Below are 121,896 nucleotides of genomic sequence, written 5' to 3' on the forward strand. Positions count from 1 at the left end.
GTCTGCTTCACCACCCTAATCTAGGCTCCGATGAGCGCTGCTGGTACATCTCACTTCCCTCTCCAGTCCCTTCTCCGGGGAGCAGACATGCAGCCGCAGTGTGTAACTTCCTCCCCAGAAAGCCCCAGTGCTTCCTGCTGCACTACACGAAGAGCTAACCCAGTACCCTGTTCCTAGCCTGCCACTGCAGGAACCTCAGTGGTACAGACTGCTTCTCATGTACAGAAACTTTGTACTCCTTATGGCTTCTGGAACTCTCACTGCCTTTTGTTTTGTAGCCTTGCTTTGTTTTTTCTTGCTATGAGGTTCAGGCTGGCTTTGAACTCCCTGTGTATCCCAGCTGACCTGGAATTTGAGGCAATCCTGCCTCAGCCTCCCAAGTCCTGAGATTATAGGTGTGTACCACTGTACTTGGCTTTTTTTTTTCATTTTGAGATAGAATCTCACTATGTAGTTCAGACCAATCTCAATCCTCCTGCCTCAGTCTCTCAAGTGCTAGGATTAAAAGTATGTATAACCACCCCTGACTTGGGGCTTTGCTTCAATCAGTCCTTTTTTCATTCTACGTAAAATTAGTGAGACACTGTATGTGTTAGATACTGAGTAGGTATAGGCTGTGCAAATGAATAAAGTAGACATGATCTGTGCTGACTGTGAGGGGAAATTACTGTACAAAAGACATACGACAGATGGATTGCTGCAGATTAGAATAATTGCATGACAGGAAGTCAAAAAAGGATTGTGAGGAGGAAGAGACTTTCCCTAATAAGCTGAGTGCTAAAGGATTGCGTTAGAGAGCATGTGTAATGCCTTAAAACGAGAATTTGACTAAAAGAGTAATCTGACTGACTACTGTAACTGTAAACTGATGTCTTTACTGGAATGTCCTTGCTTTATTTCTTATTCATAAAATCCTCTTGATCCTGTCTCCAGATAATACCTTTTTTGTTTTTCCAATACAATTACTTATAATACAGATTATTTCACATTTCATAAATTGGACACACAGGTAGATAGTACATTGTTTCTGTTGTAGGGTAAGAGACCCCAAGTGTAAATATTTCACTTTTCTACCCCCTTTGTATCATATGACCCCTACCCATTTGAACTGTTTGCAGATAGAGTTTTTGGCTTGGCTAGCAGGTGACCAGTGCGTATGCTGGCTAGTAGGCTGGCCAAAGCAGGCATGGTGGCACACGCCTGTAATCCCAGCACTGGAGGCTGAGGCAAGAAGGTTGCTGAGAGTTCGAGTCCAGCTTGGGCTTCAAAGTGAGTTTGAGATCAGGCTGAACTGCATAGTGAAACCCTGTCTCAATAAACGAATGAGTGAACAAATGAAAAATAGGCAGGTAAAGGACCAGAGATCCTCAAGCTCAGCACTGTTGACACTTAGGACTGTGAACCATAGGGTCCTTAGCAGCGTGCCTGACCTCCTATCCATGTGATGCCAGTCACACAGCCCCAACAACTCACAAGAATACAAAAGGTGCTGATGTTGCCGCATGTCCACTGGTTGGCATGGTCACTCCCTGTTGAGAACCACTGCTCTGAACTTAAGACTGAACAGCATCTTAGAGGCATAGTGTTGCTGTTCCCTGGAGTTCGAGACCTGGGTGCCCCTCATACTGCCTGGCTCTGTGGGAGCTGGAGTTGGGACCAGTCAGTTTAGCAAGGCAGATTCTGATTCTTCCTGACCCTTGGCATTTTTCCTACAGACTGCCACCCTCCGCCCCTACCTGAGTGCCGTGCGGGCCACGCTGCAGGCTGCCCTCTGCCTGGAGAATTTCTCCTCCCAGGTTGTGGAACGACACAACAAGCCGGAAGTGGAAGTCAGGTAGGGAAGGGTCAGGGTGGGGAGGAGGAAGCAGCTACAGGGACAGCTGCTGCCTAGAGGCTGCCGTGAATCGACCCTGCGGTCCTTGTGTCAGCTTCAGTTGACATATTTTGTTTTGCTGCCAGATGAACAGTGGTTCCCAATTTGGAATAAGAAAACAGGGTCAGTGGGTTGGCAGGGCGAGACCCAGGGGAGACGCTCCTCTGGCACCAAGCTCACTTGGCCCAGGTGTGACTGGTTAGAGTAGGGCTGTGAGGAAGACTCCTGCGGTGTTCATCACTGAACCCACTGTAAGTTTCCAAAGATATCTGAGTTTAACTCTATAGTTTTCTAATTGAAGGATCAAGAATTTTTCCCCCTTAACATTCTGTATCCTCTAACTTCAAATATTCAGTATTCTAATTTTCTTTTTAAGGAAGGAGAGGTTTATTTGGCTCACTGTTTGTGGAGGTTCAGTCCACAGTTGGCTGGCTTTTAGGCAGAATGGCCTGGCAGAGGGGCATCACAGAGAAACAGTCCATGGCATGCAGAAGGCAGAAAAGATAGCAAAGTGGTAAAACAGTAAGGCAAGATTTTTTTCTTGCCTAGTTTTAATTTCATTTCATAAATTCTTTAATTTTTAAAATTTTTTTGATTACTGGGTTTCAATTCCAGGGTTTTGGACATGATAAGCAAGCATTGTACCTTTGAGCTACGTTCCTAGCTCATCCTTTGAACTGTAATCTGAACCAGGTGTGGTGATGCACACCTGTAATCCCAGTACTCAGTAAGCTGAGGCAGGAGGATCACCTTAGTTTGAGGCCAATCTGCACTACATAGTGAGATCCTGCCTCATAAAGAAAAAAAAAGTAACCTGAAACAAGTAACTGAAATAGGCCATGTTATCATAATAGTAAATGATTATTTGATTTGATTTGAATTGTAAAAGTAGTATTAAAATGTGTTGTTAACATATGTAATTTCCACAGCAATTTAAAATAGTCACAGCTTACCGACCACCATAATTAACTTTGTTTATAAATATCCTAGATATTCAGGAGATGTTAAATTGTGCCTTGAACTGATAAAGGTCTCAGTGATAAATAAGTAAATAATTCTGGATTGATAATTAAAGGAGTCTAGGGCTGGGCTTGTACCTCAGCGGTAGATCATTTGCCTAGCATGCATGAGGCCCTGGGTTTGACTCTAAGAGCCTTTTGAAAATAAAAGGGCCAGGGATTTAGCTCAGTGGCAAAAACACATGCCTGGCAAGCATGAGGTCGTGAGTTCAATCCTCAGTACAAAAATCATAAATAAATAAATAGCAGGTCAGCTTGTTCAGTTTAGCTGTCTTCCTTGCTAAGCAGGTATTTCCCTTGTTCCCTTGAGGCTAGGCTATCTTAGCAGGTGTTTCCCTCATTCCTCAAAGCATACTGCTTTGTCTGTAGTTATCAAAGTCAGCTGTCTTTGCCAAGCTCCTGCTTCATGCCAGGGACACCAGTAGACCCTTGAGCCTTTTGGATCTCTCCTGGTTCTTGCCTGTGCAATGGGAATCATGGACATTTTACAGATGAAGAAATTGAGATCTCATAGAGGCTCTTGCTCAAGAGACGTCCCAGGAGGCTGAGGTGCAAAAACTTTTCACCCTCACTCTAAAACCTGTGCTCTTTTTGTGGAGCACATCTGCAAATGTCATAGACCATCCTGCTCAGATAGGTTCCTTCATTCCTCTTGCCTTGGGTAGTGATTTGGGGCTGCCCTGGCTGTTCTGTACCTGTGTGATATGGAAGTTTCTGTGACTTTGTGTTCTTCAGGAGTAGCAAAGAGCTCCTCTTGCAGCCTGTTACCATCAGCAGGAATGAGAAGGAGAAGGTGCTGATTGAGGGCTCCATCAATTCTGTCCGGGTCAGCATTGCTGTGAAGCAGGTGAGTTGCCATAGAGGAGGACCATCATTAGGTAAGAGCTCTCTTCCAAGCCAAGATCTCCTAGGAGATGAGTGTGGCAGACTAAGGGGCCAGGGAACCTGGGCTCTGCTTCCTTGAATGTACTAGGAAATGATTAATAAAGCAAGTCAGTGGAATCAAAAGACAGCAACTCCGTCTAATAGACTTTGCTGTGGATTAGAATGTGGGAAAGGTAACATCCCAGTGCTGCAGGACCAATTTCGTGTCAGATCACAGAACCATTTCCAAATGACTTCATTATATTCTTGTCCCTGGACAGATTTCCAGCACTCACAGTTTAAAGTTGGTGTGTACTGGAGCTCATGGTTCTGAGGTTACAGTCCACAGTCACCTGGCTCCAAGACAAAAACCAAATGGTGGAATGGTCTGCGCAGGAATAGAGCGACCCTGTCACAGCAGGCAGGAAGCAAATAGAAAAGGGAGGAGCCGGGAGGGAGTCACAGGCTTTCAGGTCGTGTCCCTGCAGTCTGTCACCTCCAGGCATCCCCACCCCTCCTGGCACAGCACTGTGAAACTATGGGGTGGGTCCATGTGTGTGGTGCTCCATGATCCAGTGGCTTTCCAAACACAAGGCTCTGGGTAGACAGTTCAGATCCAGAGCATAACACAAATGAATGGAGGACATGTCCACTTGAGAAAAGTAGGCAGCACCAGTACCAATTTGAGATCTGTAGTTTCAGAAACCATCGCTTAGTTTAAGAAATAAAGTGCCAAGAGCCAGGCTTCCCTGTAATCCCAGCACTCAGAAGTCTGAGGCAGGAGGATGGCTGTTGAGTTCAGACCAGCATGGGCTACAAAGTGAGCTCAAGGCCACTTTTGTCAAAAAGACAAAAAAAAAAAAAAGAAACTGAGTGCCACATCTTGTATGTTTCCTTAGCTGATGTTTCATAAATGCCTATTTTTTACACTGCCTGCAACATTCTTGCCATATTTCTGTACCTCTTGGATGGTTATTTACTTAGCCAGTTGCCAGTCCAATAATTTAAAATCAGGAAGACCAAAAATTGCATATTTTTTGTTAATTTTTGTAAAATAACAGGTAACATAATGATAGTTTTATCAAGTTTATTCAACAGTTCTTCTGGTATGGTATATTTTTAAAATATTTAATACATAACACAAGGTTACATTCTGGACAGTGATATGTGTAGTCTCTTTCCAGATTCTTTTTTTTTTTTTTTTGTCTTTTTTTTGGTCTTTTCCCTTTTTATTGGTACCAGGGATTGAACTCACGACTGCCTGCTTACAAGGCAGGCATTTATGCCACTGAGCTAAATCCCCAGCCCCTCTTTCCAGATTCTTTTTACATTACTGTCTTTCTTTGAACAATGGACTTTACATTGCCTTGTTGGCCTTTCCTTTTTCCCTGTGGGTGGTATTTTTTCAATAAAATGTCTGTCCACGAAATGTCAGTAATGGACGTTACGGTTCACATTTCACCATCCCGTATTTTTCAATTATTTGGTCTATTAGAACTAACCTGAATTGTAACAGACTTTGTGAATTCCCTTGTTTTCAGGAACAACTTCTGTATTGTTTGGTCTACAAAGTGCATAAATGTTTTGTAATAGATTTTTTTTCCTGTTTGTTTGTTTGTTTTTTTTTTGTGACAGGGTCTTGCTACTTAGTTCAGGCTGGGTTTGAACTCCAGGCTAGGCTTGAACTCACAGCAGTTCTCCCGCCTTAGCCTCTTGACTTCTGGGACTACAGGCATGTGCTACCGCACTGACTTTCCCCTACTTTTTCGTTACAGGATAGCTTATTAGATGTTGATCAAGTTCTGTCAATACCACGCATAGAATTATTATGATCATTGACCACTGTTGGAACTTAGTTGTGTTTTTTTTTAATCGGTACCAGGGATTGAACTCACGACTGCACGTTTACCTTGCAAGGTGGGCGCTTACGCTGCTGAGCTAAATCCCCAAACCCTAGTTTTGTTTCTTTCTTTTTTTTTTTTTTTTTTTCTAGTTTTGTTTCTTCATTCAAGTTCTGTCGTTTCCATTTCTGTATTACGAACAATTGACAATAAGGAGACATCTTTTTTTTTTGATCTTTTTCCTTTTTGTCGGTATCGGGAATCGAACTCACGACTGCCTGCTTGCAGGGCAATGCCGCTGAACTAAATCCCCAGCCCCAGGAGACATCTTTTTTGTCTTTCCATTTTATAATCTAGACTTTTTGTCCCTAATATGCTAACATTTTTCCTTTTTTTCAGGTTATTTGGTTTTGGTTTTGGGTTTTTTTGAGGTCACTTTGTAGCCCCAGCTGGTCTGGAACTTGCAATGATCCTCTTGTCCCAGACTCCTGAGTACTGGGATTATACGCCTGTGGTACCATGCCCTGCTGTTTTTCCAGTTTTGTTTGTTTGTTTGTTTTTTAGATCTTTTGGCATTTCCTATTCACACTCAGTGTCCCAAAAATGTCTGTTTTATACTGATAACATCACCAAGCTCTGAAAAAGTATAAAAATTATAGCTAATGTACTTCTTTAAGAGTTTTTATAGATTGTAATGCAAAAAACTATAGGGTTTTTTTTTTCACAACTAAAATACAACGTTGTAAAATAATCAGAAGTGATTAGATTTTACTACAAACATACATCAAATGTGAATACAATGTTTTAAATTTAAAAGTATGCTAAAAATATTTAGTATAAGACATATGAGTGCATCTTGTACAAATGAGATAACTGGTTGAAATGACACCTGCCTGAGTGATCCTTGGGGATTGTCAGATCAGGACAGTCAGGTAGTAAACACACATGCTACCCAAGTACCACTGGGGGTGAACTATTAGGTAGTTAGTATTGACTTCCTTTTACTGAAATTTGACTTCCTTTTACTGAAATTACAAACCATGCTCTAAATGGAAAGATGATATTACTTTGCATAGTAGAGAGTAATACAAAAGCAAACAAAATTATTAGATTCAGATTGGGTACTGTTACCTAGGGGAAGCTGCTCTGAGGCCTGCTGTCTTTGGAGAAAGGAAGGTAAAGCAGCAGTGGAAGGTATTCCTGGTAATCCCTGGTGTTCCAGCCCCTGGCTGCAGAATTCTGCCTTCCGAGATACTGGAAGAGTAGAAAGAGGAACCCTTTGAGGATTGTTCAGTGTTTGGTGTCACCAGGCAGAGCTTACCCACGCGTGGCTCTGACACCTGGAGGGCCTGCCACACATTTTGGGAGGTGCAGCGGTAGTGAAAGGAGAAAGGGGAAATGGGTCTGAATGAAGTGGGCCCTGCGGGAGTTCTTCCCTTCACTGGGCAGCTAAGTCCCACAATTCAGAGTTCCTGTTCCCAACTGCTGTCTCCATCAAGGCTCGAGAAAATCATAGTCCCAAGCTATTGGGATTTAGGACTAGGACAGTGATGGGAGCCTTTTTGAGACCAAGTGCCTAAACTGCAGCCCAAAACCTACTTCTTTATCACTAAGTACCAGCACTGCCTATGTGTGTGCTGTTACCCAACACTGGGCTGCTGGGGCCCCTGGCTTGTGAGTCGACGTGTACCTGCTGTAGCACAGATGCCAAAGATTCACCACCACCAGCCTAGGGTATCAGCTTGAGAGAGCCATCCTTCTCCTCTGCTCTCACTAGGCTGATGAGATCGAGAAGATTTTATGCCACAAGTTTATGCGCTTTATGATGATGCGAGCAGAGAACTTCTTTATCCTTCGAAGAAAACCAGTTGAGGTAAGACACTGTGGATCCATGTGCTCATCATTCTGAGAATTCTTCTACTGAGTAGCCTGAAACTAATTTCTTTATTTTTATCTTTTTGAGACGGGTTTTCCTATGCAGTGCAGGCTGGCCTTGAACTTACTTTGTAGCATGGGCTGGCCTTGAACCCACAGCAGTCATGAGCTTCAGCCTCATGAGTGCTGAGTGCTAGCATTAGAAGTGTGCATCACGATGCCGGGCTTCAGATTACTTCTTGAACCAAGATTGCTGTGGCAGTTGGCCCTCTGGCCTGAGTTGAGAGTTGGCTGGGTGCTGGTGAGGAGGATGAGTCAGTGTTGCTCATCTTCCCAGTGCCTCGACTTCCCCTGAGAGCACAGTGAGTTAGGGTCTTTCTCAGCTTTGCCATCTGCTGAGTTGAGCCTTGAAAGAGCCATAGTTAACATGGGGCCAGCTGTTGCCTGGCTTTGTCCTGGAACCCTCTCTACACACTGCTAACAGTTTAGATAGAAATGTCCCTAATGACTGCCACAGCCCACAGAGCAGTCCAGGCCATCATCAGATGCCAAAGGTACTGGCCAACTTCCTCAATTTTTTTTTTTTTTTTTGTCTTTTTGGGACAAGGTTTCCTTATATAGTTGAGGCTGGCCTTGAACTCACTCTGTAGCCCAGGCTGACCTCAAAGTTGCTATGATCCTCCTGAGTGTTGGTATTACATATGTGAGCCACCAGCCTGGCTTTTCTTCATGTTGAGCCAAATTTCTCCTTGCAGTCCTAGATTCCGCCTCTACAGCTGCCTGGTGTGACTTGTCTTCCTTATACGTCCTCCAGAACTGCAGGACTGCAGTCCCCCTCCCTGCCATCATCTCTTCTGTGAACTGAGTGTTCCTTACTGTTTGATTGGATTCTTGCATGACAAGTTTTTGAGTTCGGCTCATTCTCTCCTGACTCATTTTGAATGGAGAGCCATTTGTGCCACAGTCTTCCAGAGACATCTGATAACACAGAATTCTCAGCTGGGTCTAATTGCTTGGATCCAACATAGATCCTGCCCCTCGAAGTGGATGGGCTGCTCATTGCAACTCATGGAGCTCAGAAGGTCACTGCCGCAAGCATGTGGAGGTGTTTCGTGGAGGATATGGCCAACTGTGTGTCCCTGCTGTGCTAATCTCTCCTCCTACTTCTTCCTGTCCTTGTTCCCTAGGGATATGACATCAGTTTTCTGATCACCAACTTCCACACAGAGCAGATGTACAAACACAAGTTGGTGGACTTTGTGATCCATTTCATGGAGGAGATAGACAAAGAGATCAGTGAGATGAAGCTGTCTGTCAATGCCCGTGCACGCATTGTGGCTGAAGAGTTCCTCAAGAACGTAAGTGGGGCCTTGTTGGTTTCCTGCTGAGGAGAGGCCCTGTGTGGTGTGGAGAAGTTGGCACCTGGTGGGACAGTGGTACCAGCAGGCTTTTGAGGACAGAGGCCGCCAGGCCCACTGGCTCGTGGCCGGTCACCGCTGCCTGGAAGCTGCAAGGCCCTTCTGTAGTCTGTTGTGGGAGAGTTGATTTTGGGGAAACTCTACTTAGCACAGACTTCAGTTCCTCGTCAGCTTCTGTTTCTCAGGGGCCACGGCATGATTTCTTCGACTGCTTTCCCATCACTTTCAGGGTTTCAGACCTCTGGGTCTCTCTGAAATTGCTTGTGCCTTTTTAACCAAAAGGACTGCAGTCCTCTGGAGACAAGGAATTATTTACATTGAGAGACTGACGACACAGTCGTTTAGAGATTCAGGATATGCCTTATTTCCCCCCTTTTCCAAGCAGTCTATTTCATTGATACAGTCTACTGAGAGTCCCTAGACCGTGCATTTGATGACTATTCCTATCACAGCTTACAGACTTCCCAGAAGAAGCTCTGAATCCTAAAAATGGAGATTATCCCACTTCCCCTGGGTTATCTACCTGGGGTGGAACAGCATGTGATCCCTGCCCTCTTCCTGAGGCAGTTGAGCCGACTGAGCATTCAGCCTTCAGCCCCTAGGGTTAGTGTGTTTCTCTGCCTGGTCAGGCCTGTCATGGACCCTTTAGCCAAGTTCTGCCTCCTCATCGATGAGATGAAGATGTTACTACTATTTAGCTTTCAGACTGTTGGGTAAGGAAGATCACCTGTTACTAAGGAAGCTTTCCATGTGTGGTGGCTTCAGACTCCTATGGCCAGGGCCCTGGAATAGTCTTAGCAGTCTCTGACTTGCCTGGGCAGGGGTCAAGCTTTGGAGCCCACAGACTTAGCCTTGCACAGCATTGAGATTCCAGATGTGCACCACCAGACCAATACCAGGTAGCCAGTCTCTGGGTGTGGCCCCGTGGGGGATGCTTGGGGGCAGAAAAGATTACCAGGCCCCTCCTGTTGAAGGATCACCCAACATGTGACACGCTGTATCAAATCCTTTGTCTTTCTCCCTGGAACTCAAGACTCCATGTCTAAAGGAGACACCTTCTGCTCACCAAGTGTGATTTGACAGGGTGTGCGTAGCCATCTGTGCGACCTGGCCAGGGTCTTCTCTGCTTGTTTGTGCTAGGCTGACGGCTGCTGCCCTGTGGGACAGCACTGAAGGCTAGCTGAAGCAGGAGTCCCTTAGTGTGTTGCAGGCCCTGAACTCACCCCTCAGGTCTGAGCATGACTGTGGTTCTCCCATTATGCCTTCCCTGGAGCCAGCCCATCAGGAGAGAGAATAACTACCACTCACTGCCTCTCGCTTCTCTTGACAGTTCTGAACCACCTGGCTGGATCCAAGCTCCCCTCAACCTCCCTGTGTCTCTGCGAGTCTTCGTGGTATCCTGGAGTCACCTCCCAGAGTGGCGGCGGTGGCAGGCAGCTGGGGAGGGTGGGCATCAGATATGGGAGGGGTGTGTGCTTGCTAGCTGGACAGGAATGCAGCGTGGACCTGTCTCAGGGCCACACATGCCGGGCCAGGCTGGCTTCTGATGTTCAGTCTCCTGGTCCAGGAAACTTATTTTTTAACATCTTGAAATTTAACTCTGTGCTTGAAGAAGACTGTAACCTTTTTGTCTCTTTTTATTTGTTTTGTTTTTGTTTTTAAACATACAATCTCCACCTCCAGTGGCTGTGATTGGTCCCAGTGATTGTACCCTATTGGTCGCTGTGGGTCTGGGCGGGCCTGGAGCCAAAGGCGACAACTTTCTCTCCCCTGTGCCACCCCCAGTGGGGAAAGAGGAAAGTTTCAGACTCCAGCTTCTCTTCCTTACCTGCTTATTCCCAAGCCTGTCTGAGCCCAGTAGAAGTGGCAGGAACCCCTGCCAGCTCCCTAGGCTCCCCTGATGAGGGCTGGATCTGTGTGACTGCCCGCCATGCTTAGGAGCTGGGCCGAAGCAGGCCGCCTCTGGCTGCGTAGCCATTGCAGTTCCTTCTCAGCTGAGGAGGGCGCTGTCCACCTGTCAGTGCAGTGCCTGTGCTAGAGAGGTGAGTCCACCAGGTTCCCAGGCCGGGCCTCTGCCCACTTTGCTCCTGCTCGCGCGCTCTCCTGATTCTGTTGGCTCCTTCTTCCCTTAATTAAAGTCTCTTCTTGCCCTTTGGGGCTGCATGAGGTCTGTACTGTGTGTGTCTGAACAGAAAGAAGGTGGGGCTGGGACCGGGCCTAGAGCTCCCCTGGAAACCCCTGCTGGTCCTTGTGGAGGTCCCAGCCCTGAGACTCCTCCTCTGCAGGTGCCTGCCATCTGGTTTTGCCAGAGTTTTGGTGCTTTTCCACAGTCTCATTCAGGCTGACAGATAGACAACCCCAGACATAGCGATCTCATTTCATGTTTAAGGAAACGGATTCTGGGGGCCAGCATTGCCCACTGCAGATCTAGCCTGAGAGTATTACATTTAAATGTTTAAAATCTGGTTCTGTCCCACTGGTGACATTTCAGGTATTCAGTAGCTACAAGTGACGTGCCTAACATCTCAAATACTGCATATATATATATATATATATGTCATCAAGAAAGTTAAGAAAGTGCAAGCCTTTTTAGTAAGTGATGCCTTGAAGTAAACAAAAAACTTGCGTTTGGGTCTTGACTCTTCTACTCCATTTGGGCACGTTAGGACCCCTTGTCTCAGTTTGTTAATCTGAAGTGGAGACCATGAGAGTGAACTGACATTGTCCCTGCCACGCAGGCACTGAGCGGGCAGTGGCTGTGCTTCCCAGCATACAAGGTGTTGGGGATGATGAGAGAGGCAGGCATGTGAGTAGGTGTGGTGTCGTGGCTAGAGGCATTTAGAAGAGGTGTCCAGAAGACTTCAGTAAGGGTTGAACCTTGAGCTGAGCTTTCTGAGAAGTGTCCTCCAGGTGACCAGAGAGGTCTCTTGAAGGGGAAAACTAGGGATGGTAAAGGAAGAAGGGTCAGGAGACAGCTGGACAGCTCTCCGCCCCTTTGTGACATCTGTGTGACCTCCTCGGACCTGGCTAGCTGAGTTATGCCTGCTCATGGGCACTTGAATGGTGAAGGTGCTCCGAGTGAAGCTGGATGGCTGTGCACACATGACCGCTGGCCGCTCAGCCATCTCCGAACACTCCTGCCTGGGTGAGGCCACCAGAACCTGACTGGTCACAGAACTGTCTGCAGGGATCTGAAGTTCTTAAAATCAGATTTGATGGTTTGAGTTTTTTGTTTTGATGGTAGGATTTTTGTTCTGGTTGATTGGTTGGTTTTAGTACAGGGAATTAAACTCGGGACCTTGCACTTGCCTGACAGGTGCTATGCCACCGAGCTATATTCCCTTCCCCTTATTGAGACAAAGTCTCACTATGCAGTTCAGCCTGGCCTTGAACTCACTGAAGTTTGAAGCCCAGGCTGACCCTGGACAATCCTGCCCCAGCCTCCTAAGTGTGCCACCATGCTGAGCCTGTTTTGATGGTTTTAAAGCAACCTAATCTGGGGGACACAGTCACCACCGATCCAGATCTTGGGTCAGCTGCACAGGTTGTTGGAGCCCTACCTTTCTTGAAGAACGTATTTGTTCAGTGACTGATAAAGGTGGGCTCTTGACAAGGATAGTCTCTTCCCTGGATTCTGCTTGTGTATACTGCTAGAGTTTACCTCTCAAACTGGCTCTTTGATAGCACGCGCCCAAGAAGCAACCTGCAAGTGATAATGGGATGTTAATGAGTAGTGTTCAAATGGCCGTGGTGCTGCACCTGTATTAGCCACTCAGGAGCCTGAGGTAGGAGAATCAAAAGACCAGCCTGGATTAGTGAGACCCTGTCTCAAAAAGAGCAGGGGGGTGTAGCTCAGCACTCCCTGGGCTCAATACCCAGTAATGAAAGGAGTTGCCAGACAGTGAATGCAGCCCTGTAATCCCAGCACTGGAAGGCTGAGGCAGGAGGATCACAGTTTTGAGGTCAGCTAAGGCTATGCAGTCCAAGGCCAGCCTGAGCTGTCCATCAACCCAGTCTCAAAACAAACATGTTTATAAGTGGCTGGAGTCCAGCTGGGGTCCAGTGTTCCTGTAATGTGAGTTTTAAGGCAGATTACTTGACCACCTTAAAGCCTTTTTTATCTCCCTGTAGCCTCAGCCCGGCAGCTGGACCATAGCTGCTTAGTGTATTGTGGTTCTGTTTCCCCTGCTGTGACTCTGATGAACCCTTCTTGCAGGCTCCTGGGAGAGGTATGCTTTGCACCCAGCATTGTTGCCCCCATGTACAATCCCAACTTTGTTTATCCCCAAGACCCTCCCGGCTCTACCTGCCAGGCCTTTAGCTCTGCTACGGCCTCACAGGGCTCCCCTGTCCACTGCCGCCTTTCAGTTCCCACAGAAAGGCCCTCGTCCTCCTCGGAACTGTGACACTTTCCCTGGCAGCAGTGCTGCTCTTCCCCACTTTGAGTGCAGATTCATCTGCCTTTTAGTACTTCTTAGATATTACTTTTTTTGGAGGTTACTTTTTCAGGGCAGACCTCCATTCTCTAGTGCAAGAAATGAACTCCCCACCCCACCCCTTTTTGGTCATTCTAAGACAGGGTTTTGCTATGTAGTTCAGTCTAGCCTTAAACTCATTTTGCAGCCCAGCTGGCCTCAAACTTAGAGCAGTCCTGCCTCAGCCTCCTGCCTGCTAAGATTGCAGGTGTGTGCCACCACACCCAGCTGAAATGAATTTACTTCTGGGCCGGCAGCCAGACTGAGGCTTTTTTTTTTTTTTTTTTTTTTTTTTTTTTTTTTTGCATTTTTCTTTTTTATCGGTACCAGGGATCGAACTCACGACCGCCTGCTTGCAAGGCAGGTGCTTATGCCGCTGAGCTAAATCCCCAGCCCCCAGACTGAGGCTTTTTATCCAACTAGTGGTGTCTATATAGACAGGCTCTGGCTGTGGTTTTATTCCGAATTCACAGGGGTCCCTCTGCCCATCTCCTATGGCCTGGGCTGTAGCGTTCACAGTGGATTCCGGGCCAGCCATCTAGGTCATCCCATGCCTGTTCCCCACTTTTCCATTCTCTCCTCCTCCCACTATTTCTCTTTGTAGTTACTTTCGGCCTTTTAGCTTCCCAGGATTCAGGAAAAGTTATTTGGCATCTTCTCTGGAGTCTGTTCAGCCTGCCTGTCACTGTCCCCTACTTGACCCAAGCTAAGCCTAAGAATAAAGGCTTATTAGAGTGGTTAATGAAACATGGACCAATTGAAAATATTTTTAACTTACACTAGCTAGTGTGCGCCCTTTCCCGCCTTCATTCACTGTTACAAGCTTCCCCCGAACTTACACGGGGGCTGTCAACTGCTGGCCCCACTCAGTAGGGGTCCTCTAAGGTGGCATGAGGAGTCCCCCAAGGTCGCTGTGCTCCGGAAGGGCCCAATAAGCCCCTCGGCGGGTCCGACTGGCCTGTGGCCCGCACCAGCCAGAGGCTGAGCAGAACCCTGGAGTCAGCCGCCAGGGATTGTGCCTGGAACGGTTTCCAGGGCGACGGCAGCACACGGGGCGGGTCTGGACTAGGCCGGCTGGCCGACGCGGCGCCGGTCCGGTCCGGGCGGAGGAGCGGCTGGGCGAGGCGAGGCGCATGCAGGGCCCCGGCGTGGTGCTGCTCGTGGGCGCGGCGGGCGTGGGGCCCGCGCACCGGGGCTCGGCCGCCTGGTTACGCCAGGGCGGGCTGCTGGGGTGCAGCTGGCCGCAGCCCCCGGGGCCGTGCCCCGGCTGCCCAGCCCGGTGGCCCTGGGCGAGCCGCCTGGAGCCCTGCGCGCCCGCGAGGCCGCGGGCATGCGGGCCGGCCTGGGTCTGCTCCGGGGCCGCCGCCTGGCCGGGTCCCAGCTGCGCCCGCCAGCCCCGCAGCCCCGCCTCCGCGCGAAGTCCGGGCCGCGCCCCTGAGACGCCCGGGCCCCCGCCTGCAGACGGCCCCGCGCCGCAGGACGGTGAGGCCGCGCTCGGTGCTCGGTGCTCGGTGCACGGCGGGCGGGTGGGCGGGCTTGGGGAGCGCAGCGACGCCACCGCCCCGCCCGTCTCCCCGCAGCTCCCCTAGTCCTCTGGCCGGGATTCTCCAGGGACTGCCACATGGGCCGGCTCCGCAACGCCAAGATTCACGTGGAGAAAGCTATCAAGGTCCGCAAGGGGGGACGGAGTGGGTAGTGCTTTTTATTATTTTTAAATTTTATTTATTTATTGTTTTGAGACAGGATGTCACTGTGTAGTTCAGGCTGGCCTTGAAGTTGCTTATGTAACTTAGGCTGGCCTCAAACTGCCAGCTGTCCTCCTGCCTCGGCCTCCAGTACTGGGATTACAGGCTTGTGCTACCATGCCCAGCTGTGCCACTTGCTATTTCGTTATATCCTTAAAAACCAAAACACCTGTGGCCCTTTGCTCTGGCACCACACCCATCTCCTCCCACTGTCACTCTCTCCAGGTGGACAGGCTGGAGTCCCCAGCCCGCCCTCCACCTCCCTGGCTGCCTGCCCTTTCTGCCCTACTCCAGCTAGAATCCACTTGGTGGAGTCCAGCAGTGCCAGCCTTCACCTTCGCACAGCACAGACCCACCCTAACCTCTGCTCAGGGACGGCACAGGCTTGCAAACCCCACCAATTCTCCTGCTCCAACCTGATTCCTCCCTAGTCTCTGTGTCCCCTCTTGTGTGGTCACTCAAATCAGAAATACTATCTATCTGCTTCTTCAGTCCCTCTCTAATTCCATCAGCAAGTCATTCAGAACCGCAAATCCCTCCCAGCCCTCTCACTGGTCTCCCTGTGACTGTGGCTTATCCAGTGCTCTGCAAATCACAAAGGCCCTGTACCCCCTCTGTTTTCCAGATTACAAGCAAGATCAGCAAACTTTCCAAGCCTCTAACCATGTGCACTGGCACCAGCCTTTACTGCTGCACAGCACTCCTAGTAAAATATCCAAGTCCAGATTTCAGGGCCTGCAGGACTCCACAGCCCAGCCGCACTCCTTAGGAACTGTTCTCTCCCAACCCTGCTCATGCTGCCCTGTTTTCTGTTCCTCTGTGCACAAGCTTGTGCTTCTCCTTCTGCCTGTATGTATGGGTGACTTCTTCTTCTTCTTCTTCTTTTTTTTTTTTTTTTGGTATCAGAAATCGAACTCAATTCTGCACTTGCTAGACAGGCACTGCTGTGCAGCTATGTCCCTGGCCCCAGATGACTTGTTTTCATCCTTCCCTAACTCTGCATTTCTTAGTGGTTTTGAGTCTCCAGTATGGAGTCCAGAGCCCTGGTGCCTGAATGTGCATCCCTGCCCTCGAATCCGGGTGTCAGTGCTAGAGCCTGTGCTCAACTAGGTTCAGTCCCCAGCATAAGAAGAGATCCCTGTGCTCTCACTTAACCACAGGTGGCCTTGGGCCAGCTGTTCACTCTAAGACAGAGGCAAACATATCCACTGAGCATGCATATTGTCGTAGAAATGAATGTAAATGCTTACTACACAGCGTAATGTGTACTTTTGTTTTTGAGATAGGTTCTCACTGTGTAGTTCAGGGTGGCCTTGAACTTACCGTGTAGGTTCCAGCTGGCTGCCTGGAACTTGGCAGCGATCCTCCTGCCTCTGCCTCTGGAGTTCATCTGTAAATATTATTTTACCGTCAGCATGATGCTATGCACATTCCTCTCCATGTTTACAAGCCATCTCTCCTGGAGGGCTATAAAACTTGCCTATAGGAAGAGTCAGAGGCTGTAACTGCTTACCACTGTGTCCTTTCTCCGGCCCTCAAGCGATACTGACAAGTTCCATCTTTCAACTTACAGCAGAAGAAGATCTTTATGATCCAAGGCCGCTACCCAGTGATCCGGTGTCTCTTGCGTCGGAGGGGCTGGGTGGAGAAGAAGATGGTCTACCATGCAGGCGCCACCCTGCTGCCCCGCCAGAAGGACACTGAGAATTCAGTGGTGGGCGATAGCGACACTGCCCCAGATGGTGAGCAGCCCCCTCCTGTCCAAATGCTGCCTCTCCTCAGTCCTCTCTCTTTGTTCCACTGCCCCCAAGCTGAGGCTTTGGAGCAGGCGCAAGGGTCTCATTGGGCCTGGGTTCTGCATCCACAGAGGATGAGGAAGAAGACGAGACATTTCAGCCGTCACAGCTGGTTGACTTCGATGGCTTCCTGGAATTCGATGACTTAGATGGGACACATGCTTTAATGGTGAGGGCCCGGGTGGCCAGTATGAGGCAGGGTGCTGGCAGGGACCATCCTAAGTGGACAGAGTGCAGGTCACCTCGGATAAGTCCTCCCTTGGGCCTCAGTTTCCTATCTGTATAAATATTGGGTTGCTTTCCTGAGGGCTGGATGGGCCAGCAGAGTGCTGAGGGTCGTAGTCCCTTCATAGTGAAGCACTCTCTGTTTATCTCTCTCCACCACTGGCGAGTGAAGCCACTTGAGGGCTCTGGGAGAGGCCTGTGTGACAGCACGGAGCACATGCATTTGAGTGGAGTTCAAAGCATGACACTGCTACTCACTAAGTTGAACTCTATGATGTTGGATTTGTTTTGTTACGCACTTTGAGACAAGGTCTCTCTTGTAGTTCAGGTGGGCTTTGCGCTCAGTATGTAGCCAGGGTAGCAGTCTTCCTGCTGAGTGTTGAGTGTTGAGATTATAGGCATGTGACCTTTCCCAGCTGAGCTTGCTGTTTCTGTGTCAGAAAAGGTAGGATATTGGCATTTCTGGGTTCAGCTTTGTGAATTTGGGCAGTTACTCTCACTTCCGTCACCTGGGAGCTGGGGGTTACAGTAGCCCCTGCCTCACAGGGTTTGGGTGAGATTAAGACGAGGCGAGTGCTTAGCAAGGCCTGGCACATGGTGTTACTGGTTTTCATACTCCCAGGGCTGCAGGAAGGAGAGAGATGTGGGCTCTAGGAGAAAGCCTTTGGCACATGCTATGTGCTTCTCTGCTTGCATTGTGTCCTGCCAACAGCCAAATCCCTGGGGCAGAGCAAGGGGCAGCAAAGCCACTGCTCAGCCACTGCTCAGGCCTTCTCGGAGCTGGCCCAGCAGCTCTGCTCCCCAAGCGTGGGCCCTGGAAGAGGTGTCTTTTTGTGCCTTACACAAAGCCAGTGTGCCCCCAGGGACACCTGGGAAGCGTTCTCTCTTCCCTGATAACTTCCCCATGTCTACCTCCTCCCTCCTTCCAGTCCCGAATGGTTCGGAATGAGACCCCTTACCTCATCTGGACCACTCGGCGGGATGTACTGGACTGTCGCTTCCTTGCCAAGGATCAGATGATAAACCACTATGCCCGGGCTGGCTCCTTTACCACAAAGGTTGGCTCCCAAACGTGGGTGGGGCAGCGCACACCCCAACCGTGGGCTCCCAGTCTGCAGGGGAACCCTTGGGAGAGTAAGAATGTCACACTTTAGTGAGAAGGGAGTCACTGGCAGGCTCAGGGTCAGCTCCAAGCCAAGTAGGCTATCTGGTCCCTGACAGAGTGGCAGAAGTGGGCTCCAGGGTTCACATGGGATCTTGGAGCTGGAGCAGACCCCCAGTCCATGACTGAGCAGCGAGGCCCTCTCTCCCTGAGCAGGGCGAATCTCCCTGACAGCTCTATTCCAGTTTACCTGCATGTCTTAGCAAGTGGCTTTGCCTTTCCCAGCTTTGGTTTTCGTATCTTTATTTATGTAGGATTTTTTTTCTTTTTCCCTTTTATCGATATCGGGGATCGAACTGACGACTGCCTGCTTGCAAGGCAGGTGCTTATGCCGCTGAGCTAAATCCCCAGCCCCTTTATTTAGGACTTTTGAGACAGGGTCTCACTGTGTAATTCAGGCTGGCCTTGAACTCACCGTGCAGCCCAGGTGAGTGCTGGCCATGGTGCACCTCTTGCCTCAGCTTCACAAGTGCTGGCATTACAGGTGTGCACCTCCAGGTGTGCCTCAGGTTTTCTCATCTTGCCATGAGAATCCGAACAAGGCCTGCTTTCAGTTGTGTGGTGAGGGTGAAGGGTTTCCCTGTGGAGTCTGTGTCATGTTATGGGTGCGGGTTGGAAAGGGTCACTGGAGGCAGTTCCTCACAGAGGTCGAGGGGAGACCAGAAAGCCGGGAGCTCTTTGGCAAAAGCAGCTATTGGGGCAGGCAACCGGCTGGATCTGAGCAGTTAGGCCCAGCCTGGGGACGGAGTCCCCACGCCGCCCTCCTCAGCAGCTGACCCTGCAGGTGGGACTGTGCCTCAACCTCCGGAATCTGCCTTGGTTTGATGAGGCTGATGCTGACGCTTTCTTCCCGCGCTGCTACCGCCTGGGTGCTGAAGACGATAAAAAAGCCTTCATAGGTAAGGCGGGCCCTGGCCACAACTGGCCCTCAGTTGGAGGACAGGGTGTCAGGCTCTAGCTTGCGGAGAGCAGAGGCCTCTCCTCACACCCTCACCAGCCTCTGTAGATGCCCCTGCCCCGGCCCCTCCTTTCTTCAGTGTGCCTTCTGTGGTGAGCCTGCTGGGCTGGCCAGTCTGTACCTCCAGAGAAGCTCAGACATCTCAGCTCATGTTCTAGAGCAGTCTCTAGAAGTCCTGTTTGGAACCCAGCGTAGATTCCAGGCCTGTGATAAGTTCTCTTACCTGGATTGGGTTCTGAGAAAAGATTCCTAAGGTAGAAAGTTCAGAATTTAGAACTGGATTAGATGCTGCGTTCCAGGTCTGAAATACTTTGGGTCAAGGTTGGATTCTCAGACTAGAATAAGCATCAGAGTAGATGAGGAACAGCAGGTCTAGGCCAGATTGTAAGGAGAGTATTTGTCAAGTCTGGTCACATTCTGGGTCTGATTCTATAACTGGAATAGGAGCCAGATTTAGCAACAGAAAAGGTAAAGTCAGGTTCTGGATCCAAAATGGGGCAAGTCATGATCAGGTTCCAGAACCAGAACGGGCCTCGAGCCAGGGCGCTGAGCAGGGTATCCCCTGCCCCGGGAGCAGAGGACTTCTGGCTGACAGCTGCCCGCAGCGTTCTCAAGCTGGTGGTGAAGTCGGAGTGGGAGCCGCACTCTGTCCAGGCGGAAGGGAAGGAGGCCCCAGGTAGGTGCCGCGGCAGTTCCGCTCGGTTGCCCAGCACGCCTGTCTGGCTGTCACTGCCCATCCACACAGCACCCGTGTGCGTCCTATCCGTGCATCCACCCTCCGCCAGCTTCTTCATCTGTTCCCTCCTCAGCTTGCCCGTTTACTCCCCCTTCTGATCCGTCCACCTGCCCACGTCAGTGCCACGGCCCCTCGTCATCCTCCTGGCTGTCTGCACATAGGCCCGCCTGCCCCAGCCCTGCATTTCCATTCTCCTGCCTCTCACATGCGTGTGCCTCTCCCACACACCTTCTTGCCCTCCTGTCCGTGTGCTCCTCCACCAGCCCTCTCCTCCTGGGCTGCTATGGGGACCAGCCTGGATGGGTGCACAAAGAGGGCAGGGTCCACCCCTGCCTGTGGGATTCCTCAGAGGAGCAGGTGGAGGTAAATGGTGTTACGGATGTCCAAGGACGTGGAGAACATCTGGAGTACAGGGAGCTCGGGACCCCTTGCTACATGCCAGCCCCTACTGCTCACCCCTGTCCTCCCTGGACTTAGCTCCTGTCCCTAAGCCCCCGCTCCTGTAATTCAGGGTTCATCAGCCAGGAATTGAGGGGACTAAGGGGCAGCACTCCTGAAAGGAAAGGCATCCCTGCCTCTTCCAAAGGAGACACCTCGCGTTGCTGGCTCCTGGCCTGGCCTGCTGGCTGCAAGAAAGACTGTGTGTACCAGCATCGGGAGCACAGAGCCCCTTTGAACAGACTCTGTCCTTCATCTTCTGTGGTGGTGGACTTGGGTGTGGGCCAGGCTGCAGGAGGTGAGGGCCTCCATACACCAGGAGGATTTGGAGAGCCCTGAGATGGTGGGGAGTCAGAGCTGTGGGCGAGAGTTAGCGCCTGGTGTATGCATCACCTTCGAGTGTGTGACTGGTAGATCAGGATCCCAGGAGGGGGTGCAGATTGGGTGGGTTGGGACTGAAGTGGCCATGTCAGACTTGGGATCCTGTATACCCAGATTGCCAGGGCTAGGGGTGGGGAGCCTATGGGACGTGTGTTGTTTTCTTCTAAGATAAAAGATGTTAATGTAGAATTTTTTCTAAAGTAGAAGCTCAGTATTCAGGTTTACAGAGTTGCAATAAATAAGTGGGTGCTGAGTTCTGGTCTGGGCCCTGCTCTGGTCTCTAAATGGCTAGCGGTCACTGGCCTAGTCTGCGTCATCTGGGGGGTAACAGATCGGGCCGCGGATGTGTCCACAGTGGCTGCAGGTATGTGCAGTGCCAATCTTGGAGATGTTTGGGTCAACTGTAGAGGGACTGAGGGCGGGGTGGCTCAGGTTGCAGGCAATTTAGGGCAAGCAGCAGGAGGCCTGGGCAGCTGGGGATCCAGGCTCACGCTCAGGTGCCTTTAGGAGAGGCCAGGGTAAATGACAGGGCCCCAGGCAGTAGGGACAGTGACATGTACCACATGGGGAGGACAACAGTGACAGCCTTTCTTATGTTTCAGGAGATAAACAGCCTAAGAAACAGGAAAAGAAGCCAGCGGTGGTGTCCCCAGAGTTTGTGGATGAGGCCCTGTGCGCCTGTGAGGAGCACCTCGGCAGTCTGGCCCACAGGGACATCGACAAGGACAGTGAGGCCCCGCTGCACCTGAGCCCGGCGGGCTGGGCACTGTTCCTCCAGCGTTATTACAAGGTGGTCCAGTGAGTACTTCGGAGCCAGGGCACAGGCAGGTGGCTAGGGACTCACGCTCCTCCCCAGCCGGCCCTTTGTCCTATTACTCTCCTGCTCAGGGGCCCCAATGTCCCAGCGTCTCCAGGCCACTTTTCCCCGCTCTGGGTACGAGCCTTGCCCTGAGACCATGGCCTGCCAGGACTGAGCTCTGGGACCTTGAGAACATCACTTGTTTTCTGAACTTTCCTTTTCTCTAATGCAAATTAGATTTAAAAATAATGTCTGCCTTGAAGGTGGAGTAGGAGTACTTTGTAGGGATGTGCTCAGCATGGCCCAGGTGCCTCTACAAAACAGGAATGGAAGCTGTGTAAATTTCACCCTGAGATTTCTTCCATATGTGTTATTTGAGATGCTAATTCCTCGGGAAGAAAGGCGGTAGTCATCGGTCAGATCTGGAAAACATGAGGTTAAATAGATCTCAGGGGTGCAGCGTGAACCCCTGTGAGGGTAGAAGTGCAGGAGGTGCTGAGTGGTTCCAGGCAGCCAAGGGCCCTGTTTGCTGCCCTAGAGAAGTGTCCGGAGGGCCCTGTGAGTTGGAGGCCAGCATGGGTATGAGGCGAGAGCATGTCTCAAAACAAAACAAAACAAATGTCCATGCCTCACCGATGAGGCTTTTATAAAGGTGTGGCTTCCCAGAGTAGACCTGTTTTTATTGTTTATAGCTTGCTAAATATAAAACCATATTAATACATGTTTTCAGATTACTTGTGCCCCTGTTCCAGGTGAGACAGTTGTGGGACACAGCCCAGATCTATTGGACAGATTCCTTATCCCCAAAGAGGGTTAGGGAGGGTGTGTCGGATTTAGATGTACATCTCCCTGGGCCATCTACGGAGCCCTCTTCTGGCCATCCCTGTTCCTGCTCTGTCTCATGTCAAGCAGGAGGCACTTGAGAGGCTGAGGTGGTCAAGACAGGGTCGCACCTCTTGGAGGAGAGGCTGGATGGGCAGCCCCTGGGGCTACTTTATGGCTTAGTTTCATTCCGGACGCGTTCCATCCTGTGTGGAACAGGGGCCTGAGGTGTCCAGGAAATCCTCTCTATCTGTTCATCCCACCTGCTGAGGCGCACACCTGCTGAGGATGCCCTGCTGCTGCTCCGGGGAGCAGCTGAGGGGTGGCAGTGTGATGTTTTGAGATGGGAGTGGAGAAGACAGTGATAGGCTGGCAACATGCTTAGCATTCTGGAGGCCCTGGGTCTGATATCCAGACAGACAGACAGACACAGACACACACACACACAGAGTTCTGGTGGAGGGAGATGGGCAATGGTCAGATCAGCATCTGGATCAGATCTGGGTAAATGATGGGAAGAGACCGCAGCCAGAGTAGGTGACACAGATGTGCTTGTGGAATTAGACTGAGGGGGAGCCCATCTGTCAGCCATAGTAGGTCCAGGTCCAGAGGGGAGTGAACCTAAAAATCAAATCATCTTCTCATGGACCAATCAGGCTTGGAATCCCACTACGTCACACAGCTCAGTGTGTGGCCTTGTCCAAGTTCCTTAGTGTCTCAGCTTCCACGTGCATCTTCCTAGCATGGATGAGTAATGCTTCCCTGACAGGATGGTCGAAAGGGCTTCAGATGGTGCACAGGAAGCCCCTGACCCAGTGCCTGACACCCACCCCACCCATCCTCGGAGTGGGTGCTGTGCGCTCTGCCCCAGGCAGTTTGAATAGGTCAGGTGAAGTTGCTGTGGAGTGAGGGCTTCTCTGGGCTTTCCTGCTCATGTTGGGCAAGTCAAGGTGGGTTGGCTGGTTTGTGGTGGGGTGGGTGTGGGACAGCCCTGTCTGATCCAAGAAGAGAGAGAGCACAGCCAGGCTGGCAAGCCCGTGGCAGGGAGCAGGGTGTGGGGCCTGGCCTCCACCTGCCACATCTCCACTCTCCCCACAGTGAGGGGGCAGAACTCAGGCACCTCGACACTCAGGTCCAGCGCTGTGAGGACATCCTGCAGAAGCTTAGGGCCGTGGTACCCCAGATCGACATGGAAGGGGATCGAAACATCTGGATCGTGAAGCCAGGAGCCAAGTCCCGTGGACGAGGTAGGGGTCAGGTCCTGCTTCCTAAACCTGCACCCCATGACTTGTGTCCCCAGTAGAGGCTGGGGAGGTTAATAGTGCACATGCCCAGACTGCTCAGGTTGAGCAGTTTTGTCTCTGTCTCTAATTTTCTGCATGACCTTGAACATGTCACCAGTCTGTAGGCTGGAGTGGGGACAGTGCCACCCAAAAGGGGAGGGTTGAGTGCGTGTTGCGTGCCTTACTGAGTGTGCCTAGGCAGGCTCTGTGTGAAGCGGCTCCCAGGCAGGTGTGGAATGGGTTCCAGACCGGACCCACGCTCATGCCACACTCTGGTGACACATCCTGCACTGCAGGCCTGTGGGGGTCGTGCCTGTCCCTGGGCTCTGGGCACCATACAGTGCACTGCTCTGTGCAGATCCAGCCTGGCTGCAGGAGCGAGTGTGCCAGCCTCCCCTGAGGGAGGTCCATGGCCTCGGGGTTTGTTCTGTTAATTGGTTGGTATTACGAGAGATGCCGTGATGAACATCCGTGCCCATAGCTTGCGAGCCCTTTCCACTTTCCTTTCTCTCCTACCCCCGTGAGCATGGACAGCCTTTGCTTACGTGTCCTGAGCTCGCCCTAGCTGTGTGGCAGTTCTGCTCTTCTTACAGAGTCTCGTGTTCGCTGGGCAGGGCAGCCTGCGCTTGTGACCCCAGCTGTTTACAGGGCTGAGGCAGGAAGATCACAAGTTTGAGGCCAGCCTGGGCAATTTTAATGAAATCCTGTCACAAAATAAAAAATAGAAAGTGCTGAGGGTGTGGATCATTATGAAGGTTTTAGGTTCAATCCACAGTACAGTGGAAAAAAACAAACAAACACAAAAAATCCCAAACAGAACAGAATACAGGCATCTTGTTGCTAGAATCCTGGTGATGCGGCTGGCCCCGAGAAGGGCCTGGTCAGGTGGCAGTAGTTTTCTGTGCCTCCCCAGTTGGGCTGACAAGGGAGGGAGGAGTGAGGTGGGTTTGTGAGTACTGCATGTTTTTGGTAACATGATTGGAATTCACCAGCATTCAAAGTATGCCTTAGGCTGGGTGTGGTGGGCACATCTGTAATCCTAGCACGCGGGAGACTGAGGCAGGAGGTCACTATGAGTTTGAGGCCAGTCTCCACTACAAAGTGAGACTCTGTCTCAAAAAATAAAATTACGCCTTGTAGGTATAAGATGCTTAAATTCACTCATAGAAAAGATAAAACAATGATTGAAGTACCCCAGAAATAAATATGTAATAGGCTGAAGGGTATGTAGTTCAGTGGTAGTTAAGTTCAGTGTTTGGCATGTATAAGGCCTTGATTTGATCAAAAAAGAAAAAGAGATCACAGTGGCACACACCTGTAGCCCCAGGCTATGTGGGAGGTTGAGACAGGAGGATCACTTGAAACCAGCCTGGACAACATATGAGAACTCTGTCCATAAAAAAATAAATAAGATGCCAGTTTATATGCAGAAAAATGACCCGATCAAGAGTCAGGTGTTTGGGTGGTCTTGGAGCAGACACGCAGTCTCATACATTCTTGCTGGACCTGGAGGTGGCAAGGAAACCATTGACGATGTAAAATGTGGAATGCAGGTGCCCTGGGACCTGGCAGACCCACGGCTGGAAACGCATCATGCGTGATGCCAGTAACCTTCACCAGGTGCTCATCACCTGCCAAGCCCTAGACCAAGTCCTCAACCTGATTCCATTTGTGTTATCGGAGGAGCAGGCACACAGTACTGTCACATCCCCTGGAAAATCCCCATGAGTGTCTGGAAGCACCAGTGGCTGGTCTTTACAAAGAAGGTGTGGGTGTTCTGTTCTGGGTTTGCTTTGGTTTGTTTTGGTGTCTCCTGTGCCCTTTTGTATAAATTTTTTTTGTTTTGTAATTGTGTAATTATTGAGGACACATAATATATCCACAAAAAGGGCAGTACTATGATTTATTTTTTTACTTTCTTTTTCTTTTTTTTTGTGTGTGTGTGTGTTTTTTTTTTTTTTAAATCAGTACTGGGGATCGAACTCACGACCACACACTTGCAAGGCAGGTGCTTATGCCGCTGAGCTAAATCCCCAGCCCCCTACTTTTTTTTTTTTTTTTTTTTTTTTTTGGTCTTTTTGAGACAAGAGTCTCACTATGCAGTTCAGACTGGCCTTGAACTCACTTGTAGCCCAGGCTGGCCTCAAATTCAAAGCAATCCTGCCTCAGCCTCCCAAGTGCTGGGATTATAGACATGTGCCACCACGCCCAGTTAGACTGGTACTGTTTACATCTTTATGTAAGTGTATATTTTTTAATATACAGAAAGAAAAAAACACAGAAATGGTTACTTAGAAAAATTTAAAAACCCTCAACAACTTCTCAGCATTCGGATGGCCATGGCCTGGCCCGTCCTCCACCAGCCTGACCGCCCTCTCCATGCAGGCATCATGTGCATGGACCACCTGGAGGAGATGCTGAAGCTGGTGGACTGCAACCCCATGGTGATAAAGGACGGCAAGTGGGTTGTGCAGAAGTACATCGAGCGGCCCCTGCTCATCTTTGGCACCAAGTTTGACCTGAGACAGTGGTTCCTGGTGACAGACTGGAACCCACTCACCGTGTGGTTCTACAGAGACAGCTACATCCGCTTCTCCACCCAGCCCTTCTCCCTGAAGAACCTGGACAAGTGAGCCCCGCCTCGGGATTCCTAGGGCCCCTGGAATGGTTGGGAGCTGTGGTCCTGGAGCTACGCAGCTCCAGGCCCTTTGTCCTCCACTTAGTGGGTGCTCGTTGAGAGTGGACCCCGGGCCCCGTGCCATCCTAGGTGCTTGGGACCCGTACGTGGCCACCAAGATGGGTTACCAGTGCAAGCACACATTCCAGAGGGAGACATGCCTAGGTGATAAACATAGTGAACAGCACGACTTAATGGTGAAGAGAGAAGTGGGTAGCTGCTAAAGGCGGGCCAGGACAGATCTGAGACAAGGGGGGCAACAGAGGTGTTAATTTTGGAGGTAAGAGCAAGCGTCATTACAGCTGGGTTACAGCATCTGCACAGCTCCCAGGCTGTGTGCCTTTGGTTAAATGAAAACCTATTCAGGCCTCCGTTTCCACATCTGAAGAATGGAGGCAGCACTATGAACTCATAATTGGCCAGTATGGTGGCACATGCCTTAATCCCTGCCACCTGGGCGGCCGAGGCAGGGGATGGCAAATTTGAGGCCAGTCTGGGTAACTTAGCATGGCCTTGTCTCAAAACAGAAGTGGAAAGAACAGTGCTGGAAATGTGGCTCAGTGGTTTAGCTTTACCTAACATGCGTAAGGCCCTGAAATTGATGTCTAGTACTGCCAAAAGAAAAACTCAAGTTGTCATTGTAACCCTTAGTCAGGTGTGGTGGTGCACACTTTTAACTCAGGAGGCTGATGCAGGACCACAACTTCCAGTCCTACCTCAGCAAATTAGTAACTCAGCAACTTTGTCTCAGTATATATATGTATATATATATATATATATATATATATATATATATATGTATATATATATATATATATATATATATATATATATATGGGCCAGTGATTTAGCTCAGTGATTCAAGTGCTTTCAAGTACTTGCCTGGTAATCTTGAGGTCATGAGTTCAAACCTGGTACCAAAAAAAAAAAAAAAAAAAATGGCTAGGCATGGTGGCACACACCTGTAATCCCAGCACTCAAGAGGCTGAGGCAGGAAGATCACAGAGAGTTTGAGGCCAGCCAGAACTCTGTAGTGAGACATTTTTTTAAAAAATCCAGGAGGGCCAAGGGTTTAGCTCAGCTGTGCAAGCACCTGCCTGGCAAATGCAGAGTCGTGAGTTCAATCTCCCGTACCAAGAAAACCAAAAAAGTACAGTAAAAACTTATAAAGGACCTGGGGATTTAACTCAGTGTAAAGCTCATGGGTTTTACTCACCATACTTTAAAACAAAGAAAACTAGCTCTTGCCGCAACCCAATACGGCTCCTGAGGTTCTAGGGGTTAAGGATGGGGGAGAGGATGAGAAGCATAAAGAAAAGACACAGCTGGGGTCAGGCGGGGCCCTCGTCCTCCTGATGGGAGGACAGGAGCTGCTCACCACTGCAGCACCTTGATCTATACACTGGGAAGGAGGATGTCAATCTCAGCCCCTGCCTAGCCCCCCATTGCCTGGCAGGCCTGGCCCTGCCTTCCTGGTGCTGGGACACCTTGTGCACACAGCTTGTTTTGGTCTTTCTGTTTTTCTGGGCTGGCCTTGCTTTAGCTCCACATGTGGTCAATCCCCAGCTTCGGTGGCTCCCAAAATAGCCCTCTTTTTTGTTTTGTTGTTGCACATGATAGGTGGACAGTTGAAGCTGGAGGAGCTATGTTGGGGAGCTCTGTAGATCTTTTATTTTAAGTGCAGTCCAAAGATTTTAAGTCCCTAAATTCTGCAATTGAACTGTACAGTCCATTAATCTGTGACAGTAGTCAGCCACCAGTGTGGCTGGCAATTGCCAAAAGATGTTAGTGCTTTGAGTTTCTTTTATATCATATTACTTTAGCATTGTGTGATATACCTCTAGAAGTTGTACATTTTCTGCAGGATATTCAAGACCAAGTTAAGATGAGACCTGTTTTAAAAACAATCAGTTTTTGTGATCTGTCAAAGTCAGTTCAGTCTGCTCAGGAACACCTTGGAAGCAGCTATGGCACCTCTTGGTTCTTCTGTCGGTGTCAGCTGTTCAGATGAGTCACAGCCATTATTTTTGAACAATGAGAGACTTTCAAGTTATGATAATCAACAATGTACATTACATTTACACAACTGACTTTAGCATCATTTTGACTAACTAGGAATCCAGGTGGAAGCATGTTTTGTAATTCTCTAACTCAAATAAGCCTTGATAAAATGGTCTATAAATGCAAAAGAAAAAAGAAAATTGCTGAGCTCAAAAAGAACAGCTGTTCACAAATGGACAAATGATCTGTACAGAGTCAAACAGACGCAGAAACAGACGTGGAGTTGTCCACAAGAACTGGTGTCCACAAGAACTCTCCAAGTTCCTGGGGGCTATTTCATGCCCCTTTGCTGAACTAGCTCGCTTCCTATACCTCGTGTCCTCGGGGTTGGAACACCTGTCACCTGCAGCACCCCATGCCCTCAGGGCGTTTCTCAGGCACCCTGTGCCACTTGGACACTCCTGTACGGGTACTTGTGCTGTTGGCTACACATGTGTGCAATCACTAGCTTAGCCACTTCCAGCAACAGCTTAACAGACTAGACAAACAGACCAACAGATTCACAGACAGATTTACAAACATCTTTCACAATCAAAGTGTACTTAAATATATTTTAGCCAAATTGAATTACATGAAATTTTTATAATTGTAGATTTTATAATTTTAAATAGACTAGTCAGATTTGTTGTAGATCAGTTAGCAGAGATCTCAAAGAATTTGGGAGGACAAAATCTTTTCTATAACGTATTTTTGCCATAGAACCCCTATGCACTTCTATCACATCTATGTGAACCTTTTAAAAAATTTTTGTTACCATCTTCTGGGCATCTTGGATCAATTAAGGCAGATTCTAGCTTCATCCTTTTCTATGGGTTATGCATGGTCTCCAAGGCATCACTGTCATAGGTCTGAGCATCAGCTTCTTGAGTGGCAGAATCACTCCTTTCCTGGGTTTAGGCCCCTGATATAGCCAGACAGCACACACTGGCCCCCGGTAGGTCATTTAGCTTTTCCTGGAAAAACACAAGCACACCCTCGACCCCCACATTAGCACTTGACTGGGTGCTTCTTTTTTTTTTATTGGTTCTGAGGATCGAACTCACGACCGCACGCACGTTTGCAAGGCTGCTGAGCTAAATCTCTAGCCCCTTTACTGGGTGCTTTTATTGTCCAGTATGAAGATCATTCCAACGGACTCTTTAAGATTTGATTTATTTGATTATATCTGCTGAGGTAGCTACATCTTTATTAGAATTTAAATATTTTAAATGGTATATACTGCCAAGTGAATCTATTATGAGGTAAACTCTCCCTTTTGTTTTTGAAATTTAAATTGTGAGCACATTTAGCTTACTTTTAGACCTGAATAGTATAAAGAGTTTTTGTGGTAAGGTATAAAGAAAATGGAAACTGCATTTTATATTTAGGTACCTTGGGCTCTCCTGTGACGTGCAGGTGGTGCCCCTGCTCTGGGCTGGAAGCCCCACTGTTACGGGGGATCTGAGCACCAGTGCAGTGTAAACTTTTGATGTATAAAGCATGTGCACAGGCGATAGGGAAAACCAGGTGGCTCGGGCAGGCCAGAGCCTGTCCCACCTCTCTAATAAGTATCAGACAATCCAAAATCCGTAGGTACCCTTTCTTTATGTATAGATTTTACAATTATTGTCAGGGGTCAGGGATTTAGCTCAAGGCATAAGTGCCTGCCTAGCAAGTACAAGATTGTGAGTTCAATCCCCAATACCGGAAAAAACAAAACAAAACAAAACAAAAAAAATGTTTGTCAAGGGAAGAATAACCAATTGAGCAGTACAATAATATAGGGACATTTGAACTCTGTTTAGAGTAGACTGAACCATAACCCTGATTTCTCCTTGTAGCTGAAATAAGCAACATTGTTTCTTTACCTTTCTTGTCTGGGCCAAATGCCAGGAGGCTTTGGTGCCCTCCCCTGCCTGGGGCCTGTGAGAGGACCAGAAAGCAGCAGTTCTATTAAATAACCCTTTAAAGTCTGTACAGGGCCAGTTAGATGTATGTTGGTTTGATTTTTCCCTAGTCTTGCTCTAAGCTATTTTTAATTTCCTCCCAAATATGTAAATTTACAGTTTCTTCTGGGAGACAAACTCAAAAAATTTATCAAGCTGTATATTGACAACTAAAATTGACTTAAGAAAGCAGAAGGGACCTAAATAAACTCAGTTACATTAATCGTGAATTTGAAACAAGTACCCCTGTAGTAAACAATTTTGAAGAAGGGAGTTTGAGAACTTATGTTAACAGATACCAAGACCACTACAAAGCCATAGTGAGACAGCGATATGCTGGAGCAGCCTGTCGTCAGCTAGTGAAAGCCTAATGTTGAAGTTTTTGAAACTTTTAAAGGCTAGTGGTTGTCGTATTGGTTATTTGAAATTGTCTTTTGTAAGAGCATTTTGTAAGGGCCGTGCCATCTCAGGGAGCCGTCACACCCTGCTTTTTGATAGGGCTGCTGCAGGCCCTGTTGGAAGTTTTACTTTTGTAACAGTTCTGAATTTACATCAAGTGGCCCAGTGGTACCATCCTCTATACTTTGGACAGATAGTTGAAGGTTTTGCTGGACAGTTAGTGGCTCAGTTCAGGTTATAAGGTGGTGGTCATGCTGCCAACTTTTCCCTGCTCAGGACTTGATTCTGAAACAGTGGCTAGAGCCAGTTCCATTGTGGTTGTCTCAAGAAGCTTAAGGTTGGGGCTGGGGATTTAGCTCAGCGGCATAAACACCTGCCTTGAAAGCAGGCGGTCGTGAGTTCGATCCCCGGTACCAATAAAAATGAAAAAGACAAAAAAAAAAAAAAAGAAGCTTAAGGTTATGAAGACCCTGTCTCATCTAGATCCAGGGAAAGGATGTCAACACTGGAATCAAGCATACAATGAACAGTTTCTTTTTTTTTTTTTTTCTTTTTCATTTTTATCGGTACCAGGGATCGAACTCACGACCACACACTTGAAGGCAGGCACTTATGCCGCTGAGCTAAATCCCCAGCCCCCAATGAACAGTTTCTTATACATTTGTAATTCTTTTGGATAAGTTTGTCCCATAGTTAGACAGCTGATATTATCAGTATACCTCTTTTTTTTACACCTGATGAAGCCAATATCAACACACACCAGTGATGACTACTGACCTATACCAATGCACTCCTCTCCCTAAATTGCACGCACATGAGAAGTGTGCCCTCACCCTCAATCTCTTACCCCGTCTGTGTTCTGGCGCCATATGCCCGAGACCCAGTGCAGCTCCTGAGGTTCTAGGGGTTAAGGATGGGTGAGACTGAGAAACATAAGGAAGAGACAAAGCAGGGGTCAGGCGGGGCCCTCATCCTCCTGATGGGAGGAAAGGAACTGCTCACTACTGCAGCACCTTGATTTATACACTGGGAAGGATGATGTCAATCTCGGCCCCCTGCCTAGCCACCCATTGCCTGGCAGGCCTGGGCCCCTGCCTTCTTGGTGCTGGAACAACTTGTTTTTTTTTTTTTTTAACTTTTTATCGGTACCAGGGATCTAACTCACGACCACCTGCTTGCAAGGCAGGTGCTTATGCCGCTGAGCTAAATCCCCAGCCCCTGGAACAACTTGTTTACACAGCTTGTTTTGGTCTATCTGTTTTTCTGGGCTGGCCTTGCTTTGGCCCCATATGTGGTCAACCTCCAGCTTCAGTGGCTCCCAACAAGCTCTCAGTTATCAAGTGGATAGGTAATGGGTGCATCCAGCCCTTTGGCATGAAGCCTAATGAGGTGGTCCTGTTGTCTCCTGTGCCCTTGGAGGGGCCCAGGCAGGGGGCTCCCTGCACCTCCCTGCTGGTCAGTGTGAAGATGTTGAAAAGTTGGCCACCAAAGGCCGCTCTGTCATGGCCCTCCTTACCTACAAGCCCTGTCAGAGCCCTCAATGTGAGCCTGGGAGAAAGACCTCTGGCTGGGAAGAAGGTGTGGGATCCCGGCCCTGGCCTCCTGTCCTTCCCAGCAGGCACTGACCCCACTCTTTTCTCTGCCCAGCTCTGTACACCTGTGCAACAACTCCATCCAGAAGCACCTGGAGAATTCATGCCACCGGCACCCCATGCTGCCCCCAGACAACATGTGGTCCAGCCAGAAATTCCAGGCCCACCTCCAGGAGATGGGAGCCCCGAACGTGTGGTCTACCATCATTGTGCCAGGCATGAAGGCCGCAGTGATCCACGCACTGCAGAGCTCACAGGACACCGTGCAGGACCGGAAGGCCAGCTTCGAGCTCTATGGCGCTGACTTTGTGTTCGGCGAGGACTTTCAGCCCTGGTTGATTGAGATCAATGCCAGCCCCACCATGGCACCCTCCACGCCTGTCACTGCGCGGCTCTGTGCTGGGGTGCAAGCTGACACTCTTCGCGTGGTCATCGACCGCAGGCTGGATCGCAACTGTGACACAGGAGCCTTCGAGCTCATTTATAAGCAGGTGAGGTGCTGAGCTAGGTGCTCCAGGGAATCTGTCCCTCCCAGCCACACCCCGGGAATCAGAGGGCTTCATGGGTCCAGACTGGGCACAAGCATTAGAGCACAGCCTTTCCCTGTCTGGAAGGTAGAGATGCCATGTTTCTTCTACATGGGTTGTGTAAGCATAGATTCAGGGGCTTCTCAGGTTCAAATTCCTGCTCAGTAGCTTCAAGCTGGGCACAGTGAGTGTGAGTCGGAAGCCCTGCCCCCACCCGAAACCATGTCTGTTTTGAGGACTTTGCTTTGTTTTTTTTTATTTTAAAGGGGGTAAAATTAGACACAACAAAACAGAACAAAATAGGACGAAAGAGAGATAAATTTCCAAGCTAGACGACCCGAGATCTTCACTGTCCATCAGATTGTCCTTGTTTTCTTACAAACAGTCGTCCATGTCTTCACATACAGAGAATTCATAAAAAACGTCATAGTATAAAACATCCAAACAGAATGAGGAAGGCGATTTAGGTCTTCAAGACCAGACAGCAGGGAAGTCACTAAGGGCTGAGCACTGTGCTTTGCATCTGCACTTTGCAGATGTCCCATTGCACACTTTCCCAAAGTCCAAATGTCTTTCACTGCTGAGATTTGAGGTCAGGGTGGTCAGGGTTCACGCCCTGAGTTGCCAATTTTGTCTCCTTAATCTTTTAATCTAGGGTGACTCCACCGCTTTTCCCATCGTCTGGATCTTGAAAGGGACTTTTTGTTCTGTGGAACTGTCCCACATTCCAGATTTATCTGATAGTTTCTTGTGGTGTTGTTTAACTTGGTCTTCTGATCTCCTGTTACCAGAATGTCTCATGAATAAGAAGTTAGGTCAGACTGCTTGATGAAGTTCAGGTTAAACATTTTCAGTGAAGACACTAGAAGCAATGGTAGGCAGCTCTCGTGACATCCATCACCATCAGTGTGTCTCAGAACCAGTGGTGCTGAATTGGTGGGTTAGATGGCGGCTGTCCACTGGGCATAGTGGTAGCCGTGTCATCCCAGCACTCAGGAGGCTGAGGCAGGAAGGACCACTGTGAGTTCAAGGCCCGCCTGAACTACAGAGTGAGAGTCTGTTTCAGAAGTGGCCACTAGATCTCTTTGCAGTTAAGCTCTGTGCAAGGGTCCCTTCCCTGTTGCTGTAACCTAACACCACAGACAGGGTAAGTTATAGGAGCTTCATCCTGGCTCACAGCTCTGGAGGTGCAAGACCAAGGCTTGTCTGCGCTGGCCTTATTGCTGGCCATGCCTTGAGTGCACAGGGGTACGGCCCTGTCATGGATCCGTAGCAGCAGCAGCACAGAAAGGGGGGAGCCCAGGCCTGTGTTCCCACAAAGCCACCCAGCTGCCTGGGGCCCCTCCTGATCTTCATCCAGTCTGAGTCCCCTCCCAAGCCCGCTCCTAACACCCCATGGGTCTGGATTTCCACCTTCCTATACCGAGGAGAAACTACACGCACACACAAGAGGCTTTGAGAGATGCTAAACCCATATACTTTATGAGGCTGATGGTTTGGCTATGTTCATATTACACATTTTCTTGTCATGATTCACACATAATTATTTTAATCTCTAGTTATTATTCTTTTTTATTGAGAAAGAATTTCACTATGTAGTTTGGACTGGCCTTGAACTGAATGTCTAAGTCAGGTTGGCCTTAAACTCCAAGGATCCTCCTGTTTTAGACTCATGAGTGCAAGGATCACAGGTGTGCACCCCCACACCCAGCTTCTTACTTATTTTATTAGAATGGTAAAGTGCTCCCAGCTACTCAGGAGGCTGAGAGAAGAGGGTGACAGTTTTTTAAAAATCATATTTTATCAGCACATTTTAGATATACATAGTAATCACATTCAAGAGAAATTGTGGGGCTGGGGCTTTAGCTCAGTGGCATAAGGGCCTGCCTTGCAAGTGTGTGGTCGTGAGTTCGATCCCTGGTACCGATAAAAAAGAAAAAGACAAAAAAATAAAAAGAGGGAGAAATTGCACCTGTACATGCTATAACTTGTTTTTTTTCTTTCTTTCTTTCTTTCTTTCTTTCTTTCTTTCTTTCTTTCTTTCTTTCTCTCTCTCTCTCTCTCTCTCTCTCTCTCTCTCTCTCTCTTCCTTCCTTCCTTTCTTTCTTCTTTCATTTCCAATTCCCTACCTTCCCTTTAATCCAGGAGGGTGGCAAATTCAAGGTCAGCCTGAGCAATTTTTTTTTAATTGTTTTTTTTGAGACAGGGTTTCAATACAGTTCAAGTTGGACTTAAACTTACTTTGTAGCCCAGACTGGCCTCGAATACATAGTGATCTTCCTGCCTCAGCCTCCCGAGTGCTGGGGTTATAGGCGTGTGCCACCATGCCCAGTCTAGCCTGGGCAACTTAGCATGAACCCATCTGAGAAAAAGAAAAGCTAAAGATGGTGACGGGATGTCTGTAGGTCTGCTACTCTGGGAAGCCGATACAGAAGAATTGAAAGTAGGGGCTGGAGATTTAGCTCAGCGGCATAAGTACTTGCCTTGCAAGCAGGTGGTCGTGAGTTCAATCCCTGGTACCAATAAAAATGAAAAAGACAAAAAAAAAAAAAAAAAAAAAAGAAAGTTTGAGCCCAGCCTAGGCACATTAGAGACTTAGTGAGCCCTGCCTCAAAATTCTTTTTTTTTTTTTTTAATTTTATTTAAGGAGAAAAGAAAAAAAAAGCAGGGAAAGGGTACAAGTTATACAGATTTACAGAAAAAAAATGAACAGTAGGAAATCACTAGTTAATGGATTACATATTGTCATCTTAGAAATAATTGTTCAAGTCACAAAATTAAAGCTTGTAAAGTGGACATTCCATCAATGATACTGCAAACAGTTCTGTTCATTGATCCAATAAAACTCTGTGATATCATTTTCTATCTTATACACTTAAATATACATGCAGTTATATAGTTTGGAGCACTTTCTTTTCCTCTCTTTTGTACCATGACTATTACACATTTTGGGTTTTATTGCTCCCACGGTTCTTATTACTTTTTTGGAAGAGAGTAAAACCAAATGTGACATAACAGAACAGAATCGGTCAAGTCAAAAGGGTGGACATAATAGATAATGTAAAAACATAATACAAGGTGATCAACAATGGTTACCATAATGCCTCCCGCTATCTCTAATAGAATTGCCTATATCGTTAGTTATAATACAATTGAACAAAACAGTAAAGAATAAAACTGACAAAACCAAAACATTGGAGACATTGTAGGTCTTCAAAAGTAGATAAAAGTCAACAAGAATGGGCGTCATAATGAATCTCATTATCTTCACAGCTGATGCCTAAACTTTCGAACCTGATACTATCCAGCAAAACAGAATAGGGGAACATCAGTTAAAAACCAGATGGTGAGAGTAATACAGGGCTTTAAATCAAGGTAATGAAAAGTCAAAGTGGGTTACTATAATATATCCTGCTATTTTTTTTTCCTTTAATTAAAAGGATAAAGATAAAAAAGTAAATAATGGAGTGGAGATTGAGATAAAAGAGGGCATAACAACGAAACAGCGCAGATCAAAATATAACCATTTAAGCAGAATAGTGTTTCACCACCAGATAATCCTAACCTAAAAGTAGTTACCATATTGTCTCTTTCTTTGAAATCCTTGAGTACAACTTCGTATACTGTAGCATTAAGTATATCAAAACAATGTAAAACCATTCAAGAGAATGACAGCATTACAGAGTATTTAGAATCGACCAACAGAAAATGAACAATGGTTTCTGAATAATCTCCTTGTCTTTAAAAGGTTTTTGCTTATACTATTGTACATAATAAAATCCAATAAGATACAACCTATTTAGACCATTGGAGACAGAAGGACAAAAGCTAGATGAGACTTCAAAACAAGATGATACTAAATCAGTATTACCTATTAAGATGTCATTTTCTCCAAAATAGCTGTTCCTGTCATCCAATCTTCTCTGCCTCATTTCTGTTGAGCTCTTTTTCTGTCAGTAGCTGTCAGTTTGTCTTCTTCATTTTGTTCTCTGCTCCATTCGTTGTGGCCTCTCTGCCATTATTTCTGGATTCTTTGTATTTTTCTTTTTTTAGAATATCCTGCAATACTCTCTGTAGAGTTGAATTGGTGGTTGCAAATTCCCCCAGTTCCTCTTTATCCTGGAAGCACCTTGTTTTTCCATCAATTTCCAGGGACAGTTGTGCAGGATATCTCAATCTTGGCTGGAGATTATTATCTTTCAAAGCTTGAATTATTTCCCCCCACGCTCTTCGTGATTTGATGGTTTGTGCAGAGAAATCTGCTGTAATTCTGATGGGTGTTCCCTTGTAAGTGGTCTGTTTCTTGTCTCTTACAGCTTTTAATATTCTGTTCTTGTATTGAATTTCTGGAATTTTTATTATTATATGCCTGGGTGTTGCTCTGTTTGGATTGTAGGTAGCTGGGGTCCTGTATGCCTCATACATCTGAGTATCTTTACCTTTTGCTAAATTAGGAAAATTCTCCTGGATTATTTCTGTGAGTAGCTTTTGTAGTTCACTTGTTTGTGTCCCTACTTCTTCTTTTATGTTCTTAATCCTTAAGTTATGGCTCCTCTTATCATCTTCTTGTCTTTGTATTATTGCTGTTTGTTTCTTTGTTATTTTTAAGAAGTTTTTCATTTCATTCTCCCATATTACAAGTCTGCCCTCCAGTTCAGATAGTCTGTCCTTAGTTTCTTTCAAGCTGTTATGCCAGTCTTCGATAGACTTCTTAGTATCTTGGTAGTCCCTTTGAACCTGCTTCACGTATTCTATGCTTTCTCTGTTTTCTCCATCAAACAATTCTCCCCTTTTTTTCTGTTCTTCCATTCCACCACCTGTTTTTTCTTGGGTGGTACTTAGCATTTCTCTAACTATTCTGCATACTTCTAGCTTCAGGTCGTTGATAACTTCATTCCTGAATTGGTCTATGAGGCTCTCTATATGGCGCCTTATGTGTATTGGTGCGGTGTCTGCTATTGCCTGATTCTCAGAATTGGGGGCCGAGGAGCCTTTCTTGTTGCTGCCTCTTCCCATGCTGCCTCTTCTTCTCTGTTCCTTATATATGCAAGCTTATATAAGAGGCCCAGCTTCTCTCCCAGTCAGCCACAGCCTGATCGAATTGCGCCAGTTAGGTGTTCCCGCTCACCGCTGCGCACCAGGGAGTTACGGACCAGGCAGCCTATGCGTCTCCCCTCTCGGCCACTGTCAGGCTCTGGGATCTGGGTTGGGACAGCCTACCAGGTCCGCCGGCAGCGTCACGCAGGCCAGGCACTTTTCACCAATCCCGCCCGAGAGGGGGATGTGTGGCTGGAGTCGCCACCGCGCCCTGCTCCCGCAGGACTGCTCGGGCCCAGAAAGTCCTCTGCTGGAGTCAAACTGTGGTAGAGTGTCAGTTTCTCTCACTCACCTCACCACAAGTCAGTGCACGCCTCCCTGCCATTCGCAGATTGCCGTTCTCAGCTTCTGCGCGTCTCTCTCCTTGCCGAGCCACTGTAGAGGCAGCCAGCCGCCGCGCGGCAGGAAACCCAAATCGCGGCTTACAATGGCGCGGGGTCCAGCCTCCACACCGAGGCTTTTCTGTTCCTGTTTTAGCGCCAGGACTCATTCCAAGTTGGTTTCTCTCAGCCCAGTTCGTTCCTGAGTCAGCAGAGCATATCTCCACCTGCTTATGTCTCCTTAGTCTGCACCATTCCTGGCTTCTGAGCCGAGTCTTTCAGAGAGCCTCCGGTAGTTGCTGTTATCTGTCCGCCATGTTCTCCCGGAAGTCCCTGCCTCAAAATTCTATAAAGAGGGAGAACTCATTTCAAGGACCCAGGTTCAATCTCCAGTGCCACCAAAAAATAAAAAAACAAATCAATCTCTAGTTACGCTATTTTATGGTCATTAAAGGAGGCTCTGCAAGGGTGCCATTCCTGTCCTCTGGGCTGCCCAGCAGCTCTGGTGGCTCTGCCTAGTGATGCTGGTATTTGGACAGATTCCAGGAGTTGGCTGCCCGGCCATTCCTCACCTCAGCCTCTTGGGTAGCCAGGGCTGCAGGTGTGTGCCCTATGCCTGACCCCTCTGCTGCCTTTGAACCTGGGAGGGAGTCTCTGCTCCCTGACTGAGCAGGCCTGGGTTCCCTGCTGCATGGTTGTCATCACTGGCGCCCCCTGTGGAATCCAAGGTGCAGCTCAGGCAGCTGTCCCTCAGTGGCTTTGGAGGATAAGCATAGACACATCCCCTGGGAGGGGGGCACCATAGGGCTCTGTGACTCGGAACACCCAGAGAGACCCCTGGCAGATAGAGGTGGGCTTTCTGATTGCAATCAGAGGCTCAGAAATGCCGCCTCGGCCCCAGCACCCCTGGGCTAAGGGTCCTGGACACCACCTCAGTGGCCTTGTCTCCCCTTCTGGCCCACAGCCTGCAGTGGAGGTGCCGCAGTACGTGGGCATCCGACTCCTGGTGGAGGGCTCCACCATCAAGAGGCCCCCAGCCGTGAGTCACCGACGGACGGGGATCCGCCCTGCACTTCCTCGGCTGCTGATCCAGCGGGGCTCTGGGGAAGGCAAGGACCCGGGGACCCCTGCCCACAGGTCAGCGTCTAGGAAAGTCACTGGGGCCGAGAGCCAGGAGCACATGGAAAAACTGGCCCCCGCTGCCACTACCTCAGTCCCCGGAAAAGGGAAGAAAGGCAAGGCAAAAGGAGCCACAACCCTGCGCTGCCCCAGCCCCCAGCAGACCAGACTGCCTTTGCGCCTGAAGACCCTCACCCCCGTGCAGCCCAGGGTCCCACAGTGACCCTGCTGCCCTCCAGTTCCCTCTGAGCCAGCTGGAGCCCCACACAAGACACAGCTGTGGCTCATCAGATTTTCTTGATAGATACCCAGTCCTGTAAGTATTGTCCCCTCAGAGCAGCCACCTGCCAGGTGTCACAGGGCTGCCAGCGAGAGCCATGGTCCCAAACTGGGTATATTGTGCCTTTGCCTCTAGGCAGAATGGCCGGTGGTGGCAGGAAAAGTCTCTCACAGCACTGGGCCCAGCTCCTCTGTCCCCACAGCAGCCTAGTGAGACAGGTGCTGTCCCCCACTTTCCAGCCCAGGTAGCAGGAAATGTAAGGAAGCTGCCCGAGGCTGCGGAGCTCAGAAGGGGCAGAGCCAGGACACAGAGCCAGGTCTGTTGGCCCTGTGCCCTGCTCCCATCCACTCTCCACCCAGGCCGGGGGACAGTGTGACCTGGCCCTGCCACGCTCACACCTCCCTTGCTCCACAGCCCCTCCCTCCTTCCCCATCCTCCAGCCCAAGGCCTGGCTGCCGCCTCCCCCTGCACTGCAGCCCCTCGCGCGGGGCCGCAGACGCAGCTGTGCCCGCTGGTGGGCTCCAAGGCCCTGTCGTCCACAGGCAAGGCCCTGATGACTCTGCCTACAGCCAAGGTTTTTATTTGCCTCCCACCCAACCCTGCTTTCAAGCTGGCAGCAGGCATCCCAAAGCTGAAAAAGGTGGGCCTCAAACAGGCATTGAGTGCCAGGGGTCGGGTTAGTGTGCAGAGGGAGGGCAGCCCAGGACTCCCCTTTAGACAGATCCCTGATGCTCTCCCTTTTTCTCTCCTCTCCAACGGAGGCTGTTGCTCCCCAGTGCCCTCAAGGGTCCCGTCCTGGAAGTGCCATGCACTCTGTGTTCTTTGATGCCGCAGCTCTTCCCAGCGCCCCTAGGAAAGTCAAGGCCAAGGGCAAGTTCAAGGCCAGACCCTGCGACAAGCCCAAGCCCAAGGCCGAGACACACGGTCTAAAGAGGCTGAGCCTCCCACAATCCCCACCAGGGCCCAAGGGGGCCACTGGGGATGCAGAGATGGAAAAACCCCCGCTCTGACCCTGAACCTGGTCTGAACCCAGCACCAAATAAAAAGGAGCAAGTGGAACATTGTGGGTTGGCTCCCTGCGTGGAGGAGGGATGGGAGCAAAGCCTCTCTCTCAAGGCCCAGCCAGGACAAGAGCAGAGGAGGGAGTCCCCAGCAGGAGAAGCGGGTCTGGATGATGGAGTCTGGAGAGCTCGGCTTGCCCAAGACCTGTGGCAGTGAGCGGAAGCCTGGCCACTTCTGCTGCCCACTAGGAGTTCCAGGGGACAAGCCAGACCAGCAGGATGACAGGCCCTGGAACAGAACACAGGGTCACCTTGCCTGAACCCAGTGTTCCTCCTGAGGACTCAGGTCCTCCTTTTCTCTGGGGGGAGTCCAAATCCCCTAAAACTGAAACCTCCAAGCCACACCCTTGTTGCAAAGTCCAGTATCTCCTGGTGGCAGTGGTGGAGCCGTGCCCCCTAAAATGTGTCTGGTGCGTGTGCTTGGGTGGGGTTGTGCAGGAACAGCTAAACTGATGAGATGAGAGCGTCTGGGATCCTCTGGGTGGGCCCAAACCCAACAAGTGTCCTTATTAGAGTCAGAAGCAGCTGGGTGTGATGGTACGTGCCTGTAATTCCAGCATGCTGGAGGCTGAGGCAGCAGGATTTCAAATTTGACTCTCACCTAGGTGACTTAGTGAAACTGTTTCAAAAGGGGTGGGGCTGGGATGTAGCTCAGTATGAGGCCTGGTTCAGAGAGCAGTACCCCTAAGCCCTCCCCAAAAAAGTCAGACGAGATGAGACGCAGTGTAGGGATGGAACAATTCTAATCCATCCTCATACAGTCCTGGTGGGTCTGAAATTAAATTATGTGAGAGAGGGCTGGGGATTTAGCTCAGTGGCATAAGTGCCTGCTTGGCAAATGCGAGGTCATGACCCCCCCGAAAATTTATGTGAGACATATTAATAGAAAAAGATACAAATTTATTTAGCATAAGCTCCTCATAAATGAAGACCCATAGAGGGATTAGTCACTTATAATGCTAGGTTGGACAGAGAATAACTAATTTGTGAGGCAACTAACTTACATGGGCAGTCTAAAAAGACAGGACTTTATCATTTTTATCTTACTGTCTGTGCCGCTGTGGATTTAACCCAGAGCCTCTGCACCTCCATCCCATCAACAGAGTCCCTCTACGGTGCTCAGCTGGACTCCAAGAGTGCTAGAATTACAGCTGTGAGCCACTATGTCCAGCTTTTTTTCTTTTTAAGAGTAGGGAAATGTATTGGGGAATAAATAGGACTGGCTCCCGAGAGGCAGGAGTGCCAAAGGGGTTGCCAGCTAGGAAGGTTTATGGAGCAAAGTCATGAGGGGTGGCCGTAATGCGGGTTGAATTACAATCAACCAGTAAGATTATAAGCACTTGTAGAAGAAAGGATTGCCTTGGACCACTGTTGTAAACTGTTACTTCTCAAGGGCAAGGTGGTGTTTTTGTTTTGTTTTGTTTTGTTTGAGACAGGCTCTCACTCTGTAGTACGGGCTAGCCTTGAACTTTGTGGTGATCTGCCTGCCTCAGCCTCCCGAGTGCTGGGATTATAGGCATGCACCACCATACCTGGTTTTTCCAGCTTTATTTTTATTTAAAAAATTAGTTTAGCCAAGCATGGTGGCTGAGGCAGGAAGCTCACCACAGCTTGGAGGCCAGCCTGCACTACATAGGTCTATTTCAAGGTCTATGAAGAATTCTCTGGGTTGCCGGGCATGGTGGTACATGTCTGTAATCCCAGTTATTTGGAGGCTGAGGCAGGAGGATCACTGTGAATTTGAGTCCAGCCTGGACTACAAAGCGAGTTCAGAGCAAGCCTAAACTGCATAGTGAAGTCTTCCAAAAAGAGAAGTTCTCTGGGTTTTGACTTCAAATCCTTGAGGATAAAGACGGTATGCCTTGATGGTGTAGAAGGAGCACCCTTTTGTCTTCTGGTCTTTAAATATTAGTATGTTTGTGATACATAGTGATCACTTTTACTGTGGGGAGCTGGTACATGTACATAGCACCTTAATTCCTTTATATCCACCTCTCCCTCCCTACCTTCGGCCCTCGAAGGAAGAGCATCTTTCACGTGGGATTCTCGTGTGCCTGTTAAGAAACGGCACAAAAGTCAAAGTGATCTTTTGGTGTTTTGAGACAAAGTCTCACTTTGTACTGCAGTCTGGCCCTGAACTCACTAGGTAGCCCAGGCTTATCTCCAACTCACATTGACCCTCCTATCTGAGCTTCTCAAGTGCTAGGGTTACAGGCCTGTGTCACCAGACTCTTTAAAAGATCTAACAGTGCAGATCAGGTACTAGCCAATTTCACAGAGATGTAAAGAAGAATGGTGGCTACTGGAAGAGGAATGGGGGACGTGCCAGTAGTGTTTCATGGATAGAGTTTTAAGTTTTACAAAATGAGATCTGAAGAGGTGATGGTCACGTATTATATTAAGCACATGGCGATTTAAGTGTACTTAATGCCCTACATTCAAACATGGTGAAGAAGGGCTAGGACACAGCTCCATAAGAAGCGGAAGGCATGGATGCCAGGGTGAGGCCAGCTGGAGGAGGAGCTCAGTAGGAATCGGAAGGCATGACTGCCAGTGTGAGCCCGTCTCAAACAATACAGTCAACCACACCTCATTCCCACCAGCTCAGAATTTTTATTATTTCTAGTCCAGAGAATAGTCACCTGCCTGACATCCCAAGATCTGCTCTCAGGTTTGCCTAAACACACAGCTGGGATGTCCGAGCAGCTGACAGCGACCCCATCTCCGTGGGTCCAGTCAGGCCTCCCTCTGCTGCCCTCTGGGGGCAGCAGCAGAGGGAGCCTGTTGCTGGCAGAACCCCAGCCCCTGCAGGGTCCTGGAGAAATACTGGGGTAGGGGTGCCCGCAGCTCGATGGGTGCATCGGTAGGCCTGCTGCCAGGGAGGAACATCTGGTACAGGTGCAGGTGCAAGGGCAGCTGTGCAGCCTGGGCAGGGGTCAGGTGGAGGCGTCTGAGCAGGGCGTCATCCAGGGCCTGGGTGGGACAAACGAGCACTGGGCTATGCCAGCTCCAGGCAGTGCGCACTTGCCGCCTCTGCCTGGCTCCTGTCCCTGCTCCACGGCTGAGTGGCATTCAGCCGCCTGCCTGCCTGCCTGCCCACACATCCTCACTGTGGTGGGCATGGTAAGGGGTTTGTCAGGTCATCTCACCAAGGGACACAACTCAACCCTACCCTGCAAGTCCTCCCAGCCCAGAGTCTCTGTCTGAAAGCAAGTGGAAGAAGGGATTTCTGGAAGCCCTCTGCGCAGGCCCCTGCCACTGCCCCCACCTGGCTGGACAGCCACAGCCCCAGTTCTTGTGTGAAGGGCTGGGCAAAGCCTGTACCTACCCCACCCCTAGCTTCACACTAGGGCACCACCGACATGCTAAGACAGGGTGCTGGGTACCCTACTATAACCTCTTTTGTTCATTGTCCCAAACAGACTCAGCCTGGCAGGCTTCAACTCCCTGACTGAGCTGATGGGCCGCATGAGGCCTGAGTGGTCATCTGCCCAAGCCACAGCAAGAGAGGGATCCAGAGAGAACTTGGACTTGAAAGGGCCCCTCCCAATCCCCAGCTGCACAGCCGGTCCACAGGTGCCAGCCACCCTCGCCCCACAGCCCATCCAGCCCTGCCCCTGGAGGGACAGGCAAGTGGCCTTGGATACCTGTCTTTGAGGCTTTGTGCTCTCCACAGACAACAGGAAGCGCTGGCCCAGGACAGTGCCCACACGAGCAGAATAGGTGTGGTCCCCAAGCACAGGACAGAGCTGTAACATCATGTGTACCTGCAGCTGACTAGGGAACGCTGGGTGACAGGAGAGACAGGACAGGTGATAGTGTCGCCTTTCCTCCCTGGGGGAAACAGGCCCTGTCCCTGGGTCACAGGGACGTAGGTGGCAGCTCGGCCTCCAGAGGGGTGGGGAGCAGGCCAGGACCAGCAAGGGGTGCCAACCACTAGCCTGCGGCCACAGCCTTGCACTGTGGAGGCTGCCAGGGATGGAGCCACTCTTCCTGCACGGTGATGGGCCTCCTCCCAGCCACACCCCGGTGGGGCCCCTCAGATGCTTCCACGACCGTTGAGTCACTTGCCCACTCTGCCCCTCACCCAAGTGTTCTAAAGGCTGCCTGGGGCTCCAGACCCACCTGTGAGGGGCTGCAGCTGGATCAGGGCGCAGCCAAAGCCTGTGGCCATTACACGAAAGTGGCTGAGGGTCCTCTTGACACCCTCCAGGATGTCCCTTCGGGATGGGGACTTCACTGGAACCACCTATAAATGACCCAAAAATGAGTATGCTTCACATACACAGCAAGGCACTCCAGCTCTGTCCACTCCCTGCGGACTCAGTCACACCCAGGCAGAGCTGCTCACCTGCCCATGGAGGGTGGTGTACCTGGAGGGACCCGCATCTTCCCCACTGACCCCAACTCACGACATTGACACCGTCGGTGTGCTGTAATGTCAGTGCTGCGCGGATCTGCCCCGCAGAAGCAGCTGGGATCCCGTTGGTGACAGCCCTGGGAAAGGGGCAGAAGAGTCTCAAAGTGGTCTTGGAGACCACCCCACTGTCCCAGGAGCCCCCCAGCCATGCTCACCAGTAGGTGGCTGTGGGTCTGTGAGCTCTCCTCGACTGGATGAAGAACTTCCGGAGGCGGCTCGCTGTCTGGGGACAACTGGAGAGGAGCACAAGCCCAGAAGTCTCCCTGGAAAAGAGACAAGTCAGTCCCATAGGCTTACCAAGTTCCTAGGAAGGCGCACAGACCTGCACGCAGCCCAACAGAACCACTGGGACTACAATCCAAGCCTGCTATACACAAGGCCCGAGACTGTATGGCTCCAGGTGCTGCTCATTCTCTCTGGCCCCAGGAAGCTGGAGCCAAAAGCCTACAAGCCTACATGATGGCCGCCAGCTGTGGAGCATCTGCCAGACAGCCCATCACCTGTCAAAGACGAGCCCCCAGCACTCACTTCCCAGGTGCTCGGACAACCTGCAGCTCCTGCTGCCTGAGCCCCAGGGCCTGGCTCAGCTCTGGCAACACGGACAGCAAAGTCAGCTCTCCTGGTTTTCCTGGAAAACCAGAGGGCAAAGGCTGGGTCACTTCCAGAGGACAAGGCCTGTTCACCATTCCCTCTGAGGCCCCCAAAACCTGTGCTGCTGCCCTCACTGCTGCCCGTACCTGTCACCGGCAGACCCTGTGGCTTGTTCAGCGTCACTAGAGGTCCTGAAACACAATATTGCATGGCCATCAGCAAAAACCCTGGCAAACCTGTATCCAGGACTTCAAAGTTGACCTTCTCATCTTAACATGTGTCCCACAATGACTCTGACATGAGTGGACACCACTTCATATATACCAAGCTCACTACCACACAGGGCCTTTGCACTTGCTGTTTCCTCTGTCCCTGTCACAATCCTGGCTCTAGTATAACATCTGCCCAGGAGTAGACCCCATTCTAACAACCTGAGCTTAATCAGAACACTGATGACTAGTGACTTATTTTCTCAGTAATCGGAACATTAATCTCACTAGAATGTTGGCCTGAGGACAGGAACTCTATTTGTCCCTTCCAGCACTGTGCAGCCCGCCTAGAAAATACTCGCTCAACAAATGGTGCAGAAAAATGAGCAAGTCACTAAATGCACACCGAGGCCGGGCATGGCAGGCCACATCTGTAATCCCAACACTCATGAGGCTGTGGCAGGAGGATTGTTGCAAATTCGACCAGCCCGGGCTACGAAGTGAATTCAAGGCCAGCCTGAACTGCATAGGAGACACCGTCTCAAAAGAACAAAAAAGAAAATGCACACTGAGCTCAAAGCTCATTTTCCCAAAGCCACATGGCAGCCGTGCACAGGGCCTCTATGCGTCTAGCAATCAGCAAACGGCGCTACCGCCGCAGGAGTCAGCCATGGTGAGAGGCCCGGGCCGGGACCCTCACCTCTGCGCTCCAGCAAGGCCGCGCGCAGCTCCAGCAACAGCGCCTCGCGGCCGCCTCGGTGCTGAGACAGAAGCCTGGAAGCCGAAGGACAAGCGTCAGGGTGTCTGGGCCAAGCTTAGACCTAGACCCAGGCCCCGCTCCCTCCCAGCTTCCTCCCACGCAAACGTGGGGCGCGCAGTCACCCGGCCCCGGTGGCGAATCCTGCGTCCCCGGGCGGCCGATGGGCGCCCCGCCACAGGCGCCAGCCACCCGCACCCCTGTGCCACGCCATGAGCGCGCCCGTTTCCCGGGAGACGATCTGCACTTGCGCGTCCAGCCTCCCGGTCCCCGCTCGCATGCTGATTGGTCAAGATGACTGTCAATCGGAATGCGGAGCAGGCGGGGCTCAGAGCCGGGAGGATGTGGGACCTGGCCTGTGGCCTTCAGGGTAAAGCGCGGGATCGCACCTGCGTTTTGGGGAAATTGAGGGACTGGAGCCTTTGAGCCATTTTCTCTGGTTGGACGACTTAAGACCAAACCTGGAAAACGCCAGGTGGAGATTATCTGCCAGGCCCTTGTGAAAGGCTCAGGCTCCGGAGAGAGATTCTGGGAGTTGACAGAATAGTGTGTGACAACCCATCTGAAAGGGTGAAAGGGCACAGAGGAACAAAGGTGAGGTCGGGAGAGAGGCTTCTAGGAGGTAGGGGGGCGAGGGTGCTGCTGCATGGTAAAGAACAAATCGAAACTCCCCTGGAAGCCAACGTAGAGCAGAGATGTGAACTTAAGCATGGTTAAAATTTTGTTGTATGTAAATTATAATCATAATGAATTTTTTCAGTGCTGAGGATGGCACCAGGCCTCACACATGCAAGGAAAGCAATCTACCACACTAAGCCACAACCCGGCCCAACACTAAGCAGTTTCTTAAAAATCACAGATTTGACTGGAGGTGAAGCCCACTGATAATTGTGTGCTTAGGATGTTTGAGGCCTTGGTGTCAATCACTAACGCTTCTAAAAAATAAAAATTAAAATGCTTTATCCTAGAACTCTGGGAAACTGAAGCAAGGAGATCACAAGTTCAAGTCTAGCCTGGGCAGTTTTTAAATTTTTTTTTAAAGCCTGAGCAATTTAACAACTTAGTGAGATGCTATTTCAAAATAAAAAATAAAGGGCTGAAGGGCAGCTCAGCCTATGGTCCTGGGTTTGTTCTCAGTACCACAAATAATAAAGACATAGATATACACAACAAAACAAAGACAGAGCTGAGGGGTCAGGGATATAGCTCAGGGGCATAAGCAATGGCCTGGTATGTGCAGGGTCCTGAGTTCAGTTCCCAGTACAAAAAACATAGGTTTAAATAATAGATGTTTTAAAAATATGTGCAGCACCAGGGCTGGGGATTTATCTCAGCGGCATACTCGCCTGCCTGGCAAGCACGAGGTCTTGAGTTCAGTCCCCAGTACTGAAAAAATGTGTGTGTGTGTGTGTGTGTGTGTGTGTGTGTGTGCAGCACCAAAAAAGTGTTGAAATTTTTGATGCTTTTTTATAAAATTCAATATGCTAAACATTCAGCATTTTATTTTTGTGATTTTTGTCCTGTTAAGAACTTACTGTTTCCCTGATTGATGTGTTTTGAAATTTTGTTTTTTTCTTGAAATAAAATGGATTAAAAAAAAGAACTCAGGGGCTGGGGATTTAGCTCAGCGGCATAAGTACCTGCCTTGCTAGCAGGCAGTCGTGAGTTCCATCCCCAGTACCGATAAAAATGAAAAAGACAAAAAAAAAAAAAAAAGAACAAGAGACAATTGTTTTACTCTGCTCTACTTTTATTCTCTTTAAAATGAAAAAGAACTTATTGTTTAATATAATAAAGCTCATAAAATTAAAATAATTAAAAAGTAAAATTAAATTAAGTAAATTAAAAGTAAATAAAACAAATATATGTATAGGCTGAGTGTGGTACACATGCCTGTCATGCCAGTACTTGGGAGGCTGAGCGAGAGGGTCCCTGAAAGCTTGCGGCCAGCCCTGAACCACACAGCAAGGCCCTGTCTGTCTAGACAAGGACTGGCAAGAAATCTGCCAAACTGCCTGCAGCTTTTTCCTCATGGGTCCATCGGGGGATGACTGTCTCGGCCCCTCAGTACCTAGAACCTTCTGAAACTCTTCACACTCCCGCCGCAGTTAGAGCGAGGACTAAGGCGCGTCGGAGGCCGAGGAGCTGCTTCCTAGCCCACCTTGTGCACTGCAAACGCTGCTCCACAGGCAGCGCCAGCCCAGGGATGCCGTTGCCCAGCAGCTCGGCCGGCCCTCCTCAGGCACCCCGTATCTTTGGCTCTCCATTCTGAGCTCCAGCTTCCTCAGACCCACACTTTCCCCTTCACTTCTCACAGTGTTAACTCCCTGGACTCCAAGCTCACGGAAATAGAGGGAGAAATAACTTTCCCCTGCCTGAGAGGGTTAGGTCCAAGAGACAACAGCTAACAAATTGCTCAAGACTTGAGAAATCCTTGGTCTTATGAGGAGTGCAGCTGAGGACAGACACTAGCATGTGCCCACTGTTCATAGTGCCACAGGAGGAGTAGGGGGCACTGGAGTGGCTTCCAGTCGGTGGAGACCATGAGTCTCCCTGCCAGAAGACCCACCCCAGAGCTGAGCAGCCGCAGCACAACATGCCCTTCTGAGTTTCAAGTGCTTCCTGCATGGGGCGTGGGGCATGTCCAGCAACAGCTTTCCAGGCGAGCTTGGGCAACCTGACCCTTTGTCTTAGTATTTGCTAAATCCAAATAGGCTTTATAGCAAGGGTTATGGCATGACACAGTTTTTGAATCTTGAGAATCACAGGCTTGCTTTCTTTTTTTGATCTTGCTGGTACCACGGATCGAAATCACAACCTTGCACTTGCCAGGCAGGCGCTTATGCTGCTGAGCTAAATCTCCAGCCCTTTTTGTTTTGTGACAGGGTCTTGCTGTGCAGTGTAGGCTGGCCTTGAACTCACCATGTGGCCCAGGCTGGCCTCAAACTCAGCCTTCCAAGTGCTGGAATTACAGGTGTGCCCTATCATGCCTGAGAGTCACAGACTTTCATGCTTGTTGTATGTTACTGCCTGAAGTTGATGCTGTCAGCTTACACTGATGAGATGTAATCCTCTTTGGAGCTACCTGCCAACTGGTTCACTGTTTTGGGGCTTTTGCTGATGGAACCCAGACTTTCCCCCATGCTAGGCAAATGCTCTGCCACTGATCACAGCTTGAGTTGAAAGCTGTGGGTGTTTTGAATGTGCAAGGCAAGTGAGGGCAGGCTTTAGTGAAAGTGGTGCCCTTATACTTCCTAGAACTCCCTGGCCTAACCCGAAGAGGGTATAACAACATATGACACTGCGGAATACGGAGTGACTTCATCCCCCCGCTGTGCTGAAGCTATTCTGACCGGGAAATGTCATTTGGAGATTGGCACTTCCGTTGATTATATGGCCTGCTCAGGGTACAAATTCAGTAGACTGCTGAAGTCACCAAGGTCTGTCTCCTGTGTCAGCACATCAGGGAGGGTTGCTGGACAGCTCATTCCTCTTCCTTTGCTTGCCCCTTCTAACCTTCCAGCAGAACCCACCTCTCCCCAAAGAACACAGGCATAGGTGTGTCGAATGAAAGGTGTATTTTGAACTGGGATGTGATGCCTCAGTGGGCTGGGTGGTTCATGCTGCTGCAGTGTCCTGGGGTGGGTGATGACTGATGGCTGAGGAGGGACGGCAGCCACCTCCTGGGTGACCTGGGTGGTGAGCTGAGCTGCCTGGGCAGGAGGCTGTCCTGCAATGGCTCCTGGGTCATCCTCCCTGCTTGGTGTGCTCCTGTGCTGAGAGGAATGAGGCTCAGGAAGGCAAGAAGCTCTCCAGCTCCAGCTTGTGCACAGCTCAGTCCCTGGTCCTCAAGGCAGAAGCTTCAGGCCAGCCGAGAGGAGAGAAGAGGCCTGGGCAGGCTGCACCTCCTCAGTGGTGGTGACGTCCAGGAGCTGCTCCACATAGCAGGAGGTGCCGAGCAGCACGTGGCCGGTGGCCCGCATGCCAAAGAGGGCCCAGCGGAGCAGTTCCCTGGGGGGCAGCACAATGAACACCGGAAGAACACCCCATACCTACCTCCTCTGGTGTCCCCCTCATCCCCTGGCCTGGAGGAACTGGTTTCAAGTCAGCAAAGTCGGGAGTTTGATTCCCAGTACCAAAAATAAAAAATAAAACAGAAAACAACAACAAAAAACTATCAAGTTAGCATTCTTCTGGTTTGGTTTTGTTTTTTTGAGACAAGGCCTTGCTAGACAAGGTCTTGCTGTGTCAACCAGGTCAGCCCTGAATTTACTGTGTAGCTCAAGCTGACCTGGAACATATGATCCTTCTGCCTCAGCCTCTGAGTATGGGGACAGAGATTATAGGTGTGTGCCACCATGCCTGGCCCAAGTTTGGCAGGTGTTGTATCACTGACTGACATCCCCAGCCCTGTGTTTTTCTTAATATTCCTTTAGACTGACCAGGTTTGCCTAGGTCACATGGTTCTATCCTTCATGACACTCTGCTCCAGATCATGTCTTTCCAAGTCACTTATGCACGTTTACTGAGAACAAGGTCTTTGAGCCAAAAGGCCAGAGCAAGAGTCCAGGCTCTGTGTTGCTTGACCCAGGGCCTTGAATGTGCTAGGTAAGCACCACATTACCAGCCCTGGCTTCTAAATCCAGTCTTATTAAGGAGGTGAACTTTAGCAAACTGCTTAAGTTCTTGTTTAAAGTCTACATTGATTTTACTTTTATTTTTATCTAAATTTCTCTAGTTGGGAACATCAGCTTCTCACATATAAAATGGGTTATGAGATTGAAATAGCATAAGCTTGCGGCCTGAGGCGTACAAAGTGGGGCAGTGGTGGTGAAGAGCAGTTGGCCAAATGCTGGGCACCTTTACCCGAATTCCTGCCACATCTGTTAAAAAGCCACGGGGGCAGGCCACTGGAGGGATCTTGGCCTAAAGAGTGAGGAAGGGAAATACTACAGGAAAAGAAATCTTCCTGGCTTTCTTTTTCCTTTTGCAGTACTGGGGATTGAACCCGGAGCCTAGCAGATGCTACCTCTCCAGCTATGTCTCTGGTCCTTTTATTCTTCTATTTTGAGACTGACTCTCACCAAGATGCTAAATTTTCTAGACTGGGCTCGAATTTGCAGTCCACCCAGAGTTCTGGGATTAAAGCCTGCAGCGCTCCGGCCTGCAGAATTTCAGGCTTCTATTAACCTTCAATCAATAAGTGAATTTATTTTCTGATTGGAGTTGGGGGGATCAGAAAGATACTCAGAACTATGAATACTTACAAACAAAGATATTTTAGGGCTTTTAGTAGTCTAAGTTAGTAGTCTATGACTTACCTAGCATGTACAAGGCCCTGGTTTCAATCCCCAGCACTGCAAAAAAAACTATACTGTAGGGCCAGAGATTTAGCTCAGTGGCTAACGCGCCTGCCTGGCAAGCATGAGATCATGAGTTCAATCCCTGGTACCAAAAAGAAAACAAGCCCCACAAGCCCCATACTGTATATATGTGTGAGATATTGAAGGCTATCCCTGAGAAGCATATTCCTTTCTCAAAGTAAAGAACTGAGGCTTCAGACAAGTATGGTGGTACATGCTTACAGTCCTAGCACTCAGGAGGCTGAGGGAGGAGAGTAACTGAGTTTGAGGCCAGCCTGGGCTAAAACCAATTCAAGGCCAGCTGAACTGCATAGTAAAACACTGTCTCAAAAAGACAACAAAACAAAACAAAAAAACTGAGGCTTTAAACCTAGTTGACCAACCTCAAAAAGGAATGATACAACAAGCAGTACTGTGTTATGCTAAGTGAAGAAAGCCAGTCACAAAGGTCGAATGGCGCCTGGTTTCCCTCCTGTGAGGTAGCAAGAAGGGGCACGGTGGAAGCAGGAAGTGGAACAGAGGTTCCCAGGGTTAGGACAGAGGAGCCGAGTTCTTATTTAATGATGACAGTTTCTGTTAGGAATGATGAAAAGGTGCTGCAAATTGATAGTTCCGATTGTTGCTCAGTATCATAAATGTGCTTAATGCCACTGAATTTCACACTTTAAAATGGTTTAAAAGGTGAACTAAAGATGTAACTCCGTGGTGGAGAACTTGCCTAGCAAACATGAAGCCCTCAACATAACCCCAGCACTGAAAATAAAGTCATGCTATACATATTCTACCACAATTTCTTTTTGTTTGTTTGTTTGTCTTTTTGAGACAGGGTCTCTCTCCGCAGTTCAGGCCGACCCTGAACTCACTTTGTAGCCCAGGATGGCCAGGAACTCAGCCTCCCGAGTACTGGAACAGGCATGCTCTACCATACCAGACCTTCCACAGTGTCTTTATTTATTTATTTTTCAGCCTGGACTCTAACTCGGGCTCTCATGCTTGCCAGGCAGCTCTCCACAATGTCTTTAAAAGTACAGTGATACCACTGTTGCTAAGTGGTTCCAGCTTGCCTGGTACAAAAAAAAATCTCTGGTACTGGGTATTGAAGCAGGACCCTTACACTGAGGGTCCTTAGCCCTTTTTATTTTTTATTTTGATGCAAGATCTCACTAAGTCACTAAATTGCCAGGCTGGGCTCAACTTGTAGTGCTCCTGCCTCAGGCTCCAAGTGCTAGAATTACAGGCATATACCTCCATTGCCTTTGCTGTTGCTGGGTTTTGTTTTGTTTTGTTTTGTTTAGACAGGGTCTCACTATGCAGTTCAGGCTGGCCTTGAACTCACTTTGTGCTGTTGCTTTCTGATAGCATTATAGCTATTTTGTTTAGCTCTGCCAGTTTCACTCCTAAATGGACTGAATTCAAGACTGAAATTTCTTGCTGTAGATTTTTTTTTTTTTTTACCAGAGATCAAACTCATAACCTTGCACTTGCTAGGCAGGCGTTGTGCTACTGAGCTACATCCTGGGCCCCCTCTTGCTCTAGATTTTAAAATCTGTCAAATGCTGGTGGCATTGCCAGATCCCGAGGTGGCGGGATAGGCTGATCCTGATGGAGGGAGATGGAATCCAGCCATAGAACAGGTTCCAGCTTGCCACTGACTGCTGGTTCTGGCAAACAGCCGTGCAGCCTCAGTCCTCTTAGCAGAGACTAGGAAAACTAAGAAAGCCATAGTGGTGGCACACTCCAACACATTAGGAGATGGATGCAGGGGCATCACAAATCCCAGCCCAGCCTGAGCAATTTAGCAAGACTCTGTCTCAGAAAAAAAATAAGGGTATGGAAGTACCTTAAGGTAAAGGTCCTGGGTTTAACTCCCCAGTATCTCCTTTCCCCCTGAAAAAAGTCTGTACATTTTTTTTTTGAAACATCATCTTGCTATGCATTTCAGGTTGGCCTTGAATTCATTATGTAGTGCAGGCTGGCCTTGAACTTGTGGTGAACCTCCTGCCTCAGCCTCACGAGTGCTAGGATTAAGGCACACACCACTGGGCCTGGCAAGAATCTACACTATTAACTCATCATCAGTGATGGATCCGTATATGTGTGAGATTTTGAATTGAACTGATTGTAACCTCTTGTTAGTCTTGTCATGAATGAAGGCACTGAGTAAAATCTTCGACACATGTTCATTGTAGAAAAGTTGTAAAAGACTAGCTGGCAGGGGAGGGTGGTAAAGCACATTCCTAGTGTGTGAGGCCCTGGGTCTGATCCCAAGAACCAAAGAAGAACCCAAAAGAACCACAAAGGAGCACACTAGAAGACTACTTTGGAAAATTTCCTTTTTTACGCAAAAAACTATAATTTTCTATGGTAGAAGGTTATGATAAACAAAACTGGATGTGGTGGTGCATGTCTATAATCCCAGGACTCGGGAGCTGAGGCAAGCTAATTGTGCAAGTTCAAGGCCAGCCTGTCTACATAGGAAAATCCTACCTCAAAAAAACAAACAAAAAGAAGGTAATGATAAACATACCATACTGCATTATACAGGGGTATAATCCAAAACACATAGGTAAGTCACAAGTTCTGCACAAATGCTAACTGTCACGCTTCGTTGGCACAGACTCCAGACCCAGGCCCTGAGAAGGCTGAACCCTGGTGGCAGGCTAGGGATGCTGCCCTTGCTTGATTCCCACCCTATCCCCAGCCCATCCCAGGTCACTCACTTTACAATGCGCTTGGCCTTGTAGCAGTGTAAGTCATAGGACAGGGAGTATGTGTCATAGAGGGTCGCCTTCACATTGAGACAGCCAATGAAGTCCTGGGGGCTCAGTTTGTACAGGTCAAAGGTTACACGGGCCACATCAATCTTCTTAGAGGGTTTGTCCGAGAGGGAGAGTTGGTACCGGGTCCCCTGCAGCAAGACAAACACGTTGTAGGGATTGCGGGACTCTGTCCCAGCTCCCCATTTCCCCCTCACAGCAGGCGCCTACCTGTTCTAAAGGGGGCTGCCATCTCTGCCCCTTCTGGAGGACCATGAACACTGTGTTCCCTGCCAGGGCTTGGAAATAGCCCTCTGTCTCTACAGCTGTGCCATCTTCTTCCAGCACCAGGGAGAAGGGCTTATCTTTCAGCATCAAGATGTCCCGGACCTGGGGAGGAAGGTTAGTGATGCTTCTGCCACCCCATGGAGCCCTAGCACTGGTATGGGGAAGAGCCACACCATCCCACATCTCCTCAGTGACCAGGCTGCATGGGTGGCACTATGGCCAGGGCCCTGTATGTGCTGAGCAAGCCCCCTACCATGGAGCCACATTCCAAGGCCTTTCAAATTTTTACTTCAAGTCAGGGTCTCAGGTTGCCCAGGCTGACCTTGAACTTTTTTTTTTTTTTGGTACTGGAGATGGAACTCATGACCTTGTGCTTGCCAGGCAGGCACTTACACCGCTGAGCTAAACCCCCGGCAATCTGACCTTGAACTTTGAATCTTCATCGTCCTGCCTCAGCTTCACATAGCTGGGGTTACAGGCAGATATGTGTGTACTTGTGTGTGCGCACGTATGTGTGTCTGTGTTACTGGAGACTGAGCACAGATCTTTGCACTGAGCTAGTACTTTTATATTTGACATAGGGTCTCACTAAATTGACAGACTGTCCATCCTGGGATGGAGTTTGTAATCCTTTTCCCATTTTTAGTTGGTCTATCTTTTTACTGGTGAGTTGTTAGAGTGTATATATATATATGTATATATATATCTCCATATTTTTTGACATTTAAAGAATTCTTTATATATTCTTGGCCCTCATCAAATACATGATTTGCAAATATTTTTCCTATTCTACAGTTTTCTTTTTACTTTTGAAAATCTTTTTTAATTGATACACCATAATTTTATAGATATTTATGGAATTAGCATATTATTTCAAATGCATATATTGTTTAGCCCCTTTCATTTATACCTTTGATTCATCTTATCTCACTTCTATGAATTAGTTTCACTTTTATTTTGTAATTTAACTTTATTATTTTTGGTACTGGGGATGAAACTCATGACGTCATGCTTGCCAGGCAGGTGCTTTTGCTGCTGAGCTAAATTCCTGGCCAGGAAGATCATGGTGAGTTTGAGACCAGCCTAAACTCCATGGAGAGACCCTGTCTACCACCTCAAAAAATAAATAAATGCAGCAGCAGCAGCAGCAGCAGCAGCAGCAGCAGCAGCAGAAGAAGAAGAAGAAGAAGAAGAAGAAGAAGAAGAAGAAGAAGAAGAAGAAGAAGAAGAAGAAGAAATGAAATGAAATGATACAGCTCATCATGAATCCTCAGCAGCAAAGAAAAGAAAAGAGACCTATGACAGGTCATAGAATGTAAAGTCAGGCTATACAGTACATAACCTCATTTAAATGAGATATACTTAGAGCATACAAACACATTGCTAATTATTTTGGAATCACAGAATTCTCACTTTCCTTTTCTCATCTGGATTCACTAGGGAATATATTTTGCTGGGTAAAATCCTTCAAACAGGGCACATACCAGCAATCCCAGCACTCAGGAGACTGAAGCAGGAGGATCACTGTGAGTTCAAAGCCAGTCTGGGCTACATAATGAGTTCAAGGCCTGCCTGAACTACATAAGACCCTGTCTCAAAAAGCGGGGAGGGTATAGAATAACTCACACACCAACAGCAAGGAACAAACCGAGTCCCCAGATCTTGACTTCTGAATACCCTGGCTTTTTGAAATAAAGCACAACTTACTAGAAAAAACAGTCAATCCAACAACCATGGCCAGAAAGGACAAGAGGGCCCTCCACTAGCCCTTTGCTTTAATTGGCCTCTGGGTGAAGTCTGGGAAGCCAGGTGCACCGAGGGGCATTGTCATGCGGAGGTGTTCCCAGAGCCAGGACCCAAAACAATAGCAACATTAAAGTGGAGTGAGCACCTTTGATTCCAGGTGCATCATCTGGCATAGCCAGGGTCCTCCCAAAACGGGACATTGGCTTCCAGAAAACCAGAGCTAACTCAGGAATGGGGAGGAGACCAGGAAGGGTTCAGTCAACAGCCATGTCTGTGCACTAAACACACTCCAGTAACCGGAAGCCTAACCCAATGCCCTGCCTGTGCCAGGCACTTGGGCTGGCAGCACTGGCCCCAGGTGTCACAAGTGTTGGGCTCCGGAAGCAAGTGGCCTTAGGGTTAGAGGGCTGCAGCAGGGCGGAAGGAGGAGCAACCCTGAGAGAGAGGAAAGGAGCACGGGACTGGCGCGTGTTCTTGCCTGCCATACACCCACGAGAGCTGTGTGATTTCTCTGTTTCCCTTCTAGCAGCCTCTCTAATCTATGGTGAGGACAAAACCTTTCATGAAGCTACCACCCTCACCTGAGAGAGCTTCTAAAATTGGCTCATTTCTCCAATTTTGGAGCAATTCTACAAGTTTAAGAACTACTATCCAGCTGTGGTAGTGCACACCTATAACCCCAGCACTCAGCAGGCTGAGGCAGGAGGATCATAGTTGAAAGCAGCCTAGATTATATAGTAAGACCCTATCTCAAAATCAAAAACAAAAACAAACCAAAAAACCTTTGGAGAAAGGAATCTAGGGGTTTTTTCCAGCAAGAACTATATTCTGAGAATATTACCAGCCTACTGTTAATGTGCAGGATCACGGCACACTGCCCTTCCTGTCACCAGGTAGACGTCAGCACCAACCCAGCTCTAGGTAGGTGCGACCAACCTGCGGGTGCTGACATGGGGAAGGAAAGCCTCCACTTAGGACCTGACCCCTGCCTGCTGAACCCCAGTATAGCCCCTGGGACTGGAAAGTGAGGGGTCCCTACCTTGTAGCGGAGGTCCTCGAGGCTGCAGGCGGTGACGCCCTTCCGCACACTACGATCTGCGGTGCTCACTCGGCAGGGCCGAGCCCTGGGGGCCTCTGGACTGGCCTCAGACACTAGCTGCTGTGTCCTCACCACAGAGGTGCTCACCGTCATGTGCCTGGGCAATCAGGGACATCGGGAGGCACCATGGCCCCACAGTGTCAGCACTCAGACCCTCTCGCCCAGATTCCCTCCCCCACTCCTGGACCCCCAATACCTTCCCTCCTCCACCATGCTCTAGCCAACAGAAGCCTGCTAGCACAGGGCATCCAAACTCTAGACAGGCACACAGGGCCTGGCTCCAATGCAGATGACAATGTAGTAGATCTGGGTGGGGCTGGGATCCAGGTGCCTAACACCCCCCAAGGCCTGTCAATGTTCTGGATCTTGAACTTAGAGCTTGCATGCAGGCAGACCCACGTTCAAATCTTGCTGCTGTTACAGGTTTTCTAGGTAACTGAGAGCACCCACTCCGCCTCAGTGTCCTCGCCTGTTAATTCGGTGTAACAGTCCCACTTCCCAAAGTTGTCATGAGGTATAAGACCAGGAATGGAAATGCCAAGCACAGAACCCTCCCTTTCCTGCTCCCAGCAGTGGTAATGGCACTGTTAACATCCCGGGGTGGGGTGGGGTCTGAATTTCAGCTCCCGCTCCAGTCCTGTGAGTCAGAAGTCAAACTCTAATAAGATCCCCATAGGACTCACAACCCCAAGCTCACAGGGAGCTCCCCTGCCTTCTGCCCCAAGTTGTCCTCACCTGGACAGGGATCTGGGGCAGAGAAGGCTGAGGGACTTCATGGCATAGTCCATCCTTGTCAGCTGGACTGCGTGGACCCTGAGGATGAGGAGGAAAGGTCTGGTTAGGGTGAGGAGGAAGCATTCTCGTCTCTCTTTTGACACTGGGAGCCCTGCCCTGGTCTTTCTCACACACATACACACAAACACCCACACACTCCTCCCCAGTCCTTCAGTCCAGTCTGCGCAACATGGCCAAGCTGGAGTCTCCCACCCCACCCTGTGGCAAGGTGGCCTCATTCAGCAGCTGCCCACAGCCCCACTCACTCCATGTTTTCTCTGCCCCTGGTTCTGATCACAGTGAGCAGTGATCTTGAGTTGGGATGAAGAGGCCCTGCCTGGTTTGCTGCTGTCCCTGGGGTCAGGATCCACTCTATGCTGGCAGGAGGTGGGTCACACTGCCTTATACCTCTGGAGACCTGAAGGTCACCTAGACTCCAGAAATTTCACAGCCAGCCGGCTAGTCTGAGCTGCTCACTCCACAAGTCCTTGAGCAATGAACAGTCACCCCAACCCCAGGCTGTGAGCCTTCACTGGCTCAGAAGACTTCCCAGGCTGACAGACTGGGTTCATGCTGCTGTACACCACGTTTCCTAGTCACAGGTGGCTCCTGAGCACTGGAATTGTGCCTAATATGACTAAGGAGCTCCATTTTAAATTATTTTAAACTTTCATTTAAATAGCCACTGTGCCTGGGGGCTCCTGGTACCCATACTGAACAGCACAGATCTAGGCAGTTAAGTCTGGACTCATCCTCTGCCACACTGAGCCTCCTTCACCTCTATGCAGCAGCTCCCTCCACATGCAACTTCTTTCTCAGACCTAGAACACCACTTTTGCCGTCTCTGGGTCCCAGTTCCACTGCTTTCTATCCCTTGAAGCTCTCTGAGATGACTCTCTTCATCCTGCCCTTCCTCACCAAGTGTGCCTCTGTGCCTGTTTCTATTCCAGCTCCCTGCCTCTAGGCACCTGGCCAGTGGGCACCTTCCCTGGTCTCAGCTCCCTGTAGAGGGAGAGCTGGCCACAGAACAAGGCACAGACAGGTAAGGTCACCCTTTCTTTCAAGCAGACCCGCAGAGGCTGAAAACCCTCTTCCCTGAGAAGTGCTAGTCCTCCTTCCCTAGCCCTATGTTTGGCCAAGCCCGGCAGGTCTGCTCTTCAGAAGCAAAATTCTCAGGCCAGGGATTTAGCTCAGCAGCATGAGTGCCTGCCTGGCAAGCTTGAAGTTGTGACTTCGATCCCCAGTACCAAAAATAAATAAATAAAATAAAAATTAAAAAAATAAAAGCAAAAAGCTCAATCCTCACCTCCCCCACACAGCCTCCGCGGCGCACTGCATGCACAGCTGGGCCTCCCTCATTTTATTTCCAGCTCCCATGATGGCACGCCCCTGGCCTTCAGCCCCAGCTGGGGAAAAGAGCAAAAGGACCTGCCACCTCGGGATTTGGAGCCAGCCCGACTTCCAGAAAAGGCCCAAAAGGAGGGAAGAAGGCATGTTTCGAAAGCTTTGGGAAACAGTATCAGGCAAAAGGGCAAGCAGATGAGGCTGTGGTCCCAGCTCCTCCCCAGATTGGCTGTTTGAGTTTAGGCAAATCAGTTTACAGTTTTTCTCTACCAATAAGGGTGCCTGTTGATAGGGTTGAGGATTTGTGATTATCAGAGTAAAGGCCTTGCAATTTAGACAGTAGATGGAAATGACTATTAGTATTATTGATAATGTATTGAATAAATACCTTTAGTGGAGACTAACACCAGCTGAAATGTGCAGTAGTTGAGAGTGTAAGATGTAGCTGATAGGATTTTCGGTGCGGTAAAGGAGAGAATATAAAGTAAAAATGGCCTTTATTCGGAACACGCAGAGAATCCTATGACCACTGGGGGTCTGGCTTTCTCTGCTGTGAACATGGTGTGGGGGGCATACAAATAGCTTCCGACTGGGGTGGTGCTTAAAGGTGGCATCGCTGATGAGCGAGTAGCTGATTGGGACTCTTTTCGTGCCACAGGTAAATTGCATAGGGACGGGGAAAGTGACCTCAAGATAAACATTCTTTCGTCCCACCTCCCAATGCCGCAGTATCCTATCTAGGGCAAAATCCTTTCAGTAGCCAGGTGTGGTAATGCATGCCTGTAATCTAAACACTCTGGAAGGCTGAGGTAGCAGGTTTACAAATTTGAGCCCAGTCAGAACAATTGAGCAATTTAGTGAAACCTCAAAATAAAAAAAGGCTGGGCATGTAGCTTAGGTCAAAGCCCCTGGGTTCAGTCCCCATTACCTCCCCAAAAGAGAGTATAAGTTTGTGGGGCTTTTTTTTTTTTGTAAGACAGGGTCTCACTATGTCAGCCAGGCTGCCCTCAAACTCGAGGTGATCCTTCAGCCTCAGCCTCAGCCTCTGAAGTGCTGGAATTACAGGCACCTACCACCACACTCAGCTCAAAATAGTATAAATTCTTGGGGCTGGGGATTTAGCTCAGTGGCATAAGCACCTGCCTTGCAAACACGTGGTCGTGAATTCTATCCCTGGTACCAGTAAAAAAAAAAAAAAGTATAAATTCTTATGACCTAGTCACTACACATATGCATTTCCCAGAGAAATGAAAACATATGTTCACAGATTTGCACTAAAACTGGTACACAAATGTTCAGAGCAGTATACATGACACCCTAAAAGTGACTTGTGACTATAACCCCGTGCCGCAACCCATGCAGCTCCTGAGGTTCTTGGGGTTAAGAACTGTGTGAGGATGAGAATACAAAGGAGAGACAAAGCTGGGGTCAGGTGGAGCCCTAACCCTCCTGATAGGAGGAAAGGTACTGCTCAACCAATGCAGTATGTTTATTTATATACTGGGAAAGATGATGTCAATTTCAGCCCCTCTGCCTAGCAACCCATTGCTTGGATTGTCCAGGGGCTTGGTGTTTTTCTGGGTTGTAGCAAGTTCTTCATGTGGCTGACCCCAGTTCTCTCTTTGTTTTCTGGTAGAGTCCAGTCTGGGTCATGTCCTAGGTCAATTTCCAGCTTGATGGCTCCCAAAACCCTAGAATGTCAACTTACTTCCCTTGAGGTGCCTTGACCATATTATAAAGCACACTGCTGGGTATGTCTGGGTGGTTATGGGAGTGTGACCCTCCCTCGGGACTGTATCTGGCCTTGTCCTCTTCCTCTCTGGCTCTTTTCCTCTCTCTGCTTCCTGTCTGCTATGTACTAAGCAGCTTTCCTCCATCATGTTGTTTTTCTGATAGCTTGGACCCTGGTACAAAATCCAAGGAAGCAAGAGACTGAAATTTGGGGAGCAAAGGCTTTATTTAGGCCAGGCCTGGCGATGAGTCTCCGGGAGCCAATTTGGAGACTGTGTCCCAGAGACTGAAGGAAGGGGATTTAAAAAGCAGGAGGCGGGGGCGGAAAAACAAAGAAACTCGCAGAGCCATCAAGCTGTTGACTCAAGTCTGGAAACTGTAAAGCTGTCCACTTAGTTCTGACAACCTCGGGAGTCTTTGTTGCCTTTCAAGTTACTCCCATCCTGCAGATACGCATTATCTTACAATAGCACATCTGCAACAACATTTCGAGAAGGTAGAAAGTTAATTATCTCAGGACAGCTCGTTATTGCTAACAGGTGTGAAGGGGTCAAAAGTTACAAGAAGCTGAAACTTAAGTTTTTAAAAGGATTTGGAACTTAACCCTTTTGGTGTATTAAGGGTTAAGCCACAACATTCTTCCTGTAATTTCTTTGAAGCTAAGCATTTCTTAAGAACAATTAGCACACTAAGCACATTTTATGACAGACTACCACTGGGCAGGGAAAGGGGGAAGGCAGTGTGGCGCATTATAGAACAGAAAATAAGGTGAGATTACATTTCTTGGGGAGAGCAAGGTCAGGTAAGGGTTGTGCTAACAAGCAAGTCTCCCTGCATACAAGTAAGTTACTTCAAACAAGTTTAAATCAGGGAAACATACTGGTTTTCTTCAGCAGAGAATGGGGAAGCTTAGGAGTAATTAACAACTCCTGTTAACTTATCTTAGCACCGCATCTGTTATTTGTAGAGGGCAACAATGGTTAACATATCAATTAGGTAAGGTTTTATAATTCTTTACAGAAGAGCATTGATTAACATATCAATTGGGTCACCCAGAGGAAAAGAAAAATGGCATATAGAGCAGTAGACCACATTACAGGTATTTTGTTATGATACAAATATAACAAAGCTGTTTTTCTTAGAGTACAACAGTTTTCGCCTTGATATTAGCAGACCATAAACTGAACCCTCTGAAACTGAGCCCATTAACCTTTCTACTTTATTTTTATCTTTTTATTTTTGGTCTTTTTGAAATAGGGTCTCACTATGTAGTTCAGGCAGGCCTTAAGCTCACTTTGTGGCCCAGGCTAGTCTTGAACTTGCAACAGTCCTCCTACTTCAGCCTCCTAAATGCTGGGACCATAGCCACCATGCCTGGCTAACCTTTCTAAATTGTGTATGTCAGATATTTTGTCCTGGAACCAGAAAAACTGATGAATACAAACCTCAACGTTCATCAACTGGAGAATGGACCAAAAAATGAAGTACAGTGAAACAGAGGATCTGAGTTTGAAGCCAGGTTAAGCTACAGAATGAGTTCAAGACTAGCCTGAGCTGCATAGTGCTTCAAAAAACACACACACAAAAAAAAAACAAAGCAAAGAAGAAGATGAGGAGGAAGAAGAGGAGGAGGGGTGGGGAGAAGGAAGCAGCTGGGCACTGTTATACTAAAAAGCACAGCCATACTGTTCTGTATGTGCAATCACCCTGGTAACCTGTTTGCTGTGTTAAACTTTGTTCCCCTTCTGAGGGTCAACTGTTCCTGGAATCAGTCGACCTTGAGTTACCTATATTCCTCTTGACTTTTGTCCCCCTTTTGTGAAAGATAGTTGATCCTGAAATTAGTAGACAAAGAGCTGTAAATTCTTGTAAAGAAGGAAATGGCTGACCACCAACTGCAAAACTTCTCTGCCCTCAAGCAAGGATGAACAAAGGTCTTCCTCATTCCTGTTACCCCACCAACATTTACTGGTGATTGTTATTTCTATAAAAGTCTGTCAAAATTTTAACCTAGTTACACAGATTTGCAAACTCCAACTGCACTGTGTCGCTGGTGCCAGCTTAAATAAAGTGCTCCTTTTTCTTTTAAAAAATGTCTTGCCCCATTTTTTGGACAACATCTCAGGGTCTCATTTTTGGGGTACAACAGGCACAGTAGTGCATATCTGGATTCCCAGTTTGGGAGGTTGAGGCAGGATTATTACAGGTCTGAGTCCTGCCTGTGCAATTTAGAAAGACCTTGTTTTAAAACAGAAGATAAAAAAGGTCCAGGGATGTAGCTCAGTGATTGAATGGCATTGGATTTGATCAGATAGACACACAAACATAGGCGCGTGCGCACATACACACACACAAAGTATAGCCATAAATAGGGTATTATTTGTCAATAAAAAAGATACATGTTACCATGTGAACCTTGAAAACATTATGGAAAATGGAAAAAGCCAGTCATAATGTATCGTGTCATACTGTATGATTCTACTTATATAAATGTGCAGAACACACAAATACAAAGTCTGAAAATAGTGGGTTGCTTAGGGCTGGGGATGGCAAGTGGGAGGAGAGTGTGGACTGCTAATGGATGCAGGTTTCCTTTAGGGGAGACAGAATGTTCTAATCTATTTCTAATCAAAATCTATTTTGGTGAAATCTATAAATATATTAAAATCACTTGAGTTTACACTTCAGTAGATGGATGATTTGGAATGGCCTATGCATTACAGTATATCTTAGTAGGTGTTTTTAAGAGTTAAATGTGTCTGGGGATTTAGCTCAGCAGCACAAGTGCCTGCTGTTGTGCTGTAACCAAAGTGCCACCATCCTGTTCTGTATGTGTCTTTACCCTGGTAACCCTGTACTGTCTCAACCTTTGTCCCCCTATGTGAAAGACAATTCTTCCTGGAATTAGCCAATCATAAGTTGCCAAGATCCTGTAAAAGAGGAACTTGCTGATCACTAGCTACAAAAATCTCTGTAAAGGCAACTAAGCAAGGAACTCTGTCCCTAATCCAAATAAGAGAACAAAAGTCTTCTTCACCCTTATCCCCTCCCATCCCTGTTTTGCAGTTTTTTCCTATAAGTCTCCCAAAAATCTAACCTAGTCGCACAGTTTTGCAAATTCCAATGCTACTGTGCCACAGGGTACCAGCTTAAATAAAGCACTTTCTTTTTGGAAAGAGTCTTGTTTGGGGAGTACAACACCTGCCTAGCAAGCACAAGGTCATGAGTTTGCACCAGGGACTGAACTCACAACCTTGTGCTTGCTAAGTAGGCAATTATGCCGCTGAGCTAAATCCCTGGCCCCCAAACATGTTTTTCTTTTAGTATGGGCTTTTGGACTACAGTTCATCAGAATCCCCAAGGGCTTGTTAAATTCAGGTTGTGGGGCTTTTCCTCTGAGTTTCTGACTCAGGATGCCTGGAACAGGGCTTAAAAATTTCTGTGCCCTTGCTGGGATGGTGGTAAGGGTGGTGGCTATGCCGGGGACCCAACACTGAACTTCCAGCATTTGCTCATGACTGAGCCCACTCTCAGTCCCACTGCTGCTTTCTAACTGGTTGCCAGGTGAAGCTGAAGCTGAAGACCCCACTGTGAGACACACTGGTTTGGCACCAGTTCCATGCTCTAACTCATCTAAGCTTAAGTTAAGCCTGACTAACGGAGGTTTTAGCTCCTGCTCCTCAGGTTTTCATGGGAATTAAGTGAGATAATAGTGACATGTGCTGGTTTCAGAGCGTATTCACCCTCAGGTCTCCATAAGAAGCAGTTGTTGCTATTTGCATATAAATTCTTCCCTGGCAGGGGCTCTCTGGCAACTCAGGCTAGCTTTCTTCCCAAGGACACAGTCCTGGGTAAGGGGAAACTCAGAGCAGGAACAAATATGCATTTGAACAAAATATTTCAAATAATGACATTCTGAAAAGAAAACAGAACTGGATGGTGTAATAGCACATGACTAGGGAGCCATCTTGGGGATGGCCTCACAGGTGTTCTAGGAGATGAGTGCTTCAACATAATTCCAGCTGAGGAAAAGAAAATCTTGAAGTCCTGGGAGCAAAATCAAGGCAATGAAACAGGGGAAGGAGCAGGTTGAGGGAATGGGGCAGAAATAGCTTATACCTCGAGACAGACCAAGAACCAGGGGAAAACACCTCAAAAACATTCTGGGGGAAAGGGCTGGTCTCCTCCCTTGAACATTCATGCCTGAAACAGTTCTTTACCAATCCCTGTGTACTTGGTATCTCTTGACAGGCTAGTGGATGACTCAGAAGCAGCCTGGCCCCTGCAAACTCCAAATGCATCACGGGAAGGGAGCAGAGAAACAACAGCCGTACCACCACTGAAAGCCAGATAAAATCCGCCTGGGGTAGGGGGTGATCTGAGACTCCTCACAAACATTTCTTACCTTTTGCACTATGTGGGGCACTGTGAGATACTGCAGACACAGACAAGTGTTTTTGTCCCTGCCTTCTAGAAAGGGAGGTGATGTCTGATCATAGTTCTCAAGTTCTGAAGTGCATGAAAATCATAATTTGAGCTTAGGAACTCATGACCAGCCTAGGAAAAATTGCAAGACCCTGTCTTAAAGAAAAAACCGAGGAGTCAGAAGATAAAGGATTGATACATTCAGCTACTATCTTGGTTACTTTTCTTCAATTGTTGAGACAAAATATCTGATACCCAAAATGAAGAAAGGGTTTATTTAGCTCACTGTTTGTGGAGGTTTCAGTCCATAATCAGCTGACTCCGAGGCAAGGTGGTATGGCATAGCACAACACTTGAAGGCAGCCGCCAGAGCAAAAGTGGGGAAGAACAAGTCTCTTTTTCTCTTTTATGGTGTACACAGGCCAACACCCTCTTCAGGGAAAGTGTAGTACTCACAAAATCTTGCCCTCCTCTTGCACAGGATGAACCATTTTATTTTTTTCCTTTAAAATAGTAAAAAAAAAAAAAAAAAAAAGTAAGACTGATGGCCTAGGGGCTGGCTCAGCGGCATAAGCGCCTGCCTTGCAAGCCGGCAGTCTTGAATTTGATCCCCAGTACTGATAAAAAGGAAAAAGAAAAAAAAAAAAAAAAAAAAAAAAACCACAAGAGTGATGGCCTAAGTCTGTTTAAAGTAAAAGGTTAATCTTCAGGGGGATTAGTGACAACGTGTCTCTAAGTATACTAAACTTTCATTTAAACATTCACTGTATTTGTTAATCCTACTTTATACCAGCCCCTAACTTTGTACCCCTGATTTTAGACCTGCCTTTTAAAATTCCAAAGCCAACCTGCAGATGTGGCTCAGTGGTAATTTTTGCCTCATATGCACAAACCCCTGGGTTTGATCCCCAGCACCTTTAAAACATACATACAAACACAGACACACACACACACACACACACACACACACACACGTAACTTGAGCTTGGTGTGGTGGTGGAAGCCTGTAACCCTAGCACTTGAAAGGCTGCAGCAGGAGGATCACTGTGAGTTTGACCCCAGCCTGAGCTACACAGTGAGGCCAGCCTAAACTATATATGAAACCCTGTCTCAAAAAAATAAATAAAATTCCAAAGCTTTACCAGTCTTTTGGTTAAACCCTTCAGTTATTCCTCAACATCCTGAAATAGTCTTGAATTTTTATAGCAGCCATCATATGCTCCAGCCACAGTGAAGGAATCCTCAGTCCTCGTCGGTTTTGCTGTTACTATTGTTTTACTGCGGGTTGAACCTAGTGCCTCCTGTATGCTAGGCAAGCTATCTACTTCATTCCTGCCCGGTCCCTATGTTCTTGATGTAAGCTGTTGCGAAAGCAAAGGAAGGATTTATTGCAAAATGAAACCACGCAAGGCGAAAAGCATGCCCCTAAGAGATCAAGTGGCAGTTGCAACGAATACAAGTTTAAACTTTACATAATTTTTGATAGGCTATCCAGCCTTTTTTGCGTGCTTTCAAATGTCAGTGAGCTAAGAAAAAGCCCCCAGCGGAAGTTATCTGTGCCAGGTCAGGTTAGCCTTTTCCAGGTGTGTGGCCAGGGCTGCCCCTGGGAACTGCGGGGCTTGACATAGATGGGGGTGTTCCTCAGGTGAGGTCTCCCTCAGCTCCATCCTACAAGGAACGTCCACTGGGGCTTGTCTTGTTAGTTTTACAAAGTTTCCTCCATGCCCCACGGTCTGCTTGCTACTCTAGGTAACCACTGTTCTACATGTTGTCTCCACGGATAACGTAACTTTATACTCGGAAATCACTTTTGTCTTCTCTGGCTTTGACATTTTTGAAAAGCGCAGTCCAGCTATCTGTCAGCGTCCTTTCGATTGGGTCTTCCTGCGGTTTCTCCATAAGTCGGTTCGGGTTGAGCGTTTTCGGCACGAGTCTCATGGAAGCGGCGCGGCGCGCCGGCGAGGCTCGTTCCGGGTGAAGCCGCCTTCCTCCAGCAGCCAGAAAGGCTCGGGCCGCCAAGCTTCCTCGCTGTAAACTGGGAAATGACTCCCTACCAGAAACTGCCTCCTGCATGACTATGTGCTGGGGCAGATGCGCAAAACGCTTACAGGCACGTTTCTCAGTCTGCGACGCGAAGACCGTCGCGCCTTTAATCCATACTGGAGGTCAAGAAAGGAAGCGGGAAGCTCGAGGGTTTACAGATTAACTTCCGGCGCGCTCCACCGAGGAGGACCGGAAGAGGGGCCGAGACGCATGCGCAGAGGGGTAACCACAGAGTCGGTGCCCGTCCTCGCGAGATAGAGCGGCCGGAAGTGCTTTTCACGGGCTGTATTCTTGCAGAGCTAAGACAGCTCGAGCAATTTTTGTTTGGGGGGCTGGTTGTTTTGTGGCGCCCTGTAGGAGTGAGGGGCTCCAGGGTTCTGGTCAGGCCCGATGGCGTCTAGGGCAGGCCCGCGAGCGGCCGGCACCGACGGCAGCGACTTTCAACACCGGGAACGTGTCGCCATGCACTACCAGATGAGGTATGAAGCGAGACTAGGAGCGTGGAGGCCCTTCTGGCCGGAGCCTGCAGGGCACGGGCGACCACGCGAGGCCACCTCTCGGTCCTGTCTCCGTCCCTCGGAGGTTCCGGTGGCCCGGTAGCCCCGACAGCTCCACCCCGATCCACCCTGTGTGTGCCCCGTGTGGTCTCCGGAGTCACAGCAGTGTGACACTGGAAACCTCATGCTTAATCGAGTCTCCGTCTCCTCAATTATTAACACTCTCACAGGGGTGTTTCTACATTCGATAGATTCTCACTGAGCTCCTAGCCGTCCTGGGTCGTGTTAGGCACTTGGGGATACAAAACGGAGGAAAAGCAACCTGGTCTTTACTTGCACGTTATACAGCCTTCGGTAAAAACACCACCACAACCGAAAGACAAAACTGGTCCCTGCCTTCATGGAACCTAAATTTGGGGGTGGGGGTGAGCGGCTAGGTTTTTTTATTTTCCACATCTTTTATAATGCCTGTTGTGAAATTAAAAAATTAAAAGTTTTTATTGTCCTTAAATACGTTTGAGTTCTCCCAGAATGTTCTCCACATCTCTCTCACAAGAGATTTATACAATGGCAAGAGGGAGCCTCACAACCCTAGCAAGTGCTTTAGTTCCTATATAGAGCAGACTCCTTGCCCTCAGGAATTGGAAAAGGACATAAGAGTACATTTAGGACCTTAAGAGAATCAAAAGAATAAAAACCTGTGTACCTCCTTTAGAGGAAAATCTACAGCTAAAGAAGTATGGGTAGCCAGAGCTGTTTTCCTGTTGCCAAATACCTTCTTACTCTTCAGGCTGTACTCCTGTGATGCGGGCATCTTTCTAAATATAGCTCAGAGATAGTCCTCTGTTACACCAACTATTTCATAATCTTTGTTACTCTATGGCCCACTTACCCACCATCATACCTGTGCCACACTCAGCCACTTTATTTTCTAGATACAAATGCTTGTGGTTTGGTCCTGTGTACTGTTACCTCTGTTGAGAATGCACACCTCCAGCTGTCCGTCAGAAGAACCTTGTTCACGTATCTCCTATTTGGTCTTTTCTGACATTCTGTCCATGCAAAATTGATCTCTCCCTCCTTTGATCCAGTACATCTTGGAAAGCTTGTTTTTCACTTAATTTTCAATTGTGTCTATTTTCTGAGGTTCATCCCCTGCCAGACACTGTATCATTCATGTTTGTATCCCTGTGTCAAGTACAGTTACGTGGCATATAGTTGGTGGTCAGAAAAATTTCAATGAAAGGTGCTTCTTCCTCTGCTCTGCCCCACAGTGTGACCCTCAAGTATGAAATCAAGAAGTTGATCTACGTGCATCTGGTCATATGGCTGCTGCTGGTTGCCAAGATGATCGTGGGACACCTGAGGCTCTTGTCACATGATCAGGTGGCCATGCCTTACCAGTGGGAGTACCCATATCTTCTGAGCATTGTGCCATCTCTCTTGGGCCTTCTCTCCTTCCCCCGCAACAACATTAGCTACCTGGTGCTCTCCATGATCAGCATGGGGCTCTTTTCCATCGCTCCTCTCATTTATGGCAGCATGGAGATGTTCCCTGCTGCACAGCAACTCTACCGCCATGGCAAGGCCTACCGCTTCTTCTTTGGTTTCTCTGCTGTCTCTGTCATGTACCTGGTGTTGGTACTGGCAGTCCAAGTACATGCCTGGCAATTGTACTATAGCAAGAAACTGCTAGACTCTTGGTTCACCAGCACACAGGAGAAGAAACACAAATGAACTGCTCTGAGGGGTGAAGCCTGGGCCTCCATGAGCAGCCTGAGAAGGGTAGACGGTCTCTTAAAATCTTGTGTTTGGGTAGCTGCTATGTAAATTCTGTTGTCATCTATTGAAGTGGCAAAATCAAATGGATGCCCAGTGGGCTGGATCTGATAGACCAGCTGTGAAACAGACTTCAGCTAGGTGAAGTTGAAGCTCTTCAGAATTATTCCTTAAGTGGGGTCCTCACCTTTGCCTGCCGTTGGCCCTTTGCCCCACTTCACCACCCTTAGCCACCAGGACTACAAATTGTACTTCCATTTGTAGGTCATGGGATGAGAAACACCTGGGAAGCTGCTCCCCTTGCAGGATGTGCTTTCTATTGCAGAACATTTTAATTAAAAATAATAAAGTGAAAACTACCCTGTCCACCCTGTGCCTTGCATTTGGGATTAGTAGAACATGAAAAGGTGTTACTCTAGTGACTGAGGGATTGCAGTGGTTTTAGACTAGAAATGAGTAGAAGCTCCCTGAGAAACCTGGTAGTGGCTTTGACATCTGGACTTGACATAGGGAACCTATGTCATAATTGCTACCCTGTAGCTAATTGGCAGCAGCTATCACAACATAGACATTTAATTTCTCTACATTAAAATGGTCCATTCCCATTTAGCTAGCTTGGGTTATGGAATGTTTTAGTTGGATGTTCATGTTTATCATATATGTATCTAGAACTAATAAAATCCAAAGGATTTTGGGTTTTGTTTTTGTTTTTGATTTTTTTTTTTTTTTTTTTTTTTTTTTTGAGATAGGGTCTTACTATGCAGTTGAGGCTGGCCTTGAGCTCACTTTGTAGCCCAGGCTGGTCTTGAACTTGCAACGATCCTCCTGCCTCAGCCTCCTGAGTGCTGGGATTACAGGCGTGAGACACCACGCCTGGCTTGTTTTTGATTTTTTAGATAGGCACTTGCTTTGTTGTTAAGACTCACTTTATAGCCCAGGCTGGTCTTGAACTTGTAATGATCCTCCTGCTTTAGTGAGTGCACTCTAAAAAGGGTTTTTTTTTTCTTGTTGGTACCGGATGGAACTCATGACCTCTCGCTTACCAGGCAGGCGCTTATGCCGCTGAGCTAAATCTCCAGCTCTAATAGATTTATTGAATGTAGTAACTACTGTAGATCAAAACCAAGGTATTTCACAGAGGACAGACTAAACTGAAATGGGTAAAATTTGGAGGACAGGGAGAAGCAGATGGAAATATGTGGTAGCAGAGTTACCATGTGTGCCAGGCATGGATTGCTAATTTTCAAGAATTGGAATGTAAGTATTTACTAGTTAAGGATTAGGGATTTAGTTCAGTAGCATAAGTGCCTGCCTTGCAAGTTCGCAGTCAAGTTTTATCTCCAGTACCGATTTAAAAAAAAAAAATTGCTAGTTATAAGAAAATGCCAGGTATAGTGCATTCCTGCAATCCCAGCACTGAGAATACTGAGGCAGGAGAATCATTGTGAATTTGAGACCAGCCTGAGCTACACAGAGTTCAGGGCCAAATGAGATACTGTCTCAAAAAAAAAAAAAAAAAAAAAAAAAAAAAGGACCGGGTGGGGTCGGGCTGGGAATTTAGTTCACTGGCATAAACACTTACCTGGCAAATGTGAGGTTGTGACTTCAACCCCTGGTACCAAAAAAATAAAAAAGTTTTTTTTTTTTTTTTTGTCTTTTTCCTTTTTGTCAGTACTGGGGATTGAATTCACGACTGCCTGCTTGCAAGGCAGGCGCTTATGCCACTGAGCTAAATCCTCAGCCCCTAAAAAAGTTTTTTAAAAGGTTGAAGGTAGGGTACCTATGGGTTATAGTATGGGAAGGGAGGTTAAAAGTTTCTCATTACAGTGCTATTTCCCACACATTTTTGGTGCTGGGGATTGAACCCAGGGAGAGCCCTATTGAGGCCCTGGCCTAGGACCACCAATCTGCTCAGAGGTATGACAACAGAATAAAACACAGACAAAATGTATTTTAGTTATGAGGGCAACAGGATGGTCAAAGCCCATGATGGGCTAGGGCCATGAGACATGGTGTCCTTGACCTTTATTAGGCCACATCTTCAGGGGGCAGAGCTGGTGGGCTACAGGACGTGGTGGGGATGAACTGCTGATGAGGCCAAGGATTAAGGACTGAGCAACAGTGCATTTTTGGAAAAATACACAGAAACAGATCAGGATTAACCAGCAACCTGATTGTCTCCTAGCTGTGACTACTGAGCTACACAGAATTTGCAGAAGTCCAGTGCTCAGCTTCCATGTTACCTTGCTTTGAGGCACCTGAACTTCACACCGGAGTCTCGCCTCTGGCCATTGGCTTTAAGATTAATTTGTCCAGGGCTGGGGATTTAGCTCAGCGGCATAAGTGCCTGCCTTGCAAGTATGTGGTCATGAGTTTGATCCCTGGTACCGATAAAAAAGAAAAAGCCAAAAAAAAAAAAGTAATCTGTCCTTAAGGTAGCTAGGGTCTTGCCACAAGTCATGGAGGCCTAGGACAGACTATTTTTTTTTACCAATTTATTAATATAAATTATTACCTTCTCTGTACCACATCAAGCTCGCCCTCACCAATCCCCACCTTTTATTTATTTTTTCCAAATCCATTTTATTTCAAAGAGAAAAAAAGATCAGAACATAACAATCAGGGGACAACAGTGATATACTGCATATTGCCATTCCCAAATCAGTTACCCTGAGCACAAAACATCTGCATTTAACTCTTTATTTTTTAAGTTTGGAGAAAAGGTCTTGCTAGGTTGCCTAGGCTAGCCATGAATGTGGGATCCTTCTGCCTCAGCTTCCCAAATAGCTGGGATGACAGGCATGTGCCACCATGTGCCGCCATACCTGTCTTGTATATAGTCTTGTAGTACTTTTAAGACTCACGAAAATTACTGTCAATGATGCCAAAAAAATTTTTTTGCTTATGTTAGCTTTTTGCTTGTTGGGTTGTTGGGATTCTGTTTTTCTAGTCTTTTCCTACAATTTTTCCTGTCTCCTAGTTATGTTCCCAAAACCAAACAAGGTCCCCCCTTTCAGGTCTTGTTTTGGTGGGAAGAAAACTGTTTGGATTAGAAGTTGGGTCAAGTGCCAAAGTACCTGTCAAGCACAGATGGAGACCAAAGCCCTTCATGGATCCCTGTGAAGATGTGAAGGACTGTAAAAGCGCTCTGTGAATTGTGAGCACCAGCAATGTGTGAGGAAGACTCTTCCCTGGGGTTACAGACCCCGTCCAGGGAAAGCACTGTGCTCCGGGGAACCAAATGCAGTTTCTGACAGGAATCTGTTGGGTTTGGCATTCTAGCCAGGCATTTTACTACATTTGCCTTGAGTGAGACACCTGATCTGACACACAGCTGTCTCCCAGGGTTGTTGTGAGGCTTAAATAAATAATGGATATGAAATGTTTAGTACATAATTGAGGCTTAATATCAAAATGCCATTTTTTGGATAAGCAGTTTTTCCCTCTTCACTGGGAGTCCCTGCCTCTATTTTAAGAATAATTCCTAGCCTCAGAATTCTGGAGGCTGATATTTGCTGGATAAAGTAGAAGGGAAGGACACTTGCTCAGGCTTGGTTCACCTGGCCCTAGTTGTATGCCTGACAGTGGACACAGTTGCCCTAACTGGCCATAGGAACTGACCATTACTGGAGCCACTGCTCTGTGGTCTACGCAGTGCCCACGCACTATGACAGGACACTGTCTGCCCAAGCACACAGCCTGCCCAGACCTCCCAAGCTCCTGGCGAGTCCTTCACTTCGTTTGTGAAAGCACGATGTCTGGGTTGGCTCATTTGGAAGCCAGGCCCCAAGGGCTTCCTTCCTTCCAAGGGCACAGGTTCTCTGTGTGGGCCCCTAAGCCACAGCCTGGTATCTTCACTCCTGAATTCTGGGTTCTCCCTGTCAACATGTGCTGCAGGGTCCCCTCAGTCACTTACCATCATAAAACCACTTTCCCTCCCTTCTTCCAGCCCTCTGATTTCTTTCCCTACATGATTCACCTTCCCCGTTATTTCATACACCTACATCTAGCACCTTCTCTGGACCATAGCATGCAAAAATCCTCTGATTTCTGGCTGATTTCCCTAAGCAGCGCTGATAGGAAACAAAACAAGGAACAAGAATTCAGTCCCTAAATTGCCCAAACTGGGCTAGAATTTGTGATTCTCCTGCCTCAGCCTCCCCAGCATCGTGGGATTATAGGTATGTACCCCACACCTGGTTTATTCGTTTATTTTTTCTTTTTTATGTGTTGCTTTTCATTCCTTTCTATTTTCCCTTCCATACCCTCTCTCCTCCCTTTCCTCTTCCCTCCCATCTTCTTTCCTATTTTTCCTTTTCCTCTTATCGCTCTTTTTAAAATTTTTTTGCTTCTCATACAATAACCAGAGTCAATCCTTGAAATAAAATAAATTTGGGAACAAAATATCCAGAGTTGGAGCAATTAACCGAGTATTTTGGCTTTGAGAGTTAGATATACTTGGAAGGCTGAGCCAGGAGGATTACAAATGTGAGTTCACCCTAAGGAATTTATCGACTCAGCAAGTGTTTATTTGTTTGAGAGTGGGTCTCACTGTGTAGCCCAGCCTGGCCTCACACTACTCATGATCCTCCTGCTTGTGCTTCCTGAGTGCTGGGATTATAGATATGTACCACCACTCCAGCCTCCTTCCACAATGATCTTTTCCAATGATTTTCCAAATGATTTTTCCAATCCCCACCCCACCCCAATCTCTCTCTCTACGCCAGGGATTGAATTTATGACCTTGCACTGACCAGGCAAGCACTTGTGCTGTAGAGCTAAATCCCTGGCCCTGAAAAAATAATTTCTAAAGAAAGGGCTGGCTGTAGTTTGTCGTGAAGGCCCTGGGTTTGGTCCTCGGTATTTTTCCCCCCATTCTTCCCATCTCCCCTCCCTCACTCTCTGGTCCTCTAAAAAAGCCAAGTGTACAACCAGCATTCTGGGAAGCTGAGGCAGGAAGACTGCAAACCTGAGCCTAACCTGGACAATTTAGGAAAACCCTGTTTCAAGGTAGGTCAGAGGATATAGGGAAAGACACATGTTCTAGAATCGAGCCAAGTTTCTTGCTGCATAACCCAACATCCGACTATTGTTAGGGACAGGGATATAATGGCACCTGCCCAGCAAGCATGAGGTCCTGGCTTCAAGTCCTGGTACTGAAGTTTCCTGCCTCAGTAGAAATTATGGCAGTGGTCTAATGAGGCAGAAGGCCAAAGCGGGAACACCTACCACTTCCTAGTTCTTCCTCATCTCCTGTTTGTCATGAAGAACATGTCAGCAATGCCTGCCCTAAGCACCACCCCAGTCGAAAATTGTATGTATATCCCATGCCCCACGTTTCCAGCAGAGAAAGCCAGGCCCTGGCAGTCTCTCCACATCCTTAAAATAAAGGCTATTTTTTACTTTATATTCTCTCTTTCATTGCGCTGAAAACTCTTTCAGGTAGTGAAAAAAAAAAAAAAGAGAGAGAGACAGAGAAAGAATGCTCATTATTTCTGAGCACAGTAGTACACACCGGTAGTCCCAGCACTGAATGCTGAGGCAGGAGGATCTTGAGTTTGATGCCAGCCTGGGCTACAGAATGAGTTGAAGGCTAGCTTGGGGCAACATGGTAAAATTCTGTCTCTAAAAAAAAAGGAAAGAAAACACATTTATGTTGCTAGATGGAAACCACTATGCGTTAGAGAGACTATGGGACACTGTTAGTGTGGGCAGACCACCTTTGCCTCTCCGGTTCTCACTAACTTGTTTGCAGAGATGGGTTCCACAGCTAACGGGACGCAGCCCTGGGAAGGATGACCACAGGGTGACAGAGCCTTGGGTTTCCAGGGCCCCACAGAAGTGGAGCACCCAGGGCTACAGACTTTGACCTTGAACAAATCACTTTCCCTTCTGCTTCCTTGTTACTGTCTTTATGAAATGCAAACAGTGATTCTCATCTGTCTCATCGGGTGGTTATCAAGATCTAACATGAAAGTGCTCTGAAAAATGTGAATGGGACAAACTGGATAAAATGTGTCATAATCTACATTTACTCTTTTAATCTAAAGAGTGTGTGTCACAATTTCCAAGCATTAGAGAAAAATAAAGAAGAAAGAGTATCTTTTAATGAACTCACAAGCTGGCAGGTGTTTTTAAGATGGGGCTTTCACAGAATGGAACTGAGGACTTGGAAATGGAAATGGCCCAAAGCAGGCTGTGGTCAGGCTGTGGTCAGGCTGAGCAGGACTGAGTCGTAGAGGAGCAGTACCAGTTGCGATACCTGGGCCTAGTGGAGATGCCACATCTTTCCTTCCACTGTGGGTGGCAGTAAGGTGAAGGCTGAAACTGCTCAAGCACTCCCTGTGAGGAGGAAGCTGTGGGATGCTGGCGAGAGGCCCCACACAGGCTGGAGTTGGGCAGCCTTCTCCTGTTCCGGAAACCACAGGAAACCAGGTCAGTGCATGGGGCCCACTCCCTGCGCTCCAGGGCTCCACTGTGAGCTCAGGCTTCCTGATCTTGTCTGAGCTGCGGGTCCTTGAAGCTACAAGAACCTTTGGCATGCAGCCCTTTGCCCAAAAGAGCTGGATCGGGCTGTAGCGTACAGAGAGAAAACTGCATTATAGTCCTGAAATCAGCCAGGTGGAGAGCGAGGGTACTTACAGGGTCATGAGAGGTTTATTTGCACCCTGTGGTGCATTTTCCTTTGTGCATAGCATTAAATGGTGTATCAGTCACCTCTGTCTCCAGCACTGTGTAGTACAGTGCTTGGTATCTCTGTGACCTCTTTAAGTGAGGGAATGAAGCAGTGTCTTTAGGGGAGACTCAAGTTTAAGAGTATGTTAATGCGCAGGTCAGATCTGCAGGCTGTTTTGGTTAAGAAATGGGTGCACCACCCCAAACAGGTGCCAGCCCTTTCCTGTTATTTCTCTGCCACATCAAGAACCCTGCGTCTTTCAGGTGGGAGCAATGCGGTTTTCTAGGGAACAAGGTCCATCTGTACATCTGTCACTGGCCCCTCTGTTCCTTAGTTTCTCTGCTTGGAAAAGGAATGTGGCCAGGCCTGCTGGTTAGGGTTGAGGAGGAGCTCTGGGGTAGGGCGGGGCTGGGGCAGGATAGAGCCAGGGTTTCTGCAGCTGCACAGCAAGGCTTGTTACCCACCTTCAGGTCACAAAGCCATGCTCCGGGTGCCTTGATCCCACAGAAGCCCATGGGGAGCCCCTGTCTGGCAGCCTCGCTCTTGGCTGTCCTCCTGCTGCCCACTGGCCTCTCTGCCCCTGCTGACACTGGCTGTGGCTACCTGCCTCCTAGGATCACCCGTTGTCTACTGGCCTCTCACATGGTAAGGTGCCACTGCTGGGAGAGACGCCACCTGGCACAGGTGCCTGCCCTCTCCTGTGCTCCGGGAAGCCCCTGTGTGTCCTCTACAGTCTCGGATAGATCACTAGGACTGTGGTGTGCTGAGGGCCTGAGCAGCGTGGAACTGGGAGAAAAGGACAAGAGCACATGGCTGTTGGCTGGGGCCTTGGATTGGATGCTTTGAAGCAAACAGGAGTCCTCTCTAATAATAGCTATCTTCTCTCTTCCCTCGCGGACCCCTTGCTGTCAGGACCAGAGGTTCCCTGGTGAGTCTCACTTCCTGGCCCACTCTCCCCTCGTGCCTTGTTCCTTAGGGAGCTCTCCTTTGCAACTTTCGGTTCCCAGGGTGGGAAGTGGCACAGCATCAATGGAAAAAGTACAGAACAAGCTTGGATTTGCACAGCAGCTCTGCCCCAGACTCCATGAGCAGCCTGAGAGAATACATTTTTCCACCCCACCCTCAGCTTCTGAGGAATGGAGAACTGAGTGTACCTTGAAGCCAGTGTTGCTTCTGACCTGTGGGGAGGATTTACTGAGGGATGTAGGCAAATCTCTAGGCACTCTGTACATAGGTTTGTTCCTTCCCTTCATTGGCCTCAAATGCAATAGTAATTCTTCATATTTTATATTCCACTGGTAAAATTGGACCTTACAAGGCATTTCTAGGCACGTTATCTTACGTCACCCTTGCAATAGCCCTACTTTGCGAGTGATGAAGCTGACACGTAGAGACAGTCCATAATTCCTCGAAGGTCCTAGCTCCAGGATGGGTCAGAGCTCAGCCTCAGATTCAATTGGCCCGAGGTAGGAGCGCTCTCTTTAGACTCTCATTTTATCTCCTTTTCGTCTTACACGGGAAGTTGTGCCCATAGTCCTTGTCACACCCAGCTGGTCCTCCTTGTCTCCACAAAGCATCCTGTGGCTCAGCCTGGTCCTGGCCCTGCTGTTGTGGCTACATCTGGTGTCAGGTCCTTCAGATGTGGAACACAGGCTTTGGCCACTCTCAATGGAGGTGTGAATCAGGGGCTGTTTAGGGAGCCATCTGGCTGAGACAATGGGCCTTGTCCTAGCACAGATTTGTGTCCCATTTTCAACCTTGATAGGGACTTAGCACACGCTCATTTAGAGCACACTGTGACCGACCTGGGTACAACTGTATACCTCTGTGACAGTGTTCATCTTTTCAGTGGTATAAGTTCTTAAGTATTTTAGTCTTTATGAACTTATTTTTATTCTATTTGAAAAATAGGATTCTTTTTCTTTTTGGATATTTTTTTCTTATTTGTTTTATTTTCATTGCTCTCCCTGCCATATTAAATGTCCACTTACTGCTTAAGAATTAGTAGCTTCAGGCTGGGGATTTAGCACAGTGGCAGAAGCACCTGCCTGGCAAGTATGAGGCTGTAAGTTTGATTCCTGGAACCAAAACAAAACAAAACAAAACCAGAATTAGTACTTTCTAAATGTTCACTTGTTAGAAATAATGAATACCCTGTACACACATAAATACATACAGCTTTTTCTCTGTTTAAGATATTAATTTTTAGCCGGGCATGGTGGCTCACGCCTGTAATCTCAGCATCTGGGAGGCTGAGGCAGGAGGAGCGTTGTGAATTCGAGACCAGCCTATGCTACAAAGTGAGCTCAAGGCCAGCCTGAACTGCACAGTGAGACCCTGTCTCAAAAAGACAAAAAAAAAAGATATTAATTTTTTTATTGCATCATAATTTTCAGGACTCAGTTTGCTCGACACATACTTTCACTTAAAATGACTTTCCAGACAGGTGTGGTGGCATACACCTATAATCCTAGCACTCAAGAGGCTGAGACAGGAGGATTGCTGCAAGTTCAAGGCCAGCCTGGGCTGCATAGTGAGTTCAAGGCCAGCTTGAACCTCATAGTGAAACTCTCTCTTTCTATCTGACGTTAGGTTATATCCCAGGCAATCGAGGGGCTGCGAGGGGCAGAAGGCTATGTGTGCCTCCCTATGCAGGCCTTCAGTGGGGCTGGTTCCACCTCCTGGTACACAGATCCGGACAGTCTTACCAGCTCAAGTTCTGCCAGGGACACAGGATGCCAGCCTCTCCTCAGGTACTCTCCCTGCCCTTTCCAGCCCTACCCTACATCTCTTAGTCTGTTTCTTTCCAGCCTCTCATTTTGTTCTCCGGACATGTGAGGAGGTCGCACGTGTGGAGATTACACAGTGAAGGAAACAGAGGCCAAAAGAGGTGGACCACCTTGTCCGTGGTTCCAAGGTTCTGAAGTTAGAAACAGAAGTCAGGTTCCTGGATGGCCTGAAGCCAGTCTTGCTTTCCGCTTACAGAAGAAGATGCTAGGTAGCCACAATTGGTCTGAGAAGAGCCATCCGACTTCCATTCCCTCTCCATACCTCCCCCACAAGAGGCTACGCTACAGGAGAACCCAACCTTCAGCTCCAGGGGAAGTGGGCTCCCAGAGGCATGGAGGTAGGTGGAATGTGACAGGAAGTGGTTTCAGCTCAGCAGTGCTGTGTGTACTGAGGCCAGCGCCACACCTCCACAGGGCCTGAGTTCACCTTTGAGCTGCTGCCTGAGGCTCGGGTTATTCGGGTGACCATTCCTCCAGGCCCAGAGGTCAGCGTGCGTCTTTGTCACCAGTGGACACTTGAGTGTGAAGAGCTAAGCGGTTCCTTTGGTGCCCAGGTAGGGAGTGTCACTCTTGAAAAGAGCCAGTTCACACTGCTGAGGCACAGGGGCTACCCATGAGGGAGAGGAACTCCTTCCAGACAAGGCGTCTGCACCCCAGGCAGGAGAGAAAAGGTCCTGTTACTTGAGAGGAGAGGAAGGAATGGGGAGGCAGCATCCCAGGGCAATGAGTGCCGAGCATGAGCATGGTGAGAGGAGAGGCCCTCAGGGTGGGTCAGCTTTCAGCTCACCCTGCAGGCGGGTCCCCTGAGAACAGAACAAAGTACTCAGACTCATGTCTTGGTACCCTCCCTCTCCCACACTTCGTTCTGCTCCTCAGAGAATAGAATAGCCCCTGATCCCGTGGTTTGGGCCCAAATCTCCCCTTGGCTTCCAGTTGTCGTACATGCCATTACATGCAGCTGGTGCCAGTGCTGGAGACTGGCCCTGTGCAGAGGTCCCCAGCTCTCTTCCCTTCACCCTGGTGATGATCACTCACAACATCACTGTGATGAGTGAAGACACCCTGAGGAAGCACAGCGGGAGCATTGGAAACAGTGTCTCTGTTACCCGACCCCACGCTGAGCACCAGGACAGAAGGACCAGCATGCGGAGCAGAGACATTGTGAGGGCGCTTCTCAGTGGAAGGGAAATGCCCCAAACAAGGAAAACAGACTGTGCGGGCCGAGGTCCCAGTGTCCTCCCACTTGGTCCCTCATGTCTTCGCCCTTTGTTGCTTCCTCAACAGAAAACTGTGGCTGGGGGTCACACTTCAGACCTGCCGTATGAATTCCTTCTGCCCTGTCTGTGCGTAGAGGTGAGTGGAGGAAGATGTGTAGGTTGTCCCCAGGTCCCCGGTCAAACATACTCCTCGTAAGTCAAGTTGTATTTATTTATTTATTTTTCTTCATTTTCTTCATTTTTATCGGTACCAGGGATTGAACTCACCGCTGCCTGCTTGCAAGGCAGGTGCTTATGCCGCTGAGCTAAATCCCCAGCCCCAAGTTTTATTTTTTTGGTACTGGGAATCAAATCAGGACTTCGTGCTGCCAGGCAAGCGCAGTGCCACTGAGCTACATCCCTGGCCAAGTCAGGTTTTAAAGAGACAAGGCAGAGCTAGAGGTGGGGCTTAGTGATAGAGCACTAGCCTAACATGCACAAGGTCTCGTTTTGACTCCAGCACCACGAAATAGAAACAAACAAACAAACAAAAAAGGACTAGCGAGGTGTGGTGGCACACACTTGTAATAGCAGCACTCTGGGAGGCTGAGGCAGGAGGATCACCATGAGTTCAAAACCAATTTGGGATAGAAGGTGAGTTCAAGAATACGAACTACATAGTGAAAGCCTGTCTCAAGAAAACAGATAAACAAAAAACTCAGTGCAAAAGCCCTGAGTTCAACCCCAGGTACAAAAAGAAAAAAGTACTGTCAAAGAGATGCTCAGGAAGACTGTTGTCAGCTGGCTGTGGCCACACATGCCTAGAGGCAGAAGGGTCCTATTGCGCACAGAACCTGCTTAGTGAGATTCCTGCCTCATCCCCATTCAGCCCCAGGTCTCCCCGCACAAGACCTGGCACAGATGGACAGAGGCCTCCCTGCATGTTCCATGTCCCTGGGCCCTCCGCCCTCTAGTCCAGTCCTCCTCATCTTCCCTCTGAGGTAGCCAGCAGAGAGACTGCTTTGACCCAGTTAGGAAAGGCGGGCCAAGGAGAGGGTCCGGCAGAGATCTGGTCACCAAGCCACTGGCAGAGTGCACAAGAGCTAGCGCCGTGCAGAGGAGAGGAGAGCAGAGCACAGAGGTGAAAACTGAAGATGTTTGAAAAGCTGAATTATTACTCTGACCCTGAGGTTTGTTTTGAATGAGAAAAGACTTAGTCCATCTCAATTTAGTGTTTTAATAAAGGAACCTAAAATTTGAAACAGGTAAAAAAATAAAATAAAAAGAGCCAGCATGTGGGCAGTCCAGGGTAGGGCAGCACAGGCCCTTGGCATGTGAGCATGGCTGGACGTGGAGGCCAGGGAAGGCTAAACCAGGACTGCGAGCCTCATGAGCTCCTTCTTGCTGAGAGCTCTCTCCAGGGAGAAGAGTCAGCCCCTCACTTAGCAGCCGCTCCTCCACCCGAGGTCCTCCCCGCCTTCCCCAAATCCCATCCTGCTTCCCTCTTCTGTGCCCTTCCTGTGCAGACAGACTGTGTCAAGGAAAAGCAGGAACCCGAATGAGTGCTGCAGGAAATGCCCTTCCTGACCCTCCTTGCCCATCTGCTATTCCCTTACCCTACCCCAGGCAGCCTACCTGCAAGAGGATACTGTGAGGCGCAAAAAATGTCCCTTCCAGAACTGGCCCAAAGCCTGTGAGTATGGCTTGCATGCACTCCTGTGCACATGCGCCCTCTCTGTGTTTATGGCTGTCTGTTTCTGTCTTACACACACACACACACACACACACACACACACACACACACCCCACTTTGCCACCTTGTTCCTGTGCTGGAAGAAGCCCTGAGTAGGCACTTTCCCTGGATCACTAGGGGAAGGGACAGTATATTTACAACAATTTGCCTGCCAACAAACTCAAAAGCACTAAACACTGCAGCTGTGATAGGATCAGAGAGAAACAGTGCAGGAAGTGGCATTCCAGGGGCATGGGCCAGAGAACCAGGTCCCCCTCTAGCTCTGCACTGTTTTTCTTCTGAGCTGCCTTTTCTCATCTGTAAAATTGTGAGATTGCTCTGCTGATCTTTCAAACTGTTTATGGGGCTTGAGTGAACTATTCCAAGTGCAAGTGACAGGTGAGTCTACCGTGCTGTACCCATTGCAATCCTCCAGGACAGTGCACTGAGACACAGATGCAGAGCACCCAGCAGACTGCAGGACACGCGGGGCAGGGTGATATTAAGCACTAGCTTGCAAGACATGAACTTAAGAAAGGCAGAAGCCTACAAAGCCTGTGGCAAGCTGAAAAGGCCCCTCAGGGAAGCTGGCACAGGAGCAGGGCTCAGCAATGGGCAGGATTTGGAAGGGGAAGGAGGAGGGCAATGCATCCCAGGTTTTGTTTTTGTTTTTGTTTTTGTCTTTTTCTTTTTTATCGGTACCAGGGATCGAACTCACAACTGCCTGCTGAATTAAATCCCCAGCCCCTGCATCCCAGGTTTTGAAAACAGCCTAAGCAGATCTGAGTAGAGGCATAGCATGGAGATGGCCAGGAAGAAGACTGCTGGGTAGAAAGACAACAAAGGAGATACAAGTGGGGACAATTACCAACTGAGCTCCATTCTCACAAGTTGAGGTTAAAAAACAAAAACAAAAACAACAAAGAAACAATTACCAACTGAGCAGCACCTAATTGGGCCAGGAGCTGTTCCTGGCACTTTCTCATGGTCTAGGCCTGGGGATGGGAACTCGAGGAGAGGGTGGGGCAGGGCTGAGGCCTCCCCCCATCTGGCTGCTTTCCAGATGCCTCCGACCTCTGGAAGTCAGTGCACTTCACTGACCACAGCCAGCACAATCAGATGGTCATGGCCCTCACACTGCGCTGCCCACTAAAACTGGAGGCCTACCTCTGCCAGAGGCAGGACCAGCATGGCCCCTGTGAAGACCTCCCCAATGCCACAGTTCGAGAGTCAGACGGAGTAAGGACTGTATACCTCGCCCCCACCATCTAGGTGAAAATCAGGGGCCTTCTCCCGGCTGACCACCCTCTCCTTCACAGTGGTACGCTTTGGAGAAGGTAGACTTGCATCCCCAGCTCTGCTTCAAGGTACAACCACAGGCAAGAGAGGCACACAGGGAACGCTGGTGCCGGGGTCCTGCTGACTTTCTTCTCCTGTATTTCTCAGTTCTACTTTGAAAACAGCAGTCACGTTGAATGCCCCCACCAGAGAGGTAAGCCAGTATGTGACCTCAGCTCAAACCCCCATTCCACCCTTGGCTTGCTGTGATGAAGCAAACTCCAGCCCAGCCCTGACTTTCCAGCCTGCTGTAGCCCACCTCTGATTCACTTCTGCAAACAGGGGCGCTTGTGTCCTGGAATGTAAGCATGGCCACAGGGGCTCAGCAGCTGATCCTTCACTTCTCCTCAAGGATGCATGCCACCTTCAGTGCTGCCTGGAGCCACCCAGGCTTGGGGCTGGACACCTCCATGTCCCCGGTGTACAGCATCAGCCAGGTATGGACAAGCCAGGGCTGGGTCCCAGTGAGGCCCCATTGCTCAGAGCACGGCCCTCAGTCTTCTCATTCCTGAAGTGCAACAGACCCTGGGTGGGTAGTGGGGACAAAGCCCTGACCTGTATCATCCGGTTAATTTATCTGCTGTGCTTGATTGGTTTTGTCCTGCTGGCCTGCTGCCTGTCAGTGGTGGTCCCTGATGAGACAGCTGCACCTGCAGGGTGACAGAGGCAAGGGGCTCCCCCACCCATAGCCAGCTGTGCTCCAGCCACCTGACCTGCTGCCATGTTTGATGCCAATGCCATCTTTGGACCCAGCTGTCCTCTCCCCATTCTCCTGCCTCCACAGAGCATTCATGCAGAGTTCTTTGATGCTCTCAAAGGGAGCACTCAGAATGGGGATGTGAAGTCCTCAGTTCAATTCCCAAACTGAAAAAAAAAAAAAAAAAATCAAGAGTCCCTAAAAGCTGAAGTGCTCAGTATAATACTGTAAAGACATTTAACTGCATTATGTGGATTAAGAGCAGTCGACTAGCTAAATCTCTTCTGTGCATCCAAAACCATAATCAAAACTGGGTATGATGGTGCACACCTAAATTCCTGGCACTCAGGAGGCTGAGGCAGAAGGATTGCTACAAATTCAAGACCAGCTTGAACTACATAATGAAACCTTGTCTCAAAAAAAAGAAAAAGAAAGAAAAAAATCAATGATCAAATACACCCATAAAACCATAGCACCAAGCTAAGGGTGACTAGCTTTTTCCAGTTCTTTTTTAAGTGCTCACACGCAGCTTGGCTGTTTTGTATCCTAAGGGGCTGGCAAACAGGCTGGTGGTAGCAAAAACTTAAGACTTAAGACCAAAAAAAAGACTTAAGACCAAGCCATGTGCAATAACCTAAATCTCAGATCTACATCTACTGACTCATCTGCTTCTGTGACCTAGGAAAAAACTAGCTTCAGTCAGGATTTGAGAGCACTGCATTAGTGTCTGCTCACAGTTGACCTGAATGAGTGAGGAGCCACATTCTACCGGAGACGGAGAAGTTGGTTCTGTAGAATTCAGCATGCATTCATCGAGTGCACTCTATGCCTACCCCATTCCAGCCCTGGGAGAGAGATAAGAAGTGTGTGACAGCCTCTGCCTCCCAGCGGCTCCCAGTCTAATAACAGCTACTGCTTACTGGCATTGGCACGCACACTGCATTGTGCACGCATACACTGTTCTCACCAGCCTTCTAAAAGACAGATTATTAGGGACTGGGGACTTAGCTCAGCGGCATAAGCGGCTGCCTTGCAAGCAGACAGTCGTGAGTTCGATCCCTGGTACCAATAAAAAGGAAAAAGACAAAAAAAAAAAAAAAAGACAGATTATTGTCCCTCCACACACGGACAAAGAAGTGGGGCTCAGAAAGAGAAAGAGGCTCAGACAAAGGCTAGAACTGCAAGGAAAGGTCAGGCCCAGATGATGTCTCCCCATGGCACAGCTCACCTCTTTCCCAGGGACAGGATACCTCCTCAGAAGAGCTGGGACTTAAGGGGACAGACAGGATTTGCCCCTCCTGGCCTGTGAGCTGCAGAAGGCTGGGCAGGGTCTCTGTTCACGTTTCACAGGCTTTGGCACAGAACAGGCGTTCCGAGAACGTGTGGTGTACGCTGCCACAGTTGCAGCAGAAGCTGACACCTGTGAAAGATCAGTGGGGCTGGGGCTGGGGATTTAGCTCAGCAGCATAAGCACCTGCCTTACAAGCAGGTGGTTGTGAGTTCGATTCCTGGTACCGATTCAAATGAAAAAGACAAAAAAAAAAAAAAAAAAAAAAAAAAGATCAGTGGGGCTGAAGTACTGGAAGTCTTGTCCTGGTGGCCTGTGGCCTCAGCATGAGTGGCACAGGGTGGGCAAGAGGGCAGGATGGCAAGGACCAGCATGGCAGAGACATGGGCTGGACACAGCCAGAGTGCCTTTGTGAGAAGTCATTTGTCTCTTTGTTCCTTCAGACCCAGGGCACAGGCCCAGTGACGGGGGCTCTCATCATCCCCTCCCCGAGGCCGGGGAGCTGTGTACTGGTAAGGAGCCTGTCCCGCTCCACTGCTACCCCTGTGCCTATTCTGTGGGCCGCACATATGGAAAAGGCACTCTGCAAAAAGTCTGGTTGGTCAATATACGATTACTTTTCTTTATTTCTTGAGTGCTGAGAATTGAACCCAGAACTTTTTTCTTAAGCTGTATCCTCAGTCCTTTTATTTTTTAAATTCTGAGACAGGGCATTCCTGAGTTGCTAAACTGCTCAGGCTGAGCACAAACTTTTGTTCTCCTGGCCACCATCACACTTGCATTTTCTGCCCTTGATCTGTTCTGTGCCCGCCCTGGAACTGGACCAGGCACAGCCTGAGCTAGAGAAATCCCCTAGCTCAGGGAATCCCCGTGGATCCCCTTTTCACCTCAAGCCTCCCCTGAGGGGCCCTGGAAGGAGGGGAGCTATGCTCACTGGAGCGGTGCTCTGTGCCCTCAGGTGTGGAGATCCGACGTCCAGTTTGCCAGGAAGCGCCTCTTGTGTCCGGATGGTGAGTTCCTGGGCCGGGGTGAGGAAAGTTTTGGCCACCCAAGAGCAGAGTGGGGCTTGGCTTCAAGCAGCTTCTTTCAGCCACTCACAGACGCCTAGGGCTCCTGACCTTGGCACTGCTCGGCCTCTCCATCCTCCTGGGCGTTGCTGCGGTCCTCACCTGTCGGCGGCGGCTGCTGTCGGGTAAGGAGGCCTCAGGGTAGCCAGGGACTCACACCTACCGGCTCCTAGTCTAGGTGCCCTCCCCTCCTCCTCGCGCCCCCTGCGGCTGCTCCAGTCTCAGCCCTTCGCGAGGGTGGGCCTCAGCCCCCTAGTGGACAGAAGTAGTCTGGCAGCGCCAAGGGCCTCTGCCCGTAGTCTCTGCACTTCGGACAGCGGACACTAGCAGCAGGCCAGAGGCGCGCAAGTCCAGCCTGAGTCGCACTTGCTAGCCCTGAAGCCCTGACCCTCGCTCGTTGGCTCCGGAAGAGGCATTTTTGTCTGATTAGACTAAAGCACCGAATAGGCTCAGGCTGCTTTGGTTCTGACCCCTCAGTGCCGACATGAAGTGGGAGAGGTGGAGAGGACGGGGCTGGGTCGGTCGCCCCTTCAGTCCCCCAGCCCCGGTCAGACGTTGCTCCTACCCGCAGGCCCCGGCCGAGTGCGACCAGTGCTGCTGCTGCACGCGGCAGACTCCGAGGCACAGCGGCGCCTGGTGGGAGCGCTGGCCGAGCTGCTGCGGATTGCGCTGGGCGGTGGGCGCGACGTGATCGTGGACCTGTGGGAGGGGACGCACGTGGCACGCGTGGGCCCGCTGCCCTGGCTCTGGACGGCGCGGGAGCGCGTGGCGCGGGAGCGCGGCACTGTGCTGCTACTGTGGAGCAGCGTCGGCCGCGGCCCGGCCCGAGACCCAGACCCGCACGCCGCGCCCCTGCGCACACTGCTCCGCGCCGCCCCGCGCCGGCTGCTGCTGGTTTACTTCAGTCGCCTCTGTGCCAAGGGCGACATCCCCCGGCCGCTGCGCGCCCTGCCGCGCTACCGCCTGCTGCGAGACTGGCCGCGCCTGCTGCGAGCGCTGGGCGCGCGCCCTTGCTCCCCGGGCCCCCGTGGGGGCCGCCCCGGAGAGCAGCAGGGCCTGCGGCGCCGCCTGGAACTGTGCCGCCGACTGGAGCTCGAGGCCCAGCTGGCCCGAGGTCCCGCAGAGCCCCGCCGCGGTCCCGGGGGCTCCAAGCCACCACTATGAAGGCGCTGGCTGGAGCCCAGGCTCAAATCCTCCTCGAGGCGCCCCTGAGGCCTCCAGGCCAGCCCAGGAGGCCGAGCCAGGCGCTGGGGTGCGCCTCAGGGATCCTTGCCTCCAGGAGCCCTCTTCTGACCGAGAGAGAGCTGTCTCCCGGACTCCTCTCCCCGGAGCGCCTAAAGGAGACCAGTCTGCGTCTCTGTAGACCTGGGTCGGAGAGCCTGAGCAGGGTTGGGGAGGCAGCTGCTGGGGCCAGGGGGGTGGGGTGGGTGGGTGGTTGGGGTATCTGGTTGGGGCTGGGGAGCTGGGAGGAAAGACCCCCTTGGGGCTAACCCTGCCCACGTCTGAGAAAGCGGACAGACTTGGCTAGGGAAAAGCAGCTTTGGCCGTGGCCCAAAGGGGATGGGGGCAAAACAGAGACCTAGAAAGACCAATAAAGGCAAGCACTGTGACAAATGCAGGCACGTAGCTGCTTCTCCATGTGGCCCCCTACGCAGTGCTGTTCCGGAGGGTCTGCGCAAGTCACCTGTGCACGGTTTGTGTGGGTTTGTGAGCCCACCCCCTCTGCGTGTGCACCGGCCCCTATCCCTTGCGCTTGGAAAGGCAAAGGAGAAGCCTCACTGTGATCCTTCCAAGCGGAGAGAGAACAGGCCGTGAGAGGCAGGCCGTCCAGCCTCATTCCTCCAGCTGTGGCAGTGGCACAGGACCCCCAGTGTGCCTGGCTCAGGCTCCTGGGTTCCTCATCCCATACCGCCCTTGAGTCTAGCCCAGGCAATGGTGACAGTACACTTTCTGCTGCCCTTTGACCCTGTCATTGAGGCCAAGAAAGTATGCGACCGGGACCTTGGGAGAGTACTGGATGAGCCTGCGTGTGAGGGTCACGTGGGAAGCGGAAATTATCCGGGACTGGCCAGGCCCTGGGCTGTGTCAGTGGGAGCCCTTCTTCAGACTCTTCCCAGCCCAGCCGCCAAGCTGCGCTGCCCTCCCGGGGCTCCTCCCAGTCAGGTGTCAGCAGTGGAGAGAAAACTCAAACCGGCCTAGGCTGCTTGCTGGCTCCCAGGCTTGGAATTGGAGGGCGGGACAGGGCGGGGTGGGAACAGCAGCTGCCTGCTGGGAGCCAAACCGAAAGTACTCTGCTGGAAGTGGACTGGGAGTCGGGGCTCTGGGAGTATGGAGTCTACGAGCTCTCCAACACTGGAGTCCTGAAGGCCGAGCAGCAGCTCCAGCCCTCACCACCCACAGGCCCCCGGCTGAGTGAGGACAGACAGGAGGCATCTGCTCCCCCCCCACGGGGGGGGGCAGGACAGGGCCGCAGGCCTGGGTGCTGCCTGGCACCTGAAAGATGCCTGTGCCCTGGTTCCTGCTGTCCTTGGCACTGGGCCGAAACCCTGTAGTCATCTCTCTGGAGAGGACTGTGGGGCCTCAGGATACTGCCCGCTGTTCTCCAGTGAGTTTGGGGCTTGGGAGGGGTGGAGTGGGCTCAAACTTCTGAATGAGGCCTATCAGAGCCTTGGACTGGTTTCTTCACCCTGGTCACCAGCAGAACCACCCCTGCTAGTCTGTCTGGTGTCGGGCAAGGTGAAGTGGCTGAAGGGGTGGAGCTGATCTGTCTGCTCTGGAAGGAGCTTGGGATAGCGAACCCCACAAGACAGACGCAGGTCTTGGGCAGAGGAAGATGCTTAAATTTGGGGCATAGACTGACTATCCTTTCCTCCTTCTCAGGGCCTCTCCTGCCACCTCTGGGGTAGGTATCACCACTTCCATAGAAAAGAGAACTTCCCAGGTTGGTGAAGGATGAAAAGCCGTCCTTACTCCAGGCCCACCCCACCCACCTCGGCACCCAGGAAGAGCCAGGCCCATTGGCTATCTGGAGTAGCAGGTGCACCCACGTGGGTTCTGAACAGCTTCAGCTCCCCCACCCTTCATTCATCCACAGACAACGACGTGCTCTGCCTCCCAGGGAGCATCGAGTCTGCCCCAGGCCCTGTGCTGGTGCCCACATACCTACAGACAGAGCTGGTGCTGCGGTGCCATCAGGAGACCAGCTGTGATCTCTGTGTGCGCGTGACCGTCCACTTGGCTGTGCATAGTAAGCAAGCATTCTGTGACTGCGCATGTATGCGTGGCAGGGTGGGCGTGAGGACTGAGGTGGCACTGGGCACCCTCAGCTGAGGGCACTGGCTAGCCAACCCTTTGCTTCTCAGCACTGGGATTTCTGGAAGGGAGCCAAGCGCTAAGCCAGCCCAGGGCAGGGCCTGACCTGGGTCTTGCTCCCCAGTCCTTTCAGGGCACCGGGAAGAGCCTGAAGACAAGAAGTGGGGAGGAACCGCTGAGCCAGAGCTCAAGGAGCCTGGGAACGGTGAGGAGCCAGCAGCCCCACTACTGTGTACAGGGCTGGCCCATAGCTTCTGGCGCTAACCCCTGCCTGTTGCTTCTAGCCTCTCTCCAGGCCCAGGTTGTGCTGTCCTTCCAGGCCTATCCCACTGCCCGCTGCGTCCTGCTGGAGGTGCAAGTGCCCGCAGCCCGGGTGCGACCCGGTCAGTCCGTGGTATGTGAAATACCTCTTAGACATGAGGTATATGCATCACTTTCACATGCATTATCTCTTTAAGTACTGGTTCTAATCACAGCAGGCCAGACCTTTCAGCCCTCTGTGGCTCAGATTTTTTGTCTATAAAATGAGACTATGGAAAAAAATAAAAATAAAATAAAATGAGACTAAGTATTAGTTCTCCCAATCAAGAATTTAACCCAGCAGCGTAAGGGCCTGCCTGCCAAGTGCAAGGTCATGAGTTTGATCCATCGAACCAAAGAAAAAAAAAAAAAAAGAATTATTTCTCCCACGTGTTTTACTTTGTAAGAAACTATCAAAGAGATTTTTAAATTTTTTTTTCCCCAGGAAGTTTTGACTATTCTATAGTCCTACTAGCAGGGCCCTGGAGTTCTAGTTGCTTTCTGTTTTTGCCAACACTTGGGATTGAAATTTTAAATTTTAGCCCGTTTACCTATGTATGGAGTGGTAAATTGCTGGGTGGGTGTGTTTGTTTGTTTCCTGTAGTCTGGGGATGGAACCAAGGGGCTGAGCCAAACCCCCAGCACATATCATGATTCTGACTTGTAAGTTCCTCATGACTGATGCAGTCAAGCACCTTTTCACATGCTTAGTAACTATCTGTATAACTTCCTTTATGAAATATCTGTTAACATTTTTTGACCACTTTAAAAAAGAAAAAAAGCAGACCCCAGCCTCCCTGACTGTGTAGGAAGCCCCAGGGAAGAGACTGGGCACATTTTATGACCCTTCCACCCATCTGGAGCTCTGCAGCTGCCATGGTCTTTGCAAGAGGAGTTCTCTATGCCAGTGGTACAGTATTTCTGTCACAGCATATCATATTCTTTGAAGATTAATGGGTCTTTAATAGGTAGTGGGAGGGGCAGTTTACACAGATAAATAACTGATGATTCCTGTGCAGCTGTTGGGGTCACCTGTCCCATGGAAAGCTGTTATTTTCCCAAATCTTAATGTTTTTGTATTTGTGTCCTCCACCATTCCCTTCTTGGTGGACATAGATGTGTGTGCCAGATTGTTATCAAGGGTGACCCTCAATAGAACATCCTGAGGATGAAAAACCTGAACAAAACAAGAGCCAGGCTCGCAGGCCCATGCCTGTAATCCTATCCTGGAGGCAAAAGCAGGAGAATTGAAATTCTAGGCCAAAATGAGCAATTTCAGGAAGATCTGGTCTCAAAATAAAAACAAAGAAGGGCTGGGATATAGCTCAGTGGTAGACCGCCCCTCGGTTGAGTCCACTGTGCCACAAAAGAAACAAAAGTCCTACCATAAAACACTTGGTGAAATGCCTATCACTGAAGAGTTTCAATAAATTTAATTTCTTTTGTAATTCACAAAATGACCCCCATACACTGTGCGTTATTATTACCTTCCCTTTCTGGATAGTGAAACTGAGTCTTGGAAGGAAAGTTTGTGGGTTCTCAGGCAGTGCAGACTCCGGTACTAGGAGGCCTGTACAGCCAAAGTTCTGGCTTCACTGGGGCCAGATACTCTGGGCCTTTGACATGCCCTCCAGCCCCAACTCTGCACTGAGCTAGCAAACCGTCCGCTGAAAGAATTGCTCAGCCGCCTCCCACGGCAGTCCTGAGGACTGCTGAGGCACTGGGGCTGCAACCTTTCTGAGGCTCCCCTCTTGCATCCATGTTGGGGTGTCTCATCAGCTTGGTCTTGGCCAGGGCATCCCAAACAGCAGAGTTGGGGCAAGGACTCAGACACCCTCACAGAGGGAGTGTGCTGTGGGCCGGGGACACCCGAGGGCATCCAGTGGTGTGATCACAGCATGGGGGAGGAGAGCTGGTGAGTAGAGTGGTCCACGCAGAGGAACCTATGCCTGGCCTAGATTCTGAGGTTTGCTCTACCATCTTTTCTTACAGGGCTCTCTGGTATTTGATTGCTTTGAGGCTGCTCTTGGAGCTGAGGTTCAAATCTGGTCCTACACTCAGCCTCGGTACCAGAAGGAACTCAACCTCACGCAGCAGCTGCCTGGTAAGTGCCCCAGAGCCTCAGGGGTCCCCGCAGGGACCCATGGTCTCTGTCCCTCGCCCTCTCCCTCCTGATTCCCCCAATTTCTATCCTCTCCATGTGGGGAGAGTTCTGAGCTGGCCTCCTCCTGAGTCAGTCCCTTGAGCTTCCTTCCCCCAGGTGACATGGCTTGCTTTCCCTGCGAGAGGCGTTTTGTGACTGAATAGATGTGGGTGTTCTCTCAGGCGCAAGAACCTTTATGTGTCGGATGCTCCCTTCTTTCATTGGTGCCCAGGCCCACTGGAGGCATTTTTGTGATCTCTCCCCAGACTGCAGGGGTCTCCAAGTCCGGGACAGCGTCCAGAGCTGCTGGGGTAGGGCTAGGGCCAGGGGACTGGGGGGAGGGTAGGCAGGTCTACAGCTAGGGTTAGGGTTAGGATAGAGTTAGCTGCAGATCTGGGCTGCCACACTCTGGACACCTACAGAGCATGATCATTCATTCATTCAATTGTCCATTCATTCATAATGTATGAAGTGCAGTGGCTGCTATTTGTGGCCAGCACTGGAAATAAAAAGGTGAATCTCTCACAATAAATATTTATTTATACCAGGCATATATAGAGGCCAAAAGTACACTCAACATTATGGTACCCTCTTCTTAATAAAATTAAACCTGAAGGGGCTGGGGATTTAGCTCAGCGGCATAAGCACCTGCCTTGCAAGCAGGTGGTCGTGAGTTCGATCCCTAGTACCGATTTAAAAAAAAAAAAAATTAAACCTGAAACAAGGGCTAAGAAAGTCAAGATTCTGGTTTTTCTCTTACGTACTATTTGGATTTTACTTTTGTTTTTTATTTATTCTGTGTGCATAACATATATGCAGGAAGTATATGAGAGCATTAATCTTATGTCTGGGCTGGTTAATTTTTATATATGTATATATGCATCACTCATACCAAGATATAAACACTGATTTTTTAAACTACTAATTTCTTTCAACTCCATTTTCTTTTTGTTCTAACTTAAATTTGGCCTGCCCCTTTGTCAACCCATTAAATACCACTCAGAGCCAGGAATGGTGGTACAAGCCTGTAAGCTTAGCACTAGGAGCCTGAGGCAAAAGGATCAAAAATTTGAGCTCAGCCTGGGTGATTTACCAAGACTCAGTCTCAAAGTAAAAAGGGTTGTGAATATAGCTCTGTGCTAAGACCCTGGGTTCCATCTCCAGTGCCTGAGCCTTGAAAATACACGCGCACACACACACACACACACACACACACACACACACATTTCATTTCTTGTCACTCAGTAGACATTTCTTTACTTACTCAACAGATATGTACTGAGCGATTACACTGCACCAGGCATAGCCCTGCACGGGAGTGAATCAGCGAACAAAACTGACAAGACTCTTTGTCCTTACAGAATGGGGAATCAGGTCAGGGCTAGGCTGAGGAAGGACATGATAAATGCAGGGAGATGTTGAACATACAGTAAGCTGGCTAGTGACTAGTGATGCAGAGAAAGACCTAAGGAAGAGGGATGGCAAGGCTGAGCACTGCAGCAGTGGGATGGCCTCACCCTGCCAAGGGAGGAGCTGTATGAGTGCGGGAAAGCAGGGTTCCCTGTGGGAGAGGAGCCATCACAGAAGTCCTGGGCCAGGAGTGTGACAGGGTCTTTGAGTGGAAGAGCCATAAGAGAGCAATTGCTTAGAGAAGGGTGCTAAGAGATAAGGTTATCAAGAGGTCACAGTGCTAATTTGTGTAGGGCCTTACAAGCTGTTTTAAGGACAATAGCTTTTATTGGGAGGCAGGATAAGAGGGTTTTGAGAGTGATTTGTTTTAGTAACTGCTGGCTGCAAGGGAGACCAGGGAGAAGAGCTATCCCAAGACCAAATGCTGGGAGCTCTCTGGGGCTGGTGCTCAGCCAGTGGGTAGGACAGTCTCATTTGAGTTGGGGACACAGCCTTAGCCCTCAAGGGCTCCTAGTCTACAGGTGCAAGGGGAGTTGGTGAGCACAGCCCAGGCTTGGGTGTGCAGGGGAGGTGAAGTGCAAGCTGCCCCCACCCCGTTTCTCCCCCAGTCCTCCCCTGGCTCAGCGTGGCTGCAGATGGTGACAACGTGCAGCTGGTGCTCAACGTCTCCAGGGTGCAACGTTTCGGCCTCTTACTCTACTGGAGTCAGGTCCAGGGTCCCCTAAAACCCTGGTGGCACAGGAACCTGGTGAGGCTGCTCCCTCCTGTCCCCAGATCCACTTGGGCCCTAGGCTGATCTCCATTCTAGCATCAAAGGGACCCTTGAAGGGGACACACCCAGAACAAGGGAGCCCTGGTGGGGCTTCTGCCTGCCATTTTCGCAGGCTGCCTGCTCCTCTTTCTTATCTTCAACACTCCTCTTCTGCTTGTTCCACAGACTGGGCCCCAGACCATCACCTTGAACCACACTGACCTGGTTCCCTGTCTCTGTATCCAGGTAGAGGCTGAGTACAGCTGGGAGCCAGGGGAGGCGAACAGGGAAGGAAGAGAGAAAAAAATTTGTTCTTTCTTTCCTCTCCCTCTGCATGTTTTTTGTTTGTTTTGTCCTTTTTTTTTTTTTTTTTTTGTCTTTTTCGTTTTTTATCAGTACCAGGGATCAAACTCACGACCACCTGCTTGCAAGGCAGGCGTTTATGCTGCTGAGCTAAATCCCCAGCCCCCATCTTGTCTTTTTGAGACAGGGTCTCACTATGTAGTTCAGGCTGGTCTTGAGCTTACTGCGTAACCCCAGGCCAGTCTCGAACTTGCAACGATCCTCCTGTCTCAGCCTCCCAAACTAGATTAGTTTTTTTTTTGTCTTTTTCATTTTTATTGGTACCAGGGATTGAACTCACGACCACCTGCTTGCAAGGCAGGTGCTTATGCCACTGAGCTAAATCCCCAGCCCCAAACTAGATTAGTTTTATTTATTTATTTATTTATTTATTTATTTATTTATTTATTTGTCTTTTTCGTTTTTATCGGTACCAGGGATCAAACTCACGACTGCCTGCTTGCAAGGCAGGCACTTATGCCACTGAGCTAAATCCCCAGCCCACTAGACTAGTTTTAAAGGGTCTGTTGAGCTAGGTGTGGTGGTAGATATCTGCATTTTAGCAGCTGGTGGAAGACCAAAATTTTGAGCCCAGCTTGAGTAATTTATTTATTATTTTTGTCCTTTTGAGACAGAGGTCTCACTATGCAGTTTAGGCTGGCCTTGAGCTCACTTTGTAGCCCAAGGTGGTCTTGAACTCACAATAATCCTGCTTCAGTCTCCTGAGTGCTGTGATTACAGGATGGCTAGGATTATAGGTGTGTGCCACCATGCCCAGCTAGTTTGAGTGATTTAAAAACTAAAGAAAAAAAAATTTTAAAAAGGGTGTCAAGGGCCAGGGAGTTAACTCAGTGGCATAAGTACCTTCTTGGCAAACACAAGATCATGAGTTCAATCCCTGATACAAAAAAAAAAAACTGTTTAAAAAGAGGTGTCAGGGCTGGGGACTTAGCTCAGCGGCATAAGTGCCTGCCTTGCAAGCAGGCAGTCGTGAGTTCGATCCCTGGTACCGATAAAAAGGAAAAAGACAAAAAAATAAAATAAAATAAAAAGAGGTGTCGATGTAGCTTACTGTGAAGGCCCTGGGTTCAGTCTCTAGTAGACACAGACACACACACATACACACACACACACACACACACACACACACATGCATGCAAAGTGTGTTGAAAACATAAATCAATATGCCCTCACCACCCAGCACATAAAACGCTCATAGGGCCAAGGATTTAGCTCAGTGATGTAATCGACTGTCTGGCAAGTATGAGGTCCTGAGTTTGATCCCCCTACTAAAAAAAAAAAAAAAAAACCTTCATAAAGTGATTATGGGTGAAGTATTATCCATTGTCTAATGCCTCCCATACTGCAAAGGCACAGCCAATGCTCAGGAAAGGCTACTGACGATGCGCCTGTGCCAGGCATTGTGTTTGCTGAATGCATTTTAGCAGAGTGTGAGCTTTGTAAAGAGCCAGCACCCTGGTGGGTACCTGTGCACTCAGTGGACCACATGTGTCCTGGGTACCTATATGAGCAGGTGCTTGCTGGTAGAGGGAGCTGGCTATGTGCAACTGATCCATGCAGAGCCCTTTTGCTTTCCAGGTGTGGCCTCTGCAGCCTGACCCAGTCAGGACAAGCATCTGTCCCTTCAAGGAAGGTGAGCAGATGGCCAGAGACCAGTTGAGGTTTGTATGGGTGAGCGACAACCGGCTGCTTGTGACCCGCATGGTTTACCACAGATCCTCGAGCACACAGGAACCTGTGGCGAGCAGCCCATCTGCGGCTGCTGTCTCCAAGAAGCTGGCGGCTGGACGCGCCATGCTCCCTGCCTGCAGAGGTGACACTGTGCTGGCAGTCTCCAGGAGGGGATCCCTGCCAGCCGCTGACCCCACCACTGTCCCCGGAGAATGTCACTGTGAATGTAAGCAAGGCAGAGGGTGGTGCCGGGCACAGGGAAAGGGACTCAGTACTCAGGGTGCCTTTTATGACCTCACCACTTCCTGCTTTCCACAGACTGCTATCAAGTTTCCGGTGCTGAAGGGCCACCCCAACCTCTGCGTCCAGGTCAGAAGGCAGTGCAGAGCACTGGACCAGGGGCAGGAGACCACCAGACCCCCATTTGAGTCACAGCTTTGCATCTTCTTTATTCTCAGGCCCTGGGGTGTAGTGCTTAGCAGCCTTCTGTGAGTTCCACTACTTTTAGCAGTGTGTGGGATCCCCTAGGGGAGTTATATCACCTCAGGGAGATTTGTCCCAAGGAGTCAGATGATAATAGGTCCTCAGGGAGTGGCTGGTGAAGAAGATTGAGGGAAGTGCTTGCCTTCGGGAGAGGCACGGACTAAACACTACAAATGTTAGCTGCTTTGATCACTGCTATCACTACCCTATTTTTCCATCTGTGGAACAGGTTGCTAACATCATAGATTATAAATCGTTTTTTTTTTTTTTTTGTACTGGAGATTGAACTCAGGACCTTGTGCTTGCCAAGCAGGCAACTGTGCCACTGAGCTAAACCTCTGGCCCTTGCTAAAGATTTATTGAGCATCTACTTTGTGCCAGGCACTGTCTTAGGCACTTATTATCTGTAGGTGAACAAATATCTTTGTGTTCAGACAACCTGTGTGCTAATGGAGAAAGGCAAACAATATTTGATCTTACGCAAATTAAAGAATCCATCATATGCAAACACCACAGGAAAGGTAGGGTTGTGATTTTAAGTGGGGTAGTCAGGGAGAAGGGACTTTTCTCTTTGGGAAGGTGGTTGATGAGAAGGGACTGTTGTAAGTGCTTTGCTAAGACTTAGAACACCTAGTAGCACAGAAGCACTCATGCTTAAGACAGAGGAGGAAGATGGGTGGCTCCTAATCATGAAGCCCTGGGCTCCAATTTGCCTAAACTTAGGTCTAGATTCCCTACTGGACAGACTTTCCCTTGCTTGCCCCTTCTTTTCTGGTCTTTAAAGTCCAGCTCTTGCTTTTTCTTGGGCTACTAATTCGGGCCCTTTCTGGACAGGTGCGCAGCTGGAAGAAGGTTCAGCTCCATGAGTGCTTGTGGTCTGGTGAGTGGTGCTGGGGCAGGGCTGCTGTAGTAGGGTGCTCCCTGGAGGGTGGCCTGGGGGCTAAACAGAGGTGTGAGAGAGGCCTGGGTCAGGCTCAGCTGTACCCTTTCACTCTTCCCAGACTCCCTGGGGCCCCTCAAGGATGACGTGCTTCTGGTGGAGATCCAAGGCCCACATGACAACAGATCTCTCTGTGCCTTGGAACCTAGTGGCTGCACTCCACTGCCCAGCAGGGCTGCCACAGTGAGGCCACCTTCTTCCTCAGATCTCTGTAGCTGCATCTCAAACCTGGCCTCTCACTTTCACCCCGATTCCCTTACTCTGTGCTAGGTCCTGAGCTGGTCTCTGGGGATGGGGTGTGTGTGTGTGTGTCTCTCAGACCTGGGCCCTATGCTAGGTCCTGAGCTGGTCTCTGGGGATGGTGTGTGTGTGTGTGTGTCTCTCAGACCTGGGCCCTATGCTAGGTCCTGAGCTGGTCTCTGGGGATGGTGTGTGTGTGTGTGTGTGTGTGTGTGTGCATACATGTGTGACTCAGACCTGGGCCCTATCCAGTAGCCACTCGAGCCTCCCAGCCTTCCCCAACTGCAGTTAGCAGTTTCCCGCCATTGACAGCCCTCACCCTTGGCTTGGCAGAGGGCAGCTCGCCTGGGAGAGCAGTTGTTGCAAGACCTACATGCAGGCCAGTGTCTGCAGGTGAGAAGCTGGGAGGAGGCCTCTGCCCACTGCCAAGAACATATGCCTAATACTAGCCCTCACCTATTGGCCATGCTGATTTATGTTCAGCTCTGAGGAAGTTTAAGCAAGTACAGCCCTTGTACCGCCAGAGCTCACATCTGGCTAGACCAGTACACAATAACCATGCTCCTAGGTGCTAACTGTGGTCCAGATAGTTTCCAGGAAGGAGCTCCTACCATGCTGGCATGCAGTCCCAGTACTTGGGAGACTGAGACAGGAGTCACTATCAGTTTGAGGTCAGCCTGGGCTACATAATGAGTTCAAGGCCAGCCTAAACTACAGAGAGATCTTGTCTCAAAGAACAAAAAATTTATTTATTTTTTGGTACCGAGGACTGAATTCACAACCTCACACTTGCCTGGCAGGCACTGCTCAGCTAAACCCCCCGCCCAAGAACAAAAAATTTAAAACAATAAAGAAGGATCTCTTCCTTCGAGCCAATTTGTTTGCTTGTGGGGTCACGATTCAAAGTCAGGACCCAGACCATGTAAGCCTGTGGCTCCACTGGGTTAAATCCCTACCGCTATGGGCACAGAAGTTGGTCCCCAGGCAGTGGACATGACTTGGTTATGGGGAGCAGCTCACAGTAACACGCTGTGGTGTGGGACATATTCATAGCTGGGGCTAAGAATATGGAGCTCAGGCTGGTTCAGGGTGGGGCTTGTTTGTGTCTTACAGTTATGGGATGATGATGTGGGAGCACTGTGGGCCTGCCCATTGGACAAGTGTAAGTATTATGAAGATGTAAGAATTGCCTTTCCTTCACCTATAGGAGCTAGAATCTTTTTTTTTTTTTTTGGTCTTTTTGAGACAGTGTATAACTATGCAGAACTATGCAGTACAGGCTGGTCTTGAACTATGTTGCCCAGGCTGACTTCAAACTTACAGCAATCTTCCTGCTTCAGCCTCCTGAGTGCTGGGATTACAGGTGTGGGACCACCTATACCCAGCCCAGGAGCTGGAATCTTGACAGTAACACTTCTGGTAGTGCAAAGAGCACACATGTAATAGCTTTGTCCTTCCTTGGGCTCCAGTGACCCATAGGGCCATTCCTTTAGTCACTGAAAACACAAGAGCTTGATGGAGAAAAGACCACTGCCCCACCAATAGAAGGCAAAAGCACATAAGCCCAATAATCAGTTACACTTAGTGAGTGTGAACTAGCAATAATGTAACTTCTCAAGCAAGCTAAAAGTGTTCAGTGCTAGAGCCAGGCATGGTGGCTCATGCCTGTAATTCCAGCACTTGGGAGGCTAAGGCAGGAGTATCATTGAGTTTGAGACAGCCTGGGCTACAAAGTGAGCTCAAGGTGAGCCCAAAACTGCATAATGAGATCCTGTCTAAAAAAAGAGAAAGTGGGGGGCTGGGGATTTAGCTCAGCGGCATAAGCACCTTCCTTGCAAGTGTGCGGTCTTGAGTTCGATCCCTGGTACTGATAAAAATGAAAAAGACCAAAAAAAAAAAAAAAAAAAAAAAAAAAAAGAGAGAGAGAAAGTGTTCAGTGCTGTAAATGTAGACCAGGCAGACCTGATAGGTGAGATGCTAACTCGGGAGTTTTGAGCTGCACTTTGAAGGCTGAATTAGGTGAAGGGAGCAGAGATGACTTTTTAAAAAGATGATGCTGGGAACCAAATGTAGCCCCTCTTGCATGCTGAGGACATGCTCCATTACTGAGCTACACCCCCAGCCCTTTTTTTTTTCTTTTTGTACCAAGGATCAAACTCATGACCTCATGCTTGCCAGGCCGGCACTTAAGCCGCTGAGCTAAATCCCCGGCATCCCCAGCCCTTTTTGAGACAGGGTCTGTTAAGTTGCCTAAACTGGCCTTGAACTTGTGACCAACACCATCCCCCTGTACCCCTCAGCCTCAGTAGCTGAAATTAGGGGCATGTGCCATCATGCCATGCCAGAGTTCCTGAAGGGTTTTAATAAAACTTGCATCTTAAGATCTCTGCAGCTGCCAGAATTGTGAATAGACTGGAGGGTGGGGAAATGGCCAGGAATAGCAGTTCAGAGGCAGAGCAGTCATCTGAAACACCAGCATCAAACCAGTCTCAGGCCTACGGACGGACAATACTAGCTTGCAATTGAGCACCAGGGACTACTGGTATGGTGTTCGGTAGTTTACATAGGTAGTAGTGTTAGTCCAACTTTTACAGATATGAAAACCAAGGCAGAAGTCCTTATCCAGGCCTCTTACTCTCTATGCTGTGGGTAAATCGCTGTTTCGGAGCCTCAGCCTTTCTCCTCTTCGAAGCAGAGTGAAATGCAGGGGTCCTAACAGCCTGTCTCTCTCTTGGGTCTGGCAGATACCCACAAGCGCTGGGCACTGGTGTGGCTGGCTTCCCTGCTCCTCCTCGCTGCTGCGTTTCTCCTCCTGCTGCTGCTCCGGAAGGATCGCGGGAAAGGTGAGCGTCGGTCTATCCGCAGCAGGTTCGGAGGCGCCGGCTTCCAGGCTGCCCGCCTTTTCCTGCCTGCAAGGCCGAGGCTTCAGAAGCTGGCATCTGCCCCACGTCCGTCCTCTGCTCTGCTCTCTCCTGCAGCTACCGCCGGGATCCGCGCGGCCCTGCTGCTCTACTCGGCGGACGACGCGGCCTTTGAGCGCCTGGTGGGAGCGCTGGCGTCGGCGCTGAGCCGGCTGCCGCTGGGGGTGGCCGTGGACCTATGGAGCCGGCGCGAGTTGAGCGCGCAGGGCCCGGTGGCCTGGCTACACGCGCGGCGGCGGCAGACTCTGCAGGAGCGCGGCGTGGTGGTGCTGCTCTTCTCACCCGGCGCTGTGGCGCTGTGCCGACAGTGGCTGCAGGGTGGGCCGCCGGTGCCAGGAGCGCACGGCCCGCACGACGCCTTCGCCGCCTCGCTTAGCTGCGTGCTACCCGACTTCCTGCAGGGGCGGGCGCCGGGCCGCTACGTGGGCGCCTGCTTCGACGGCCTGCTGGCCCCGGACGCCGTGCCCGCGCCCTTCCACGCCGCGCCGCTCTTCTCCCTGCCTTCGCAGCTGCGCGGCTTCCTGGGCGCCCTCCAGGGGCCCCATGCCGCGCGCTTCGGGCGGCTGGAGGATAGCGCAGAACAGGTGGCCCGCGCCCTTCGGCCGGTCCTGGACAGCTGCTTTCAGCCTCCGCGGCTCGGGATGGGCCCAGAGGCGGGGGCGGGACTTGAATAAAGAGAACTGGTTTTCTAGGCCCGGGTCTTCTGGTTTTCTCGCCTCTACTGCACAGCGCATGCCGGGGCAGCCTCGTCCCCCCGCCCCCGCCTGCCCGCTCCCCTTTAAAACCCGGGCAGGTGCCGCACGGCGCTGCCGCTGGTTGGCTGCCGTGGAGTGACGCCCCGGCACATGGACCTCTCCCATTGGTTGGAAGGCAAGCCCAGCCCTCAACTGCGGAGCAGTCGGAGGTTGTACGTTTTGCGCAATCGGCGGGGACGCAGACGTCGCCCGAGGGCTGGGGCGGGCCTGTTTTCCTCTTTCGCGGTCTGAGTGGGTTTGGATACTCCCCGACGAGCTCCTGGGCAGTCCTTTTGTTGCCTGTGAGGCTCGGAACCCCTTCTCTTCATATCCTTGATCCGCGCTTCTGCTGGACCCGGTTTCCGGACCAGTCTCTTCCAAAATTTGGAATCTGACCCCCTCCCCCAAATCCTGCTGACCTTGCTCCTGATAAATTATTGAGACTAAAACCATGGGCTGACTTGTGCTCTGTCCCTTTCCCCAGGACCCTGCCCATCCCCTCACCACGGTAACGGGGATAACTTGTGGAACTGTAGATCCTTTTCCACCCCACTCCTGCCCCCTCAGGGCCCCGGTTTTCTCCGTCACTGGCAGTTTGGTGGGTCTGCGCTCCCCTTTCTCACTTGGAGTCTGGCCCCTCTGCTGAGCCGTGCCCATGTTTTCTGTCCGCAGGTCCTCAGCCTGGGAAAAGATGGTCCCACAGACCCCTAGGGTCCTAGTTTCAGTTCTTCTCTGGGACCTGAACCTCTTCCTCAGCCTCCCAGGCCCCGCGTGGCTCCAGCCCTCGCCACCGCCCCAGTCTCCTCCCCCGTCTGAACCCCATCCTTGCCACACATGTCGGGCACTGGTGGACAGCTTCAACAAGGTGGGTGCGTCAGTGCCTCGAGGGAGGGCCGGGCTCCGGATACCGAAGTGAGGAGTCAGAGCTCCAGGATGCCAGTCTGAGTGAATTGAAGCCAGTCCTGGCTGTGTGAATGTGGGCTGCTTGCTTGTCTGTGCATAGTAAAGTGTTGCAATATGCCAGCTCTGTACTCAGCTGTTGCTAACTTACTCCATGGACAGGGCCTAGAGAGAACCATCCGGGACAACTTTGGAGGTGGAAACACTGCTTGGGAGGAAGAGAAATTATCTAAATACAAGGACAGGTAAGGAGGTGTATATCCCATCTTCCGGTTTCTGCTCAGCTGATGGAGGACTGGGGCCTTCTGAGAGCACTTACTCAGCAGCTATCCTTGTGTCTCGTAGTAGATCAGCAAACCACAAGCAAACCCATCTTTATGACAGTCGTAGCAGATATGACCAGTGAATGTATAAATTACGTCTCTGAAGAGCCTTAAAAGAAGCCTATAGAGGAAGAAACAAGGGTTTCACAGTGTGAAATGTGACTGATGCCTGATGTGGTACAGTGAGTGGGAAAGGATTTGGGAGAGGGTTTGGATTAAGCTTGGTGGATCTCAAAAGTGGCTAGAATAGAGTGAACACAGTGTATGTGGATCAGGCCCAGGGCCAGGAGGTTAGCTTTTGTTTTCAGGGTGATAGGAAGCTCTTGGAAGGTTTGTTTGTTTTTTGTATTTTTGAGACAGTATATCACTTTGTAGTTTAGGCTGGCCCTGAACTCTGTGTAGCCCAAGCTGGCCTCAAACTCAGAGCGATCCTCCTGCGTCAGCTTGCAGAGTGCTGGGATTACAGGCGTGTGCCTGTTTTACACACCTAGTTTACTGTGTAGTTTTGCTTCGTTTGTTTTTCAATATTGGGGATTATAGCCAGGCCTTGACACACAGTGGGCATATACTGTGCCCCTGAGCTACATTTCTAGCCCCCTTTTTGTTTTGAGATAAAGTCTCAGTTGCTTCAGCTAGTTTTAAATTTGCAGTTCTTCTGCTTCAGCCTCCTGAATAGCTGGGTTTACAAGCACGCACTACTGTGCCTGTCTACTTCATTCCTTTTTAGAAGTAAATAATATGCCATTGAATGGATGTACCACATTTTATTCAAACATTTATCAGTCGATGGACATTGGGATTGTTTCTGTCTTTGGCTGTTATGAATATTGTTATCCGTGCACAGGTTTCTGCTTGGAAACATCTGCCACATTTTTTTTGGCATTTCTGGCTTCTTGCCAGTATTTGTTTTATGAGTGTGTGTGTGTGTTTGGTGGTGCTGGGCACTGAACGCAGGGCTTCATATGTGTCAGGCAAACAGTGTAGCTAAGATATTTGGGATATTTTTAATCACATCTACCCACTAAGGGTGTATTCTTATTTGGATTTGGGAACTGCAATAGTTTTATAGGGTTTTTTGTTTGTTTGTTTGTTTTTTGAGACAGGGTCTTACTGTGTAGTCTAAACTGGCCTTGAACTCAGAGATCCTCCTGCCTCAACCTCCCCAGCTCTGGGATTAGAGGTGTCAGTCCCATGGTGCCCAGCTAGAACTGCTGTATCTTTCAACAAGTTTGCATAAGAGGTTGTCTTCCCCATTTTACAGATGAGGAAATGGCTTTCAGAGAGGTACAGTGATTGCCCAGGTTTACACAGCTAGAGTTGAGCCTGATGTGGGTCTGAGAACCGGTTCTCCCTTCCTCCTTGTCTATGGCTTCTCCTGTGTTTTCCCTCCATCTGCCCTGCCGCTGCTCAGCGAGACGCGCCTGGTGGAAGTGCTGGAGGCTGTGTGTGCCAAGTCGGACTTCCAGTGCCACCGCCTGCTGGAGCTGAGTGAGGAGCTGGTGGAGAGCTGGTGGTTTCACAAGTGAGTGGCAAGGGGCCTCCTGGGACCCAGCGTGGCAAGAGCAGAGGGTTGCACAGTGAGCCAGGGCCTGGTTGGGCATGTGCTAAGCCCACATCTGAGGACTTTCTGGGGGCATCTAAACTCCTGCTCTAAGTGTGTTTACCTGTTTGCCAGATGGGCAAAGGACATGGTCAGGTGGCCCTCTGGGGTTTATGCTCCTGATAGGTTAAATTGGCAGGGCGTGGTGGCAAGCACCTATAATCCCAGCATTTGGGAGACTGAGGCAGGAGGATTGATGAGAGTTCAAGACCAACCTGAACTATATCTTGAGACCCTGTCTCAAAAAAAAAAAAAGGGTCAAATGGCAGATTTCTTGGGAGGTAGGGTGGACAGCATCTCTGAACCAGGTCAGTGCTTCTCCCTGTTACCTGCCTCTGCTTCAGGCAGCAGGAAGCCCCTGACCTCTTCCAGTGGCTCTGCTCAGACTCTCTGAAGCTCTGCTGCCCTGCTGGCACCTTCGGACCCTCCTGTCTCCGTGAGTTTCCCAGTGCCTCTGGAGGGATGGGCGGGATCATTGAAACCCGAGCTCTAGTTGTGGCTCTCCCTGGCTGGCTTCTGGCTGGCTCAGATCGCACCTGCCTCCCCAGGCAGGTAAATGAGTCAAGGCTTTGCAAGTGCCACAAGGCCGGCCTAGACTGAGCCCAGAGCCAGTGTGGTTGTTAGCAACCCTTCAAGGGAGTTGCTGCCTCCAGGTCACCTCGGGTGCCAGACCGTCTTGTGGAGGGACAGGGACTTTACCTGCAATCCTGGCACAGGAGCTGGACTCACTTCTTTTAGAAAAATCTTTCCTGTAGCTCCAGATAAAGGATTAGCTACTGAGATGGTCAGTTCAGTCTGTAAGAGAAAGATTTGGGGTGGCAGTGTAGCTCAGTGATGAAGCACTTGCTGACATGCTAGATTCAAGCCCCAGCAACACATGCACACAGAGAGGCAATTTTTAAACAACCTGATTGGATCCACAATAGGTATTGTTTAAGTGACAAAATATATGCAGGTTTTTGTTTTTGGTTTTTGGTAGTGGGGCTGGGAATAGAACTTGACTCCTTGAGCTATATCTCCAGCCTTTATGAGGTACTGATTGATGACTTGATTGGTTTCTGTCATGGAGATTGAACCCAGGGCCTTCACATTGAGCATCATTCCCAGCCCTTTAATTTTTATTTTTAAACTTTTTTGTTGTTGTTGTTGTTTAATACCAGGAATTAAACTCAGGGCCTCTTGCTAGCCCTTTTTAAATTTTTATTTTGTTTTATTTTTATTTTATTTTATTTCATTTTTATTTTATTTATTTATTTATTGTCTTTTTGAGACAGAGTCTCACTTGCAGTTCAGGCTGGCCTTAGACTCACTTTGTAGCCCAGCCTGGCCTTGAACTCACAGCAGTCTCCTGCTTCTGCCACCCAAGTGCTGGGATTACAGATGTGAGCCACCAAACTTGGCTGCTTTTTACATTTTTAAAACACCGTTTTGTTAAATTGGCCAGGCTAGGGGCTGGGGATTTAGCTCAACAGCATAAGCACCTGCCTTGCAAGCAGGCAGTCGTGAGTTCGATCCCTGGTACCGATAAAAATGAAAAATAAAAAAAATAAAATAAAATAAATTGACCAGGCTGGGTTTGAACTCATGATCCTCCTGTTTTAGCCTCCCAGGGTACTGGAATTACAGGCATGCACCACCTACCTGGCTAAAATTAATTTTCCGTTGTGGATATGTTAGAACAGTGTGTAGAACACGCTCTGTTGTCAGTGTTGTATGTGTGTACTCACCTAGATTTTGTCGACCTGCAGCCTGTCCAGGAGGTACAGAGAGACCCTGTGGTGGCTATGGGCAGTGCCAAGGTGAAGGGACCCGAGGAGGTAGTGGGCAGTGCGACTGCCAGGCTGGCTATGGGGGTGAGGCCTGTGGCCAATGTGGTCTTGGTTACTTTGAAGCGGAACGCAACAGCAGCCATCTGGTATGTTTGGGTAGGTAGAAGGCAGGTCTGGTGCTGGGCAGGGCCAGAAGGGCACCTGCTGCCCAGCCTTATACTGTCCCCATCCCACACAGCCTGTTTTGGCCCCTGTGCCCGCTGCTCAGGACCTGAGGAATCACACTGTTTGCAGTGCAAGAAGGGCTGGGCCCTGCATCACCTCAAGTGTGTGGGTGAGTGAGCCTCACTGCAGAGCCCAGCCACTGGGCAGCAAGCATGGGCCAGACAGCCTGGCTGTCACTCTGTAGGTGGCAGTGAGGACTGGGAGAGGAGGATTCACCAGAGGAATGTGGGTCTGGAGTTGGGATCTTTGTCTCCACTCGCGTAGACCAGGGGAGGGCTAAGCTACTGTGATAGAGACATCCCTAAAAGACAGTGAATCAAAGACAGAGGTTTCTTTTTTCTCGGATCACAGTCTTGCAGGGGCTCTGCTTGTCAGTCATTGAGGAATCTTCTGCCTCCCTGCACAGTCATCTCTTGGGCATGGTTGACATGACTGATGCTAAGGCATGGGCACTGTGCTCAGCATGTGAGCAAGGTCATATATGGTCTAGGCCAAACCGCAGGCGGGCAGGGCCAGTCCAGGGTCCCAGTCCGCTGCAAGGCAGGCCGGATACTGTAGTCCTTGGCTGGCAGCCTGTAACCTCTGGCCTTGGCCCTCTGCTAGTGGAGCAGGGATTGAAATTTCCCCCTTGCCCGCTCTGCAGATATCGATGAGTGTGGCACAGAGCGAGCCAGCTGCGGAGCTGACCAGTTCTGCGTGAACACAGAAGGCGCCTACGAGTGCCGAGGTCAGTGTCCACTCCTGCAGAAAGGATGTGGTGGCTCCATGCCTGTCCCTCCAGATCGCTACCCCTCAGGTTCCGGAGCCCCAGGCCTGCTCTGGAGCAGGGCTGTCCTGGCCCTCGGGCAGGTTCCATCTTGTGTCTCCTTTCCCTAGACTGTGCCAAGGCCTGTCTGGGCTGCATGGGGGCAGGGCCAGGCCGCTGCAAGAAGTGCAGCCCTGGCTACCAGCAGGTGGGCTCCAAGTGTCTCGGTGAGTCTGCCCAGGAGCAGGGGAAGAAGAGTGGAACGGGGTGCTGGGCAGGGTGTAGTGACGGGACAAGGTGCTGACTTGACCCTGTCCCGCCCTCCCCCAGATGTGGATGAGTGTGAGACAGTGGTATGTCCAGGAGAGAATGAGAAGTGCCAGAACACTGAGGGCAGTTACCGCTGTGTCTGTGCCGAGGGCTACAAGCAGGTGGAAGGCATCTGTGTGAAGGAGCAGATCCCAGGTGAGCGGGGGGTCTTCCCTCTCCAGGCAGCTGCAGCACTGACAGCCTCCCAGGCCCTGGAGGTTGCAGAGACCCCTGCACCCGTGCGGCAGCCCTACCCCCAGGATGGAAAGACATCGATGTGCCCTGGATCTCTCCTTGCCTTCTGTCCCCAGCGGGCCCACCCTCACACCAGTCACTGGGAGCTGGGAGCCATTGTAGGCCACATGTGTGGTGAGATGAAAGGGTCAGTGAAGACAGAGACCACTTCCATGGCTCTTTCTGTGTGCCACATTGTTCCAAGCACATTCCATCAGTCACCTGTCAGCACCCAGAGACAACCGAACCCCATGGGGACTCTTGTTCCTGCCCTCTTGTAGGAGCTAAGATGCAGAGAGGTGCAGGTACTTCCCAGGGTCACAGAGCAGCAGGTGTAGAGCTGGCGTTCACAGTGGGCCTCTGGCTCTGAAGCCGGCCTAGGCTCACATGGACAGCCTGACCTGCAACCTGCCTGCCATGCAGGCGTGGGTGCCTTCACCCCTCACTTGCCGTGAGCCTGCTGTGAGAAGGGCTGGGAGTGACAGGCCGTCCTCCTTACAGAGTCAGCAGGCTTCTTCTCTGAGATGACGGAGGATGAGCTGGTGGTGCTGCAGCAGATGTTCTTTGGCATCATCATCTGTGCCCTGGCCACGCTTGCTGCCAAGGGTGACCTGGTGTTCACAGCCATCTTCATTGGGGCTGTAGCAGCCATGACTGGCTACTGGCTGTCAGAGCGCAGTGACCGTGTGCTGGAGGGCTTCATCAAGGGCAGATAATCACTCCTACCTAGGCTGCTTTGAGGTCAGTGTCTCTCTTGCTGGACACTCAGGACCACTTGGTTGGTTTTTGCGGCTGGGGTGACAGAGCCTGCCTGCTTGCAGGGCAGCCCAGCACCAGGTGTGGGCGTGTGTTCCCCAAGGGTGAGAGAGCCCCAAAGCTGGATGCCACCAGATCGTGGCCTGTGGGGCTGCCTAGGCCACAGTGTGTGAATTTTGGGAAGGTTCCTCCTTTTGGTAGCTTCTTGTGAGCCTTGGTCCCTGCCCAGGATGAGAGGGGTCCCTGCAGGGGCAGGGCCCCCACAGCTCTCCTGCCAGCTGCATGCTGCCAGCTTTGTCTCTGTATTCATCCCGTTCCTATGGCCACTGACTTATTTATTCATCTCAGGAAATAAAGGTCTGGAAAATGGAGAATCATCTCCGCTTTGGGGAAGTTTTTTTGGGGGGGGATATTTTAAACCCTGGGAAAATGAGAGCTGCCTAAGGAGGAAAGACTGGCCCTGAAGGAGTGTTGGAAGAGACACAGAGGGACAGTTCAGGAGTGGAAGTTTTTTGCAGTCAGTCCCACTTGTCATTTGTGGGAGAACCTGGGCAAATGACCTCTGCCTCTACACTGATCCCGCCTTTTTTTAAAATGGTGCTGGGAATCAAACTCAGGACCTTGCACTTGTCAGCCAGGCATTTATGCCACTGAACTATCCCCAGCCCTGCACTGTGATTCCTGTTGTGAGCAGTGACCCTTTCCACTCCACAGCCACGAGAGCTGAATGAGAAGTGGGCCATGAAACACTGGTAGGTGCAATGACCAAAGCTGGAGTACTTTCCTCTGCAGGGTCCCCTCCCCACCTCCAAGTCTGCATCCTGAGGGCAGGACCTCCCAGCTGTGGGAGGAAGGAGCCAAACCTCACAGGTTTATTTCTTTGGCACAAGAGACAGTTGGGACAAGCACTGTTCCTCCCTCCATTCTGGGAAGTGTGGACCCTGTTGCCCATGCCCAAATCCATGCCCTGCCACCCTGTATTCCGTGTAAGTCACGGCCCTATGCAGAATACTTGATTGAAAAAAGTAGATTTTAAAAACAAAAGCTGAAGTGGGTTCCCATCTGGCTCTTAGGGCCATGGTGGCCAGTGTGTAAAGCTGGCTGTCCTGGCGGCTGCGCTCAGTGGACGGCTCAGAGCTCGATGGTGTCGCTGGAGGCGCTGTGGGAGTTCCCGGCTTTGCTTCCGGGCGGGACCTCTGGTTGAGACTCCCCTTGCCGGGCCGGGGCCGGGGCCGGGGCCGGGGCGGGCAGGAGCTGCACCGTGCTGGGCAGCTCTTCCAGCGGTAGACTGTCCACCGAAGACAGTCCGTGCTGCCATGGGTTCCAGCTTATTTTGAGCGAACCCCGGGAGAAGCTGTCCAGGGAGCTGCCAGAGGCTGCAGCCTGGCCCGCCTGGTCCGCCGCGCCCTTTGGTCCTTGGCCTCCCACATCGCTGAAGGAGCGGCAGCGAGTGCGGAGCAGCGTGCACCCTGTGTTGGGCTCAGCGTCGTGCTGGCTGCCCCGGCGGACCCGCAGCGCGCCCCCGGGCGGCTGGGAGGTCAGGTTCTGCAGGCCGCAGCGCCGGAACACGCTGTCCCGCACCAGATGCTCACGGAAGAGCGCGGCGTCGATGCTTCTACTCAGGTTGATAGGCGATGGCGGCCTTAGGTCCAGCTCGCTCAGTGACGGCGCCGGTCCCATGCTACTGCAGGACCGTCCCGGGCCACCAGGGGCTGCGCGGCCCAGCGATGCAGCTGAACCCCAGGCGCCAGAGCTGGGCGTGGCGGGCGGGCCCCCTTCCCCCGAGTTGCGGATGAGGCTCTTGCTGATGTCCAGCCCAGCCTGACCGAGGCCGCTGGGCCCCGCGTAGCAGTTGTTGGGACGCTCAGGCACCTCGCTCTTGCTCGGCGGCACAGGGCACGCCAGGCGCAGCAGCTTCGCCCAGCAGGCGTGCTCGGTGGGCGGCCAGGGGCGCGCAGCGGCCATGGCTGACAGCGCCAGTGCCAGCGCCCAGGTCAACTCCAGCAGACGCAGCCAGAAGTGCACACCCCACCAGGCCCACGAGAAGCGGCCCACCCGGCCAGGGCCCGGATACAGCCAGAGTGAGGCCGCCAGCTGCAGGCCGCTGGCCAGCAGCCCCAGCGAGCCCGCCACAGCCAGCAGGCGCGGGCCAGGGCTGGGGTCCCAGCCCCGCGGCGCGTCCAGCAGGCGGCGCCGGCACAGGCAGAGCGTGCCCAGGGCCACGGATGCGCCCCAGGCGCATGACAGGCCCTGCACCAGGAGGTTGAGCACGGGCCGCGCTGACAACAGGTCGGCGGCCAGCAGTCCTGCACCGTGCACCAGGGCCAAGGACCCCAGCAGTGGTGGCTTCTGCAGCATTGGCGGCAACCCCGCACCCAGGCCGAGCAAGGTCAGGGCTGCCAGAGCTGTGAGCAGCAAGGGGAAGGGCAGGTTGTAGAGCACCAGGCCCGTGCGCTCGCCTAGCCGCGCCTGCGAACCGTAAGGGTCAGTAAGCATGTATGCTGAACGCAGCCCAGAGGCCAGGAGCACCAGCGCAGTGGCCACCAGTGCTAGTCGGGGTCCCGCTAGGGCTGCAGCCAGTGTGGCGAGAGCTAATAAAGCGGGCAGCAGGAAGAGCACCCCCACCCCGTAGACGTGCAGCTCCCAGGAAAAGCTCAGCACTTGCCGTAGGGGTCCCCAGCGCAGGGGGGGTGCAGTGGCGTTGGCTGGGGGGCTGGAAACCGGGGCAGAGGCCGTGGAGCTCGCCGAGGGCTCTGGAGGGAGCGGCTGGCCCAGGGCTCGCTGTGTGGTGACTCGAATGAGGCCTCGGCGAGATGTTGAGGGGGCCTGCACTGGGGGTGCTGGGGGATGGCTTTGGGGCCACCCAGGCCATTCCTCGGCTTTATCTGCAATAACAACAGTATTAAAATAGCTTCTGCAAAGTGCTTTTGATTTCTCAGCTTTCTGTAGTATTACTGTGTTCCTTTACTTTTTCCAAATACACCTTCAAATGCAACGAACCCCTACATTATGGAGTCACTTTAGCGTGGTACCTGGCATCAACACTCTCTTAGGACTAAGCCTTTTTTGTTTTGTTTGTCTGTTTTTGAGACAAGGTCTCACTATATAGTTTAGTCTGGCCTTGAACTTACTATGTGCCTCAAATTGGCCTCAAACTCCAAAGTGATTTTCCTGCCTCAGCCTCCCAAGAGCTGGGATTACAGGTGTGTATTTCCACACCCCAGATAAAAATTTTAAAAGGTTTTCTAGTGATTTGCCAGGGGTGGAGAGTCACTGCACCAGATGTAGCCATGTTACACTGAAAAATGTTCTAGCTCCAAAAAGCCTATGCCATCTTCCAGGGCAGCCAGTGAATCTGCTGTTTGCCCTCAGTGACACAGAAGTTCCGGCCATCCGTTTAAGCAATGTTTGTCTCCATTTCCTCAGAGGTCCTGACCCCTCCCTCACACAGATGTCCTCAGGTTCCTGGCTGTCAGACACGGCCTCCCCCTGCCCAAATCCTCAGCTGTGCCCTCACCTGGCTGCAGGCCCCTCAGAGGGCTCTCAGTTCCATTTATAGCCAGGCCAGGGTCTGAGGTGCTGGGGACGAGAGACTTGGACGTGTCCGGGGCCCCTACTGCTCCTCTCACCCGCTGTGGGGAGATGGGGTCTGCTCCGTTCATTGCTGCCGTCTCTGAAATGACAAAGAGCATCACCACTTTGCCTGCCCCAAATCCCCTCCCTCAGGAGAGGCACAGTCAGCCTCATTTGTCAGAATGAGGGAAGGGACCAGAGGGCACAGAGAACTGGGGCACTCAGCGGCCTGGTTTGGCACCCCACTGGTGCCTACCTGGCTTCAGTTGCCCATCCAGAGCTTCAGAGGCTGCAGTGTGTGTGGGCTGAAGTTCCTGGGAACCCTCGACGTCAGGAAGGTCCATCTGTTTGGGCCAGGGGCCCAAAGAACTGATGTCCCAGGTGTCTCCAGCACTGGTCTTCTCTCGGGGCTCAGGTGGCAGCTCCTCAGCAGGAGGAAGTCTTCTGGCCAAGGCCAGGTCTGGCTGGATGCTGGGGTCAGCTGGGGAACTGGAGTCGGCACTGGGGGCTACTGAGTCCTGGGTAACTTGGAGGCCTTGGGCTGCCTCCTTGAAATCACCCTCATGCCCAGCCTGTCCTCCCAGGACTCGCTCCCTGACAGCACCTGTGTGTGGCATGAGAGTATGATGAGGGCCCTGGGGGTCCAGGGGAGAAGCTGGTGGAGCTCTGGTCTTAGATTTGGCCTTGGGATCCCGATCTCTAGAAGGATGCTGCCTTGCTGGGCCTTGGGGCTCCTGGGGAGCAGGAGGCAGTGTGGCTGGCCTGACTTGAAGGCTGGGAGGTATGGGGGTAACCGTGAGGTGGGAGGCGCCTGCTGGGAGGGGGGCAAAGGTGTCTTGCTCCCAAGGGCCTTGGGTATCTGGGGGTCCCATCCAGCCCTGGGAGCTGGGCCTCTGGGCGAGCTGGAGGTTGTCCCTCATAGGGAGCTGCACTCCCAGAGCCCCAGGGGCTGCATGGGGTCCAGGCAGGGCAGGGCCTAGGGTAGAGTCTGCAGGCCTCTGGGCAACTGCAGCAGGGCCCTGGAGGCTGTCAAAGTGTGTGCGGCTCCACCACAGGAGGCCAGAGGCTTGGGTTTCTGAGTCCACAGGGTGCTCATTGTGGGCTACGGGGACAAGGTAGGGTTCTGTGTCTTCAAGGGGCCTGGAAAGATCCCTGCCCAGGGAATAGCTGGCCCCCAGGGATGGTAGCAGCAATAGCAGCAGGATCGGAGAAGCCATGGTCCACTCTAGTGCCTAACGTAGAGCCCACAAATGCCAGCCCTCACTGGAGGAGCCTGAAAGACAGGAGAGAGGGAATGACAGGTGAGAGCGGGGGCTCCTAGGACTTCCCTAAAGGGCTTGGGGGAAGAGTACAGAAAACAGAGTCAGCAACTTTTCTCTGCTTAAAACCCTCAAAACCTGCAGCACTGGTCACACCACTTGGTCTGCTTCAGAATCTTCCATGGCTCCCCCCTGCTCTCAAAAGAGAACATGAGTTCCTTCCCTGGCCATCCAGGCTGCGCAGCCACTCTGTAACACCTGCCAGGCTATGCTGGTCCTGGAGCCAAGGCTCCTGCTGCCCTTCATTTTAGAATCCTTCTCTGTTTGCCTCCTCTACCTCCTGGCACCCTGTTTCTGAAAGTCCAGCTCTATTGGGAGATGGGTAGAGAGGAAGAGGAATGGGCATTCTGTCTTGGAAGACAGGTCTGCACTGACATCCCAGGTTGGGCATTTCCTGAGTGAGTTGTCTGACTTCTCTGTGTTGTGGCTTTGCCATTCTAAAAACTGAGCAACTACCTTAAGGGACTTGTGGGGCTTCACCAATGAAGCAGAAATGGTCCCCATCTGGCAGGCACTTAGGAGGCCTGACAGCTCTCATTCTCCCTTAGTCCAGAGAGCTTCCTGTCTCCAGTCACCACAGGTGCTGCAGAAAGAAGCTACACGTGTACCTTTTGCACAGCAGTGGACAAGAGGGACAGGATTGCCCCTGGGGAACTGGCTTTCTAATAATTTTATATAAGGTCAACTATGAAGAAAATAAAATGTGAAGAAACAGAGGGATGAGAACCTGTTCACACAGGATACCCAGAAAGTCCTCCCGGAGAGGACATTTTGGCTAAATGCTGAGTGCGGAAGCGCTGGGAGGCGGCTCGGAGGGAAGACCCTGTGTGTAATCACCAGTACTGTAAACAACACTCTGGGGACTGCGGCACACACTAATTCCAGGACTCAGGGCTGACACACGAGGATCACAAATTCAAGGCCAGCACGCACAACTAGGGGAGACTCTTCCAAAAAGATGAAAAAGGGCTGGGGTGTAGCTAACCACACCCCAGGCTAGGTCCCACTATAAAACAAAATGAAAGCGACTGGGCGCAGCAAGCAAGGGACAAAGTAGCAGCCAATCAGCTTGACTGAAAAGGGGAGGCCAGACACCACGGCACCTGCACCTCATTCCGAGTACCTGGAAATCACTGGAGATGAGACTCACAGGTGTGGCCAGGTCTGACCGTGTTCTGGAAGGGAGGGAGATGGGTGCAGCTGTTAGGGGAGGTGAGGCCGTAGATGGGTCAGCAAGACTCACCAGCCTCCACCTGCTCTTCCTCCTCTTGCTTCTCTTCCTCCTCCTCCTCCAGGAAGGCTTCCTCCTGAGCACTGCTCACTCTGGCCACCCAGTGATCCTGTGCTGGCAGTAGGTATCATGCCCCCCCCCCCCACCACACTGTTTCTTAGACTCCAGCACTTGGCATATGTGGCCCTACTGGCTGATCCCTAAAATTCCCACCCCTGAATGACCCAAGGAGATGGAGACCAGGGCAGGCCAGGACACAGAGACTGCATGGAGGCTGCTGCGGTCCCCAGAGCTCCTGGCTCCTGGTCGTTGGTGGGTCACAGACACCTTAGGAAACCGCAGCGAACTCTAAATACACATCTCACCAAAGCTTGTGGGCAGTCTCTTGGAGTTCAAAGATCTCTTAGGCCGCAAAGCTAGTCAGTCTGCCTTTAAGCTTGCTAATTCATTTCTCCCATATTTGCCAAGCTCCGCCCTTTGCCCCGCCCATAAAGGGACCTGGGCCCCAAGGTTGGGCCTAGAGGTGAGCGATGGGAAGGGGGCACAGAGACCCAAAAGGCCTGGATTTCAAGGGAAGGAAACTGGGTTCAGAGGGGTTGATGAGATCACCCAAGGTCACACAGCCCGATGGGTAGCCACACTCGGCTCCGGTGCCAGTGACGGCTGCTCCCGCACAGGGAAATCAGGGAGCCACGCAGAGAGGCTGTGCTGGGCCTTCGGTGACAAGTGTGCCGCCCCGTGCCCCGGCCACTGCAGGTCAGGGAGGGCCCCAGGCTGAGCAGGGCTGCTGCTGGAGCCCAGGGGCTGGTGGCCGTGCCGTTACCTCTGTCGCCTCGCTGGCTCCGCGCCGGCCCACAGTGTCCCGGCGGCGCGGTGGGCGCTGTGCAGGCCGGGTCCTCTCACCTGGGCGCGCGAGCCCGGCTTCACCTTGGTCCCTGCGCCGCCCGCATCCTCCGGGATGCTCAGGCGCGGCCAGCTGAGCCCGGCGCTGCAGATCCCGAGCCCGCCCACCGCGGCTGCTTAACCCTTTCCCAGCAACGCCGCTCCCTGCCAGGGCACCCCTCTGCTCGAGACCCGTGGGCCCAGCACTGGACCAGGCTCATTGCTAAGCGCTGCGGGGAAACCTCCCGCAGGGTCCTCGCAGGTGGGGCAGCCTCCCCTCTGCTTACATACCTCACGCGACGGGGAGCTCGCTGCTGCGGCTCTGCAGACCTGCATCCTCACGGGGACGCGTGCGCGCACCCGTGGGCAGGCTTGCCTATAGCTGCCTGAGTGTCCTTCAGACCTGTTTTCAGCGCAGGTTCATATACCTTACATGGAAATGAAATCACGCTGTCTGTGCGGTTTTAATAACCTGCCTTTTCTCTGCGCTGCAGAACATATCCTGGCCCATATCCTATGCGAACAGCCACACATCTATTTTCTTTCCTGCATACGTTGTTGAGAATTCCAGCACAGGGTGAGGGGGTGGTTTTCACATATCCCTCCTTCCTGGCTGAGACTCAGGTTGCCTCCAGCAGTTGGCTTTGGTGGCAAGGTGACAAGGCAGGGGCCACCTTGGTTCTCCGTCCTTGTGCACAGGCACTACAGCCCCTATCGGATCAGCTCCTAGCCCAGATGTGGTTGGAGCTATGGTTCTTTGCATCCTCAGGTCAGATGGACACTGTCAGATGTCCGCATTGCTCTTGAGACAGCTCCTGACCTGTGAGACTATCATGAAGCTCAGACAGGGACATCTGCAAGGGTCATGCTTGAGATATCAAAGCCCACATATGCTTCAGTGGTAGACTGTTAGTCAAACTTTAGTTGGTTAGCTGGGTGTGGTGTGGTGCACGCCTGCTATCCCAGCATTCAGGAGGCTGAGGCAGCAGGGTCACTGTGAGCTTGAGGCCAGCCTGGGCAACCTGGTAAGACCCTGTCTCAAACAAACAAACAAACAAACAAACAAATGAGCAATCTATTTTAGTCATTTGGATTGTAAAAATGATGTATGCTGATTGTCTTCATTCATGTAGCATAGAAACGTTCAGGGAAAAAGCTGTCTCACTAGCTGCCTCTGTGACTCTGTCCTCGAAGATGCACCAACTGTGGCTACTGCCTTGTTCCCTTCCTTGCAAAAACACATGCATGTGTGTGTTCTTTTACACAAGTGTGATCACATCATATGTGTTATTCTGGGTCAGTGCTTTGCTTTACAGGATCTGCAGTGGGAACATCTGAAAGGGAAATGCTAGCTCCAATTCCCACCTTCCGGCCGTGCAACCCTCCTGACAGCAAGCGCCAGCTTCCCAGGATGGGTAGTCACTGAGGAGAGAGCCCAGCCCTTGACTCGTCCCCTCACGCTGATGGACCCTTGCTGAGATGTCAAGAGTGTCCTGCAGCTCAGAGCTGGCCTGGTCTGTCCTTTGGTCTCTCAAGGAGGGCAGGGACCAAGCTCACCATTTCCTGGCCACCCACTGGCACAGTTCTGAGATCCCAGACAAAAGCCAGAGTGATTAGGATCCCTTAGCCACAGGCCGATGTGAAAGCTGATCTGTGGAAAGAGGAGCCTGGCGCAAGAGTGAAGGTTAGCCTTTGGCTAACCTTATGCAACGGCACCAGGAGTGGGTCAGGGCGTCTGGCTCCACAACCACCCTGGAGACCCAGGACCATTGGGAGGGGGCCTCTGCACCCACAGCAGCATGCCACCCTGCCACCAGCTGGGCACACAACCAAAGTACATTATTGGTTTTTTTTTTTTGTTGTTGTTGTTTTTGTCTTTTTCATTTTTATCGGTACCAGGGATGGAACTCACGACTGCCTGCGTGCAAGGCAGGTGCTTATGCCGCTGAGCTAAATCCCCAGCCCCCCACATTATTGTTTTTTGTTTTGCTTTTATACAGAGCACTGAAACCAAGGCCTTTGCACTGAGTCACATTCCTAGCCCCCCTACTTTTGTTGATGCTGGGGATTGAACCCAGAGCCTGTGAATACAGGGCAATTCTACCCCTAAGGCACATCCTCAGCCCCTCCCAGCACTTTATAATCATTTATTTTTGAAGCAAATTTTCACTAAGTTGTTAAATTGCCCGGGGTGTGCTTGAATTTCCTGCTTCAGCCTCCCAGAATGCTGACCATACTGGGCACTGAACAGTTCACCTTAAAACAAGTAATCCATATGAATTAGACCTCCAACCTGTCAAAAAGACAGGCTGTGGGGAGCCCTGCACAGTAGGCACAGAGTCTCCCATGAGTCTGGTGGGGAGAGGTGCCCTCTCCTAGGTCTCCTGGCCTGTAGGTGGAGGCTGCAGGGAGCCACCTGTGACTGTGGCCTCCTCGCCAGCATGTTCCATGACTAAGCCTCAGTGCTGTGGCCCTGGCACTGGCCCTGCTCCCCCGTCCTGCTGCTCCCAGCTCTCAGCAGCTCCACCTCACAGGGGAGTCAGCCTGGGAAATGGCACAGTTCAGAACCCTGGCTGGGATGGTGCTGTGTGCGACGCAGGCCCAGCAAACACCTAGCATACTGCTTGCTTCCTTCCTCCCCTCTCACCTCCCACCGCTGCTCCTAAGATGGTAGCACTGTCCCTTTTCTTAGCAAATCTCGTAATTTTTAAAGCTTTCTTAATAGATTATTTCAAACACACATGAGAGTGGGAAAAAATGTAATGCACTCACGTGTGCCTGTCAGCCCACTTCAATAATTACTGTTATTCTCCCCATTTGTATGTCTCTCCCAAGTGCACTCTGGTGGGGAGACAGGAGTGGGATATTTCAAAAGGAAATCTCAGAGATCACATTATTTCCACATGGGCATCTCAGTAAAGGGCTTGAATGGGGATTTTGTGACATAACCTGCAAGGCTGCTTGACGTGCACAGGCAGATCCTTCTCAGGTTCTGGGACACATCTGCGTTCCTGTGTCCCCTGGGAGTCCTGAAGTGTCTCCCTTACAGTGGGTTTCAGTGAGGATCCCAACAAGGCGGCATTTGGTGGCTGTTTCTTAAATTACTTTTATAATACTTCCCTTCTCCTTTTTTTTTTTTTTTTCGAGTTAATCTGTTAAAGAAATTGTGGTCTTTTTATTTTCTGTAGAACTCTGGGAACCTGGGTGGGAAATCAACCTTCAGATTACGTTTCCCTTCAACAAAAGATGAGGAAGAATGCATTTGTGACAGGTGTGCAGAAGATTTGCAAGAGGATGATCAAGCAATGTTGACAGCAGGAAAACAAAAAGTCTAGGAAAAAAATTGTACTCCCAGTACATCTGTTTTTTTTTCCTAGAGACAGGATCTTGCTATGTAGTCCAGGCTGGCCTTGAAGGCCTATGTAGCCCTAGCTGGCCTCAGACCCGCATTGATCCTCCTGTCTCAGCCTCTCGAGTGCTGAGATCACAGGCACGTGCCACCATATCCAGCATGGCACACTTTTTGAGTCAGCTTGAAACTGTTCATACTTCTGCTGTTGTTAATATAGAATGACTGGAAAACAATGAAGGAAAATGTGACGGGAAATGTAAGAGCTAAGTTGCGCTAGGGGTGTGGCACACACCTGTAACTTGAGCACTCCAGGAGGCTAAGACAGCAGGATGACCAGTCAGAACCCAGCCTGGGAAATTTAGACCCCTAGGGAGAGGGGCCAGAGTTAAATTTCAGAATAGTCAACAGATAAAATGTAAACCTGGAAAAAGTCTTATACTAGCAGGGTAAGTCCGATGCTTAGAAGATTAAAAAAAAGAAGATAAATATAAATACCAGAAGAAGTAACCAAAAATACCACAAAGAATTGAAAATGATTGCTTCTGAAATTGGAAGTGAGAGGGCAGAAAGTAAGGAATCACTGCTTTGCTTTGCTTTCTTTCTTTCTTTTTGATAATGGGGACTGAACTCACGACCTCACATTTGCCAGGTAACCACTGATTTTACAGTATGAGATTTAGTATAACAATATATATTTTTTTAAGATCAGGTTTTTTTTGAGCTGGGTGTAGAGGCACACACCTGTGATTCCTGCTTCACTGAGGCAGGAGGGTCCCTCCAAATCTGACACCAGCTTGTAATATAATGAATGTAAGACCAGCCTACACTGTATATAGTGAGAACCTGTCTCAAAAACAAAACAAAACAAAACAAAACCCAAAAAGCAAAGATTTAAAAGGCAGACAAATCAAGTTTGTTTAGTAGGTGTTGGTGTCAACTAAAGTCCAAGAAGAAGAGCAAGGGAAGCCACCTGGAGCCCTTGGTCTTACTTTGGCTGGTCCAGTGATTCACATCCTGAGCTGTCAGGGGCAGGGACAGCTGTCAGAGCGCAGAACAGGTGCAACTGGCACTTTTCCCACCTGCTCCACCCTAATTTTGCTGCACCTGCCTGTGTGAAGAGGCCACACCCCTCCTTGCCTTCTCTCTTTCCACAGGGAATGGGGTACTTTGGGGTTAGTGCCTGCTGTGCTGTTCTGAAGTCTTCCCCTTAAACCCCAACCCAAGGCAACTTAGTGAGACACTGTCTTAGTGACTTAGTGAGACACTATGAATAAATAGATAAAACGAAATAGCGAACAGCTGGGATGTAGCTCAGTGTTCAATCCCCAGTATGGCCAAAAATAAAATAAAATAAAATAAACAGCCTGCTGCTCTGGACTTTATCATATCTGCAGATTTCAGTGTCTATCACATTCCTGATGATGTGCTCTGCTTTTGTTTCAGGGCTGAGGATGGAATCCAAGCTCTTGCACATGCGAGCCAAGTGCTCTGCCACGGGAAGCACTCACTGCCAGCCTTTTCCTATTTGATTTTATTTTTTAAGAGCAGAAATATTGAGAGAAAAAAAAGCTTCTGTCTGAGAGAGACAGAAGGGGTCCAGAAAAGGTTGCTCCATATTTGGTTTTATGTGTTGTTATTTTTGCAGGCCCTGCGCCTGCTGGGCCCCTCACAGTCTGTTTAACATCCAGGCATGTGCTATAGTTTGGGGGTAGGGGGCTCCCACAGGCCATGAAAGGGCTGGTGACACTAGGAATGCTGAGGCTCAGGGAGGCGGCCCTCACAGGGCTATCTGCTTCTGCTCAGCAGCTGTGAGGTAAGCAAGAGCTCACAATCAACCTTTTCTCTCCGTGAGGGGACTCATCCCAGGTACTGTGTCACAGTGATGGAAACCTTGTTCATGCATTACTCCAGGAAGACTCACTTTCATAGTCGGCCAAGTCCTGGCAATCAAAAACTGACCCAGTTCTGGACATTTTGAAGACATGCTAGGGTGTGGGATGGCTCACAGTAACGCACATGCCAAGCATGTGTTCAGCC

At 50.1% G+C, this 121,896-nt stretch overlaps 9 protein-coding genes and 1 long non-coding RNA gene across 36 annotated transcripts in view; 6 read left to right on the forward strand and 4 right to left on the reverse strand.

The window, feature by feature from the left end:
* Arpc4 (actin related protein 2/3 complex subunit 4) overlaps positions 1-11,053 on the forward strand; it is a 13,258-nt gene extending 2,205 nt beyond the window's left edge. Inside the window, exons 3-7 of one of the 2 annotated variants that reach the window (XM_003464085.5) lie at positions 1,716-1,834; positions 3,628-3,739; positions 7,375-7,470; positions 8,660-8,830; positions 10,221-11,053. In XM_003464085.5, the coding sequence (XP_003464133.3) occupies positions 1,716-1,834; positions 3,628-3,739; positions 7,375-7,470; positions 8,660-8,830; positions 10,221-10,226 (504 nt within the window). In that variant the 3' untranslated portion in view covers positions 10,227-11,053. The remainder of the gene's footprint in view (positions 1-1,715; positions 1,835-3,627; positions 3,740-7,374; positions 7,471-8,659; positions 8,831-10,220) is intronic. The other variant, XM_013146318.3, reaches the window with a different exon arrangement.
* Positions 11,054-14,498: 3,445 nt separating this feature from the next.
* On the forward strand, positions 14,499-40,766 carry Ttll3 (tubulin tyrosine ligase like 3). The gene is given in 16 exon segments (XM_063225229.1): positions 14,499-14,847; positions 14,946-15,034; positions 16,684-16,852; positions 16,978-17,075; positions 18,061-18,189; positions 19,078-19,192; positions 19,829-19,927; positions 21,409-21,604; positions 23,526-23,674; positions 26,096-26,339; positions 32,420-32,855; positions 39,273-39,445; positions 39,947-40,023; positions 40,122-40,202; positions 40,205-40,347; positions 40,484-40,766. Coding segments are annotated over 16 exon segments (2,781 nt in total). The 3' UTR covers positions 40,718-40,766.
* A 2,595-nt stretch (positions 40,767-43,361) lies between these two features.
* On the reverse strand, positions 43,362-47,032 carry Rpusd3 (RNA pseudouridine synthase D3). Its single transcript, XM_003464130.4, has 9 exons — positions 46,871-47,032; positions 46,689-46,762; positions 45,926-45,970; positions 45,717-45,816; positions 45,344-45,451; positions 45,181-45,265; positions 44,894-45,017; positions 44,416-44,555; positions 43,362-43,741 (listed from the first exon to the last, which is right to left on the reverse strand). The coding sequence occupies exons 1-9, from the start codon at positions 47,023-47,025 to the stop codon at positions 43,505-43,507; spliced, it is 1,068 nt and encodes a 355-aa protein (XP_003464178.1). The 5' UTR covers positions 47,026-47,032; the 3' UTR covers positions 43,362-43,504.
* A 3,272-nt stretch (positions 47,033-50,304) lies between these two features.
* On the reverse strand, positions 50,305-68,400 carry Cidec (cell death inducing DFFA like effector c). Of its 6 annotated transcripts, none has more exons than XM_013146314.3 (6): positions 68,380-68,400; positions 58,733-58,810; positions 57,938-58,094; positions 55,096-55,254; positions 54,829-55,016; positions 50,305-50,756 (listed from the first exon to the last, which is right to left on the reverse strand). In XM_013146314.3, the coding sequence occupies exons 2-6, from the start codon at positions 58,783-58,785 to the stop codon at positions 50,594-50,596; spliced, it is 720 nt and encodes a 239-aa protein (XP_013001768.1). In that variant the 5' UTR covers positions 58,786-58,810; positions 68,380-68,400; the 3' UTR covers positions 50,305-50,593. The 6 variants fall into 6 exon arrangements, with proteins under 6 accessions (XP_013001768.1, XP_023418341.1, XP_003464177.3 ...); XM_023562573.2 differs by lacking the exon at positions 68,380-68,400 and adding an exon at positions 66,558-66,715; XM_003464129.5 differs by lacking the exon at positions 68,380-68,400 and adding an exon at positions 60,078-60,219.
* A 157-nt stretch (positions 68,401-68,557) lies between these two features.
* Jagn1 (jagunal homolog 1) lies at positions 68,558-70,956 on the forward strand. Its single transcript, XM_003464084.5, has 2 exons — positions 68,558-68,793; positions 70,086-70,956. The coding sequence occupies exons 1-2, from the start codon at positions 68,705-68,707 to the stop codon at positions 70,546-70,548; spliced, it is 552 nt and encodes a 183-aa protein (XP_003464132.1). The 5' UTR covers positions 68,558-68,704; the 3' UTR covers positions 70,549-70,956.
* Positions 70,957-77,663: 6,707 nt separating this feature from the next.
* Positions 77,664-88,715, forward strand: Il17re (interleukin 17 receptor E). 4 transcript variants are annotated; one of them, XM_063225235.1, is made up of 16 exons: positions 77,664-77,911; positions 78,179-78,194; positions 79,859-80,019; positions 80,252-80,393; positions 80,470-80,609; positions 80,989-81,216; positions 81,340-81,408; positions 82,878-82,944; positions 84,047-84,222; positions 84,303-84,350; positions 84,430-84,475; positions 84,604-84,758; positions 86,750-86,818; positions 87,265-87,316; positions 87,397-87,498; positions 87,945-88,715. In XM_063225235.1, the coding sequence occupies exons 1-16, from the start codon at positions 77,780-77,782 to the stop codon at positions 88,535-88,537; spliced, it is 2,196 nt and encodes a 731-aa protein (XP_063081305.1). In that variant the 5' UTR covers positions 77,664-77,779; the 3' UTR covers positions 88,538-88,715. The 4 variants fall into 4 exon arrangements, with proteins under 4 accessions (XP_063081305.1, XP_063081306.1, XP_063081307.1 ...); XM_063225236.1 differs by lacking the exon at positions 80,989-81,216 and having other exon boundaries at positions 77,667-77,911; XM_063225237.1 differs by lacking the exon at positions 79,859-80,019 and having other exon boundaries at positions 77,760-77,911; positions 80,077-80,393.
* On the reverse strand, positions 81,470-87,422 carry LOC106026321 (uncharacterized). Of its 2 annotated transcripts, none has more exons than XR_001199946.2 (3): positions 87,241-87,422; positions 86,247-86,438; positions 81,470-85,185 (listed from the first exon to the last, which is right to left on the reverse strand). It is a non-coding gene; the product is annotated as an uncharacterized LOC106026321 (long non-coding RNA). The 2 variants fall into 2 exon arrangements; XR_010039486.1 differs by having other exon boundaries at positions 86,247-86,526; positions 87,241-87,400.
* A 124-nt stretch (positions 88,716-88,839) lies between the features above and the next one.
* Il17rc (interleukin 17 receptor C) lies at positions 88,840-102,600 on the forward strand. Of its 8 annotated transcripts, XM_013146299.3 has the most exons (18): positions 88,840-89,978; positions 90,254-90,275; positions 90,468-90,620; positions 90,810-90,890; positions 90,970-91,079; positions 92,978-93,089; positions 93,395-93,439; positions 95,147-95,286; positions 95,476-95,535; positions 97,231-97,285; positions 97,368-97,549; positions 97,642-97,692; positions 98,641-98,686; positions 98,808-98,929; positions 99,320-99,379; positions 100,100-100,148; positions 101,731-101,829; positions 101,965-102,600. In XM_013146299.3, the coding sequence occupies exons 1-18, from the start codon at positions 89,874-89,876 to the stop codon at positions 102,579-102,581; spliced, it is 2,109 nt and encodes a 702-aa protein (XP_013001753.1). In that variant the 5' UTR covers positions 88,840-89,873; the 3' UTR covers positions 102,582-102,600. The 8 variants fall into 8 exon arrangements, with proteins under 8 accessions (XP_013001753.1, XP_063081315.1, XP_063081309.1 ...); XM_063225245.1 differs by lacking the exon at positions 93,395-93,439 and having other exon boundaries at positions 88,842-89,978; XM_063225239.1 differs by lacking the exons at positions 88,840-89,978; positions 90,254-90,275 and having other exon boundaries at positions 90,282-90,620.
* Positions 102,601-102,792: 192 nt separating this feature from the next.
* Positions 102,793-109,876, forward strand: Creld1 (cysteine rich with EGF like domains 1). Of its 4 annotated transcripts, none has more exons than XM_003464083.5 (11): positions 102,793-102,943; positions 103,314-103,506; positions 103,704-103,786; positions 105,276-105,386; positions 105,809-105,900; positions 107,213-107,389; positions 107,472-107,567; positions 108,102-108,185; positions 108,335-108,430; positions 108,534-108,668; positions 109,248-109,876. In XM_003464083.5, the coding sequence occupies exons 2-11, from the start codon at positions 103,333-103,335 to the stop codon at positions 109,460-109,462; spliced, it is 1,263 nt and encodes a 420-aa protein (XP_003464131.3). In that variant the 5' UTR covers positions 102,793-102,943; positions 103,314-103,332; the 3' UTR covers positions 109,463-109,876. The 4 variants fall into 4 exon arrangements, with proteins under 4 accessions (XP_003464131.3, XP_023418340.1, XP_013001763.1 ...); XM_013146309.2 differs by lacking the exon at positions 102,793-102,943 and adding an exon at positions 102,952-103,149; XM_023562572.2 differs by lacking the exon at positions 107,213-107,389.
* Positions 109,877-110,344: 468 nt separating this feature from the next.
* On the reverse strand, positions 110,345-117,043 carry Prrt3 (proline rich transmembrane protein 3). 7 transcript variants are annotated; one of them, XM_063225234.1, is made up of 6 exons: positions 116,449-116,786; positions 115,518-115,569; positions 113,332-114,348; positions 113,020-113,175; positions 112,168-112,387; positions 111,832-111,971 (listed from the first exon to the last, which is right to left on the reverse strand). In XM_063225234.1, the coding sequence occupies exons 3-6, from the start codon at positions 114,290-114,292 to the stop codon at positions 111,962-111,964; spliced, it is 1,347 nt and encodes a 448-aa protein (XP_063081304.1). In that variant the 5' UTR covers positions 114,293-114,348; positions 115,518-115,569; positions 116,449-116,786; the 3' UTR covers positions 111,832-111,961. The 7 variants fall into 7 exon arrangements, with proteins under 7 accessions (XP_063081303.1, XP_005001145.1, XP_005001143.1 ...); XM_063225233.1 differs by lacking the exon at positions 116,449-116,786 and adding an exon at positions 116,799-117,043 and having other exon boundaries at positions 110,345-112,387; positions 113,332-113,679; positions 115,545-115,569; XM_005001088.4 differs by lacking the exon at positions 116,449-116,786 and adding an exon at positions 116,799-117,043 and having other exon boundaries at positions 110,345-112,387.
* Between the last annotated feature and the right edge of the window lie 4,853 nt (positions 117,044-121,896).

This window comes from Cavia porcellus, unplaced genomic scaffold (assembly GCF_034190915.1).
Source record: "Cavia porcellus strain 051 isolate PalLab524CR breed Dunkin Hartley unplaced genomic scaffold, mCavPor4.1 scaffold_15, whole genome shotgun sequence".
In the NCBI taxonomy this organism is placed as follows: domain Eukaryota; kingdom Metazoa; phylum Chordata; class Mammalia; order Rodentia; family Caviidae; genus Cavia; species Cavia porcellus.

Excerpts from the sequence above, each read along its gene's own strand:
- Rpusd3 (XM_003464130.4), bottom strand. The coding sequence starts at position 47,025 with ATGCGAGCGGGGACCGGGAGGCTGGACGCGCAAGTGCAGATCGTCTCC. Across the intron at positions 46,763-46,870 it reads GGATTCGCCACCGGGGCCGG|GCTTCTGTCTCAGCACCGAG; the intron begins GTGACTGCGCGC and ends TTCGGCTTCCAG. Across the intron at positions 45,971-46,688 it reads GGCCTTGCTGGAGCGCAGAG|GACCTCTAGTGACGCTGAAC; the intron begins GTGAGGGTCCCG and ends ATTGTGTTTCAG.
- Cidec (XM_003464129.5), bottom strand. The coding sequence starts at position 60,148 with ATGGGAGCTGGAAATAAAATGAGGGAGGCCCAGCTGTGCATGCAGTGC. Across the intron at positions 58,095-58,732 it reads TGCCCCAGATCCCTGTCCAG|GCACATGACGGTGAGCACCT; the intron begins GTGAGGACAACT and ends CTGATTGCCCAG. Across the intron at positions 50,757-54,828 it reads AAGGCCAAGCGCATTGTAAA|GGAACTGCTCCGCTGGGCCC; the intron begins GTGAGTGACCTG and ends GCTGCCCCCCAG.
- Jagn1 (XM_003464084.5), top strand. The coding sequence starts at position 68,705 with ATGGCGTCTAGGGCAGGCCCGCGAGCGGCCGGCACCGACGGCAGCGAC. Across the intron at positions 68,794-70,085 it reads GCCATGCACTACCAGATGAG|TGTGACCCTCAAGTATGAAA; the intron begins GTATGAAGCGAG and ends TCTGCCCCACAG.
- Il17re (XM_063225235.1), top strand. The coding sequence starts at position 77,780 with ATGGGGAGCCCCTGTCTGGCAGCCTCGCTCTTGGCTGTCCTCCTGCTG. Across the intron at positions 81,217-81,339 it reads GCATGCGGAGCAGAGACATT|AAAACTGTGGCTGGGGGTCA; the intron begins GTGAGGGCGCTT and ends CTTCCTCAACAG. Across the intron at positions 84,223-84,302 it reads CAGTTCGAGAGTCAGACGGA|TGGTACGCTTTGGAGAAGGT; the intron begins GTAAGGACTGTA and ends TCTCCTTCACAG.
- Il17rc (XM_063225239.1), top strand. The coding sequence starts at position 90,326 with ATGAAAAGCCGTCCTTACTCCAGGCCCACCCCACCCACCTCGGCACCC. Across the intron at positions 91,080-92,977 it reads TGCGACCCGGTCAGTCCGTG|GGCTCTCTGGTATTTGATTG; the intron begins GTATGTGAAATA and ends CTTTTCTTACAG. Across the intron at positions 98,687-98,807 it reads CCATGAGTGCTTGTGGTCTG|ACTCCCTGGGGCCCCTCAAG; the intron begins GTGAGTGGTGCT and ends CACTCTTCCCAG.
- Creld1 (XM_003464083.5), top strand. The coding sequence starts at position 103,333 with ATGGTCCCACAGACCCCTAGGGTCCTAGTTTCAGTTCTTCTCTGGGAC. Across the intron at positions 103,507-103,703 it reads TGGTGGACAGCTTCAACAAG|GGCCTAGAGAGAACCATCCG; the intron begins GTGGGTGCGTCA and ends CTCCATGGACAG. Across the intron at positions 108,186-108,334 it reads AGGCGCCTACGAGTGCCGAG|ACTGTGCCAAGGCCTGTCTG; the intron begins GTCAGTGTCCAC and ends TCCTTTCCCTAG.
- Prrt3 (XM_003464127.5), bottom strand. The coding sequence starts at position 114,292 with ATGGCTTCTCCGATCCTGCTGCTATTGCTGCTACCATCCCTGGGGGCC. Across the intron at positions 113,176-113,331 it reads GGATGGGCAACTGAAGCCAG|AGACGGCAGCAATGAACGGA; the intron begins GTAGGCACCAGT and ends TTGTCATTTCAG. Across the intron at positions 112,388-113,019 it reads TCTGAGGGGCCTGCAGCCAG|ATAAAGCCGAGGAATGGCCT; the intron begins GTGAGGGCACAG and ends TTGTTATTGCAG.